General features: G+C 59.6%; 1 protein-coding gene across 7 annotated transcripts; it reads right to left on the minus strand.

The window, feature by feature from the left end:
• Positions 1 to 30,388: 30,388 nt before the first annotated feature.
• NFATC1 (nuclear factor of activated T cells 1) lies at positions 30,389 to 121,423 on the minus strand. Of its 7 annotated transcripts, none has more exons than XM_032470665.1 (11): positions 120,936 to 121,422; positions 106,367 to 107,465; positions 92,449 to 92,608; positions 85,014 to 85,216; positions 83,274 to 83,446; positions 81,572 to 81,712; positions 74,044 to 74,099; positions 70,370 to 70,502; positions 58,180 to 58,562; positions 57,873 to 58,068; positions 30,389 to 32,148 (listed from the first exon to the last, which is right to left on the minus strand). In XM_032470665.1, exons 1-11 carry the CDS (start codon positions 121,060 to 121,062, stop codon positions 32,099 to 32,101), a joined length of 2,721 nt encoding a protein of 906 aa, XP_032326556.1. In that variant the 5' UTR covers positions 121,063 to 121,422; the 3' UTR covers positions 30,389 to 32,098. The 7 variants fall into 7 exon arrangements, with proteins under 7 accessions (XP_032326556.1, XP_032326558.1, XP_032326554.1 ...); XM_032470667.1 differs by having other exon boundaries at positions 57,964 to 58,068; positions 120,936 to 121,421; XM_032470663.1 differs by having other exon boundaries at positions 57,873 to 58,562; positions 120,936 to 121,423.
• Between the last annotated feature and the right edge of the window lie 473 nt (positions 121,424 to 121,896).

Here is a 121,896-nt window from a genome sequence, read left to right on the forward strand (position 1 = left end):
TTAAAAGTGGAAACTGAAGAAAGATTGGAGTTTATTTTGCTGGAAAAGATGCTGCTTCTCCAGAACAATGTTGGCACATGAAGCACGGGGCAGCTGGTCCTCACGGTTGCATTGATGGGCCAGGCATAGTAGACAGTCCGCAGAGGAAAGACAAACCTTGCACCAGATGGCATCACCTGTACCAAAGGTGAGGGAAGTAGTCCCACCTTCCTGCCCTGGGCCTGCAGCTCCAGGGCGAATGTGATCTTAGCAGTAGGTGTTTTGTGGGCGAAGTGTGTTCTGACAGCACAGTGAGATGATTTTCTATGGACACAGGAAAGGGAAATTCGGTGGAGCCTCTGACCAACACAAGCTTCGCAGGCAGTGTTGGGAGGCCCACCTGATTCAGGAGAGGACTCAGCATCACAATCGGGTCCGGTGTTATCATCACAGGAGCAGTGCAGGCCCTCGGAGCCGGGCCAAGGCGTGTGGTCAGACCTTGCCATCAGAACAGGCCACTGCAACCCTGTCAACACACTTGCCTTAATCCCAGTGGCTTCTCAACACACTGTTCATGGCCTGCCCACAGGCTGCCTGCCCCCTGGGCACTGCAGGGCACGCACCCCAGCTCAGGTCCCTCTGGAGATGGACTTAACTGTCACCCCATGGTCACACCTCGAGTTCCGTGACAACAGTTCCAGCATAGCTTTAAAAATGACTTGTGCAACTTCTCGATTCTAAAATGCATCCTAAAGATACAGTCATCAAAACAGGGCGGTCCCGGCACGAGGACAGATACATGGACCACAGGAACAGAATCGAAAGCCCAGAAATAAAGCCTTACCTGTGCAGTCAAATGATTTTCAACAAAGATGCTGAGACCATTCTGTGGGGAAGGGCGGTCTTGTTAATAAGGGTGCAAGGGGTTCACAGAAGCACTATTTACAACAGCCAAGACATGGAAGCAACCTGAGTGGAAGCAGAGGACTGGGTAAAGAAGCTGTGGTACATCTATATGATGGAATACTACTCAGCCATGAAAAAGAATAAAATAATACCATTTGCAGCAACATGGATGTCCCTGGAGAATGTCATTCTAAGTGAAGTAAGCTAAAAAGCGAAAGAAAAATACCATATAATATCAGTCATATGTGGAATCTAAAAAAGAAAACAAAAGAAAATAGAAGACACTAATGAACTCATCTACAAAACTGACTCACATAGTAAACAATCATATGGTTACTGGGGGAAAGGAATAAATTTTGGAGTTTGAGATTTGCAAATATTAATGACTATACGTAAAAATAGATAGAAAATAAATTTCTTCTGTATAGCACAGAGAGCTACATTCAATATCTTGTAATAATAACCGTTAATGAAAAAGAATATGAAAACAAATATATGTATGCATATGCATGAGTGGGACATTATGCTCCGCACCAGAAACTGACACATTGTAACTGATTATAGTTCAGTTTAAAACAACAACAACAAGAAGATACAAGTGCTGGGAAACCTGGACATCCCCGTGCACCTCGCACCATATAAAAAAATTACCACAAAATGCATTAAAGACCTAAATGTAAGAACACACAGGACAAGAGCATCATGCCATTGGGTTTGTCAGTGATTTCCTGAATATGACACCAAAGGTACAGGGCACAAAAGAGAAAATACGCAAATTTAACTTCATGAAAAATTAAAAATGTTGGTGCATCAGAAGACAACATCAACAAAATGAAAAGACAATCCACGGAAGGGGAGAAAACATTTGCAAACCACGTATCTGGTAAAGGATTAGCATCCAGAATATATAGAGAACTCCCACAACCCACCAACGAAACACAAGCAACTGGATTTAAAGATGGGCGAAGGGCTTGAGCAGACATGCCCCAAACAAGACACACAGATGGCCAGTAAGCACATGAAAGGTGCTCCATATCACGCGTCAGGGAAATTCAAACCAAAACCACAGTGAGATACCACCTCGCACCCGTGACGATGGCTACTACCCAAACATCCGGAAACAAGGGCCGGCCGGGGTGTGGAGCAGCTGGAACCCTTGCGGGCTGTTGGTGGGAATGGAAAATGGTGCAGCCATTGTGGGAAACATATGGAGGTTCCTAAAACAAAATTAAGTATGGAACCACCACATGAGCCAGCAATTCCACTCCTGGGTATATGCTCAAAAGAACCGAAGCCAGGTCTCAGACGGGCACGGTACACCCATGTGCACACGATGGGTCGAGCAGAAAAAGGACAGCTCCAGAGGCAGCCCTCATCCACGGTTCCTTTGGAGGGAAAGTTTCTATTCTGCTCTTTTCCTCAGTCGCTCTGGGCCCCTTGAGTGGTGATAGAAGATCGGCCATAAATAGCAGCAGATTAGATGCTTTGCCGAGGAGGCGGGGCCCGGGGCGGGGGGCTCCAGGGCACAGAACCATCAGATGGACCATTTATTCAGTTACTGCTTAGTACTCTTAATTACGTTTCTTTTAATAAAGAACATTTGCTGAGGAAAGGGATGGAGGCTAAAAACAATTCTGGCACCAGATTGAATCAGAGTGAAAACAGGTCAGTGCTCTCTCCACTCCTGGGACTTGACCCACAGGAGGGCGGGAAGGAGGGTCCGGGGACCAACGTCGTGGCTCAGAGGCCAGCAGGGGTGTGCGTGTGTGCAGGTGTCCCTTTAGAGAGAAAGCTCATGGACTCGATCTCAGGCCTCCCAGGAGGTGCGTCCAGATTCTGGGACAGCCCATGTCTTCCGGATGCTGTTTCTGAGGAAGGGCTTGGATTTGAAGGGTGCGTTCTAAAAGCGAACAGGGAGTTCCCCAACTAAAGCTACCTGGTTCCAAACCTCACTTTCTGCCCCGAGCTTGGGCTGCACCCGCAGCAGCCTGGGTACCCCCTGAGGCAGGAGGCGTGGAGAGAGAAGGGGCACAGGCCCTCAGCCTGCAGGCCCTGCCTGACCCGGGCCTGACTGCTTCAGCAGAGCCCCTCCAGGGACTCAGACCAGCCCTTTAGCTCCCGAGGTTGGGACAGAACAGCCCTGGCCTTATTCGCACTAACGTATGAATGACTGATGGCCTTTTAACAGTCCACGAGCACTTTCACAATAGAACTCTATTTACGTGCATCTCTGATTGGCTGCGTCCCTAGGGGTTTCAGCGGAACCTTCAGGGAGCAGACACTGGGAGGAGGCAGAGCCACCTCCACCAGCCCTTGAGATACCCCAGCCACCCCCACTTGCTCCCACGTCCTGCACCCAGAGCAAATGGCACCCTTGAAGCCAAGTTGGCGGGAACCCTCCCTGAACCAGGGAGACGGAGCCTCGGGCCTGGGCCTCCCTCCCAGGAACCCCCACCTGACAGCACATCCCGCAGGTGTGGGGTCTGTCCTGTCCCCTCTGCTGCCAACTCCTCCCCTTTGTGTCCCCAGGCCTGAGTGGACCCCAGCCCCTCTTTCTGCCAGTTTCTAGTTTTTTCCCTGGTCTCCCTGTCCCAGCCCAGCCTGCTGCAAACAGAGAGGGTCTGTCTTCTTTGTTCAGCAAATGTGCACCGAGCCCTACTCTACACCGCAGCATCCTTGGTGCAGAGTGACCGCAGCCCCAGCACCCAGCCTGGCCCCTCCCCAAACGAGACTGGTGGCCCGTGGCCAAGTCTTAGGAACAAAGTCACGTTAACAATTTTAGGCAGAGAGAGACTGAAAACAGAATCACCAGTCTCGAGGAATGACTCTGGGCCGAGTTCCCGGACACAGTAGGACCCGTACCCAGCACTGTGCCTGCACAGGTGAGCCGACCCCACACCAGACTTGGAAAGACTGCCCTGCAGTCCTGCCCTCAAACCCTCTCGAAGTCTCCTCCAGAGACCCGACTCCAACCCAGCCCAAGGGGCCGTTTCCAGCCTCACACTCGTCCCTCTCCACACACCCTGATCTTCAGCCATGGAGAGTCGTGTTACTTCTAGAAAAAGTCCAGACGCTTTAATCACTTGGTGCTTTTACATGTCACGTTGGGGAATGCTTCTCCTCGGAAAACTCCTCCACATCCTTCAAAGCCCCGCCCTCCATGACTGAGTCTCACCGCCCCTGGGGTGAGCCCTCAGGCCAGCACTGCGTGGGCAGAAGGGGCGGCGTGGTCATGTGTGTGGACCAATGTGCTCAACACTGCCCCCCCTGCCGCCCTGCATCCTGCAGATGCTGGAATTGTGCAGACTTGGGATGTGGAACAGGGAGGGGCAGGCAGGGGCTTGTACCAGGCTGGGTGCGTGGGGCTCCCTGCAGGCTGCCCTGGGAGCTCTCGATTGTCACTTTCCCTGGACATTCTGGGCCCTGCCGAGCCCTGCCCGCCCCTCTCCTGCCCTCAGTCTGGCTGCCTCTCAGCTCTCAGGAGGACCCGCCCTTGGCAATCATTTTGGGTGGGCAGGACGCCCAGCAGTCCGTCTGTGGGAGTCTCCTCCTGCCCAGCGTTGGGGGCTGGGCCCCTCCAGGACATAACCCCCCTCCCCGGCCACACTGGCCTCCTGGGCAGCTGGAGTCCAGACCTGGTGATGCTCATCACCCACCAGGATGCAGAGATGGGGACACGGCTGCCAAGAGCGCCCGCCAGCTGGAGGTGTCGCTGCGCCCGCGTCCGCCCAGCTGGCCTGCAGCGCAGCGCATACCTGGGGCTTACAGCGCGCTCCTTCCTTCCCTCCGGCAGCGGCCGGGCCGGGGCGGCTTTGTTTGGGCTGCTGTCTCGCTGGGCTGTGTGAGCACAGCTGTAGGGTGAGGCCCAACTGCAAGTCTGGGTTTTTCGCCCTCTTCTCGTTTCAGTTTATGTGACTGAATGGTTTGCAGCTGCTTCAGAGGGTACCCCCACGACCCCACCCGCCAGTCACAGTGGGCAGAGGAGCTGGCCAGCACAGCTGGAGCAAATTAAACCCACCTATCAGGGGCTTGGCTTCCGTGAGCCACTGCGTACCCGCCGTGTACAGACTCACCGGGCTCGGCAAAAACAGTCCTTTCACAGCAAAGCGGGAAGAAAACCACAGCTGCATGTAAAAAGGCCTCGGTTTAGGCCTGGGATCCATCAGGCCCAACCCACGAACAAGGAGCGCTGTGTGCCCACAGCAGGGCCCGCGCGGGGGCCCCGGGCCCTCGCCAGATGTGCACCCGCGCATTTCTCCCCGGCTGCGAGGGGCACGCCCGGCTTCTCACATTCGTGTGCATTTTCACTCCAGTGCGTTTGAAACCTTTTGCCCAAATTGTTCCGTGCCAGGGAAGCTCCCCCTGGCGCCTCCCCAAAGGGCTCCTGGCAGCCCGCAGCCCGCAGCCAGGACGGGAGAGCAGGGCCTGGCGCAGGGCAGCTGCTCCGGAGTCAGGGCGCTCCTGGCACACGAGACCGTGGAAGGGGCGCCGGGGGAGACGGCACTGGAAAAGCTGAAGCAAACTGCTCGGGTTGAATGGGGGGGAAGCCCCGAGGCAAGTTTACCAGGATTTGCTCTCCTGGACCCAAGAAGGACTTCTCCTTTCCTTTCCTTTCCTTTCCTTTCCTTTCCTTTCCTTTCCTTTCTTTTCTTTTCTTTTTTTAAGCTTTTTGCATTTATCATTATCTCTCGGCCAACACTGAGGTGCCTGGAATGCATGAAAGTATTTTTCCAGCTGAAAATCTGAAATAGAAGCACCAGTAAAAACAGATCCCAGATTTACGACCATGTTTTTTCACCTCTCCCTTTCTCTCTGTAGTTTCCTTTTTTCCAGTTAACTTGGGACACAGAAAAAGAGCTACTTCAGAGTGGGGGCGGGGGCGCGGGGGGTGCACCCCGTCCCTCCTGCCCTGCCCCGCGCAGCCTCGCCTGGGGCGGCCGGGCCTGGGAGGGGAGGGTCCGGCCCCTGGAGCCCCAGCCTGGCCTTGTGAACAGCTGTCCTGGCAGCTGAGTGAAGGTAACTTTGAGAGTGAACTTGAGAACTGCAGGATGTGGGAAGGTGGTTAAAACTGTCCTTCACTCTGTTTTTCACCTTCCAAAGGCCTGCCTGGCCCGCGGGCTCTAATCTGACCCTTTGGATTCTCCAGAAGGTGTTTCCTTCTCGTCCTCTGGGCCCGTCACCGGCGGCCCTGCCATCCACAGGGCGGCACTGTGCCCACAGCCACCACAGCCCACGTCGCCCTCCCTGCTGGGCACAAGCCTGTGCAGGGCCAGCCTTGCTGTGGCACCTGGAACGGGGCCTGGGAGTAGGAGGCCCCGTGAGTCACGGTTTCCATATCTCGCACCCAGGCCTGGGCCCCATGGCCACGTCTCGGCCCGAAGTCCTTCGGGGACCCACGTGGCATTCAGCCATCCCTCCTTCGTCAGTGGGGGCCGTTTGCTTTTGGGGTCGAAGGCAGAAAGGAGGGGTGAAGAATTCACCAAAGTGGCATTTGCTCCATTTAAAAATACTTCTTTACCTTAACAGACGTCAAGGACTTCATTTCATAATATTTTTGCACGAGCAGCCTGTAGGGGAGAGCCCTCCCCTGTGGAACTCAGAGCAGAACTGCGTTGCCAGAGGCACCACTCCTCCAAGTTAAACACAATATCACATTTGCTTTAATATTATTTTAAGAGAAAGCAATTAGGTCTGCAATTTAGTTTAATCATTTGCCAGATCCTATTTTGGAAACCTAACCACTGAGGAGGTAAAACCTGCAGCCTCCTTTCCGTCCGTGAGTGTCGCAGGAGCTCGGCACTGGTGGGGTGGAGTCACCCCCTGCCCAGCAGAGCAGGTCTGGGCCGCGGGAGAACCACCAGGGCCCCGCAACCCCTTCCTCGAGCTGCGGGCAGTGCCCGCAGCCTGACCTGAGGGCACCCGTTCCCTGGCACCAGCCCTGTCTTTGGGGAGCTCCAGCCTCGAGACCAGCCTCAAGCGGAGCCCCTGCTCTGGGCGTGGGGAGGCCTGCCCGTCCTCCCGGGGCTCCCTTCTCGCCCTCAGGCTCCCTTGTTTTAGACTTATCATCGCATTGTCTTCTTTACTTTTTATTAAAGTGATACATTCTTTTAAACTTAGACGTATTTTCACACTCACAGCAACAGCAACCACCACAAAACCACGTTCTCAGTCACTCCCGGCCACACCCCGCTTCTCACTCTGTACAGGCCCCCGTTTTAATTCTTTCAACTCCATTTTAACCTCCAGTCTTTAAAAACTGTGTTTCACTGCTGTTTCACGATCTTTAAGCTTTAGGGATTATCTGCCGGCTTCCTACTGTGAAAGGTGAGGACCCAGGGTTTTACCCTCACCTCCACGGCCTCGCACACGCCGCCCGCCTCGCAGTCCGTGACTCGTCACGGGGGTCCCTCTGTTAGGCAGTTCCGATAGAAACGCGCACTGGGCGGGGGGAGGTAGGAGAAAGGAACAACCCAGAGCACAGGGGGCCTGAGCTGTCAATCAATCAGTCAGTCAGTCAGCCAGCCAGTCAGTCACAAAACCAGGACATAAACACAGGGGAGCAGAGGAGCGGCGCCACGTTTCCTCCCTCGGGCTGGCCCACTCAGTCCTCGGGCGTGGACTGTCTTCCACTATTTTTTTACTTCAGGAATGAAAGTCTTGTCTATATCATGCTTTTTGTCTCTCGTCAAAAATTCTTTTTTTGGGGTGACTAAGAACCGAGGTAGTTCTTGTTTTCCTTTTCCGGGTGACAACTCTGTTACATCCGCCCAGATGCTGCGGAGAAACCCCCGGCCACGGCACAGCCGTCACCGCCAGCCTCTGTGCGCCTCCTCCGCTTGTGGACAGAAAAGAAGCCCTCTGACTTTAAAAAAAAGGAACCCTGACAGAAAAATCCAGACCCCGTCCTCCTGCACCCATTCCTCTGAACGATGTGACCACGACAGCCTCAGACATGTGACAGGTTTGAGCGAACCGTGGCTTCCAAAAGCAATTATAGGAGGCTGACGGGGAGGGGCGCCTTCCAACGGCAGCGTCTCCGAGAGCCGTGTCCGCGGGGAGTGTGAGCAGCTCGCCACCCCACCCGGTCACTGCAGAGGGCGGGGGTGCCTGTCCGCAGCGGGTCTCGTCCAGTCCTGTTCACCACGTCTCGACGGCCCCTCGGAGCCCCCAGGTGCTCTGCTGAAAAGATAGCAGTGGCCCAAACGGCAGCTCAGAAGCCACGAAGACGAGGAGCCAGAAGTCACGTCACCAAGGTGCCCACCTCTCACCTCTGCTCATCTACACCTTCAGATGCAAAGACAGGCGTTGGAGGGCCTCTTCCTCAAGCGTGTGTGTGTTTGTACAGAACACTCTGACACACTCACCCTCAACAGGATTTGGGGATAATTACCTTGCTCCCCAGAGCTCAGAACACGGGCTGCAGGGAACCGCTCCTGAAACCTGGGGCAGAAACACATTCAGGTTTCTCATCCAACTTCCTGATGGTGTTTGGTCAAAACACGCCTGAAGACATGACGTCCTCCCTCAACGAGACCTCAGCAAGGCTGGCGTGGCTTAGTGACCTGGGTGCAGGCGTGCCCCCCCGGGTCTCGAGCAGAACGGTGGGAATTGGGGAACCCCAGCTGGAAGCCTTGGCCCCGCAGGGCTCCCGAATCCTGCCCCTCGGTCTGTGTTCCCCTGTCTGGGCTGAGTGGCTTTGATTTTGGATCTTGGAGATGTATCGGTTTGTAAATCATTAAGGGTTCATCTGCTTTTTCGGAAAGAAACATAGTTAGATTTTCCAGATTTAAGACACTTTTTGGGTCCATGCTGAAGAAAAAATTATTGGCATAACAAGCAGTTCTATATTCAAATCTTGCCTTCAACGCTTAGCTTTGTGTACAGTTTCTAATGTTTACTGGGAGCCTAAACTGATGGCAGGCGCAGCACAGTGGTGGCTGGTGCACATTTTTGAGCAGTTTGTGCACCGTAGGTGAAGCCTGCGCAGAACAGAGCTCCCGGACTGGCTGCTTCCTGGGACCTGGTGTGGGTGTGGGAGTGAAGCGGGGCCAGGCAGGGAGCATGTGGAACAGGCGGGGCTGGCGCTGCCCACGGCAAACACGTCTGACGCCTGGAGAGAACGAGCAGTCCGAAAACCGAGCAGCCGGGCTTCCCGGGCTCGGCAGCCCCAGCCAGGACTCCGTGCGCTCCGTTGGTCTTTACTGATTCCAGCCTCTCAGCCATGTCTGAAGTGGGGGCTGCTGTCAGCCCGTTTCCCAGATGAAAACCGAGGCCCAGGGAGGTCCAGCCGCTGGAGCAGCTTCATGCGGGAGCAGAGCGCACCACAGACCTCGATTCAACCCAAGGTGGCCCAATTCCAGGGTCCGAGAGTCTTTGAACTTGGTGCAACTAACGTACAGCGAAGCACACGGCTTAGAGAAAGTTCACACAGGTGTCTGCCCGCAGACCTCCACCGAGACGGAGACGCGGATGGTCCCTAGCAGCTCAGAGGCGGTCCCTGTTCTGACCCCGGTCACCAACCACTACTTCCGCCCGCCTCTGACCCTCTGTCACTGGGGTCACACTCTTCCTACAGATCTGACCTCTGGTTGCTTTGTTCAGCGTCATGGAGCATTCCTGTGTGTGGACACAGCACACTGGTCATCTGGGTTGCGTCTGGGTCTGGCCCTTATACACAACACCCCCATGCGTGTCCCCAGCAGACAGCCACCCGTTTCTGTGCGGGGGGGTGCGCCCAGCAGGGTAGCCGTCGGGAGCAGCTCTGTGTGCTCAGTGGGGACGCTGCTGTCAGTTCTGCTCCATCAGGACCATGGGGGCCCCTCCTGCTCCACACCCAACTCACGGTCTGTCTGCCCTTAGACCTGCAGTCAGTCTGGAGCTGGGGCTGTGGCGTCCGGGCGCTTTCTTGATCAAAGTGGCGGTGACCCCTTTCCACCACCGGCCACACACCTGGGCGTCCAGGCACGAAGGGCCTACTCCAGTCTCTGCCCACTTGAAAGTGGGATTGTCAGCATTTCCTGCTGACGTGTGCAGCTATCCATCCTTAGTGTTGGTGGCCTCCTGCCGGCAGTGTCCCACTGTGTCCCTGCGGGGCCCCTCCGCTCTCTGTTGGTGCCTCCTGATGAACAGAAGTTCTTAATTTTAATGAAGTCGAGACAAATCACTCTTTCCTTAGTCGTCAGGGACGTCTGTGTCCTAGACAGGAAGTCTCTGCTCACCACAGGGTCTCTTCTCACAGCCAGTTCTGCACGGTCCACGTCGAGGTCTGGACCCAGCAGGGGTGGCACTGTGCCCCTGAGCCCCTCCCTTTGGAGACGATGAAGACAGAGGGAAATGGGACTGGGCCAAGGCCTCTGTCCCCTCTTCCTGCCTGCCTCCTGCGTCTGAGGCCAGGCTGGAGCTCAGCGAGCCCCTCCTCTGTTCTGGTTTGGGGGCTGCCTGCTCCCCCAGGCGACTCAGCGCAGGAAGCAGCACATTCACCATGTACGTGGGGGACCCCGACGCCCCAACAGCAGACCCTGGACTCCCGGTGGAAGGCAGGCCCCGCACAGGCCCCTCCTCCACACCCAGCTCAGCAGCTGGGCTGCTGGTTTAGGTGAGGAAGTCCCTGAGGAAAAGCGTGTGGGGCCCCACACGCCTGCCTGTGCAGCCGGAACCCCTATGCTGGGCACGGTCGCTCTGAGCTGCCTTCCTAACTAGTCTGCCCCCAGCCCCCAGAAGCTCGACTATGTTCACACTGGCCTTGGGAGGCTGTGGCTGTCCCCTCCCCAGCCAAGGTGACCAGTCCGTTAGCACTGCCCACGCAGGCCAACGGGGTCTGTGTGACATGGGCCACCCCTGCCCACTCAGGGACGGAGGAGGAAGAGGAATTTTCAGCTCATTTGGTGGAATCACATCTTTGGTCTTATCTGAAAATAGAGCCTCAATTTCACAGATAATTAGGAACTTCCTGCGGAATACCATTACACACCTCAGCGCCCCGAACTCCGGGCACTGTGTTTGGTCACCTCTCGGGCAGCTTCCCCCATGGCCAGAACACCTCCTGCCTTGCAGTGAGTACTGGGAGGCACCACGGAGGGTGCTGTTTGGTGCTGGGAACTGGACCTGCCTTCCCAGGCCCTGTCTCTCCTCACCCCGCTCCCCAGTGAGTCTCAAGCCCAGGTCTCATTTCTGATCACTTGGGGCCAACTCCACATCTGAGCTTCAGCCCACACGAAGGCTCGGATGCCACGCTCTCCAGCGTCAGCCCACTTTGGGTTTGCCCGTGTGCCCCGGGAGCTGTGGCGCATTCTGAGCTGGTCAGGAGACAGACAGCAGGAGGTGGGAGTCCAGACGCTGATGGTCTGCAGAGGGACCACAGTGACCAGGCGGACAGGACGGTGTGGGGAGGTGCTGACTAACTGTGTTTGGAGACTGAGTCAGGGGTGTCCCGACATGGTGACCGGGCAGCTGAGAGGACGGAGAGCCTTTCAACTAACAGAAGGCAGGTGGGGAAGAAGACGGGACAGACGCAGTCACAGTGGGGCCACCGTCCCCAGGTGCCTCTCCAGGTCTGCCGTAGCCCCTAGCCTGGTCCTGCCGCAAACCCGAGGAAACACCCGGCCTCTCTCAACCTGGGCGGTGCCTCTACCCAAGTTCTCGCTGTGCTCGGTGCCCGGAGCAGAAGGGAACCGCGTACCCATGACAACGGCCAGCACTCCGGCCGACTCGGTGGGTCCAGACAAGGGCACCCGGCCCCACTCCACCTAGTCAGAGCAGGACGTCCCCGGGGACCAGGGCCACCTTGGACTCAGGCGGGAGGACTTCCTCCTGGGAGAACAGCCTGTCCCAATCCAGCCCCAACCCTAACCTGACCCCTCGTAGACTCTACAGTCCCCTCCCCAAATAGTCCTCCTGCCAGAGCCAGTGCAGTGTCGGACCCGGACAGGACAGGACAGGACAGGACAGGTGGCCTGTGGCAGAGCCAGGGGAGGACGAGAGGAAAACGACCGAGAGCGGGGCCCGGCCCGGCCCAGCCGCCGTGTCGAACCAGGAAAACCGCGGATTGCAGGTGGCTTTGAAGGCGTTTGTCAAGTGAAGGGAAAGACATGTTTCATGTAGTCCGTGACCCTGACTTAACACTCGCAATACTTAGGCACAGGGCACAGGGTCCCCCCAGCCCACCCGGCCATGCTGACCTGACCGCCCGCCACAGGCCCAGGGCCAGCAGTGCAGGAGCACCAGGCTCCACGTCTGTGCCCAGCACACAGTAGGTGCTCAGTAAACGCCTGGCTCCTCAGAGAGGAGAGAGGGAAAGAACGCCACACACGGGCTGGGAGAGGAGCGCCGGGGGACATCCGTCAGGTGGCAGAGACCCACTTGGAGGACGTCACAGATGAGAATTGTTCTAGAGGAGGTCAGAGGACCCGGGAGAAACAGTGACATAGAATGTGGCTGTCCACTGTCAAACGGGGGATCTGTTGGCAGCGTGACCACTGACCAGGGCTTCCAGTGTCCCTGCACGGCCCCACCCCTGTTCCCGCCTCCAGAACGTCACACCTGCCGCCTGGGCGCACGACCCTAGCCGCCCACCTTCAGGGTCTGTGTCCTGTGCTCTGGGGGAAGAATCAGGCCAAGACGCCCAGGAAGCAGAGGTGTTTCTCTCTCTCTCTTTTTTTTTTCGCTTTTATCTACTTACTGAGGACAATAGATATAATTTTATGAAGATTTTAAAACAGGATTTAAAAGGAAAAAGGCTTTCCAGTCAGTCGCGAGTTAACCAGAAGATGCAACTAGACTGAGCACCCCTTTGGGCCAGGGCTGCGCCCCATTTCTTGTCACACTTTCAGATTCTCCAGGTGATTTCAGTCCGCTTCTCGGGGAACTCTAAGGTGTTTAGTTTTTTTCCATGTGAAATAAAGTCTCTAACTTACAAAAAGGTCCCCAGTTCTGAGCTGCAGGAAATTGTTTGGAAGAAACAGAAACAGCAACAGCACAAACTGACCCCTGAGGAGAGTCAGGCAGGAGAGAGAAGGGGGGCCCAGCCCATGAGACTCGCAAGGGGACCATCCAGCCCACGACTGGGCAAGGGGAGAGCCGTGGCCCCAGTGCCGTCGGGGGAGAGAAAGTGGATCTGGTTCGAGGAGTTGCACACCCCGGCGCTGGGGTCACAGCTGTCTCCTGAGGATCCTGCCTGCCACCCACCAGGCACAGCCTCCGGGGCGTCCTCCTGGCCTCTAGAACCAGCTGTGGTCGGTGGTCAGCCTGCTGCCCACGGGGCCTCCTTGCCCCCCTCCCTGGGCCCTGTGGGGTGCAGGCCACTCTCCCTGGGTGGGTTGCTGTCTCTGGGTGATGGGGTTTCACCCTGGAGACCCCAGGCCAGGCCGCGCTGATCAGCACACCTGGTTCTGCCTGCAGACCCCACCTCTGCGACTTCTCGAATCCAACCCCGAACCAGGAGGGGAGGCTCTTCCAGGAGACAGCAACCCCCTGGCTACGCCCCGGTGACCAGGCCGGGAGCTTCCCCAGCCCAGGACTCGGCCGCTGCCTGACCCTCTCCCTCCAGCCAGAGGCCTTTCAAGCCCAGGACTAGGTGAAGCAATGCAGCCTTTTCTGCAGCAAAAGAGGAGGAGGAGAGAGAAGGAAGGGAAAGCAGGAGGAGGAGGAAGAAGCCTGGAGTGGCAGGGCTCCAACAAGGAAGCCCCCGTGCACTCCCACCCCACGGCAACTTCAAAAGAACTGTCGGTTCAAGAGCGGGGACCCAACCAGAAGCTTCTCCGTTTACGTCAGCACCAAGTGCCCTGAAGTGTGCTTGTCACCTACCACTTAGGAGCTAAACAAGATGTGATGTGAACAGCGGTTCCAGCGCCCCGGGGTTTCGCAGAGACTCTCACTGGGGATTGAGTGACTACCATCGGTAGTAACGTTTTGGGGTGTGGGAGGGGGGGCCTTGGCTCTGCCCCACCCGACACCCAGCTCTTCCATGGGGACCCCCGGTCTTCCGGGGTAAACCCAGCACCTCCTGAAGGGCCGTGAGGATGGTTCCGTCCACCTGGCCGGCCAGGGACTCGTGGCTGAATGTGGCCGGGCACTGAGTTTGGACTCTCGGTGGCTCCTCACCGGCGTCTCCAAAGCCAAACCATACAGACACATGGAACTGACTGACAGCCGCTGGGGAAGAAGTGGCCCCGTTCCGTCTTCAGTTCCCTCTGCAACGGTGAGCAGCCGCCGAGCTCGGCAGAACCGTCTTCCGCCTCAACCGAGGAGGCAGCTGTGCTTACATTCTAATAAGATGATTACAGTCTGGAGACCCACCTAGTGAGTCAGCAAAGGAAACTGACGTTGGAGTTTCTGAGGGTCCTCGGAGGTGACGTAAGGTCCCTGGGATGGCGTGCTTTCAAGGAGGCTGGGACAGACAGCCCTGGCGGGGCTTGAGAGTCCCCATCAGCACGTTCAAGTCACCTGCTTAAAGTGGAGCCTCGCGCCAGGTGTCTTCACGGGACTGACGGGCAGTGGATCCTGGAGCGCCAAGTTTGGGGTGGCCTGGGCTCAGGAGCGAGGATGCTGGCACCAGCTTCCGTGCGCGAGCGGAGGTGGGGTCTGTAGCAAGCTTGGTCTTGAGATCCAGCGGCTCTTTGCAGCAGCAGAACCTGGGACGCCATCGGTCTGAGAGGCCTGGATATTTGGGGTGGGGACAGAACGGAGGCCCTGGGGGAACAGAAAGGGACAAGAGGTGGCTTGGGGACACAAGCCCTAACTCACGTCCTTGTGCAGGGCCTCGACCTGCCGCAGACTCCAGGGTGTCGTCCCTCACAAGACTGAGTGAGGGAAAGACACTATCACCAGTGAACACGGGAAACAGGCCAACGGGCTCCCCTCCGCGTAAACGCGCCTGGACCAGGCCCCCAGCCCTCTTTGTCCCAGTCAGTTCCTCGTGCAATTTTTCATTCATATTCGTTCCCTTGGTAGTTTATTTGTCTGTGCACTCGCTCAGCGATCAGTGACACTGGGTTAGGCATCGAGCCCCCAGCACAGGAGACCAGGACCAAGGCAGTCGGCCCCCAGGTGCTCCTGAGTCTGGGTGGGAAGAGGGTCAGGCCGGGCCAGTGTCGGGAGAAGCCGGTTTCCCATGGCTGGGCAGGCGCGGGGCGCAGACTCGGTGAGTCAGCAGGTGGTGCCCGTGCACATGAGTCACGGAGCCAACGCCCCACGTGGCGCTGGTCTCAGCCGCTAAGGTGTCTCCCTGGGTGTGACCGCTGAAACTCTGCCTCGCCAAACAGCGGAGGTAGATTTGGTGCTTCATTTCCTAATTTTAAGGTCACAAGACAAAAGCCCGAATGGCCTTTGGCGAAATTACTGTGAATTTCCATGTTTCTCCCTCCTTCCCAGCGGAGGTGTTGCTGTTAATCCTATAAAAGCAACTCCTCCACCAAATGGGAGAGTCAGGTCCCGAGGGACCGGGGGGCTCGGGGCCCACCTGGGACCCCCGTGGCTCCTGCAGCACCGAGCCCCCCCCCCCCCGCCATGACGAGGTGACAGCAGCAGAGCCTCCTCGCCTGGACGCACACGTGTTCAGAGAGAGCGTCCAATGTGGGTGCCAACTCCAGCTCCTCGGAGGCAGGTGCCAAAGAACACATTCCTCCCGCCTGAGTCATGAACCTGCCGCCCGCGGTGTGGGTGCTCGGGGAGCCGCGGTGGAGCAGCGCAGCCCACGGAGCGGGGTTCCCTCTGGGAGACACAGCCCTCCGCGTGGGCCGTGGATCAGCATGTGAAGTTGGTGGGGGGTCTTCCATGTTCTCCACTGCAGGGCAGGAGCCCAGCCTCCCCAGGCCTCTCCTCGAGGGCAAGGCCTCCCCGGGAGGGGTGTGGGCTGCTGGGCCCTGTGGGAGCTGCCTGTCTCCGGACCGCGGAGGGCAGATCTGTGTGGCTCTGGTGGACGCGGAGGCCCTGGTGTTTGGGGAGCGGGAAACCAGAGGGTTGAGAACAAAAGCAGCAGGGCCGCGTCCAGCCGCTCCACTGAGCCTCAGGAGACTGGGGACGGCCGGCTGCCAGCCCCAGAGCCAGAGGGAAGGGCTGAGGGACCGGAAATTCAGAGACGCTCCCTGTGCCTTCCAGCCCAGAACCAGTGTGAGAACACGGAGCACACGTCCCCACTGGCTCGGCCTCTGAATCCTCCTGCTGAAGCCGGGGGTGGGGGTGGGGTGGGGGTGGGGCGGATGCACAGGCTGGGCCCCCAAGCTCAGGGCAGCCCCCAGGCTCCAGGCGACCCCCAGGCCCCACGCGGCCCCCAGGCCTCGGCAACAGGGCTGACTTCCATCCATACTTTCTTGAGACGTCCTGCCCACTGCTGACTCTCCTTAGGTTAACTGAGGGTTTGGGGGTGGTCATGCAGAAGAACACACTTGTGTTCGATTATCTGCTATGTAACCAGGCCTGGTATTGATCGTCCCGTGGTGAGTTCAGTCTTGTTACCAAGATGGTCACCAAGAACAGAGTAAAGTTCTGTCCAGGACAGAGGAGGGGAGGGAAGGCCGGCAGGAGGGGAAGGGGCAGCCCGGGTCTGGGTGTCCACCTGCGTGGATGGAGTCCTGGGGACCTTGGATGCCATCCCCCAGGGAGCCTCTGGGTCAGGTGCTGAGGTCCCCCCGGGCCTGAGGCTCTGCCACTGTGACTGGCCAAGTTGAAGCTGGAGCAGGGAGGCCTCACGCAGCACGAGTGGTGTCCTCGTAAGAAGGGGTGTTCGGACACAGACGCGACCCAGGGCAGGTCGGGGATCCCTGAGGGTCCGGGCATCCCTGAGCCAGTCTTCTCCCCGTGCCCCCTGCCCCCCAACCGCCCCTGTTTGGCCACACCCACCTGGGCCGACCTGGGAGGGGCTTCGTGAAGGCCCCAGTGTGGGGACCTGTCACTGGGTGAGTGCAAATCGCGAACTCCTTCTGGGCCTGCCTTCCTCCGCAGCAGAGTGAAGCTTGTGGACGAGTTACTCTGATTCTCAGGAACCCCGCTGCCTGGCTTTGGCACGTCCCCACCCCTCCTCGGCCGCCGTGTCCCAGCCCAGAGGACACGATCCGCTGCGTCGCTGCTGGTGGCCCGGCGTGGACCGAAGACATGTACGTGTGCAGCTGGTGGCAGGCGATGAGGCGAAGGGAGGCCAAGAGTCCATTTCCGGGAGGGAAAGTCCTTGTCTCCTTCAGCTTCTGTGTCTACTGTCCCCACATCCAGGCTCACGGAGCCCTGGAAGCCTCTGCTGCAGGGCTCCCAGTTGAGACAGCGGGCTCCCAGGGCTTCAGTTCCCTAAGCCTGTATCTGAGGCAAAGCGGGGCTTGGCCTCGGGAGGCCTGCGACAGAATGCACCTCAGCCAAGGACCCGGCCACAAGCGACGGGAAGCTGCTTTGCAGAGCACAGCCTCAGTGTAGAACAACGTTGCTCACCCACCGAGACAGGAGACAGGAGACTACACCCCGGGTCTGAGGAATAAAGCGTGCACCGACGGGTCTAGCTGGGCCTCGCCTGCGAGGAGCCCCGAGGGAGGACGTCACCGTCCTGTCAAAGCCCGGCCATCAGCCACAGGCAGGCACTCGCGTCACGTGTCTTGATCGTGGCCCCGGGCCCAGGGCCCCGTGTGTCAGGGGTCCCCCCACTGTCTGTCCTGAAGCACCCTGATGCCAGGTTCTCCCAAGTCTCCTGGTAAGTCAGGCTCCCACCCCTGCTGCCCCGGGCTCCCCGCCTCCACCGGGTCCAGGTGCATCACCCCCCCACAAGCACACAGCTGCCCCAGGGAATCACATGAGGCCTCTGTCCAGTTGGTGTGACCCCACGGGCGGGAGGGGGGCTCGTGTTTGAGCGCTGTGACAGAAGGCCGGCATCTCGAAGGCCCCCAGACAGGGGTGAGGCTGGTGCAGCCTGGCAGGGCGCCAGGCCAGCGAGAGCACGGGCCAGGGAAAGGGTGTGTCTTTTAAACATCGCAGGGGAAAAAAAACATTGCTTTGTACCAGCCTGTGGGAGCTGCGTTGTCCGTGATGCTGTGCGCTGGGAGGCGGGCTGGTGGGCCCGGAGCCTCGCTCGCTGTGGCTGTAACTCCCCACACGCACTAGCAGGGATCCACATGGTCAGTGTGTGGCCAGGAGCACGTGCGCCCACCTTCCCTTGGGCGGCCCACTCTCCTCTACTTCTCGGGGGCTCCCTGAGGGCAGGGCCATGTACGTTTTCCTTTGTAATAACGCCTAGTCCAGTGCTCAGACCCCCGCAGGACTCAACCACCGTGAGCAGCACCAGGGACACCAGATACAGGGGCTTAGCCAGTGCCCGGGACCCCGCGAGCCATCGCCGAGGGCCAGCCCCAGGCCTCGGCCGCCAGGCCCTGAGCCGGGGGTGAGGAATTCTTTATTGAGAGAAGTGGAGGATAAAACCAGACGGTTTTCCTGGAGCCAGCGGGTCTAAGGGGCGCAGGGCGGGGACGCGCCCTTTGACCCGGGGAGTGCGAGGCTGGTGCCGACCGTCGTCCACAACCGGAGGGCACCCTGCTTTGGGACTGAAGCCCAACCTTGCTGCCTCTCTGCTGAGCGGCTTCTCACCACCCACGCCCGGCTCCGCTCTCCGGGCCCACCTGCCCAGCCCTCTGGTCCAAGGGCTGGTCCTCGCCCCCTCGCCCCTCGCCCCCTCGCCCCTCGCGGCTGGGGCCACGCCAACAGGTGGCTCAGTCAGCGAGCAGGCGGCTCCACCGTCCCCCTGGGGGCAGGCCTCCCGCTCCTCCTCAGTGAAGAGACACTGCCTGGGGTTTTACCACAAGCCCATCAAAACATAATCCAGAAATTTTTGGTTAATGGAATAATCAGGAATTAAATGATCTGGTTAATGGGTTTCCCGGTTAATGGGGTTAAAACCTCTTTTGTTGGAGGTTTCCCTCAAATACATCCTAGCCCACCACCCCCAGCGTGTGCGTAGCTCGCGTCTCAAACCTCAAATCCCGTCAAGCGCCGGGCGAAGGCGGGCCTCCTGCAGCCGTGCGACCGCCCGCCTGGCACTCGCGGGCTTGCTCGTTCCCGCCACCTTCCATCCTGGAGCGCTGGGGGGTGTGGGGGGGACCTGTGGCTGCAGCCTGTTGAGAACATTCCGTGGATGGCGCAGATTTCCACCCGGCTTCCACGCAGCCGGCGTCCACGGGAGGTGCAGGACCCAGCCCAGACCTGGATTTGCCCACCTGGAGACCTGGAATTGACGTGGTGACAACTTACCCACTGCCCTGGAGGCTGGCCCGGCTGGGCAGGCAGCATGAGGGCTAGGGGCTGCCCGCCTTGCCTTCATCCCAGCCCCAGGGGGTGACGGGCCCCAAGCAGGTCCCTGGGAGCCACAGGCCAGGTGGGGGACCTGAGGTGGAGACACAGCCAGGATACCGCGGAGCAGCCTGGCACGCGAGGATTGAAGGCTCCCAAATCCCTACTCAGAGCCCGTGCTGTCCCCACGGGGCCGCGCTGGGCCAGCTCTGAACACATCTCACCTCCCCATGTCAGGCTCGGGTGCCTGCACACAGCGTCCAGGGTGTCGTGAACGGCAGGCAGAGAACAGTTCAAGTGTCATCACTGCGACTCGGTCCCCTCCTCTCTCAACCTCAAGGCCACGGCCCTTCAGCCTGGCACCCGCATCCCCCACGTGCAGACTGATGGAGTCACCCAGCGGGGCACACCCCTCCCCCAGGCCTCTCCCCTGCGGCCGGCTGGCCGGCTGGACCACAGCGAGGTTCCTGGCAGGGGCGGTGAGGTCAGCGGGACCCCGAGGCGTTGTCTCCATCATCTGCTTTGCTCTGGCTCCAAGAATAATCAGGAAATCCAGGAGAGGGGGGCACGAGGCATCCGTCACCTGCATCCAGGACAGGGGCCTGGTGACAGGCAGGGCCGGAGGACACACGGCAGAAGGAAGCCAGCGGCCGGGCCAGCCGCCCCAGCCAGGAAACTGCAGCCACCAGACGCAAGGAAACCCGAATGTAGCCTAACAGGAGGGGCCCTGACCCCCAGAGTAGGAGGGTCCCGGAACCTGGGTGGGGGAGGCACGGGGGTGGGGTGCAGAGAGAACTCCAGGGGCCCCAGTGAGAGGGAGGAGGGAGACAGCCAGGGCCTGACTCTCTATGCTGGGCTGTTCTGGTCCCTCCCATCCTGGTCAGCCCCACTGCCCACCCCAGGCAGCTGCTCAGAGCTGCCTCAGCTCATTGACTGTGCCTCAGGCTGGCCTGGGTCACTGAAGTTGGTGAGGGTGTCAGGACAGAACTGAACACCAAGCAGAGCTGCTCTCAGGGTCCACCTGCCCCAGCCCTGGGCACCGGGGCCTTGCTGGGCTGTCACAAACTCTGCTGTGACATCAGCTGTGTGGTGAGATGCCAGACACGCCAACTCAGTGGGGATGGGTGGGCGGACAGTGGCTGGCTGGCTGGGTGGGTGATGGGTGGATGGACAGATGGACAGAAGGCTGGACGGATGGGTGGGGGATGGGGGGATGGATGACGGATGACGGATGAATACCAGCTTCTCTCTCCTCAAAGCACGAGCACGGCGAGAAAGCCCCGTTGCCTCACAGGTTGACAGCCCCTAGCCCAGAGATCCCCCGGGGCCTCAGTCACTCCCTCTGTGGGTCGGGGCTCTGACTTGCCTTGTCTGCCTCACAGGGCAGCTTTGAGGATGAAACAACACAGAGCACATTTGAAAACACAGTGAAAACTGTGGTTGAGCTGTGCACACGAGTCATGGGTTGTCATCTAGGTTAAGGGCAGTGAGTAGACATTAGTGGTAAGTTTGGATTAGAGGGTACACTTTTAAAAAATTTACTTTATTCCTTTCAAGTATATGTAGTTACAGGAACTAATTGCTAATAGTATATTTTCAAGTCCAAGTCCTGCTGGGCTGACTTCAATGAATAGAAAAAAAAATCTCGTAATTAGCAGCCTTATTTGCATGCAAACAACGATTGTTCCCAAAGACCTTAAAACCACTTGCATTCTTAATTTAGGTGATTAAATTGCTTGGCAAACCCCTTTCTCATTAAAAAGTCTAAAAGTGAACTTGGACCCGCCAAATATCATTAACGCCCAGTTGTGCCGAGTTCCAGGTTAAGGCACCTCAGGTGATGTGTTTTCCAGGTACACTGGGAAAGCACAGAGTAGCAGCACCCTGAAATGCGGCGGCCCTCACTTCCCGGGTGTGACACTAACGGGCCGCCAGCCCGCGGTTACTCTGGGCCGTGTCATCCGGGACGGGACTGACAGCAGCCGTCCCTGTGAAGTGGCCTGAGAGCCTCTGAGCCCGTTCCAGGTGAGGACAGCTGGGCGACGGGCCGGGAAACATGGGCAGCTCGCCGCGAGCCCAGCACAGGCCTCCTGTCGCGGTGACAGTGTGACACCAGAGCCGTGTCCCATGCGAAGGGGCCCACACCACCTGAACGCAGACACATTTTTCCTTCTCTGTTGCTTTTTGGAAACTGAAAACCTCTGTCTCTTCCGAGGGACTCTTTTGTTCTTCCTCCAGGTAAAAAGCATATTTGGCAGCTAAAGCTGTTTTTCAGCCTCTGTTTGACGCTTTCCGTTCCGATTAAAATTATGTGGAGCCCCAGGCGGATCTGGTCACCCCAGCCGCTCTCTGGCTAGATGTGCAGTTTCGATGTGAATAACATTATTGTTCTGAGATACAAAATGCAAGGAAAATGGAAGACTGACTACTTCTCTGACTCAAATTTGGCTGAGTGAAGGAGCTTTGAAAAATCAAGCATCAGAAATTCTGCTCTCAGCCAAGATGGACTAACAGGGGCCAGGTTTTCCCGCCCACCAATGAGAGTGAAAAATGGAAAAAATACACGAAGCATGTGTTAGACATCAGACGTCAGGCAGGGAAGAGTGGCGACCCCGAGGCGGGGGCAGCAGACCAGCTGTGTGCTGGGGCTGCCCGGCCGCGCCCCGGCGCAGGTGACGACGGGCTGGGCGTGCAGGGCGCAGAGGTCCGGTAAAGAGCCTCCCCCAAGCCCCGGAAGAGGTGCCGGGACCTCACACGAGGCGGCCCCGCGGTGGAAAACCTCATGCCCCACGGGGCACTGGGAGCGTCCTCAGGGGGGTTTGCCTTAGCAGTGGGAAACATCAGCCAAAGACAGCTGTCCTGGTCCCACAGAACTAGGCTAAAAAACCAGGATGACCCAAAAGGGTCAAAACTCTCAGTGTGACTAACTGCATCCCAAACACAGCTCAAGCTTTCATAAGGGGACAGAACACACCCAGCACTCAGTGAGGTGAACTTCACAGCGTCTTGGCATCTGACTGCGCAGAAAAGCGGGGGAACACCCCCCATGATAAGGTGAAAAATCAATCAGTGGAATCAACTGAAAATTAAACAAATGATGGAATTAGCAGACGAGGTTACTGCAGCTGTCATCGCCACACGTGCAAGAAGTCGGAGGAACAGCCGAACGCGGAGGATCTTCTCTAAACCCCTACGCCGAGCTTCCGGCGCCGAGCGACGCTGCTGGAACCTGAGGGCACGCCGGGTTAAGAGCAGGCTGGACGCTGCGGAAGAAGACGTAGCACTAGAAACGATATGAAATAAACAGAGGAGGAGTCTGAAAACAGAGCCTCAGTGAGCGGTGGGCCAGCTCCACACAGCCTCAGACCCATGGAGCTGGAGCGGCTGAGGGAGCGGCAGAAACCCTGGAAGAGACCATGGCCGAAATTTTCCACATTTGCTGAAAACCGTAAACCCACAGATCCATGAGGCTCCAACCCCAGGCACCAGAGATGTGGGGAAATATACACCCAGTTACACAAAATGCTTAAAGCTAGTGACCAGAGGGAAGATTGTAAAAGCAGGCAGGGGAAAAACACACATTGTGTACGAAAGAGCAAAGGTGAGGGTGACAGCTGGACTCCTACCAGCAGCAGCGCAACCGGCAGTCACGCAGCATCTTTAAAGAACTTGAAGAACGGCAGGAGGGTGTAGCTCAGTGCGGGAGCATGTGCTCAGCACGCACGAGGTCCGGGGTCCAAGCCCAGCACCTCCTCCAAATAGAAATAAATAAATGAACCCAATCCCCTCCCCCTCATAAAACAAAAGGGAAAAAAAAGTGGGCTTTGATTAAAAAAAGTACCTAAAGGAAATAAATAAAAATGTGAACTGAGAATTCAATAGCCACAAAAAAATCTCTCAAAAATGAAAGCGAATGCGACCCAGCGTATCAATACCTAAAGAAGGAAAATCATACGATCCTGTCAGCTCACAGGAACAAGCGCTTGGCGAAGTGTCACTCCTGGACGTGACGGGCACCCTCGGGAAAGCAGGAGCAGAGGGAACTTCCTCAACTCAGCAGGCTCCTGCGATACCCTGCTGCTCACAGACGCAACCATGGAAGGCCGAACGCACTGCCCAGAGCCCGGGGGCACAACGGGAGCCCCGCGCCCGTCACTTCACCCAGCACGGCACGCGGGCTCACCAGCGCAGCAAAGCAAGGAAACGGGTAAAAGGCACAGGTGCCAGGAAGGAAGACATGAGAAGCCCCGACTTGCAGGTGACATCGACTATCGACACGAAACCCCGGAAATCGGCAGCGGACTCCTAGAGCTAGTACGAGGCTTCATCAGCGTCACAGGATGAAGTCAGCACACGTCCGCACACTGACGGCGAGCACACGTGGAGAGCTGAACTGAAAACACAATTCCGGTCACAACTGACGCAAAGAAAGCTGAACGCTAAGGTTTACGAACCTGAAAATAAAAAAAATTTAAAGACCTTCCTATGACTAGTAAGAAGAAAAATAATAAAAACAGGCCTAAAGCCATGTCTGTGGAGGGGGGGGAGTTTCAACGCGGTAGACGCGCTAATTCTCCCCAGGTTGGTTCTCAGGTCCAGCACGATTCCGACCAGCTGTCCAGCGAGCCTTCCCGTAGGCGCAGACGCGCGCACTCTACCACTTACGCTGGGAAGACACAGGCCTAGACGGGCTGCGACAACTTGGTGGAGAAGGGCAAGTGGGAGGAATCGCTGGGCATTCCAAGGCTCACAGCGGAGCAGCCGTGCAGACAGTGTGGGGCTGATGAGAACAGAGAACCCAGGGAAGACCCACACCAGTGTGTTCAAAAGCACAAATGTGCTTTTCAGGGGACGGCGCGGGAGCAGTTAGAGCTTCAAGGGGAAAAACCAAACCCAGACCCAAGTTTCACACCTTGTACAAAGAATTAGCTACAAATGGATGTGGACTTAAATGTAAACACAACCCTATAAACTTTCCGTAAAAAAAAAAAAAAAAAAAAAAAGGAGCCCTTTAGGACCTTGGGCTGGGTAAAATTCTTAGGTTTAACCCCAAAGCAGCACAACCTGTAAAAGGAAAAGCAAACAATCATCAAAACTAAACAGTTTTTTCACCTAAAGATCCTAGTAAGAGGCTGAAAAGACAAGCCACAGACTGGCAGGAAATACCTGCAAACCACACACCTGTCCACGGACGTGCATCCAGAATGAATAAAGGACTCTTGAACCCGAGTGTGAAAAACAAGACGAGACAAAGCAATCCCACTGGAAAATGGGCAGAAACCATGGAGAGACGTTTCTCCACGGAGGACACGCAGACGGTGAAGAAGACGCTCCCACGACGTGCTCAGCGTCGCTGGCCAGCAGGTAAGCACGTTTCAGCCACAACAGAGCACCACGGCACACCTGCCAGACCGGCGGAGGCAAGCATACCCGTTCCCGCGTCGCCAGTGGGAAGGCAAGATGACGGAGAAGCTCAGGAGAAGGGTTGGGTAGTCTTAAGAACTGAGCTTGCGCTTCCTCTGTGACGTAGCAACTGCCCTTCGGGGCCTTTATTCCAAAAAACGAAAACTTACGTTCACCAAAACCCAAAGTGAACCTTCATGTGTGCCAACGTTTACAGCGGCTTTATCAATAGTGGTCAAAGAACGGGGGGAAAAGCCAGATGTCCTCAGTGGGTTTTGTTCTGTAAGTTGTCCCAATGCCAGTTTCCTATGCTGGGGGGCATGTGGTGAGGGTTCCGCGGGGCCCCCTCCCGCATACATTTTTTGGCAGCTTCTTGTGAATCTATCGCTATCCGTCCACACCGGGGAGGACCACCCCCCAGTCGAGGGTACAGACTGCCGACACAGCGACAGCCCAGTGGCTCGCAGGAGAGACGCGGGGGAGGTGAAGCCCATCTCAGAAGTCACACATCATGTGACCCCCTTTGTGAGGAATAACAAAACCGTAGATGTGGGAACAAACTAGAGGTGCAGGGGCGACAGGTGGCGGGCAGGAAGCGGGTGGCTGCGGAGATAAAGGGCCAGTGTGAGGGGACCTCGTGACGGGGAAGTTGCTCTCAGGGTCGGCGGTGGGTCTGTGAGCCTGCACGTGAGCAAGCACTGAGCACACAGAAATGTGCCTGTAAAACCAGCACCATCTGAGGAGGGTCTACAACTTGTGCCCCCGTCAGTTTCCTGTTCTGGGGGAAGGTGGGGAGGGTTCAGTGGGTCCCCTCCCCCCGCTGTACATTTTTGGGCAACTTCTTATGAATCTACCATTACTTAAATACAAAATTTCAAAACCTGACAAAATAAACACTTTTCCACACATACAAAAGCTGAACCTTCTCAGCACCACTGCCAGACGTCAGAGGAAGTTCTGCAGGAAGAGACACCAGATGGAAATGTCGGTCTACAAAGCCATGGCCGCACGGGGAGGGGCAGCCACACGGGAATGTGAAATATTTGTAATTCTTTATCATTTAACTCTCTCAAAAGAGAATTCCTCCTTAAAGTGAAATAATAACGGTGTGTTGTGGGGTTCGTAGCATGCACAGGAGCAGAGCTTGACAGCAAACAGCACAAGGGCTGGGAGCAGAGACGGGAAGACGCGGCGTCAGGGTCTCATGTGACCTGCAACGCAGTTTTGTGTCACTGGAAGGTAAGCTCTGATGTCAAAGATGTTACCTACAGACCCTAAACAAGCACTAAAGTAAAATACCAAAGACTGCAGCTAATTAGCCAGCAAGGGAGACAAATCTGGGGTTATAACGAATACTCAATCCAAAGGCAGACAGGAAAGGGCAAATGGGGAGGAAACGCGTTAAGCAGAAAATAAACAAGACGGCAGAAAGTGAGACCAGACCGTATGCCAGCATGTGGTTTATACGTTGTCATAAAAGGGCTAAAATTCAAAGAAGTGAACAAATGTGTACATGCTAACACTAAGCAGATTAGTATCAGCTCAGGTAGGGTTTTAGAGCAAAAGGTATCGCCAGGGATGAAGAGGATAAGGCGCAATCACGCATCAGTCAGCCTGGAGCACGCAGCAACGCCGAGGAACCTGCACAGCCCTAAGGAAAGAGCTCTGAGATGCCCTCAGCGGAATGGGCGGAGCTGCAGCAGAAGCAAATGAAGCCACGGTTACGCCAGAGATTCCGCCTCCTCTCTTAATAATTCACATGACAAGGAGGCAGTGGATGAGGAAGGATCCAGAAAACCCAACAGCACTGCTGACCGACCTGACCAGGGGGAAGCCAGGGAACGCTTGCCACCAGCACGGAGTGCGCTGCTCACTGGTGCTCAGGAACATTCGCCACGACGGCCCCTCTGGACCCTAACGCAGGACTCAGTGAACATAAAAACTACCTCATCCAAACTATGTCCTCCAAGCAACAGTGGCGTTAAGCCAGAAATGTGGGACGTCTCCAAATACTTGAAAACTAAATGACGTGTTTCTCAATGGGTCAAAACTAAGTCAGATGAAAGTCAGCAAGAATTCTGAACTGAACAAAAGGAGAACGTAACACGTAAAAATCTGCGGGAAGCAGCTAAAGCAGACCTTGGAGGTGAGCTGACAGCACCACACGCCCATGTTGGGGAAGACGTTTCAAATGGAGGATTTCAGCTTCTGTCTTAAGAAACTAGATGGAGGAGCAAATGAAACAAAGTAAGAAGAAAGGAGATAGTAAAGAGCAGAGTTTATCAGTGAAGTCAAAAGACAGTGCTTTGAAAAGATCAATAAAAGATAAGCTTCCAGTCAGACTGACCAGGGAAAGGGGAGGGAGAGAGGAGACCCGGACGAGAGCGAGGACTCACAACGGACCCTACACAGACTGAAAGGACAGCACAGGACAGCGCCACCAGCGCTTAGACGAAACGGACAAATTCCCTGAGACATGGACCACCACGGCTCGCCCGAGAGACAGGTGAAAACCTAAACGACTCTGTATCTGTTAAGCAGACGGAATTTAGCGGGGAGGGTGTGGCTCAGTGGTACAGCACACGCCGAGCACGCACAAGGTCCTGGGTTCAATTCCCAGTACCTCCATTAAATAAACAAATACATGTAATTACCTTCACCTCCAAAAATTTTTTTTTAAAGAGAAAGAAACGGAATTTATATTATAAACCTTCCCGCAGAGGCAACTGCAGGCCCGACGAACCCCGCCACGCCAGTTCCAACAAGCTGTTCCAGACCGTTCACTCTATGACCAGCGTCACCGACACTCCAGCCAGACCAAGGTGTCCGCAGAAGGAAGCGGCTGCCCGTCCCCTCACTCTGCACCGCATGGGGCCGAAGGGCTGCCCCGCTTCCAGCTGTCAGATGCAAACAAGGTGACCAGGAAGGGCATGGACTTCCCCGGCCAGCCTCTCAGCCCTGACCGTCTTCTGCAACCTCTGCCTCTTTGGTTTCTGAAGGGAGAGGAGGTTGAGTGATCGGGGAGGATGGGGGAGAGTGGGAGGCTGTGAAGGGAGGCGGAGGATTTGGGGCGACGCTCCCAGTGGGATTCGGGCCTGCCCAGACACCGGGGAGCGAGGTGCAGTTTCCTACAAGGAAGACTCGTGAGTTCACCCCGTCTGCACACGCCCCTATTCGCAGGTTGAAACTACACCACGAGAGGAGCTGCAGAAAGTCACCACTTGAAGCCAGACCACTAACAGTAACACCCCACTAATGAAGGAGCTTTTTAATTCAGCCCTCTTCTCCACCTGACACTAAGCACGGCCACTGTTCACCTGGCTGGAACAGGGCTCCAGGCCAGAGCCGGGGGCGCTGCGGCGCGGGCCCTCTGCGGCTCAGAGCTCCTTTCCAGAAAAGAGGAGTGGCCGCCGCAGACGGAAGCGCCCTGGTCGTCCAGCTCAGCCCCGCCTGGGCCCCACCTCGGTCCCAGAGCGCTGGGAGCTCGGCAGCTGCTGGAAGCCGGTGCCAGTGGTCTGCAGCTGTGTTTGCACACGGGCCGCGAGGCGGAGTCCCCGGCCAGCAGGGAGGCGGCGGGAGATGCCCGCGGCAGCTCTGCGTCTCAGGAACCTCGCTTCTCACGGCACCGGAGGTCTCGCGAGGCTCCCTCCGCTGCTGTCGTAACTGTGTGTGCGGCGCAAAACACACACGTGTGATCTGGGGCTCGGCTGGCACCACCCGAGTGACTCAGACTCACAGGCCGAGGCCCCGGGGTCCTGGCAGGAGCCCAGGGCAGCTCGATTCTACCCCAGGGGCTGGGGGCGGGCGAGGGCGAGGCTGCTTGCCGCTGTGGTGTGAAGGACCACTTCGTCATCCTCGGCTAACTTAATATCTCTGGCGTAAACGAGCAGATAGGACGCGCTCACGTACGCGAGTCCAGATTAGATTAGTGATGCAGGGCTGTCTTAGGGATGGATAATCTAAAAACCCGGCAAAGCGCAGTTACCATATTACGCAGGAATTCCACCCGTAGGCACGTATCCCCAAGACCTGGAAACAGGGATGGGGACCAAACTTACGCACAAATATTCAGAGTAGCTTCCTACACAGAAGCCAGCAGGTGCCCAGACTGCCGAGCGGATAAACGGAGTGCGGTCCGACCACACGGCGGACTGAGTTTGGCCACAGGGAAGAGGGATGGTCTATGACGTAGATGCCTCTTGAAATCACTGTGCCCAGTGAGGGGCCACGTTGCACAATTCATTTACGTGGATCCAGAGCACACAGATCCAGGGACACGGACTCACTGGTGGTCCGGGGGCTGGGGAGGGGACGGAGGGCTGCTCGTGGGCACAGGGCTTCCTTCTGGGCGACGAAAGCAGCGTGTGACGAGGCAGAGGTGGTGGCTGTGAAGGCGACCCCGTGAACGCGCTAAGTGCCAGGGGATCGTGCACTTGAACGTGGTTCATTCCCTCACACGTGAATTCCACCTCAACTTAAACGGAGCCAAGACGTCCCTCCCATCTGTTTTCTCAGCTTCAACCCCCTCCCGTCGTCCCTCCTTCAGTCTCTCCCCCCAAACACGGCAGCTCAGTGCGGCTGACTTCCTGCGACCGGAGCGTGTTTCTGAGGAAGTGTGTAACTAGGCGGCACAGAGACGCCTCCTCGCGACGTGGTTGGCTGGGGTCCTGCACCGGGGTGTCGTGGGGTCGGCAGGGCAGCTGGTCACAGGGGTCCCTCCCTGAAGCCAGAGTGGGGCCCGCACACGCCGGGTGCTGCGGAAAGTCACCCAGCCCGCTGGGGACCCGACCGCTCAGATCAGGACACGCCCTTCAGGCTTGTGCTTAGCCTGCCCTTGGTCACCGGGGAAGGGCTGGAACCACGGGCACCGGCAGGGGTAGGAGTGAGTCATGACGGGCCCCCCGTGGCCGCCCGGCTCGGCCAGTGTAGACGGCTCTGGGCTGTGTGTCCCCCGGGGCCCCCGAGGATGCCTTGGGTGGGGGTCGAGGGCGGTCGGCGGCCCTCGGCTCCCCAGAAGGATGTGGTCTCAGTTCGGGTCTGCACACCTGAGGGCAAAACACTTCCCTGCTTGCTAGAAATAAGCTGGTGTTTTCCTTATTTCTCAAAACCAGCACAAAAGGGATCAAAAACTCATGCTGACGGCCGGCGGGCCCCGTCTTCTCCACAGCCACTGCCAGACCCCCGTCTCCCCGGTTCCCGAAGCTCCGTGGCCCGTGTGGGGCCTCCTGCCAACACGTCAGCACAGAAACCGGTGGAAGGATGCTTGCTACTTGCGTCGATGAGATTTTTCTAGTATTTTAGCTCCATCTGTAAACCTAGCCAAAGACGCAGGAATCCTTGCATATTAAAAGTCCAGAAAGCAAAACAGTGCCCCCACAGCTCAGACAGTAGTGACTGGAGAAGCTCCAGCTGTGACGCTGGACTTCTGAGCACCCCGGTAACGTTCTCCCACCCAGGCTGGAAGGAGGTGAGTGGCTGGGGGTGGGGTGGGGGGTTGGGTGGAGCCAGGAGGCCTCGCAGGCCCACCTCCTGGGAGCGCAGCGGAGGATGGGCTGCGTGGAGTGTGGGAGGCCTGCCCGGCAGGAACCTGTGGCAGCAGCACAAGCTCCACGTGCTGGGCGCACGGTTCTGAGGGGCTGCTGGGAGCACCTGGGGCCCCAGCGACCGCCATCCTGCCAGGGCCGGTCTTCCAGCGTTCAAGGAAGAAAGCGGCTGCCCTGGCAAGGCGACAGCCTCACGACGGAAAGCCTCTTACAGGCGGCGGAGGTGCAGGACCCAAAGCAGGAAACACACCGGGGAACAAAGAGGAACTCCCCACACACGGACTGAATCAGCCTCAGACCACGACTGTCCGGCAGAACACAGCGCTTTATTGGATCTACTCTCTAGCTACAGAGACAGCCGGCACGGCGTCAGACACGTCCTCTCCAGAGGCAGTCTACCGAGAAGTGTTCCATGCAGGTCTCACGCGGCCACACGCAGGGTGGGCCGGGGTCGTGGGCGGCAGGGGCAGGACTCTGTTACAGACACGAAGCCACAGATCTTCAGCGATTCACAGTCCTGAGTAAATGTTACAGGCATGGCTTTCAGATGTTTGTGTCTTTCTGTGGCTTCAAACAAAGCAAGACGTCACCGTGCAGAAGAACGCCGTGAGAGTGGTTCTTCCTGTGGGCGAGCGCCCATCTTGGGCTGGATGCGTCCCGGCCGCCCCCCGGGTGCGATTCAGCTGTGTCCCACGAGGGGGCGTGAGTTCCTAAGGCACAGTTGTTAGCTGAACCGTTTTAACTAAACCATGCTTTTTGGTTACGTGAAACAGCAGGTCACTGCTGGCGATAATGTGTGATAAGCTGTTAACTGGACAAAAGGCAGAGTAAAGCTTACGCTAACCTACCTGTTAAAAGCAACTAAGCTGGAAACACACCACAGTCACCGCATATTCAAACGCTGTTTTTGGTAATTGTTTTCTTACAAGAAGCAGTTATAAGGCTTCTGTGAAATAATCATCTTACAGCTGAACAAATATATTACACTCCTTCTGTAACGCTATTTACAGTTACTTTCCAATTTTGCCATTTGGTAACAGCCGATGTTGTGAACACAGGTCTCCTGGCTTCTAAAGTGCTCGGTCACCTGCTCGAGGAGATAAAATGCAGACCTGTCGGGGGTGACGCCCCGCGGAAATGGCTGGGAAGCCAGGTGTGGAGCCCTGGTGCATCTTCCAGACGGGACACTGGCTACTGCTGACACGGATGTCCGTGCCGGGCGCAGCCTGAGCGTCACCACCTCTGCTGCTGCTCACACACAAACATTCACCTAAACATGTGCACACGTGCAGGTGCCAGCTCTGTCCTGGGACAGGTCTCTTTTTCTGCCCAGCAACCTATCTTGTGCTATTCCACTCCTGGGTGCTATGTTCAAAGCCAGATTAAGCACAAAGTCCTAGCATGCTGCAACGAACAGCCCTACGGTTTGAGTAACATGGAGGGGACGATGTCCTGAAAGCACTGAGATGACACACTGGAAGAGCTCTGAGACGCACCGAACACGTCCAGCCCAGGAAAGCCGAAAAAAGTAGGAGACGCGTGTTGGGTTTTCCCACAGCACCCAGCCCTCTCAGCGTACACAGGGATGAAGCCCCGTGACGAGGCGTCTTTACAGGCTCGCTCCTACACACGCCCTCCTGGTAGCAAGTTCAGCGCTCAGCCCTACGATGCCCCAATGCTGTGGTCTGGGTGAATAAGGCACTTCCGGTATGAGCTCCAGGGGTGCCCGAAGGGTACGGCTTGGGGTCGGCCGCCAGGTCGTGGGGAGCCGCACTCGGTCTGTCTCCTGCACTCCCCCCCACCCACCCACACACTTTCACTTCCTCCTTGAGATGACTTTCCTTCAGGAGGTGGAGTGGTCGTTCCTTCCTCCCTCGAGCTCCTTCTTTGTACAAATGCTGAAACCTTCACGAAGGTGGGAGTTCTGAGTGGCACCAGGTGTGAGTTCAGTTTGTTTACGCAGTTGTCACTGTCAAGGCGGCATCCCGCGGCTTCTCAGAGTCCGACGTCGCCACCTAGGAGTGGATGTTCGTGCTGGAGAGGTCGTTTCGTATTATTTCATTTACTGCAAGAAAACAAAGACAGAGAAAGCCTTAGAGAAACCACACTCTGCATAGACGTTAACGTAAATCACCAGAAATTCCATCAGTCAGTTACGTTCAACCTGTGGAGAAGTGACCCCCCAGAGGACCCAGCAGTCCTTCAGCTTCCCACCTGGGCCCCCGAAGTGTCCTGAGCCGGCAGGACGCAGCTGCCCCGGACCTGGTGACCGTGACGCAGAGACACTGCTCTGGCCAGAGACACAGTCAGGCGCCGACCGGCCTGGAGCTTCGATGCCAAAGCAGTGCTGATCCAGGAGCCAGGAGTGTCTTTTCCAGGTTCCACAGGTTTGCAAAAGCAGCAGGCGCCCCCGCCCCCCGCAGTGGAAGCCTAGGCTCGTGACCGCCCTCTCCCTGGCCCTGCTGTCAGAGGACGGAGAGAAGGGCCGACTCCCCCCCAGCTTGGGGCTCTTCCTTCACTTCTGTTCCCGTGTCCAGGTCGGTACCGGCATGTGATTTTTGGCAGCCGGGGAGGAAATGAGCGAAGCTGGCAGAGGCCGTCAGGAGTGGACTGCACAACATCCCGCCTCCACCCCACCTGATCGGGCAAATGTCGCCGGGGAGGCTGTCACCGCCGCTCACCCTCCCAGCAGAACCCCGAGGTGGGGATGCACTCACGTCACGGAACTGCCGGGCTTCCCTCCGCGCAGATAAAGCCCGGGTGTTTCTGTAGAGGCCCCTGCCCTCCAGGGCGGCTTCCTGGACAATCAGTGGCAGTGCGTCCCACCCCCAAATTCCCTTTCAACACCCCCCAGCTGTTTTTAAGAATAACAATAACAAAGTGCGGCGGGGAATGGGGGACTTGTGTCATGGGAACTGATAACTGGCTTGCTGGCTCAGGTCACAGCCAGACCCCGCACGTGGAGCCCAGACCCCCACCCTTCCCGTGGGGCTGCTGGCACGGTCCCAGGGGACAGTGCCACTGGCCACCCGCTGCGGGGAGGGGCGCCAGCGTGACCAGCCCCTCTCAGAGCAAACCCAGAAGACCTGAGGTGGGCGTGAGGACACAGTGGGCCTGACAGACCCCGCACGTCCTCCCAGGGGCCTTGGCTTCACGCGGGAAGGCCCAGAGGGCTGGCTTTGCGGCCACTGTGTCCTGGCTGCGGAGGAGGCCGCGCATCCCGAGGCCACAGCCGGTTCTCTGCACGCTCGTCAAGGCATCAGCCATGCTCTCCCTCGTCCTGTTCACACCGAGTGCAGAGGGGAACCAGAGACCGCGGCTCCCTCCGCTTCCTCCATCTCACTTGTTTTTGAAGAGACGCGGGTCCCAGGTTCGCTGATGTGGCCATGAAAGCACATCCTGACGAAGGACAGGGGCAAGGCCCGAGCCTCTTCGGGGTTTTGTCTGTGCGGGGGAAAAGGCACACCTGCAGGCAGGACGTCTCTGAACCAGGCAGAGTGAGGGGAACAAACCAGAAAGGTACGGAGCGTATGTGCCGAGTGCCCCCAAGACAAGGCGATGACGCCAGCACCCCGGAGGGCATCACAGTTTATTCACACAGCACCAGACACTTCACAAATCGCTCTCACGGCCACCCTCGCATTCTGTCCTAAAACAACCCTAGGCGGGCCCAGCGGGTCCTCCTAACCAGTTTTCAGGTTAAATAAAAGGTCTGGGGCCGCACGCAGTCAGTGTCCCTCCCACTGGGCGCTGGGTGCTGCTGGGAGGGTGGAGATGGGGCCGGGAGGCTGCCTCGTTCCAGGGTGGGGGGAGATTTCCTGGATGGGGTCCCACCTGAAGGAGAGGTCCCGCTTTCAGTCATACCGCACCCCACACCGCGCGCCTGGGATGGCCTTCTCAGCCCATTTTCAGGACAACAGAAGTCCCAGACCCAAAATCTGATTCTGGAAAGTCAGCAATGGGCAGTTGAAGAATGTCTGAGGGGCGCCCAAGGGTCATAATACTGGGGACTGGGAGGGGGGCCTGAGGGTCATAAGGCAGTAAGCAAGGGAGCTGTGAGCTGCTTGTTACTCAGGGTCGAACAGACCACAGGAAAAAGAACTTCTGTTTGATGAGAGAAAAGCAGAAGCAGCAGTGGCTGTGGGCTTCCCCTCGCGGCCCACGGGGGCACCTGGGCCCTGGAGGGGGCACCCGCGCTGGTGCGCGTGGGGCAATCGCTCAGCGTGGTGGGAGCCGTCCAGGCGCAGACAGGAGGCCGTGACAAGGCTCCTCTGTGGGTGGTGCCCGGCCCAGCATCTGTCCCGTCGGGGGCCGTCAGGATCCCCCGGGAGCGAGACCCCCCGGCCCATCACTGAGGGCTGGTGGTCTCTGCCGAGGACGGGCCCTGCCTCCCTGATAACCTGGGGCTGGAGGTGCTGGGCCCTCCAGTCCCACGTGGTCCGCGCCTGGCCCCGTCAGGTTGGGGTCTCTGTTTCATTCATCTTAGGAACACACTCAAGAATCACCACACATGCACAAATGTCCTGGATCTCCCCCGAGTGCCCCAGGGGACTGAGCAGGGCAGGCAGAGTGGACAGAGAGTGAAGGCGGGGGAGGCCCCACACCACCGCCCACACAGCCGAGGGTGGGCGCCCAGGGCTGCCCTCTTCTGCACAGACACAGTCTGGCAGGAGCCCTGGGGGACGGACGCCATGCTGGTTCCCACTCAGATGGGTGAGGAAAGGAGACATCTGGGGAGGGCTGACCAGGGTCAGGTGGTCCCCGCGGGCGGCTGAGAACAAGAGCACAGGGTCCCGAGGCCCCGCTCCCCTCCCGGCCACGACTTCCTATCTCCCCTCCGTGAGGTCACGGTTTCGGGTCCATATCAGGCCCCGGTGCCCCCGGGCTCCGTGCGGTTACTTCGGGGGTGGCTCCTCTCTGATATGGTTGTGCCGACACCACCTACGGTTTCCCACAGTGTCTTCTCTCCGCTGATAATTTCCACCTCCTTATTCAGCTTTTCCACCGACACAGAGGTTTTTCTTTACAGGAGTATTTTGAACTGCAGGTAACATGTGACCCCCCCGGGATCGTCAGAGACCTGAAAGAGGAACCTTCGCTTTGCTGAGCGTCAGACATCCCCACAACAGGATGTGGGGAGCTGTTACACCACAATTTAACTTAACAAGAAGGGTTTTTCCCTTATATTTAATTTTTCTCTAAAACGCTCCTAAGGTGGAAACTTGTTTTTTCCCTAAAACTCATGTGGCAGTTAGAATTGCTGTTTCAGTCTGGGATCTGTGCCCCCCCCCCCAAAACACACACAGATCCACCTCTACATTTACATCTGGAATTGAGCGAAAAGGAAGTACTCTGTAAAGCACAGAAGCTAACACGTACAGGTGCAGGCACAGTTCCCGCCTGTGCTCGCATCATGTCAGAGCGCAGGGCCAGCGTCCTTCCGGACACCACGTAAAGACCCTGCGCAGCTCACAGGCGAGCCGGCGCCAAACAGCAAGGCGAAGCGCTGTTTGTTAAGTAAAAGCGCTGTTTCACACTGTGACTTTCTTCGTCTGCCCAGCGCTCGGAGAAAGCCGACCTCAGAGCCTCGCGCTGCGGGAGACGCCCCAGCTCACGCCTCAGGCTCCACGCGGAGCCGTGTGGCCGTGCTGAGGACAGGGCAGGCCTGAAAGGAGCTGCGGGAGTCTGAATAGGTTTAACGTGCTTCCCCCCGTCACGGGCCAGCCTTTAAGCAACGGTCCTCCCATGTCTGAATTCTTGGCTTCCAGACGCAACTTAGGATCTCAAATCAAATTTTAAGGACTGAAGGAACTGACGTGCCCACCTCTCACACGGCCTCACGGCAACTGGCACGTGTTACTCTCACGTGAGGAAGTACCACAGGCGGCCTGACCACGGATCCTGTGGACGGACAGACCACGGGACTCAGCCAGTGCCCCGGGGCAGCCAGCGAGGAGGCCGGGCCCGGACTGGGTGACCTGCGGGGCCAGCCCTGCCACCTGCACGCCCCCAGACCTGCAGACTGCTCCCTGTGCCGACCTGCAGGGCGGGCGGCAACAGCTCTTCCTTGACGCTTACTAGGAAAGTCAGGAAAGGCCGGCGCCAAGGGGGATGGACGCAGGGGTCCACCCTCACCGTCCTGGCCTGCATGGCCACGCAGGACACGGGGTCCCTGTGGCAGGGGAGGCTGTGGCAGCCACTCCTCTCCTTTACTGTGTACAGCAAACCACCCGCCAACACACATACAAACACGGCATTCTGTTTGAGTTAAAAACAAATCAAAACCAAAACTTTTCTTTCTGTCATTTTTCCTATACCAGCTTTTATGTGCTTTAGGAAAAAAAATTTAAAGGGAGGAGATGATACAGGCGAGCAAAGAGCCCACGGTCCACATCGTCACCGTTTCTACCGCGTGGGGAGGATGGCGCGCTGCCAGCCCCAGCACGGCCTCGGCTCCAACACGCGGGACACGAGTCCAGAGCCCACAGGGCGGTGCCCACCCTGGAGGGGCCTCCGGCCGCTGTCCCAGAAACGTCGCCCTGAAGCCCCAGGAGTAGGGCCTGCTGATCTGCCCTGTTCCCCACGGGAAGTCCCCGGAGGCTCCGAGCGTCTGCTCCAGGCCTGACGGACCTGGAGAGCTCTTACTCAGCGTGACCTCCGTGTGGCAGCTGCCCACACGCCCCACCCACCCTGCCCGGAGGCGGTGTCTCCTGCCAGTGTCACGGCCTTATCAGTCCCAGGACCTTATCACCAGCTGCCCCGCTTCCTACTCTAGGTGAAGGTGATAGTGTGGCTTCTGTGTCTGACTTTAAATAGGGCCTTTTTCGCAGTGATAACGCAGTCACTTTAAGCTGCGAGAGGAAAGAATGACTATGAAGGAAAACCCAGGGTCCTGACATCGCCCGTCCCCGAGGCCCCAGGAAGTACAGGACGATAGGGGTCAGAGCTGAAATATGAACCTGGAGGAAAGCGCCCCTGAGGGGTGACAGCCACAGAGCACAGCCAGGTGGAGCCTGCTTTCCAGGGCAGCGCCGGCCGGCAAGGCCACCTCTGGGCTGCGAGCAGTCTCGGCGCCGAGCGTCCTACGAGCCTCCCTCCGTCTCGGACTGAACCCCCCCACGTCCACGCCGCACCACTCTAACCACCGCTCAGAGACGTGTGAGAAACCTCCCCTTAGGATGCCTGACGCAGGGTCCTCGCCCCGAACACGCCATCTGGGGGAGGAGCCGCTGGACCAAGTGCCAACAGAGGCAGCTGGGTCGTCCTCGCGGTGATGCCCCGTGCCCGCTGGGCTGCGGGTCTCACTCGGGAGGACTGACTCAGGTCCCGTCCTGCGGTGGCCAGGACTCCCAGGCACCTCTAACGCAGAGACAAACTCCTCCCGCGCAGCTGCGTGTGCTGGGGAGACGAGGCGTGGATCTCAGCATCCTGCCCAGCCCTCTGGGAGGGGCTACTACTCTCACTTTGGACCGGACCAGAGAGGGCAGGAGACGTGCAGTCCTCACACAGCAGGGGAACGGAAGCCTCCACCAGAGCCCCCTCCCTGCCCCAGCGACGCTGCCGGCCTCTCCACCTCCTCCTGCTAACGTCCTCCGAGCTGGCGTGCTGTCCCGCATCTGCAGAGGGGCGAGGAGAGCTCTGGCACTTTCCGGCGGACTTGCAGTCTCCTGTGGGCGCGGGAGTCACCCCGGCCTGCAGTGAACGCAACTCTGGGCTCCCTCACAAAGCACAAACGGGACGCGGGACAGGGCCACCTCAGCTCTTTTGATTTCCTGTCTTTCTGACAACGTGGGCATCCCTGTGTCATCAGAACCAGATCAGAACCAGGACCTGTGCAGGCTTCTCAAGCTGATGCACACACATCAGCTGTGTCTTTCCGCTTCTGTCTCAGAGAATCGACAACGTTGCTGATCTCTCGTGGGTGACGGTCGGACAAACAACGGGGGAAGCGGGAGAGTGTGGCAGGCTCTGCCCCCGTCCCTGGTCGGGACCCCATCGGAGTCATGGGGCCTGCGAGCCGGCTGGGGAGGAAGGGCCAGGAGAGGCAGGAGCGAGAACCTTCCAGGTGGTCTCCGCAGACACCATCCCCGTGTCTCAGGCCGGGACCTCGGCTTAGAGAAGAAGAACCCTGGCCCAGCAGCGCTAGCCCAGCCTCGCTGCTTAACCCTTGCTTTGGGAAAAGCTGGCTCAACTCAGATGAGCACCACGTTCTGCAGACACGACTTTCATGCCCATTTAAAAAACCACATTTGTTGATACCGCTCAGCATGTAGCTTAATCACACAAACCACACACTCAGTTACATAAAGTGCACACAACACCCTTTGAAGCATCTTCTTCTTTCTCAATGGTTACGTTAGTTCCAGTAAGGAACCCAACTGTACTACGAGTTTTTAAAAAACAACCAAGCTTGTCTACTGCTACTTAGCAAGCCAGGCAGCCCAGCAGGGACACTGTCACCTTTTCCGTTTCTGGTTTACAGCGTGCTTCGATGCTGCTTTTTCATGACGAGAACAGCTCTTTAAAGCCGTCATTGTCCCTTAAACAGCAGCAGAAGCACAGAAGGCCCTGACGGCTCCCCCAGGGTCCAGGCGGAACCGCGTCCCCGCCCGGCTCCTGCGCGGCACCCCACGTCGCAGCTCAGGATCAAGTTACACGCTGCTCGTCCACAAGCACACGGCACAAAAGCTGCTGCGCCGGCTACCCCGCGCCTCTCTGAGGGACGGGAAGACGCATATTCTTACGCAGGACAAGTTGTCAGGAACGTCTTTATTTTTAAGGGAGGCCAAAATAGCTTTTTGAAGAGCAAAACAGAACAGGAAGGACATTCTTTCCCGTTCCTACAACTAACTTTCCCAGAAAATACACCTTTGGCTAAAGTTAGTGTTGTCAGCTTGGAGGGCAGTAATTTAGGGACAGAAGCAGCACCAGAAGGTCTGAGGCCAAGCCTATTCTTGAAGAACTGACTGCTAAGGCGTCTCCAGGCTGCGCTGGCTACCCCTGCAAACCCACTGACTCCCGGATAAGGAAGCCCGTGGATGGCAGCTGCAAACCCTGCGAAGACAAAGGCTGTCACTGTGGGGACCTTCCCGGGGCGGGGGCAGGTTTTGATGAACACGCAGCGCCCACCTTTTCTGCCGGACACTCAGACTCACGCGGTGCTCACTTGAGGTGTCAGCAGATGTGAGTGGAGCCACGATTGAAGCCACACCTCAGAGACCAAGACAGAGGGGGAGGGGAGTGTCCTCCCCGCCCCGTGCAGGCAGAGGAGGAGTGAGGTGGCGGCTCTCACGTGGGCGCTTCAGTGTCGTGAGAGGAGCTGACCTCTTAGAACATCTACCGTCCGTACTTCCTCCTGCCAGGTGGGCACCGGTCAGCGGTCCCCCAGGGGCGGTGGGCTCTGTCCAGCGTGGCCTCCCTGGTCCACCTGCAGCCCCCAGCACCTCCCATGTGGGCGTGCTGCCGCTGTGAAGCTCTGGGCTGAGAACGGGCCGTTCAGCCACGAGTGCATCGCAGCCACTGTAATTCTGAAAATGCAGAGTTGCAACATCACTAAAACCCGTTTTTACTTTTCTGATTTTTTTTAGAGCTGCTTTGTGAAGCAGTGGAAAGTAAAACAGTTTCTCCAGTTTCATTAAAAAGTAAGTTCTTGTGTTACCTCAGGTGTCCTGGACCTATTTCAGCCTTCACTTATTTTTATCTTTTTAATCATAATAAGGCACTGCCACGGGGCCTGCTATTTTGGGAAGGAGAGAGTGGGACAGTGGAGGGCCTGCATGACAACAAGTCACGGTTTTAATAAAACATGACCCTCCCAGCTGGGTGTGGGGCTGCACTGACGGGCACCATTGTTACGTGGGACTGCCAGCCATTAAAACGGAATAATTGTCCTACCTCGGTGGCTGCTTCCTTATTTAGCCTGAACACTCCCAATAATGCAAACCCCTGTGTGGAAACTCCAGCGTCCGTGGGGAACGGGCCAGCCGCGTGCCTGGGAGGGGCCGCGGCCAGTCCACGTGCTCCCACCGATGTGTCGCGGGGCGTATGCCTCCCATATTCCTGGGCTATTATTTTATCTGCGCCAAGCGCATTCCGCTTCCTCGCTGGGATCATTAAACCACCACCAAGCATTTCCAGGGCTCGCTCTGTACCGTTAGAAAACACATTCTCCCCAGTTATGAAATTCCTAGTCAAACGATTAACGGAACGGGAAAAATTAAAAAGCCTCAAAGCCTCCTTTAATTAAAAAATAAAATACAGTACATGGACCTGGACAAGGAGGCGTGTGGGTCTGCAGGCTGGCCTTCCTGCCCCTCTGCCTTGGGACACGGGTCCTTCCCCAGGTCCCGAGACACCAACCAAGGGGCTGTTCCTTCTCTGCAGGGCAATGGAGGGGGATCATGAGGCTGAACATTCCCGCTCCGAGTCTGGGGCCCGAGAGGGTCCAAGTGGATCAGAAAGGAGCCGGGGCCTGGCCTCTCTCTGGGCGTCACTGCAACACCCCGGCCGCCGGGCTTGTAGACCCTGCTCCCTCCCGAAGCCGTGTCCCCGTGGTGGGCTGTTGAGAGCACAGGCGTAACCTGTGGGTGTTGGGGTGCGTGGCGTGCGGGTGTTTGTTCTGGTTTGTGTTGGGTGTGGTTCTCGGCAGGATTCACTAGGAAGGGGCCAGGTGTGGCTGGTGGGGTGAGCCTGGCGTGGTGGCACAGGGTCACTGCAGGAGAGCACCTCGGCCTGTTTCACAGTGCGGTGCCTCCAGTCCACCTTCAACAGGGGTCCAAACTGTAGCTGCAGAACCCAGGTGGCCGTGCACCCTCCCTGCGCCCCCGCACTTGCAGCAGGCTGTCGGGCACCTGGCCCCCCTCCCGCCTCGGCTGGGGCTGTGTCCAGCGGGCTGCGTCTCTCCACACCGTCCTGTGTGCCTGACGGAGGCAGTCACAGCTGTCCCAGGACAGCAGGGCTCAGACCTCCGCCCGGGCTCTGCACTCAGCCGCCCGGCCACCTCTGCCTCGTCTCCCCCTCAGTCAGGTCCTGAATCCGCACATGGGTCCGGACACAGCCGAGCCCCTCCCCCTGCTCCAACGCCACTAGCCTCAGCCCACTGATGCAACCCATCCCTCAGCAGAGCCCGTGTCTCCAGGGTGGAGGCCCGGGGCACGCAGGGTCTGAAGAGCCCACACGCCCCCGGGGCGGCCCCTCTCCTCAGCCCCTCCTCCACCCCCCTCCAGCTCCGTCCCAGCCCTTCTCCTGGCCCCTGAGGACAGGCCACCTGGTGCCTCGTGCGTGTCCACAGGTCCTTCAAGGGTGTTGTCTGCTCCCTCCCCACTTGAGGGCAAAACCACCTCTGAGTGTCGACGACAAGAACCAACAGCAGAACCTGTTCATTCCGTAAAGTTCTGAACAGAAAAGTCACAGGCGGCACGAGGAAAAAAGTGCGCAACACACCAAGCTGGTAAGTTACTCTCAAAACCCCCAATTTCGAAAACAACAGGCAGCAGTCAGAGAAGTCGGGCAAACGCGACGGGCCCCAGAACCCCTGGGACACATCGACCCCACGGCAGGAAAAAAACCAGGGTTGAATTTTTGTATTGATTATCCAATTATTAATCTTTATAGAAGTTATTCCAACACTGCACATAATGAGCAATTCATCAAAGTATATTAGGTGCCTTGGACGTGGCCTTCAGTACAAAGGCCCATTAAGTTCCCTGTAATTGCACATTACTGGAGCTTTCGCTAGCTCTAAATCAAATCAACAGGGCCGGAGTCTGTGCGCAGTCTAATTGACTTTATACAATAACGGCGTGCCTCTGGTGATTACCAAAATGAACCACCAGTCCCAGAAACCACTAGCCACGCAACAGCCGTCTCCAACAGTCCCCGAGAGACAGGCCGGATCAGTCACCTGCGTGTTCTCGCACGCGGAAAGGACGCCGGGGCCCTGAGCCGGGGACCACAGTGGGGCCAGGGCACGTCCCTGGGGGAAGTGTCTTACAAGCTGGTTTCCGGAGGAAGCTCCATTGATGGAGGGTCCGGAACTCAACAGAAGTAGAGCCTGGTGCTGGAAGTGTGCCCCAGCAGGGGCCTCGCGCCGTCTAACACCGCACCTCTCGCCTGCACCAGAGATGCCGGCCGGGACACAGGAAAGACAGCTTCCAAGGCTTGGCTCCCTGTCTTTATTCCTCCGAGACATCCTGAAAGGACCTCGAAAGCCCTCAAGTTCAGAGGCAGGAGCACCACACCCCCGGCCTCCGGAATTCCCTGGTCAGGAGCCTCCCTGGGTGCCGCGGTGCCACCTGGACTGCTGCTGAAGCTGGGAACGCCGTTCAGCTGTGCGCTGCCCTCTCCCACCTCGCTCTAGTTCCCCGGGGCCAGGGCTCCGGGCTGGTCTGCCCACGCGTCTTGACAGTCCTGCAAGTACTGCCTGGTTTACGTCCTCCTTTGAAGGTCGAATCAACCCCTTCCCAGAGTTTCCGTGAGATGCGGGGACCGCACAAGCCCCCGAGCACCCATGGTGAAGCTCTGGCTAGTCGTCTGCAAGTCGTCTTGTCTGTTGAACCTCTTCCTTCCCGTGGGGCTGAGCTGTCCATTTGGAAACTTAGCGTTCATTCCACTTGTGTATCTAAATTTGACTTCTGAAGAAGCCTTGAAATGTGTCCCCAAAACAGCCAGTAAGTGAAAAGCAAGCTGTTCAGGGTATTTGTTCCCAGTCACCGTTCATTCGGACTGAAGCCCAGCAAGACTTAACGTGGGGCCACGCGCAGTCACCTCTGGCTCGGGCCGTGTGGGCGCTTCCCGGGGGGGGGGGTGGGCGGGGCTTAGGGATAAGCTGGTGGCCGGTTCCCGTCACCAGGCCTGATGCCCCTGATGCAGGGACGGGGCCCTCAGGTCAGGAGCGGGGCCAGAGCCCTGCACCTGCCCCCGATCACTGCGCACCTGGCCCACAAGCTCCCTGCACCAGAGCATGACACACGCCGGCAAAGCGCTGTGAGTTCAGCAGGCCCCGGTCCAGCAGACAGCATGGATAGAAGCAGTGATCAGACGGCTTAAAAAAATTCCCTCCCCTGGGTGGGGGGGGCAGGGCCACAGCCGCTGGGGTGCGTGTGAGCGTGTCTAAATCCAGTGTTCCGCTAACCAGCAGGGACAAGGAAGGGCCCTGAGAAGGAAAGTCACTGGGGGGGGGGTCTCATCTTCCCACCACCTGGTAAGTGCTGGACGCCGTCCGCTGAACGAGGCTCACACCCCAGCAGGCCCAGCTCCCCTCGCTGTGTCCTGTGTCCCTCGGGGCAGGCAGGAGCCACGTCAGTGCCCGCCCCACCACAGGCGGTCGGGTGACCCCAGCACCTGCTCCAGGGACTTTGCAGGTGGCAGTCAGTGAGCTCGGCCCCTCGGTGGTGGCCGGTGGACACAGCACATTTCAGAGCCAGAGGTCGTGAGCCCCGCAGCCAGCCTGGCCTTGAAAGTAGAAACAGGAAGCGGGGCAGAAGAGGAAGCCGCCAGCGAGGGAAGGGCAGGCTCTGGGGAGACGCAGCTCGGGTGCCCAGGTCACAACTCACCTGAGGGACCCAGCATCCATCACCCAGTTTCCACCCCCACCTTTCCCTGCTACCCCTGGATTCCACACCATCACAGCAGGAAGCTGCACGTGGGATGGAAAGCTGGCATTTAATCCAGTGGAAACCACCGTTTCCATCTCAGCAAGTGAAGAGACTGTAAAAAGAGTGCCAGGGCCGGTGGCGTGGTGATGAGGCCTGCTGGGGGCTGGGGCAGTGGGGAGGGGGCGTTTCCCAGCCCGTGCGGACCAAGGTCCGAGAGACAACTGGACCTGCTCTCGGTGCTTCCTCCTCTGGCTAAACACCAAGTAACAGCAGACCTCGACAAACATCATTCGCACACTTTTCTTAAGTTAAAATGCACTAAAAAGCGCCTGCACCCCACCCCCCGCCTCCCGCACTATGAGCTTTTCCAAGGGCGGCCGCAGACGCCCCTGCTGACGCCAGAGCAAACACTCAGGTGGCGGACCCAGCTCAGCCCGGCGGCTGCCACCTCGCCCGTCCGCCGGCCAGCGCCTCTCTCTCCAGCCGGCTGCCCGAGGGAGCACGTCTGCTGTGCTGGGAGGCTGGGAATCCCAAAAAACAATCTTAAATCCACAAAAATAATTGAAGTTTGCGTCTGCTGAGCAGCCCGGTTCCATTCTGATTTTTATTACAGTGGCAACAAGAGTTTCATTTGTTTTAAAGTTTGGGTTCTTAAATCTGAGGGATATGCGGTAGTTGACAGCTTGCTGGCAACGGCCACTGTGGGAAAAATGCAAAGTGCGTATAGAGGGGAGTCTAAGTTTGAGGCTGTGAAAGCAAGGGGGCCGCACCAGAAGCAGCGAACAGCGCGGCCCCCTCCCCTCGGCCCCCACCCCCCACAGCGGCCCGACACGTGACCGCGGTGGCTTGGCTCTCCTTGCCCGACCTCATCCTGGGACAGTAATTAAGAGGAAGGCCCTCAAACGTAATTTCTAGCACTAAATATTCGCAGACGCTAGGCCGCTCGTGGTACAACCGTCTTACCTGGGCTCCTTCCTAAAAGCCGAGTCCAGAGAAAACCCTGGGGGGGCTGCCCCACCCCCACGGGTTGAATTTCTCCTTCACTAGACTTCTGTCTGCGTCTGCCAGTCGGGCCCTGAGTGGTCGGACCAAAGCGGGTGCGAGAAGACGGCTCCGCCTCAGACACACTCTGCTGCAAGATGCCAGCCTCTGAGGCTTGCCTGGGTTTCCCGCCCTGGGTTTCCCGCCCTGGCTTCTCTTGGGGCCCAGCTCCAATCTCTGCTGAAACCATTGCAGACACACAAGACCAGGCTGCAAACCAACTGGCTTTATGGGCAGAAAGGATGGAGGAGGCTGTAAAACAGTCTGTCCTGGAGACCGAAGGGGCCTGCCCACGTGGGGCCCCCTCGCAGGGCAGCGGCCTGGCTCGCAGCCGAGGCCCCCACGATCCCCCCTACCCTGGCCCCCACGTCTGGGCCGCAGACAGTGCCTCTGCCGCACCTCCCCGGTCTGTGCGGCTCGGACTGGAGCCAGAGCCCGGGAGTCGCAGACCCTAGACGTTGCCGAGGCGCTGGCTCTGCTGCCTTCAGCTCTTCCTGCCGTGTCTGGAGTAACAGCAGCTGCGGGGCCTGATAGGCCCTGGGGGGACCTTCGCCCCGGGGGGGGGGGGGAGGGCGGCGGCCTGGTAAGGCCCGCCCCCAGCCCCCGCTGACTGCAGAACAAAAGGAAACCAGCCCCGGGTTCTGGGAGCGATAACTGTGTGTCCTCAGGGGGGCCGGCCCGCCCGGCCCATTGTCCCAAGTACCAGGCTTTGATTAGCTGGGGTCCCCCGGGCCTGATAAGGGCGGATGTGGGGAACAGACTCTCTTTGTTCTCTGTGATGTGGAAGTGTCCACATTACAATCTGGAAGGAAGGAAGAGCACTGTGTCAAAATTCAAACTGAAAAAGGTAAAGGGACTCAAAGCTGTGCCCACGGTCGGAGGCGGCGCGCGGGGGTCCTGCGAGCGGCCCCGATTTAACGAGAACCCTTGATTCGGCTGAACAGTAAGTGGTGGAGGAGTGCACGTGTCTCTCCTCCCCAAGAGGAACTCTGCCGTCAGCGTCACGCTCGTGTTCACAAGGGGAATTAGAACTTCCCTCCAGCACTCCTGAGAGAGGGCTGCGTGCCCCGCACTCGGAGGAGGACACGCAGGACGCACACAAGCCTCCCCTTCAGAAGCGCCTTCCTCCGTGGCGCCCAGCACCCCAGCAAAGCTGGACGTAACACTAGCGAGGAGAAGCTCTTCCAGCCGCATGAGGGAGAGGACTGACCAGGGAACACCCCCGCCAGGCTACCGCCGGCCTTTCCCAGACACCTTCACTTAACGGAGCCACGTGACGCGTGCTCTTTGCGTCTGGCTCTTCGACTCAGCACGATGGGCTCAAGGTCCAGCGGCTTCCAAGCACCAGCCAGCGCTTCCTCCTCCTCGGGGCTGAGCGCTACTCCACTGCCCGGACGCGCCTCACGCTTTCTGTCTATCCGTGCGCTAGCGGCTGGACACCAGGCTGTCTCAAATGCCGGGATACTATAAATGATGCTAAGACATTTGTGTGCAGATCTTTGTGTGGACACACACGTCCATTTCTCTTGGGCAGACGCCTAAGCGCAGAACTGCTGGGTCTCACAGCGAATTTACGTTCAACTTCTAAGACACTGCCAAGTGGCCGTAATGCAGGAAGTCCCCCCAGGGAGTGAGAGGTCCAGTTTCTGCGCGTCCTCCCCAGCGAGCTGGTGCCGCACTCCCTGTGATGTGACGCTGAGTGTCTTTTCACGTATCTACTAGATGTTCACACATCTTCTCTGGAGAAGCGTCTACTTAAATCTTCTGCCCAGCTTTTGACCAGGCTGTTTCTTAGTACTGAGATATGTTCTCTGCATATTCTAAATACAAACCCTTTATCAGACTGTTTTGAAAATGCATTCATCCTGCCTACTGTTTGTTTTTTTCTTTTTCTTAATTGTATCTCTTGAAGTACAAAAATTTTGAATTTTGATGAAATCAGATTTATCAGTTTTTTAATTTTATGGGCTGTTTTTGGTGTCATATCTTAAAAAAAAAACTTTGCCTAATCCAAAGTCTCAAAAATTTTCTCGTATGTTTTCTTCTAAAAGTTTTATCGTTTTAGCTCTTACATTTAAGTCCATAATCCATTTTGAGCTAAATTTTGTGAGGTGTGAGGTGAGGGTCTAAGTTTACTTTTTTGCAGGTGGATATCCAATTGTTCCAGCACCATTTATTTAAGAGGCTATCCTTTGCCGTAATTAAGTGGGGAGAACTTTTGTTAAAAAATCAATTTACCATAAAAAGAAGGATTTATTTCTGGACTCTCAAGTCTGTTCCTTTGATCTACATGTCTTATGCCAATACTACGCTGTCCTGATTAGTGTAGCTTTAAAGTGGTTTTGAAATTGAGAAATGTGTCTTCCAACTTTGCTCTTTGTTTTCAAAAATGCTTTAGCTATTCTGGATTTTTTCTAACTTCCATATAAATTTAGGATCATTTTGTCAGTTTCCAAAAAAAAAAAATGCTAGAATTTTGGTAGAGATTGCATTGATTCTATAGATTAATCCCATTGTGATCAGAACTGAATCCTTTAAAATTTATCAAGGCTTTTTGTGTCCCAGTGGGAAGTCTGTCTGGAGAATGCTCCATGATCACCCTGCTTGGGGAGAGTCTAGGCCCAGCGGGCCGACGGCAGTGGTTCGACCGTCCCGCGTCCCTGCTGCCTTTCCGTGCAGCTGCGCTGTCCATTATTGAGGGTGGAGTACTGGCATCTCCAGCGGTTTTTTAATTGTCTTTAAATTTATCCCTTCAGCTCTGCCAGTCTTTGTTTCCTGTGCTAGAGGGCTCTGCCGTTAGGTGCAAATACATGTACGCTTGCTGCATCTTCCTGCTCAGTTTGCTCATTAGAATACGTCCCTCTTTGTCTCCAGTAACATTTTCTTTGGTCCTCAATCTGTTCTGTCGGATACTGTTGTCGCTGCTCCAGATCTCTGTTCGCTGTTGGCACGATACTTCCTTTCCAAGCTTTCACTTTTAATCTGTTTGTGTCTTTAAATCTAAAGTATGCTTTCTGTGGACAGCACATAGCTGGATCCCCACCCCCATCTGGCCTGACAACCCCACTCCCTTTACCGGAGGGTTTCATTTATTTACATCTAATGTAACTTTTATATGGTGGGACATACATGCGCCGTTTTGCTGTTTGTTTTCCACGTCTTGTGGTTTGGGTTTTTTTGTTGTTGTTCTTATCTTCTTTCACTGTTGCCTTCTTTTTATTTGCTAGTGTATCATTTAAATGCCTTTTTAAAACCTTGTTTTGTTTACTTAACTTATTCTTGTTTTTTTAGCGGTTCCTCTAGAGATTACAGTACTCATCTAACTTTAAAATATTTATTTCAGAGTAATATTTATTAAACATACAGCAACTTTATTCCAACACAGCTTCCTTCCCTGTTCCTTCCTTTGTGCTATCGTTGTCACACAAATGACATTATATATATTATGAGCCTATCAGAACAGTTTTGTAATTATTATCTTAAGTATTTTTTTAATAAGTTAGGAGGAAAAAAGTTTTTTTTTTCTTTTCTTTTTCTTTCTTTTTTTTTTTTAGGGGAAGAGGTAACTTGGTTTATTTATTTACTTATTCTTTAAGTGGAGGCTCTGGGGATTGAACCTAGGACCTTGTGCGTGCTAGGCAGGCACTCTACCAGTGAGCTGTCTCCTCCCCACAAGAAAGTTTTTGTTAATGTTATTCTGTCTTTTTATTTACCTGTGTAATTACTTTCACCAGCACTTTATTCCTTCGCGCGGATCTGAGTCACCATCAGCCTGAAAGACTCCTTTTAGCTCCTCCTGTAGCTCAGGTCCAAGTATCTTTCCTTATTTCTCCTTCTTTTCCAAGGCTAGTTCTGCTGCATGTAGGCTTCATGGTCAGCAGCCCTCCTTTGAGCACTTTGAGTGGGTGACCCCACTGCTTTCTGGCTTCCATGACTGCTAATGGGCAGTCAGCATTGACCTTACTGCAGCGTCCACGCACCTGATGACTTGTTCTCCTCTTGCTGCTTTTAGAACTGTCTCTTTTTCTTTGACTTTGGACAGTGTGGCTATGATGTGAGCTCTGATTTTATCCTACTTGGAAGTTGTTGACCTTTTGGGATGTGCACAATGTTTTTTAACAAATTTGGGAAGATTCTGACCATTGTTTCTTCAAATGTTTTTCTACCCTTTCCTCCCCTCTTCTGGAGTACCATTATGCACACATTTGTATGTTTTATGGTGTCCCACTTGTTCTTTTTCTTTAATCTTTTTTCTCTCCATCCCTCAGACTGGACAGTCTATTGATCTTTCTTCAAGTCTGTCGATTCTTTTCCTCTGTCAGCTCCAAAACGTTGTTCGGCCCTTCTAATGAACTTTTCATTTCAGTTATTATACTTTTCAACTCTAGAATTTCTGCTTGGCTCTTTGAAAATATACATATTTCTGTCTCATTGCTGATCCTCTCCATCTGGTGGAACACAGTTGTACTACTTTTCTTTAACCCTTTAAACATGGTTTCCTTCAGCTCCTTGAGCATGTCTGTGGCAGCTCATTTACTTGGCTACGAAGTCCAGTGCCTGAGCCCCCTCGGGGACACTGTCTGCTGTATGTGGGTTTTATCCCTGCCTATGGGACATATTTTCATGTTTCGTGTCTCATAACGTTTTGTTTGAAAGCTAGACATTGTAGGTAAGACACCGCAGCAGCTCTGGAATCTGCCCCCCCCCACCTACCCCTCCAGGATCTGCTGTTATCGCTGGGTTCTTTTTTCCCCCCTAGTTGCTGCTTACTTGGTTAGTGACTCTCCTGGACTAATTCTACAGATTCTGTATCTCTGCAGTGTGTGGCTACTAAGTTCTCTGTTTCTCTTTTTGAAAAATTTGTGTTTATTTTCTAAGCTCAGCTTCCTAGGGATCACCCTCAGGTTAGCACACTTTAATGGCCAGTCGAGTATCAGTCAGGTGTTTTTAACTGCCTTGAGCCATGAGGCCCCCCCTTTTTGCTGAGGGCATCTGTCTACCAAGGCCCACCTCTGACTCGCCCACAGTTCAGCCAGCCTGGGCTTCACTTCCGCTTGTACAGGGTCTCAAGGTGGACGAGCCGGAGGTGGACGACTGGGCCCTCTCCTTGCCCAGGTCTCCCTGAGCATGTGCACACCCGTGTGCGTGTGTGCAGCCTTCCAGACCCCCAGGCACACAGCAGGGCTTTCAAACTCCCCTGTGGTCACCTAGCTTGACAAGGCTCACTTGCTCAGTTGAGATCACGGCCTTGGGCAGCTCCAATGAGCACGATGCCAGCCCTCTGCTGTTTTTATCCTGCCCTGGGAATGAGGCTTTCTGGGGAGCTTCACGACCAGTCAAAATACTGACTGCGTTTGGGGTGCAGCTTTTAACAGAGCCCCAAAGAGGCCAATCTCCTTCACTGTCTATGAAGCTGCCGGCTTTTCATGGCTGCACACCATGGAGCTGGCAAGGGGGCAGGAGGAACCCCAAGCCACAAAACCACAGAACCTGCTTCTCTCACCAAGGTCCAGTGTCCCTTTTGTTCTGCCTCTGGTTAATTTTCAGATTCTGAAATACTTTACCTGAGAGTTTTGTCAGTATTTTCAGTGCTTTTCCGGGCAGTGCTGACTCACCAAGCTTCTCTCCCCATCATTTTGGAAGTCCTGTCTGTCTCCAGGCCTTACTCAGTTATTGAAAATACCTCAGTTAATAACCAGATATTCTTTGAAGAAGAAAAACACATACTACCCTTCTCTTTGGCTTGCAAAATCAACTCACACTTGAAAGCTGGACTTCTGAGCATAAATCTTTGTTCACTGCATCTCTACTGGGTAAAAAAAGAGTCAGTAATACAGCTAAACCTTGGGAGAGTAGAGACTGGGTTCAAATCAGAGGTGGCAGATCAAGGCAGTCCCCTGGTTCTGTCACTCACCAATGGTGACTCTGAGCAAGTCAAATAACATTTTTCTCTTTGCTTCAGTTTCCTTCTTTGTAAGGTGGAGTTAAATCCATCCACAGGATTGCTGTAAGGCTGCGGACGTAAACAGGCAATATTCGTAAAAGTCACTTTGGAAGGAACCAAAGGCCGCACATCAACATTACCACTGCCACTTGGGTTTTCTGTGTCATGTTGGGTTGGGAACAGCTTTTTCAGCTCTGATGGGTAGAGGATTACTACAAAACAGTCGCCACGTTCCAACCTCTCCCTGGACCTGATGGACAGCTGGGAGGCCCTCACTCCCTGCTCCTTCAGAACCCAGGTGAAGAAGGCGCTCTGTGTCAGGTAGGTCTCAGGTGCGCCAGCTGCCGGCTCGCTGGTGGTGCCTGGGTCCGGTTACAGGTCCTGGCTACTCTCAGCCCACTGCCCTGCTCACCACTCTCCCCAAGGAGACGCCAAGCCCTGACAGCCTATCAGCAGCTGGGCTTTCTGAATGTGGCCGCTGTGCCTCCGAGCACCTCCAGCTCCGGCTTCACGCTCTGGTGGCACAGCACAGCGGTGTGCTATTTGCTGGCGCACAGATCTGAGACCATCTGTCAAGCACGCGTGTTCTTAAGTGAGAAAGCACTCTGAACCGTGCAGCATCAGACAAAGAAACGCAGAGACCGGGCCAGGGCCATACAACCTGGTCTGAAACGGAGACAGAGCCGGCGAGTGCCGCTGGAAGGCACTCATCTCCCTGCAGGAGGACGCGGAGGGTGTCCACACAGAGGCGACGTGCTCATGAGCCAACATGTCCCCGCCCGCAGCGCTCACCAGTGATGAGGGACCCGCGTTGCCCGCCCGCGTGGCCAGGTCTGACACCAGCTCTCTGCCCACCCTCCTAGCTCTGCCCCCCACCCCCACTGCCGCTGTCTCCCGACGGCAGCCCGCTTCCTTCCCTCAGACGAGTAACACCAGACAACTCTCCATTCAAAGGACAAAATAAGCCAGGACCTCGGGCTGAGGGAGAAGGTCAACACCAGCTGGAAGCAAGGCCACCAGCTCCCCCCGAGCACACAGACCTGACGGGGCCGGAGGACACCTGGCTGGGAAGCCAAAGCGCGTAGTTAACGTCTACACCCGGCAGCTGAGCGGTACCCAGAGGTGCCCAGCGGTGCCCAGGCCCTGGGACCCTCCGCTGCAGAATCACACGAGCTGAAGCCCCTCCCCTCCGCCCTCCGTCGGGAGGACAGGAGGTACTCAAACATCACGGCCCAGCAGGTCACAGAGCTGGACGACGGTGGCAGCAGCATGTGTCCCAGTGGCAGTGCGCTATTTATAGAGGACCTTACTCTGCAGACGTCTCAGAGCCCGCCCTCTTTCCACCTCCCCCCCCCCACAAGGGGCAGATCCTAACTGCAGCCGCCCTGCAGCTTGGCCGTGGTGGGAAGGCGCACCCCTCCAGGACCCAGCGGAAACAGAGCCTGGTCGCTGCCACGCAGCTTGACAGAGAAACTCGGCACACGGGTCAACAGTTTCTGCTCGTCACTGGGGGACACTCGGCTCCTCTAGACGAGGACTAAGGTATTTCAGCAAAGTCTGCGTGCTGGTCTGACAACGTGTGGACACAGTGCCCCTGGGAGGCTGGCCCCACGTTCTTCTGGACAGACTGAAGTCCCAGTGAAGCACCCACACACGGTGTGGCCGTCATGGCGCCCGGTTCCTGGGGGGGGGGGCAGAGGTCCTGCTGCACCAGGCAGCAGCTCCAGGCCCGCTGGACCTTCTGCCTCGTGAGATGCCGTCTGCAGGGTCTCCTGGGGACCTTGTTATGCAGCTGGTGGGTCACCGTGCTGACAGCAGCCCTCCCTCCAGGGCACCTCGAGACGTCCATGCAATGTCCACGTGAATTCAGCACTGACCCTGAGGGCCCATCTGCAGGGCTGACCACATGCCTCCGTCCACCAAGCAGCTGCCGCCATCCGCAGTGCGAACGGCCCGGCATGTCTGCTCCCTGCAAGGCAGACCCTCAATCATCGCTGGGAGCGGGGAGGCCTCAGCCCGGGCCCTGGGCCAGGTCGGTAAGACTTTCCATGAGGGAGCTGCTTGTTCTCTCCCAGAGCGGCTCGAGCGCAGGAAAGAGGGGAGGGCGTGAGGGGGGCGCACAGCCAGACGCGGGGCAGACGTGATCCCGGCCCCCGGGTCCACCTGCTTGCTGGTTTCATGACACCTAGACTCTGGAAACCCGAGAGCTCCTGCTGGGGCCTGAAAGGGCTGATTGTGTGGGGGCCGCTGGGCGGGTGCCCACGGGGCGGTGGGGGGCGGGCGCAGCGGCAGACGAGCCAGCACCTCGGGAGCCATCGCTTCCACCGCAAACCCAGAGGAGGTGCGGCGTGCCAGCACAATAGGGCCCTCGCGTAAATGCTGGGGCAAACTCCGCGGGCGGCACAGACGCAGAAAACGTCCCAGCAGATGGACATAAACGGGCGTGCGTCCCAACACGTAGACTGCTGTGTGCGTGGGCGTGTGTGTGCATGCACGCGTGTGTGCGAGAACTGCCCGCGTTTCCACGTAGGACACCCTGGCACCAGAGGGACACTGCCGTGTGGTCCACCCACGGGGGGCAAGTCACAGACGTCACGAAGGAGACGCGGCTCAGGTGCAGCTTTTACGACATATTTAATCTGTGTGTTAAGTAAGATGCCATAAAGCTAATTTCAAAAAAAAAACACCACACCCTGTGGTACTGCCAGGATCGAGAAGTCGAAATTGAGAGCTTACGTTTTACGAGTATCGTTGAACCAAAGAATAAACTATAATCGACACTTATTTACGGGCCAAACGTTTTTGAAACAAAATCTGAGGGTGGAAACAACCAGAACACAGAGGCGCCCCCAGACAGCTGGCACTCACCGGGAGGCACGTCTTCCTGCGCTTCAGTGGCTCGAGTAGAGGAGCTTTGGGACGTGCGTTAACCCTGTCGTGTTCCGCTGCGTCCCCAGCAGACGGGCAGGTCACACGTGCTGTGCCATTTAAGGCATAAACTGTGGGTACTCGAGTGACTCGAGTGGGGACCGTGCTCGGGGCCCCAACCCCCCGGGCTCTCTGGGACCTGATGGAATATCCTGTTAGTGCCTTTTTCATTCTACACTCCTGGAAAAAAAGCCAAATAAAAAGCCAGCACACACGTGAAATAAACGTACTGTAACTCCTCGCAGGCCTGGTACCGTCAGCGTCACGGACAAGCCTGAGGACCCCTACGTCGCCCGACCTCAGAGCGGCCATCTCATGCAGCCAGCAAGTGAAAACCAGAGATGGAATACAGGCTGGGATGCCTCCAGCCTCGGCCCCCACTGGCCCGCGAAGCGCCTCAGACAGCACCGCGGCGGTGGGGCCAGGCCAGCTGGGACGCCACCTAACTTGTCACCTGGGGTTGGGGATGTGCAGTCGCTCTGCAGTTGAGTCACTGTAAATCGCAGGGCACGGCCAGGTCCCCCCCCGCCCCAGGGGACGGCACCTTCGTGCCGCAGATGCACGGGGGCAAATCCCAGGAGAGGACAGGCGAGACCTGCCAGCACCCCCAGGAACCAGCGGCCCTGTCCTGCTGAGACAAGGGCCAGTGCATGCAGGGCGCTCGTGGGGCGGGGGGCGTCACCCGCGCCCACACCGCCCCATCCCCCCTGGTTTCCTGGGCCGTTTCGTCAGCCCCCAGCCTCTCACCTCTCCCTGGGTGTAAACGACAAAGACAAAGCGTTGGCTTTCACGTGAAGGCCACGTGAAATCAAGCGCCTAGGTTCCAGCGCAGCTTTTTGTCCCTGTGTCCACCTTCTCCTCCACGCACCCTCCTTGGGTGGCTGCCTATTCGTAACCCACACAGGGAAAGACGCACGTGCCTTGGAGCCAGTTCCCACGACTGCCCCAGCTGCCCCCGCTGCAGACGCTTCGCAGGGGCCTGCTTCCTAAACCAGCGAGACGGCCTCGAACCGGCCAGGGATTCTGAAGTGCCTCCCACTCTCTTAAGAGAGACGGTGAAATTAAACAACATTTATACTAAAATGGAACTCCTGAAGTTCACTGTCATTAAACGTAAGCAGGGTGGGGCAAGGGGAGACGAAACATAACTGGGTGGAGATACGGAGCGAGAAGTTAACTCCACGAGGGGAACGTAATCTCTGCTCTGAAGAGACCCGTTTGAGTCTGTGCGGCCAGCAAGGGCCCGGGAGATGCGGGCAGATCGCGTCCCTCCTCGAGCGCTGCCCTCCTGCCCAGGCTCGGGGCTGGGGAGCTGTCCTCCACCCAGAATGAGCAGCAGCTTCAACTGTTCCCCTTTGACTAATTAATTTCCAAAAACCTCAACCACACAGAACACTGAATGGATGGGCTGGGATCACTGCAGTCAACTCAAGACAGCCGAGCTTCACCAAAACCCCGCCAGGCCCTCACCAGCCACCCCTGTCAAGGCGACCCGGGGAGAACCCGCCCCGACACTTGCTCAGAGTTCACGCTGGGGAGGCTGGGGGTCCCGCGGAAACATGTGGATTCACAGAAGCACGTTCACTGCGGTCCAGGGAGCCTCTGGCACGGGCGCCTTAACCATGGTCCCAACCCTGACCGAAACTACGAACGCCGCTTTGCTCTCAGAGGCCAGCATGTGACAGCCGGCCTGGGACTGTGGACACTCAGGAAACGGCCTGTAGCTCCAGCCTGAAACAGGCCGAGAGAACCATCTGCGGGAGCCACACTGGACTGGGTCTCAGAACCTCTGCCAGGGGCCCCAGGACCAAGAAAACGGTGGACAAACACTGCCAGCAGGTGGGGTGCATGGGAGGCGAGGCAGGGAGGCTGGGGGCCGCCGAGCCCACACAGGGCTCCTGATTCTCCGGCAGCGAGGGTCCAGGGAGGTTGGGAACAGGAAGTCACATGATCAGGTCAGTGTTCTGAGAGAGAACCGTGATCACAAGGAGAGCGAAACAGAATATTGGGGGTTGGATTTAGGAACAGGAGACCTACGACAAAGTGACCTCATGACGCAGGTGAGAGATGTGGGGCCCTAAAGTGGACAGCCGGGTGCTCCACAGATGTTTGGAGCAGGACCGGCAGGCCCTGGGGTCGGGGGAGTGTGGGAAGGGAGGCACAGGGGCCGGAGGGGCTGGAGTGCCCGTCAGGGCTGGGAGAGGTCAGTGCCAGGTGGACGGAGACAGGGGGCAGTCTCACCAGCACCAGGGGCTGCACCTGTGCGCTCAGCACCGTGCGGCCACGGCGGCCCTCCTGGGCCAACGGGCCTCCGGCTGGGCCGTCCTACTCAGCCTTGACCTCTCAGCCAGGTCCAGAGGGGCCTGGAGACCTGCCTGGGCTGTGGACCGAGCATCCTCACACCTCACACCCGACACCTTGTCGAGGGAGCAGAACGGGCATTCACTGAGCTCACCGGGCGTGGGCCATTCCCCAGGTCACTCCCTGCCCACCCTCCCACCTAAAAAGGCTGCATCTGACCACGAGAGGGGCCTGGGCAGCTGGACGGGGGCCAGAGGGCACTGCCCAGTCCTCTGCCTGAGCCTAAAAGCTGTGGGGCTGTCTGGACCTCAAGGGGGCGATGCTTCTCTCTGTCCACCCTGCCTCGGCAGGACCATTCCGGAACTTTCTCAGACAGAAGCCCGGACCCAGCAGCCTGCCTCGCCAGGCACTGGGGCTGAACGCAAGGCACCAAGGGTCAGCAGAATGCGTGGTCCCCTTTTGTCCGGACTGCCACCCTGCTCCTGCAGAGATCTCGGGTCTGGCTGGGTGACCGGGGTCCTGCAGGCACATCCGGGTGAATCGGGCACCTCCTGGGCAGGACTGACTTCCCACAGCTGCTGAGGGCAGTTCTGGACCCAGAGCGCGGTTCTCCAGGGATCAGCCACTGAGTCCTGGGTGGCGCCCCCAGGGGTCTCACCTACAGACCACGAGCACGTCCTACAGGGAGGACGCCTGGCTTAAGGGTGTTTGAAAGCTCATAGCCTCGAGTCAGGAACGAGCCGGGGAGGCATTTGTGGGGCCTCGTTTCCACCTAAGTGGACGGGACAACTCAGTGGAGGGGGGCCAGCACCGGCGTCCCGAGGTGGCGCTGCACTTCACCCCCGTGGAGGCTCACATGCCCCCGGGCCGGCCCGCAAGTGCCCCCCAGCACCAGCTGGGGCCCGCCACCTGCTTCGGGAACGGCAGCTCCAGGAGTGACTCTCCCCAGGGTCCTGGGAGCACAGGGCCCAGCGGGAGGCTTGCGGGACACGAACGTGGGGAAAAGTGGCGTCTCCTGAGACGGCTGCAGCGGGAGGGAAACACCCACAACGTCTGGCTGGTTTTTTTAGGGGAAATGGCTGAAGGGGGCTAAGAGGCTTTGACCGTGGAGGCTGGGAGGCCGAGGCGGTGTTGGGGGAGGCCAGGAGCCATGTTCAGCGTTGGTCGGCACCCTGGTCTGGGAAACAGCTGACACCTGGGCAAGGGGGCCATGCCGCTGACGGCAGGCCAGGTGCGCATACGATCCACGCAGGGCCCACGAAAGCACCGAGTCGAGTCCTAGCAAGCAGGTCACGGGCCCTCGGCACCTTGTCCCCAGGAGAGAGACCCCATCCCTCACCAAGGTGCCTCCTGTCACCGCTGCAGGACCTCAGCTCTCAGGTCCTCTACATGAGCTGGCCTGACTCGGGAGTTTGCAGGGCACCTCTTTCCAAGTCACCCTCCACATCTCTACGCGGAGGGGGCCCGGTGTGTCCCGGGGCGAGGTCGCCTGTGCTGGGATGAGCCCCAGGCCAGGGAGCGCCTGCTCCTTACTATCCGTTCTCTGAGCTACTGACAAGCCTGCCGCGTGCTTAAGCATGTCCCCGGAGCTGCGCAGGGTGAAATTCCACTCACTCGCAGCTCAGCCTCTGCGTAAAAACCGTTCACTCAACTGCAGCGGCTCCTCGGACGGCGAGAAACGACAAGCCGGGCCTGACGCCGGGCTCTGGGCCGCCTCTCCTAACAGGACGGCTCAGCCCGCATGGTGCACACACACCCGAGCTGTTGGCCAGCATCACCCCAGGGACAGGGCCCCTGAGGGTCTATGGCCACAGGTGCCGGGACCCGCGTCCAAGCTCTCCGTGTAGAGCTGTGTGTCCCCCGTGGGCTGGCGGCCGCACAGCCAACCACGCAGGTGCCACCAACAGCGCTTCCCGCTCGACGGGCGGCCGGCCGCTGGCGCACAAGCCCTTCTGCCGCACCGTCGCCTCGGGCACTTACCGTCATCCAGGTCCAGCTGGTCCAGCTCTTGAGGCTCGCGCTTGACCGTTACGGGAATGGGGGCCAGACTATGGTTACTGTCCTCACGCACCTCGGGCGGCAGCAGAGGCCGGGCGGCGGCAGGCTCGCTCCTTGGGACCTTCGGCAGGGGGTGCTGCTGGTGGCCCATCGCAGACGGGCGGGTGGGGCTGCAGGGCTGCAAACAGGCCGGCTCTTGGGCACCGGGCGGTGGTGGAGAGGAGGGGCTGTTGGGACAGAGAGCTGGCCGGTGACCCGGGAAGCAGCAGCTGCTCAGCTGTGGACTCACCTGTGGCTGAAGCAGGGCGGGGGGCGGCAGCTGGGGGGAGCCGGGGTGCACGCCCGTGGGCCTCGGTGCCTCCTGGCCGGTGAGGACCCCTCCGGCTGGCCGCTGAAGTCCGAGGTGGCCATGGCCCAGGCTGGCCACACCCTGGCTGTAGGGGGCAGCAGAGAGGTCGTGGAGCTTCGGGCTGGAGCTGGGTGGCGGGGACATCCCGGTGCTTCTCTGCGGACAGGGCGGGAAGCCGGCCCCGAGGCAGGAGGCCGGGTCGGGCGGCGTGGCCAGTGGCTGGCCGTAGCAAGGCTTCGGGAGGGGGCTCGGGCCCTGGCGCGTTGGTCCACAGGTGAGAGCAGGCTCGTAGTCGTCACTGGGCTCTGTTTTTATGACTGGAACTGCGAGGGGGGAGAGAAGACAGAGAACGTGAGCTGCAGGGGGTGGGGCGGGCAGCTTGCGGCGGGTGACCTCGGAAAACAAACAGAGTTTTGACTGAGTCCCTGTGCAGCTCCTGCCCGGGCCTCCCACCCAACTAAAGAGGGCGTGAGTCATCGGACCCGAGAGCAGCAGCTGGTTCTGATTCTGAGAGCACTGCTTCCCTTGGCCTCTCCCCCAGCACTGACATGCTGTGAAAATCCATTTGCAAACTGCAGGGGAAGCCTTGGACCCAAGGGCCCACGGATTTGTAGTCATCAAAGCGAAAATCTTAACTTGGATGTACTACTCATTTTGCTGCTACCGACGCCCTAGCTGATAAACGTCTGCATGTCTGGGAAACCGGAGCACACAGGAGGACGGCGCTGAGAAGTCCCGCAAACCCAGCAGAAGGACGAGTGAGCCCCTGCCCCAGGGCAGAGCCCTTCAGCCACCGGACGGGGATGGGGGAGCCCTTTGACGCGAGCAAAATGCCGTCTGTCCCTCCTTCCCGCTGCTTTGCTCCTGCGAGGAGACAACGGAGGACCAGGGATCACGCGGCTCCCAGGGCAGAGTCAGAGGCTCCACACAACCTCCAGAGTGCTCTCCGGTCCACCCAGAGCTGGCAAGGGGACGAAGAGGGACCGGAGGGGAAGAAAATGGGCGGGTGTGCCTGTGGGGTCTCCTCGGGCACTCGGGCTCCGTCCCGACCCACAGCCCCGGTCCTGCCCGCCCTTACTGCCCGTGGCCCCGTTTTCTCACTGTCTTTATCTCTGTTTACATGAGACCCCTTGACGGTCAAACTACTCTGAGAGAGACTAGTGAGAGCCCACTTCAGTTCACACCGGACGCCCCGGACGCTGAAGGCGAACGTGGGTGGGTGAGCTGTCAGCAGACCCTCATCACATTTTCACCTCTCCCGCGCGCACAGGTAGATTCCTGGCGGCGGGGTGGCCACACGGAAGGAAGGCCCCTCAACCCCAGGCTGTGGGCCTAGGTGTGGCCCCTTCCTCCTCCTTGAATAAATGAAGACTCTCCCCCAAACATAGCTGTGCCTCACGAAGGCCCTGAGCTGGCAAGTTTGCACATCTGTTTGCTGTTAGGGCCACGGTGCCTGCGGCTTCCCCGGCAGCCGGACGTCGCAGACCAGCTCTTCCGCAGAGTGTCTGCAGGGCGCCTGGGCAGTGCGGCAGCTGTGTGGCTGGGACCCCGCTGATGCCCCAGACCAGCTGAGGCAAGAGCATGGCACTCTGCTCGGGGGTCTCCAAGTCCTAGGCTTTGGGCTCGTGGGGTCCCCGGTGGGGGTCATTGTCTTCGGTCTCGCCTTTTCCGCCTGCCGACACCCACCCCCACCCCTTCCTCAATCACCGCCTGTCTTTGATGCATCCCCCTTCACACAGAGCAGGGAGATGCCCAGTTTCAGGGCGACTGGATCCCCAGGTGGAGCTGACAGCTGGAAGGAGACACAAGGAGGGGATGCAGTCTGTCACTCCCTGATGTGCCCTCTCTGCCCTGAAGCCTGGCCAAGAGCTGGGAGGTCTCAGCCCTGCCGGAAACCCTGCTTCCAAGGCCCGGGCCCCAGCACCCCCAGCACTCCCAGACCAGATAAGCCCAGCAAAGCTGACATGGGACGTGGGGGTGGGGGCAGGCAGGCAAGCCTGCAGAGACCACAGGGCGTCTTCACACTGGGTGCGCCGTGGGGGCCGCTGGGTGGGTTTCCATCAGCCAGGCCACCTCCACACTGAGGGCCGATGCCCACACACACTCACGGCCCTTCACCGAACAGATGTCTCTTTCCTGAGAGCGCCGCAGGCCGGGCTCTGCACGGGGGGCTGGAGTCCTGGGGCTGCACTCAGCCAAAGGCCGCCGCTGGCTGCTGCAGGACACTGAGAAGCCAGCTGCCCTCTGTGCGGAGTCCGATTCACGTGCTGATCCCACGCCAGTGAAGTACCCCCAGGTGCCCGGCAGCAGCTCAGAGTCTCGGGCGGAGCCGTGTCCTTCCTCGCAGGGGGCGCAGGCTCCCCACCCGAACGTGCCACACTGTGGGGACCCCAGGCCCCAGGGAGCATGGCACCAGGGACTGTTCAAAGTCCAGCTGGGGCCCCAGACTGGGCACGTCTGAGCGTGTGCAGGGGCTCTCCCGTGCCCCGCCCCCCAGCCAGCTCCGTGTGCAGCCTCACCGGCGGGCAGGGGAGAGCGGGCCAGCACCCACGACGGGGACGCACCCTGCTCACTTCCCACTGCGAAGCATGGACAGCTTCAACGCCATGGCCGCGGGAGGGACGGCCTCTCCCAGAAGCAGTACTGCCGGCTGGCACCGACGGCCTCAGCCTCAGGACACAGTTCCTTGAGACGGCGCCACGGGGCTGGGGAGCAGGTTCCCACCAGAATCCTCCAGAGATGGCGAGTGGACGCTAGCAGCCCCGAGAGGCCCCAGCCCTGAGAGGCAGGGCTGTCACTAAAAGCAGCCCCGACAAACCAACATGATGTGGTGGAACCAAGTCTCTCGCACTCGGAAGACGCTCGTGTGGAACGTGGCACCCCGGCAGAGTTCAGATTCTGAATCAGCGTGCGGACACTCCGACTTCTTAAACACGTGTGTCTGGCAGATTAAATTAAAACCCTCCTGGGACGCTCGCTCCACTGCCCTGGATTTGCAGCCAGGCACGAGGGCCAACTTGCTTCTTTCGTGAAGTGTCCCCTGAGCTCTTTTAAAACTCTTACCCTGTCTGCTCTGTCGACTGTCGAGGAGCAGCCACAAACACAGCTGCCAGGAAGCGCCCCAGGCGTGAGTTACCTGCCTTGCAGGGCAGGCGGAGTGAACGCCCAGCCAGGACCAGCAATCCCAGGAGGCCAGCAGGGGCAGGAGCGTGCGGTGTCTGCTGTGCTGGACGCTTCTGCATCTGTCCTTCACGACCTGTTGAAAGGCGCGGCGGCACCACGGTAACTCCCACGTCACCCTGGGAAAATCTCAGCAAAATGATCTTGCGGGGCCTCTGTGTGGGCAGGACCCCGCCCAGCGCACGGCAGGACGGTTCACGAAACACATCACCTTCCGATGGCGTTGGGACCCACTGAGTTCTTGCCATCGTGGGGTGGAGAGTGGACGCAGGCTGAAGCCCCAGGCTGGACCCCAGCCCACCCAGCCCCCAGGGCCGTCACGGCACACGACTCCAAGCTGGGCCCCTCCGCTCAGATGTCCTTCCCTGTGTCTGTGGCCCCTGCTCCTCGGCACCCACAAGGTGGCCGGATCCTCGCCCTCTGATGGCCCTCAGCCCTCTCTGTACAGCAGCCCGCGGACAGTGCTGCCTCCCGAGCTGGGGGAGAGACAGAAGGGTCCTGTGTGAGGGGACCCTTGTCCACGGCTGAGAGCAGCGCCCTCCTGGCCTGAGACTCCTATGACGGGGTGTCTGTCCACCGTTCACTGTGCTGGTCTGGGTGGGAGGTGTGGGGGCGGGCACTGCAGACCAGGTCACCCCAGTGGCGAGCAGTAGTCTCAGTCTGTCAGAGAAAGCGAAAGTGTTGGAGGTCAATGTGATTTCAAGGCCAACTGCTGGCCACAGAGCACATCTTGTGGAAACGTGGGCTGCCGGCCGGGCCTCACTCAGAGCATGACTGTCATTGTGGAAGTGGCACCCCAAGCCCCAAAGCTGCGTATCCTCTGTTGATGGCACCGGGGCTCCTCGCTGAAGGTGCCTGGGCGTTTCTGCCAGGAGTGGGGACACCAGGGGACTTGAGCCCCAGCGAGTTCTTCCTGCGCTGAGACTCGAGTCCCCAGGAGCCAGGCAGTGGCTCTGCCCTCTCCCGGCCAGGGTGGAGGATGGTCCTGGAGACGGCAGGGTGTGGGGGGGCGAGTGTGCCCTTCCACGGGGCAGACCCAGCCCCACATGGTTCTGATCCTGAACCGATCGTAACACTTCCGTGGACGCCTACTGGCCACCCAGTGAGATCAGGAAGGCTCAGGGCAGTTCCGGCCACCTTTCCGAATTCCCCTGCCCAGATTCCCATCAGCCTCTCCTCGGGGTGGACAGGCTCCAGTCCTCACGGTCACAGGTGTGGTGGCGCTGTGGGCTCACTCACAAGGTCAAGAAGCAAGTGTGAGCCCCATCCTGTCTGGCTCTGGGCACTGAGTGGACAGGTGGCCCCCAGGCATGGCTACCCCACCCCACCCCAGCCACACACCCCGGGAAACCACTCTGAACTTGTCCTCAGAGACTGAGTCAGTGCCAAGCAAGCCTCAGTCCCCGTCGTCCGGGATCCGCGCGAATCGGTCATTTCCACCCTGTCTTTCGCGCAGGGATTCGGTGGATTTGGTAAATGACCACCCCTGACTGATTCAGCAGATGATTGGGCAGGGGCAGCCAGAGGCCCCCAGCTGACGGCCACTCAGCAGAACTGAAGTCTGTGGTCCCACCGTGGCTGTCCCCTAGGACTCCCCTCAGATGGACAAGCCAGTGGGCAGGGCCAACTGCCCCAGGTGGCCGAGGGCATGTGACATGTCTCCACGAGGGAGCGGGGCTCAGACCCCAGGCCCGCAGGCTGTTACACAGACACCGACGTTTCCTTTCCTTTGCTGCCAAAAGCTCAGGGCATGCGCCTATGGCCCCCGGCAGCCGGGGGTGGGGGCAGCGGACGGACGCCATCTCGGGCTCCCTCACACCTGGGCACCTGGGGCTCATGCCCAGAACGGGACCCATACGTGAGGAAGGACGAGCTGGGTGTTCCCCGTGCCCTGAGCCAGCCTGTCCCCTCACTGAAGGGCAGGGCCCAGCAGTCCAGGCCCAGGACACCATCCGGCCAGTCCTCTGACCCCGAGAGGCCAAGGCTCCGAGGTGAACGGGGGCAGCTCTCTGGACAGCTGTGAGGGACGCATTCGGACCAGCCCCACTGAGTGTCAGCACCTCGTGAATCCAAGTGATTTCTTTTATCCAGAAACCAGGACTCTATGTGAAGAGGACACACCAGGCTGCTCTGTGAGTCCCTGGAGGTGGGAGTTTCACAGACGCTCGAAGCCCCAGCACCTGGCATGGCATCCAGATGCAGACGGAAGAAGGGAGAAGGGACACAGAAAAGCAGGCCAACCCAAAGCTGCGGCCCGAGAGCAGCTGTAAGTGCCCTGCTCACATGGACGGGCAGGGCCACACCCAAGAGGGGACGAGCCACACTCAGGGGATATGGGGGGCGGTGGTGGGGAGCTATGGGTCATCAGCCATGGCCCTCTGGTCATCTCTGGCCCATCACCCAGTGTGGCCTCTGTCCATGGCCAGAGCCGAGAGGGGACTGTGGGGTGGGGGGTGGATCAGCGGACAAGCCGACTCACTGACCCACACACCATGCGGCAGGGCAGTATGGAGTTTCTTTCTCCGGGAGCGAGCTCCAGTCCTTCCACAGTGTAACCAGCACCTGCGCCCAAGTCTTTGGGCGCCAGGAGGGCAAGGCTGTGGGCTCACGGTGGTGGGAACGCCCCGACTTTAACCACACCCTGCCCGAGACCTCAGCTCCACGGTGGCGGTGACACTGCCAACTAACCCCAACGAGGTGGTGAGGCCCCGACCCCACGGGTGGGGACCCACAGGCTTTGCGGAAGCAGAACGTGGACACCAGGAGACAGCGACCGAGGGCTCACAGAGGTTAGTGGGGTGCCAGCTCAGACGCGGACGGTGGGGACGTTGACTGACAGGGTAGCCTCCCCGTCTGTGGCGGCAGTCCGCGGCCACAGGTGTGCACCGCCCTGCCCTCCGGGTGCCCTACGTGGGGATCTGTCACCTCACCAGGCCGACAGCTGACTCTGGTCAACAGACCACACAAGCCAATGAACACATCAGGCGCGTCTCACCCAGTGTCACCAGAACTGCACTTGAAGGGGACCCGATTCGCCCTCCCGGTGGTTTGCGTTCAAGCAGCGGCAGGTCGAGGGTGGTGACCCCGTGGGAGCTCAGGGAGCCACGTGGGGGTGACCACCGTGCCATGGCTGCCGCCCTGTCGTGGGCCCAGGTCCCCAGGGGGAGGGGGTTGCCAGGTCTCCACGAGGGTGTGCCCAGACTCGTCGGGGGTCTAGCTTCTTCCTGACTCACACTGCCTTTGTTTTTGGTGGCCCGTGGCTCTCAAGTTTCTAAACAAAACCACGTCCCACCCCCGGGTCCTGCTAGGCCGCCTGTGGAACTGGTTTCTGCAAGGGAGTCCTTGGGTGCGGCCGCACTGGGCTGCCTGTCCCTGGCCCCAGCCTTTGTGAACGGGCATCCGCGGTCTCTTCCACCAGTCCAGGCCCCTCACCCGCCCCCTCTCATCTCTATTCAGGTCCAAGTTCAAACCCTTCTCCCCATGGATTCAAGGCCAGGTTTGGGGAGGAGGCCCCAGGTGGGTGTCAGTCGAGACGGTCGATGCCAGGCTACTGATAAGAGGTGAAGGCGCCTCTCCTAATGCCTGGGGCTCTCCAACCGCCGAATCTGGACTCCTGACAGCCGACCAGACACAGCTGGACCCACGAAGGCAGGGTGAGGGCAGACCCTGAGCAAGGCTCCCTCACGTGGAGGGACCTGCAGGGAGAGCAGCTTCCATGCCCCTCCCCTAGGGCCGCTACGCCCTGCCCAGACCCGGCCTCCCGACTTGGCCGTCCAGGGGCCGGCGGGGGGCATGCTCCCCTCCTGCGGGCAGGGAGGGGCCAGTTCACTGCACCTCTGTGGCAGCAAGTTTAACATGGAAAGAGATTAAACATGCACCCCATCCTCCACTGGAACAAGGGCCCCATAAAGCTGGGAACTACAAGAGCCGCCTCTGGGCTCTGACGGAAAGGAGCCCGAGGAGCCTGCGCCCCCAGCTATGCGCCGGCCCCGCCCCCATGGCTCTCGCACTTGGACAGACATGTGGCTGCCACCCCGCTGAGCTGACTTGGGAGGAAGGTTCCAGAAAGCCTCCAAGGCCACTGACCACACGAGGAGTGCCCACCGCCCTCCTGCTCCGACCTGGCACCACACGGCTCTACGTTGCCTTTAGAGGGTGTTTCGGGCAGGCTGGGGTCCCGGGATTGACACCCCAGGACCCAGAACAGGCCAGCCTCCACACCATGGGCTGGAGACGTGGGTGCGGTCTGCTCCACACGGAAGCCGGCAGGTGCCTGAGAACAGGCTGGGCCGGGGCCTAGGTGTGGACAGCGGCTATCGGACCTCCGCCTGCGCCTCCTCAGCTCCTGGCAGGAGGCAGAGGAGGACTCGCCTGCACGTGGCCTCTGGGGGTACAAGGGACGGCGTGGGGGTCGGTCCTCAGGAGCCTGGCCTTGTCGGCTCTGAATGCCGCTGCTCCGCCCAGGCAGGTGCCACATGCACAGGCAGGCTTCTGAAGACTGGAGGGGCGGCCTCCGCGGTCAGGGCCACAAAGATGCAGCTGTCACACGCGGCGGGATGGGGACGTGACACTTCCGCTCCCAGAGCAGGGCGGGTGGGGGTGACCAGGAGGGCCCTCCTAGGTGTCGCTCGGCCACCCCGCTGTTGACGGCGCTGGTCCAGGCCGGGGCCCCACCTCCCAGGGCCTCGTCTGTTTATGAAATGAGGGGACATTGACGGGTCTCCGCCAGGCGGGCTGGGCTCAGAGGAGCCTGCCAGGGGTGGGGGCCGAGGGGCTGCAGGCAGGAGTGACAAGGGTCCCAGGAGGAGGAGGCCCACGGAGCTTCCCATGGTCACCTGAGTGAGGGTCCTGCTGTCTGGAAGGGGATTCGAGGTTAAGCCCAGAGTGCAATGCCACGGATTGGGGGGACATGAGCCTGAGTGCTCAGTGGAAGAGGTGAACTCAAAACCTGCCGTGAAGATGGGGCCAGTGGGCTGTCTGGGAGCTGGAGGGCGGTCTGGCCACGCTGTGACCACCCACACCGGCCGCCCCTGCTCGGCGCCAGCACAGGCGGGAATGGAGAGCCAGGCCCCGGGTCTGCGGATGCTCAGAGCCGCTCCCCCGGTGGCAGAGGCCGTGCGGGCTGGCGTGTGTCCCCCGGGCTTCCTCGGCTGGTCCTGGAGAAGCCCCGGGACCCTCACCCCCAGCTCCATGAGCCACAGACGGGCAGAGGCCCAGGTCAACACAGGCAGTTCTGGGAAACCAGCGAGAACACTTCAGACGAAGAGACGGACTCCCCAGGCCCCAGCACTCCTCGTGACTTACTGCTCATTTCAAAGACACTGACTTCGGCACGTGCTTTGACTCACAATTTGGGACGCTTTCCTGGTGTGTGAGCCCCACCTGCCCTGCCTGTCCCCAGGTCGCTGGGCAGCGAACTGGAACGTGACCCCGGAGCACAGGGACGTGCACACTGCCTTTCCCCCAAACCTGGGGAGCCGTGCCCCGCAGGTCAGGCTCCTTTCTTTAATCGGAGCGGACGTGCTAGACAACCTTAGGAAGCATGACCGGTCCTGGCGGGATGTCTGTCTCATGACAGGTACCAGGGCGCCTCAGCTCAGTCACTAGAGTGTGGGGACGTTTCTCCTTCAGAAGGTTGCAGGAGCACAGGTAAACCAAAACAGCAACAAGCAAGCTTAGTAGAACCTCCCTGGCTGCACAGGGCTGTGACCACTGCCCCAGAGAGGCCAGGACGGGCTGGATACAGGGACCTTCCCACCCCTGTGCTAGAGCTGCTCACTGATGGCGTCTTGCACTCAAGTGGACACTTTCCCCCAATTAAACATGCTACCCCCCCTCCGCCCCAGAGAGGGAGAAAGGACCAAACTGTCCCAAGCCCCACGCAGCCCAGCAGCCAGGACACAGGCCACCAGGGCCCAGAGGTCCCCACACGCCCAGTGGGACTTCCTTCCAGTCTGAACAACTTGAAACGGCAGCCAGCAGAGGAGGGGCGGAGGGCGAGGCTAGTGTGTCTGTAGTCCCAGCCTCAGAAGGTCAGTTCAGAGCTGGGAGGAAGGTGACAAGGGTGGCCGTCCCACCCCCCGGAGCGGCACCACCGTCAGCAGAGTGAAGACAGCCCCAGGGCTGAGGAAGGCGGTGAGGACGCGAGAGAAACACCAAACCTAAGGCTGGAAACTGAAGTTCTGGTTTTTCATTTGTTCATTTATTTTTTTAAACCACACAGGGCAGCCCTCCACTATTCAGGCATGGAGTTGGGGCCGGCGGGGGTCCCCGCTCTCAGGGAGCTCACAGTCCAGCGGGATATTGGCCTGGTCACAGCGCCATGGGGACCGCCACCCCAGGAAGGCAGGCAGGGCAGGGTACTCCGGGGGTGGGGAGCCTGGGCACCCCAGCCGCGGATGGAGCAGACTGTGTGGAGCGACGTGAAGGGGGCTGGGGCCTAGGGTCAGCGGCACAGGCCACAGATGGCCAGGCCTCTGTGCTCTGACCCCACAGGCGAGGGGTCCACCGGTGGGGTGGCACACCACCTCCAGGGTCCACAGAGCATTGGTGAGAGGGTGTCGGGCAGACGTGGGGGTGGAGGGTGTCGGGCAGACGTGGGGGTGGGGGGTGTCGGGCAGACGTGGGGGTGCGGGGGTGTCGGGCAGACGTGGGGGTAGGGGGTGTCGGGCAGACGTGGGGGTGGGGGGTGTCGGGCAGACGTGGGGGTGGGGGGTGTCGGGCAGACGTGGGGGGTGGGGGTGTCGGGCAGACGTGGGGTGGGGGGTGTCGGGCAGACGTGGGGGGTGGGCGTGTCGGGCAGACGTGGGGGTGCGGGGTGTCGGGCAGACGTTGGGGTAGGGGTGTCGGGCAGACGTGGTTGGGTGGGCGTGTCGGGCAGACGTGGGGGTGGGGGGTGTCGGGCAGACGTGGGGTGGGGCATGTCGGCAGACGTGGGGTGGGTGGGTGTCGGGCAGACGTGGGGGTGGGCGTGTCGGGCAGACGTGGGGGTGGGGCATGTCCGCAGACGTGGGGGTGGGCGTGTCGGGCAGACGTGGGGGTGGGGGGGTGTCGGCAGACGTGGGGGTGGGGCGTGTCGGCAGACGTGGGGGTGGGCGTGTCAGGCAGACGTGGGGGGTGGGCGTGTCGGGCAGACGTGGGGTGCGGGGGGTGTCGGGCAGACGTGGGGGTGGGGGGGGTGTCGGGCAGACGTGGGGGGTGGGCGTGTCGGGCAGACGTGGGGGTGGGGGGTGTCGGCAGACGTGGGGGTGGGAGGTGTCGGGCAGACGTGGGGGTGGGCGTGTCGGGCAGACGTGGGGGTGGGCGTGTCGGGCAGACGTGGGGGTGGGGCGTGTCGGCAGACGTGGGGGTGGGGGGTGTCGAGCAGAGAGCCTGTCCGGCCCCTGTGGGAGGGACCTGCAGGACTGAAGGTTTCCTGTGGGGTAGGGGAGACAGTGACTCGGGACAGCCCTGCCCCATGACCTCAGTAACCTGTCTTTGGGGCATTGCCCCCCACCCCCGGAGAGGCACACCATGAGCACCGGCCGTTCCCCCTCTGACGCTGGGGGGTCTGTGTGAGCGAGAGGTAAATCCGGGGCAGGCACTGCAGAAAACATCGATGTTGGAAGCTGCTTTCTACACTGGTTTGAAAAGCCATTTTCTTCGTAAAGCATAGCTTTCCGTCAGTCAAGCACATACGAATTTTAATTAGGACACAATCATCACATTAAAAAGAGCCTATTCTCTTCTGTAAGGTACGTAGTTCGTTACCCCACGAATGCAGAGGAGGCACGAGGCGCCCGCGGCCCAGACCACAAGCAGCTGGGCCCCAGGGCGGGGGGCAAACGCCGCTGCTGCGCTCCTGTGACTGAACACGCTCACGACGCCGCGATTTCGCAACACAATCACGTCATTCAAACTTGGAAAGGCATGGCTAGTGTTTGTCCCCAAAACAGTTAATTCTGTTTGGCGTCTACTCGGGCATCCCAGAGCTTTCTATCATGTAAATGACATTACACATTCAGAGAAAGCGGAAACCTACAAGAATTCCTTGATTTTAGTAAATGACGACACTGCTCATTTTGCAGTCTGTTTTTAGTTTATGATGTCTCTGTTAGATTGTACGCATCTCTTTTAAGGTTTTAGAACAAAAGCTGCAGTGTAACAGGACTGATGGCTGCGCGTGCACGTGACACAGCCAATCAGGACGCGGTCCTCGCTGGACACACCCGTCCACCGGGAGGAGGGTGACGGGACCGGGGGCTCCGAGCACACGCGGGGAGGCTCAGCTTCCTGCCAGGTCAGGGTGGAACGACAGACAGCAGGTGTTTTCCTTAAGAAAACACCTGCAAAGTGGAAGAGGTGAACAGGACTTTTTTTAGGGAAAAGAAACCGTCCTCAAAGCACGTGAGCCTGAACAAGGGACCTCTCAGTCGAGTGAAAGGCACTCCGGGCTGCAAGCCGCACGGTCACGGGGAGATGCAGTTATTCACAAAAAGCTTGTGTGGGACGTTAGCGGGAGCGTGAGAATCACCAGTGTTAGTTAAGGACCACGCCGGGCACCGGCCTTCAGGCTTCATGGAAAGGGTTTATTTCTAAAGGCACCTGCAAAATAATGACAGCTACTTGCTTCTCCACTTTAAACTTCCACGGGATTTAAACACACCCCAGCTTTTCAGACAAAAGAGCAGTGCTTCCCCCCTTGGCTGTTGCGTGTGTGCAAGCAGCCAGCAACACGATCATAATGACCCCAAATGCAGCCCCACCCCAACAGCAATGAAGGAAAATACACCAGAAGCTTCGCTTTTCTTTGGGAAGAACTGAAGACGTGACCGTGCCAACGGACGGCAGCCGCGCGAGCGCACAGTGGGACCGCACTGTGTCACCGCTGCGGCAGTCAGCTCCTGTGTCTCTTAGGAAAAGCACCCCATTGGTTCGTTCGCAGCACTCAAGGTTAGAAAGAGAGCGTTACCATTGGCGGGCAGGTAGGTGAAGTGCTGGTACTGGCTTCTCTTTCTCTTCCCGTTGCAGACGTAGAAGCTGACTTGGACTGGGCTGGTTATTCTCTGATTGCGAAAAGGCGGGATCTCGACCACCAGCGAGTTCTAGTGAGAAAGTGGCAGACAGGAGGGAGACCGTTAGCGTCCCAAATGCAGAGCCGTCTGCGCGAGGCAGTCGCCTACAAGCCCCTTCCACAGCGTCGAGCACAAGGAGGGTTTTCCCTAGGGGTGAACAGCCCCTGGGTCCTGGACTCCCGCAAACCGGAGCTGAGAGGTGGTCTGAGGTACTGTGTGTGGGCAGGAGGCTGGGGCTTCACCTAAGATGCCACCAACTCAACCCAGGAGAGAAGCTGTGAGGACAAATGCTGAGACAGGACTGGCTACTGGGCACCCTTCTGCCCCCAAATCATGACCGTGAGAAAATGGACAAAGGGCCCCGCTTGGGCTGACTCGTGGGTGGAGCCGGGAGCCCCTGCTCAGGTAGCCGGCAATGGAGCCCCAGGGGAAGCGTGCCCTGCAGGTGTCTCCGGGGGCCCACAGCCCGAGCCACAACCCCTCGAATTGAAGAGGACAGGAGAGCCGGGCGCAGCAGGTTCCGGAGGGGTGGGCGTCAAGCACAGATGGAACAGGGTGCTTCACAGAGGTTGCTGTTACCCGTCCGTGTTTTGAGTTAAACAGCAACATTTTTACAAAACTCTGCCCCTTCAAGTACAGATACAAAAATACGGCGGTGGGGTGTCCCACCCTGTGGAAGGACACAGCTAGGGGTCGGCGCGCCTGCATCTGGGCTGTCTGGTGCTCAGACGTCCTGACGCGCCTGACCTGGGGCTGGCCTGCAGCCCCTCTTGGGTCTGTCCTCGGAACCACACTCGCGCCGGGGAACACACTGCTTCAATACCTCCTTTGGTCTGGAAGAAGCCACGGCCCACGGCTGTGTGTGCCTGGTCAGCCTGCATCTTGGCCGAGAGGCTGCACCCACCGTGGGCGCCCAGGTCTGGTCAGACACGGGCAGGTGTCCAGCCTGGCTCTGACATCCCGAGTCCCAGTCTCACCACCTGTCCGGGGACTAGAAAGACGCCACCTCCAGGGATGTTTACCGAGGATTCAATTATCAGAAGGAGACACCACAGGTGACGCTGGCGTGGGCACACAGCTGACACCCAACGACGGCTCAACACAGAAGTGAGGCGAGACAGGGAGGAGCGCTGCCTGAGCTGAGGTCAGAAGTAAAGTGGGACGTGACTCAGGGTCACAAGGTGGCTGCAGGGAGTGTCGTGGCAGGCGACCCGGGCAGGCCGGTGACCCGGGTGGGTGGGCGACCCAGGCAGGTGGCATTTCCAGGTTCTGTGAGCTCTTAGTTTGATGTGGGCTCAGACGGACATACTTCAGTCCTCTAAATAGGCAGATGATGAAATTATGTGACAAAACGCCATCCCCATGGGGGCGCTGGTGCTGGGTTGCGCCGTAAGGTAAGAAGATCTGTCCTGACGGGAGGCTGAGGGTTAGCAGGGCGCTCGGTGCATCCACGCGAGCTGGTGCGGAAAATCCACTCATGACGGTGTACAAACCGTCCACACAGCGCAACCCCGCTTGGCTTTAAAAATACGCATGCTACAGTGTCCACGTATGTGTGTGTGAATGTGCAGAGGAGCTCACGACACACACCCACAACAGGAAGAGAAGGGCAGGAAACGTGCCCGAGCGCTGACGGTGGTGAAATTACACCAGGCGGTGTCCTTTTTCCAGGACAGCTTTGTTGTATTTTCCAAGTTTCCACAATGAATATGACATTCTTTTATAATTCAAAAAATATAAAAGTAGACGTCATTTAAGAGACAAGAGAGATGAACTTAAAGTGAAAGTGTAAGTTAAGTGAAAGTGAAGAGTTAAGAAAAGAGTAAGCTGAGTAAACTTACACTAAAGTGTGAACTTACAGGCCACCACCGTTCACTTGTTCCCCACTCGTTTAGAACATACAACTGTCAACTGTTCGGCTCCCTTTAAAATACCCACTGTTCAAAGTGGAAAAAAAAACTTGATGGAAAATCTGAACATGCAAACTTGGTGGAATTATTTTGATACCAAGAGATGCACCACTTCTGCGGCCTCTCCTTCCTGCCCAGGGAGAAGGGGGCGGCCACACGGGCCCTGGGGAGTGGAGAGGACTCGGGCCCACGCTGGAGCTGGAACCGGGGGCTGTGGGCCCACATTTCGGGGTGACCAGCAGGGCAGGAGCAGCGAGGAGAGGGGAGGTGGCACCTGTCCTGGCAAACCCGAAGGCTGGCTCTGCAGCTAACGGCCTGTTTGGGCCAGGAGTCCAGCGTGGAGGCCGAGCTGCCCGAGCCAGCGGCCCTTCCTCAGGGGAAGGCAGGAAGCAGTGCGCACGTGAGGCGGCAGGCCCAGCACCCATGAGGGCAGCAGGGCTGTGGACACAGTTTTCACTCCTGGAGTCAGGGAAGAATCTGCTCCTCTGACACTTTTGTAAGGCCCCTGCTAAATGGACCAGAGCTTGGAAGAGGAAGCTTAAGTCACAGCCTTAAAGGTGCTGCCTCCTCCCGGAGCCACCTGTGTGGAGGGAGGGGCCGGCCCAGGGCAGAGGTTGACCACCCAGACCCCTCCAGCAAAGCCCACATTTCCTGCACTTTCGGGAGGACTGTCTGCACATCTCTAACAGCATTTGGGGGAATGAGCTAGAGAGCTTGGAAGAAACTTGAATTTTCTCAAAAAATCACCTGCTAGCTGCAGGGCATCATGTTACCTGAAGACTCCTGCTGCTTCTCTGGGACCAAGAAGGGCACACACTCCATGGTGGACATCAACCCACACACATCACTGATCACGTTAAACACCAACGGTCTGCCCACCCCGACTAGGACAGCGTGTCAGTGGGTAAAAATAAGACGTAGCTCTCTGCTGTGTGTGGGGACCTGCTTTAGATATAAAGACAGACTGAAACCGAGGGGCTGGAGGACAGTAACCCTGCGAACAGCCGTCAGAGGGAAGTGGAGCCACCACGGAACTTCAGACAAAGCCCCCTCCATCAACAGCCCCGGACAGCGGTCACTACTTAGGCTCCCGTGTGCAGACAGCCAAGGAAGCTGTGGGGGCCAGCGTCAGGACAGCCCCGAGCCAGCGCGGCAGCCCCACACAAGGTGGGGCAAAGGCCCCGCAGGCACCCTGGCTGGCAGGTGAGACCCCACCTGGAGCCCGGGTCCCGACTGCCCTCTGAGGACAAACAAGGAATCACAGCCCCGGACGCCGGCGGCCCCGGAGGCACCCACGGGCTCACACAGCGTCCCCCTTGGGGGCAGCGGCCAGTGGGGGGGCCCTGGTAACAAAGGCAGCTTATGGCGACAGGAGCCCCGGGCGTGAGAGTGCCCCCATGCCCCCTGGCAAGAGGCCTGCCGCCTACATGGCGCACCGTCCTCCACGGTCACTCGTGTCCAAGACCTCACCTCACCTTCCATCCTGAGAGCGCTCGTTTCAGGAACTGTTTCTCCATCGTTTCTACTCCCTACTCCGTTATTTTTATTAGTCGGTTCATTTCAACAAACGAGAAGCCAGGTATCTCGGGCCAGGCCGCCGCCACTGTGGTCAGGAGGCCCCGGGCCCCACGTCTCCCCCCTCACCCCAGGGCCGCACTCACCGGCTTGCAGAGGTCTCCATCAGTCTTCGCCTCCATTTCCCAGATGTGGTGCCCGTCTGCAAGGAAGGGGAGGGAGAGTCCGTTACTCACGTCCTGATGGCCACCACCTGAAATTACAACCCGGACGCAGGCACACAGGACTCACACGCAGGAGCCTCTGGTGAGAGGCTCCCCCTGCCTGGTCGGCCGTGGGGACCGCCTGCTGGCACAGGTGGGCTGCCGTGCGTGCTGAGCAGGGAGAGTGGACGCCAGACCCAGTCGGGAGAAGCTCAAATCCAGAACTTGAGTGCAGGGAGCCTGGAGGGGCCCACAGACCCCTGCTCTGCAGAAGTACCCCCACCCAGCGCAGCCACGGAAGGGCGTCCACACTTGGAGGAACACGGGTAACCCCAGCAAGAGGGGCGCCGTGCTGGGACGTGGGCCAGGTCTGGGTTGGGTTCCGGCCCCACTGGCTCCGGCCCACAGTGTGCATGGCGCACTCCGGGCTCAGAGCTGTTCGACGCAGCGAGGGCCACAGGCCCTGCCTCTGCTCAGGGAATTGCCGGGGGCGGGGGGGGGGGGGGAGAAAACGCCTCCTGTGTCTGCTCCTTGCCACATCAGGATCCACCAATGCAAAACACAAGGTATTTTTAACTTTACCCCAGTGGCCGTTTGCATGTTTGAAAAAACGAAAAGCCTCCAGTGAAAGAAAGGGCACATTGTCTCGGGCCCTGGAGGGGGCGAGGTCGGGAACCCACGCTCACTGGGACGGAGGGAGCGCGTTCCAGAGTCTGGAAAACCCTCTGGCAGGCACGCTGTCGGGGGACTGGTTTTGGCCGTTATTTTGAATTAACAGACGTCAGTCTCCGACGGAGGCCTCTTTCCTTTCCATCTTTTACGAGTCAGCTCCCCAGACGAATCACTATAGCTATGGATACATTTAGTGTCCTAATCCTCTGTTTGCAAAGAAGAGATGTGCGTGTGTTACAAACCCTAAATTATAAATAAATTAAACAAGATCTCCTTTTTCTCCCTGGCGGTGCTGGCCGGGCAGGGGTGGAGGGCGGAGCGGGGAGGAAGCATGAGTCACGGGGAGGCTGAGGCGCCAGGACCCCACCGGCCTCTCGGGACGCCCGAGGTCCCCGCGCGAGTTATCTGCCAGATGGACCCACTCCACGGCAAGCAGGGCCCCACGGCCCAGAGACTGCACCACCTCTCCGCTGGGAAAAACAACAGGAAACCCACAGAACAGCCCGCTGCTCTCGAAGGCATCGCGAGGTCTGCAAAGCGGCGAACTTTCCCCCGTGAGCTCAGGGCCCGGGGGAAAGAACACCCTGACTCCGGCCCCGGTGCCCATGGACCTGAGGGCCCCCAGGGCCGCTGTGACGTGCCCGCGGCCTAGACCCGCCCGGATGTGCTGGTGCCCCGCCTCCCCCGCCACGTGTCTGAGGAAATCAGAGTGACTCCGCCTGTGACGACCTCTCCCCCCTCCCTGATGCCTTTTAGAAACAGCACGTTTTCTGATGACAGAGCCGATCTCTGTCCCTCCCTCACTGAGCAGCTTAAGTGTTAAAACCTGAAGTTTGGGGGCAAAACCATGCAGCTGCTTTTTCTCTGCCTGTTGACAGAGGCTGGCAGAGCCACAGCTCACGGCCCACAACAGAATTCTCCACAGTGTCCAGGCCTCCCTGGCCAGAATGGGGAAGGGCAGCACCTGCCCAGGAGAGGGGAGACGGAGGCCCACGAGGGGCCAGGGACACCCAGCATCACCCAGTGTCCACCACTGTCCATCCTCCAGGAGGGGCCAGAGACTGGACTGGCCTCCCGGGAGCGCCTGGCAGGTTCACCCATGGAGCAAAAACGAAGGGAAATGCAGTCGTGGAGTGGGCGGCGGGGCGAGCGTGCTGAGGACATGCCCCCCAGGGGACAGGGTCCTTCCCCTCCAGGGCGTCCTGGGCCTGTGGAATGCCGTCCTGGGGTGCCTGCCCAGGGGCCAGCAGGCCACATGATCCCACTACGCACCATGTCCGCGGGCGGGCCAGGCCTTGCCGGCTGCGCCAGCTCCCAGGCCCTCACGGCTCTGGAAGGCGCAGATCCCTCCGGCCCTAGACCAACCGAGAGCGAATCCCCTCAGGCCGGCTCTTCAGTCCCAGGTGCTCAGAGCCCCTGCTCCCTGCATTCCCGCCCACCCTGGCGTGGGGGCTCTGGCCCCGGCTTCCCTGGCCTCTTTATTCCAGGATGGATTCCAGGCAGAGGGCAGGCCTCGGGGACCCTAAACGGAGCCTGACTCTTAAAGGCTAGCGTCTCTTTACGGTCGGGAACGCACACGTGGCCTTGTCCAGGGACGGGGCAGGAGGGAGAAGTGTTGATCATCGCCCGCTCTGGGACTACAGGCCCACCCCCCAGCTCCAGCCTCCGGCGCCCGTCCTGTGACACCCGCCCAGGGCAGCCCGGCCTCCCCGGGAAGGGACAGGACGGGAAGGCCAGCCCCAAACAGGCCTTTGTGTGCCTCCTTATCAGGCGCTCACTGGGCTTCTCAGTAGGAAACTGTGCACAAGCCCAGAAGTAAAAATATTCCAAGTCATCAGGGAATTCCCTGCCGCGTGAGTCATCGGAAAGGCTTCCCCGCCACACCCGCCAGGAGGCTTCCTCCTAGGGCCGGGGCCTCAGGCGGAGCGGCTCTGGGCCGCGGGTCCTTGCTCTCAATCCGCGGGCGGGGCGGGGGGCTGAGCGGACTCCCCTTCCTGAGACCCTCCTGCAGCACTGACGGCGAGGCTTTGACGGGCCAGACGGGAGGACGGAGACGCAGCAGCGCCTCCTTCAGGAAGAACCCCAGCGTCTGAGGCCAGACGTCTGCTCCCCTGGCCCCAGGAGGCAGGGTCCCTGGTGCGTCTGCTCCTGGCCTGCAGGCTGGACCCCGGGAGCCACAGGAGGCGTGAGCAGGTGGAGCCCCACCAGGGGTGACCTGGGGAGGGCCGGGGCAGGTGTCAGTAGGTGTCCCATCCACTACTCCCTCATCAACCCCACCCCACGCAGGACCCTCTGAGCCACACGGACCAGGAGACGCGCCTCCAGAGCAAGGCAAGCTATCTGCCTGCTGAGGCTCCCCAGGGTGAAGGTGGAGACTCCAGGGCCCAGCACCCGGTGCCAGGTGTGCGCCCAGGGGAGGAACACGCGTGTGCACACGGCAGTCACTGCAGCATCACACGTGACACCAGTGTCCATCCACTCTGAGCAGATAAACAGGATGTGCTCTGTCCACGCGGGGCAGGGGTGGGGCGGCTACCAGCCCTCGGAGGGGCGACGCCCTGACGCTCCGCATGGACGGACCTGACACCAACGGGCGGAGGGAGCCGGGCACGGGCATGCAGGCTCCCCGCCGACGAGCAGAGCGGACAGAGCAGGCTGTGCTGCCAAGCTGGGGCGTGGGCGACACTAACGGGTCAGGTTCCTCTGGGGGCGAGGAGACGCCCTGGGGCACGCACGACAGCTCTGGACACACAGGAGCCTCCAAGCTTTGAACGGGCGGCACGTGAGGTCAGCGAGTTACACCTCTGGAAAGCCGACTCTAAAAGTGAAAATGAATCGCCCGACAGGACTGCGTGGGCACCACCACGTGGAAGCGGGGGCCTCCTGAGCCTGGCGCTCCCTGTCCAGGCTTCCTGCTCCAGCCCACCTTCTGCACGGCCCTTGGGGAGGACACATGCAAGGTGAGCGGGTTTGGGGCAAACCGAGGGAGGGAGCTGCAGTGACAGCCCTCTCGTGGGCAGGACACTGGGCCTGCACATCCCACAGGGAGAGGGCAGCCCGGGCCCAGGAGGGGCAGGGAGGGCACCAAGGCCAAGCTGAGCGCCCGTCCCCGCCCCAGGCTCCTGAATGCTGACCTCAGAGGCCGGCCTGGACCCACAAGGAGAGCCCACAGGGAGTGCAAGTCCCTGAAACTGGGCAGTCCCTCACAGGGGCCAGGGTGCTTCCTGGACATCAGTGAAGGCAGAGTCTGGGGCCAAAGGAGAAGGGCAGGCCGGGGCCCTGCTGACCCCAGCAGCACCTGCTTCACCTGCCAGGGTCCCGCCCACCTGCACGTCCCTGCAGACGGGAGCCGGGGTAGCCCGGTCTCCTCCCAGACGGTCGGAAGTGTCATTTAGCTTAGATTTGTGGGCTGATCACTCAGCTCCAAGGCCAGAAAGTTAGGGAAAGCCTTCTTAGGGCAGAGGGACCCAGCCGCCGCTCTCCGCTCACTGGGGTCAGTGCACTCTCCCCGACGGCCCGTCCAGGGTAAGTCCCAGGCGGGGGCTACCAGGGGCCAGCAGCTCTGGTGCCCGCACAGCCAGGCCGCTGTGGGTGTGCCCCTGCTGCCCCCCTGGGAGCCCCTGACACAGGGGTCTCAGCGCAGGGCTACCCTAGGACACCACCTGCGGAGGTCAGCTGCCCGGATGGCGGGCGTGGTGAGGTGACGACAGCTGTCCATGTGGACGCTCGTTGCACACCCCACCCCCACTTCCCAGGTCAGCGCCAGGAAAGTCTGAACAGCGCGTCTCGGGAGCAAGTCACAGCCCTCGGGTGTGAGGCACACACCAGCCGCAGCGTCCGCTCCGGGGGATTTCCAGGAACCCTTTAGAGACCAGCACCCAAGGCGGAGGCCTAGCACCCATGTAGGATGCCGTCACCTTGCCGAGGAGAGCTGGGGGAGGTCTGCACACGGGCAGAAGGCCGCCATCCGGCCCCAGCTGACCTGCCAGCTCACGGGATGGCCAGAGGCCGAGCCCAGCCACCCACCACTGTCAGCAGACAAAGTGCTGCTGGCCGCAGCCTCCAAGTTCTGGTGAGGCTTGTTGTGCAGCAGAAAAGCCAAAACAGGCTTCACACAGGTTCCAAGAGCTGCCCAGAACAGGTGAGGAGACTGAAGGACAGAGCGACTTCCCGCGCCAGCGTCACGGACTTGGTGACATTCTCCTCTCCCGTCTCCAGAAGAGTGAGCTGGTGTCCACGTAGCCGCTTTCTTGGTGTTGCCGTTTGTGTGTCAGGCTGGGTCAGACATTCACATGCACGTGCAAATGTGTCCCTCACTCACAGATCTGAGGGGAGACCCACAGCTCTTCAGTGGGAGGAAGGGTGACCGACACTCGGGGCACACGACCCTCTGGTGAGGGCATGAACGGTCTCCACGCACACAGAATCCACCTGGGAGACAACATCTGACGCAGAAGCCGCAACCGTCGACAAGAGTCCGTGAAGGAACGGCTACTTCAACGCTGGGGCCTCTTGCTGGACACAGAAAGAGACCTGAGAAAAACCACCGGACGTCTGGGGATGCCCGTCCCTCACGCAGCCAGAGCCGAGAGCTGCTCCTCGGGACATTCCCCTCGGCCTCGGCTGACCCCTGGGGGACCGGCCGACGTCTGGGGGGTCTGCTCCCATTTCCCGGGGCCGCCCTTATGGCCGGGTTCCCTGCTCAGTCACCGTGAGGGGGACGCAGGTGATGGCCAGTCCTCTAGTCAGGAGGAACCACACCAAGAAGCTCATAAAAGCTCTGCCCACTGCCCAGGGCGGCAGAGGGGTGTCAGACGTGGTGGCAGTCAGAGAGGCCCCATTCTTCCTGCAACGGCTCCAAGTCCTGTCCATGGGGCGACGTCTGCCCAGGCCAGCAGCCCTGAGACAAGAACTCACCGCTCACCCACTGGCCGCGCTGCGAAGCGGGTCAGACAGCCCCGTTGGATGCCCAGAGCACAGCTGTGCTTTTAATCCAAACTGTCCATAGCGGTTTCTCTGAAAACCCACCAGGGGAAGCCCAGTGGCAGCGACAGGCCGTCAAGGTGTCAGGTGTGTGAGCTCTGCCGAGAATTGACGGACAGGAAGGAGGCAGGGCCTCCGCTCCCCCGTCTCCGCTCACAGGACTCACACGGAGCGTGTTCAAGGGCACACGTGGCCTCGTTAAACACGAGTGTGGCGTCTCAGGACGCCCAGAGGCCCGGCTGCAGGGCTTATGTCTCGCTCGTCTCGGTGCACGTGTTCGCAGGGCGTCTGGTCACCACCCACTCGCTGGTTTCTCACCTTCTGCCCCTCAGACGCAGCTCCACTGCAGGAGAGGGTGAGCGGACGACAGGCCCCGACAGCAGCACGCAGCCTGCATGTGGCCAGGGCCCCGGCGGGGACGAGGCCAAGTCCCACCTGCACCTGCAGGCGAGTGGCTGACCTGCCCGTGGCACCCGCGAGGCCACAGTGAAGGCCCCATGACCAGACCACACCAGCTGAGACCTGTCTTGGGCCCGAGGTGCTGACTGGTCTCAGAACCAGCACAGAAAGCCGCTCAGCATCTCCTCTGTGAGTCAGCGAGGGCAGCTTGCCGGCTCTGTGACGCCCCAGTGCGTGGTGAGGACGCCGGGCCTTCCTCCCTGCCATGCAGGTGGACACACATTTAATGCACAAAAAGTTAAATTATTTCAAAATTCACGTCCTCCAAAGAAGGGCGTTCCAGTAACAAATTCCCCCTTAACCTCACACTCAGTCGGGGTCCAGCCATCATCTGAAGTGTACTTTCCAATCATGTGCACAATTGCACAGGCAGACCAGGTTACCTGTGAAGGACCTTTCAGCCCATTTTGATTGAAGTGCTTAAGTTTCTTGCAAACTGTACAAAATCAAGACCCCATTATGGGGGCTGAGTGCCTCCGCGCTTTTCAGTGACCAGCACGAGTCCAGCCCTGGCGCTCCCGAGAAACCAGGAAAGTGAAGACAAGAAACAAGCTACCAGATGCGGCCCCTCCCCAGCCTGGGGGGCAGCTGCACCCTTGTGTGGGCGGAGGCCAGCTCCCTGCACGGAATCAGCCCCAAAAACAGACTCCAGAGTTTGAGAGAGAAGTGGGGCCCACACTCTCCCACACTTGCTACCCACGTGGCACAGGCCAGGCGTCCACCAGGCAGGAGCGGTGCTCCCGCCGCATCCATCCTGCAGACAACCCGGGTCTTATTGCTCTGGGGCCCCAGACACCAGAGGAAAAGGTCCCTCAGACCTACAGCCCCCTCTTCCGACCACACACGCAGAATGCACACGCACACGCACACGCACACGCTCAGAGCAGCTGGGACCCCGGAGACCACCAGTCACTCAAAGAACAACAGCATCTGCCTGTGTGTCTGGGGTGGGGGTGCTCGTCCAGAGGGTGAGGCCCTGCAGGGCCCCGGGGTGGGGGTCCCCCTGTGGCTACCGTGGCCACTCTGTGTCTGGACGCCTGTCCCCGACAGCCTGTGGTTCTGAGAAATGGGAACTGCCGTCCACACGGGGAGGCCTGGCAGCAGGACCCGGCCCGGGACCCACGGCGGAGGTGCCCGCCCGGCCGGGCAGACCCGGGGCTGCCCCGCCACATACAATGGCCTCCTGGAGGCCCCACACCTGCAGGCCCTTTAACCCCCGGCACCGCGTGATGGGCTTGAGGACCCTGCACAGCACCCGCGATGGACCCAGAGCGTCGCACGGCCCACCTGTACCCACACCACCAGCCGGCTCCCCCAGCGCCCAAAGCAGACCCGGTTGGTTTTTTAAGGAAAATACCTGGTGCCTTCTCCACGAAAATGACCTTGGAGTCTTGCAGGAAATTGTGGCCGGACAGGACCATCCTCTTCCCGCCGAGGACGGGGCAGCTGGCCGCGCTCTGCTTCTCCACGAGGGGCAGCTCCTGGGCTGACCGCTGGGCTGTGTGGGGACAGGAACGTGCGTGTGAGCCGCCCCGCGCCACTGACCACCCACCCGACCATCACTTGCACCCGGAACGGAAGTGTGGCGACGTGCCCCGGGCGAGGCGACGCCCGAGGGAAGCCACACGTCTGACTCGCCCACCTGGAAAAGCCGGTCTCCCAGGGGCACGTGTGCACACGCGTGTGAGCCTGTGTGTGAGCCTCCACTCGAGGGTGGGCTCCGTGGAGGGCCCGGGGAAGCTGCGGACAGAGCCCGCCACGGAGACTCACAGCCAACTCCCCACCTGGACCCCTGCGCCGGGGGGAACGGGGTGCTGTCTTTGGAAGCAACGGGGAGTCCCCTCCCCTGGGTGCTGGCAGAGGAGGGGCGTGGGGCCAGGTGTTGGCCAGGGAGGGGTCTCTGGGAGTGAGGCACATGAGGCTGATCCCAGAGAGCAGGTTGGGATGTGGGGGGCCCATCCAAGGATGGATTTGTCTCAGAGCCGGGGAGGGGGCAGCAGGCACACGGGCTCCGAGAACCCGGGCTGTCAGGAGAGGCAGGACAGGCAGAGGACACGGATGTAGGCAGCAACCAGAAGTCTGCATGGAAGCAGGTGGTGAGGACGGCGTTTCTGCAGACTGGCTACGTGCCGGGGTCCCTCACACGGTCACCCCATAACCAAGGGACCCATGAGCTGGAGGAAGGAGGAGATCACACAGCAGAGATGGAGCCACTGCTGCAGGCCCCACGGCCTGGGACGGGCGTCTGGAGCCTGCAAGTGAGGGTCCAGCAGGAGCGGGGGAGGCGGGGCAGTGAGGCAAAGGCCACCATCACAGAGGAGGGGCTGTGGGGCAGGAAGGGCCCGGTCACCGAGGTCCAACGGGCCCTCAGGTCAGAGGCACAGGGACCAAAGCAGGACCCTCCTGCTGAGACAGGTGAGCCATGGGGACGGCTCCTGAGACAGCCACACCCTGGAGGGGACCTTCAGAGAAGACGGAAGGGCATTTCCAGGAGCAGTGGCCGGGGGACAGTCAGGTTCCCAGGTCGGGAAGCAGGGGCTGCAGCGGGGCTATGGGTCTCTGCCCAGGGTGGCACCAGTCACCCACGTTGCTAACACGGGAGGGGGCAGACCTCACTTCTTGGCCGTCCAACCACCCAGACGAGCCCAGCGGTAAGCCCGAGGCCAGAGGCCCAGAACCACATGGGCAGGTCCACAAGGGGGATGGAGGGCCGAGCTCTGCGCCAGCTGGCAAATTCAGGACCGTCCAGCCCGACGGACCACAACGCCAACGCCTTTCTCAAGTCTCCTGAGACGGGGGGAGATAACTCAAATGCGATCAACACACAGGTCTCACTGTCTGGGGACAAACTTCCTTTCCTCAGTTTCCTCCAGCAGGTGCTGGGGTGGGGGAGGCCCTGCACCAGCGCAGGAAGGAACAGATACTGTCCACGCTGCGCTTGGTGGGACAAGCACAGTTCACAGGGTTGTGCACATGGCAAGAAAGCTGTTCCTGGAAAGGGCACGTCCGGCCGGACTGGCCTGGCGTCACAAGGGAGGCAGGGCGGGGCGGCTACTCACAGCACTCGATGGGGTTGGAGGCGACCTGCAGGGACAGTGTCCGGCCGCTGGGCTGCGGGATGTGGACACGGAAGACCAGCCTCACCCTGGTGTTCTTCCTCCCGATGTCCGTCTCCCCTTTGCGCAGCTCGATGTCTGAGTTCCGGAGCTTCAGAATCCCAGCACAGTCGATGCTGCCCAAAACGAGAGTCCACGCTTTTCCTCAACCCCCGAGCCGCTCCCTATGCCCGAGCCCCCGCCCGTCCCAGACGACCGCTCACTGAAGGGCTTGGTGGGACCGGCCAGGACCTCGCGCCCTGATCTGGTCTGAGCATGTCTGGAGAGAGCTGCCCGCACGCTCAGGGCTCTGGCTAGACCCACGTGGACGTCACCAACAGGGCCGCTGGGGCCCTCCAGGCGGCTCCCAAAACCTCTTTCAGTCAAGATTTTGGCAACGTCACCTGGGGTCAAGATCACGAAATTTCTAGGGCTTCATGCGACCTCGTTTAATTCTGTTTAACCTGACAGTTCCACTCAGCACCAGAACAGCGGTCAGATGGAAGCAGCCCGTTCCCCCTGTCAGAAGCTAAGAGGCCACACCAACGCTGCCCCAGCAGACCGGGGCGGCGGCCCAGCACGAAGCCCCGACTCCGGAGCGCGGGGCAGGGGCTGCTCCCAGCGGGAGGGTCTTGGTGGAGAAAACGCAGTCACTGAAGTCATAGCTGCTGCTGCTGCTGCTGCCGAAGAAACCGGCAGGTCCTCCTGACCCACCTGACCGCATCCTGGCCCGGGAGACTGACTCCGCAGCCCCAAAAGCAAACCCAAGGATTCACGGTGATTTCCCCCAAGTCCGTGAAGAGCTGCATGGAGAGGAACCTTTCCTTTTGTTTTCAACTTAGAGTGTATAACAGTTGCAAGTAACTGTCAAATCCCACACGAGGCCCTACAGAACGTGGTCTGCCGGCCTCACCGCCCACACCTTCTCTCCCGCAGGACAGCCCGGCCACCCTGGGCTCCTCCTGCCCGAGGTCACCCCCTCACTCCTGCCTCAGGGCCTTTGCACGAGCTGCCTCCCTGCACGTTCCGCTCTCAGCCCAGCGCCGCCCTCTCAGAGACCCTTGCCATGCACGGGGCCCAGGCGCTCCACCGACCCCCTGGGGGAACGACTGGCTGCCTGAACTTGCTTATCCACGTACTGTGCTCAGGATCTGTCCCCCGCCCCCGAAGCCCATGCAGAAGGCCTGTCCTGTGGGGCAGACTTGCTCCTTCTCTGCTGCGCCCACGACACAGGAGGGGCGTGCACGGCAGGGCTGCTCAGCTAACGAAGCTGCGCACTCAGGCTCCGCCGGACACGAGGGGGTAACTGACCCTCAGTCGATTCACCGGTAAACAAGTGAGCCGCCAGGCCAGTCATGCAGCCGTGGCAGAGACCCTCTCAGCGAAAGCACGTCCCAAACACACTGCTCCCCCTCTAGTCTCTCAGTGACTGCAGGTTAGCCACTCCTCCAGCTGTCACGGGCGCTGTGCTCAGACACAGGGGAGCGCCCACAGCTGAGATATTCAGGCGGCACCATGCACAGTGGCTGAAACCCCGAAACAAACAAACCTGCTGTCATAAATATTCGTGCAGTTTCCTCAGGTGCTAAGCCAAGGGCACCCGGGGCCCAGCTGTGGAAACGTTGGGGGAGGTGCAGGCATGCAGGGCCCACCCAGCTCCCACCGGCCCCCAAGCACACACGGACATGCAGACACATGGCTTACATTGCGCGCATGTTATTCTCTGGCAGAAGTGGGATTTCCAGGACCTTGGTGTTGGAGATGATGGCCTCGTGGCTGGTGGTGGAGACGGTCTTCCCGGTGATGCGGTGCACCTGGTAGAAGGCGTGGGGCCTCAGCAGCCGGTCGTCCGCCGTCCCGATGAACAGCTGCAGGGTGAGCGGCTCGCTGTCCACGTAGCCGTGCAGCTGGGGGAGAAGAGGACAGTCCCTGAGCGCCCCGCGCAGACCGGCCACGCTTCCAGGGCAGGGCCAATTCAGGAGGGAGGGTGCACAGGCGCTGAGAGCCCCCACCGCAGGTCCTAATGTCGCAGGCCCAGGAATGAGCACCTGGAGATGCCTCGTGCCCCAAAGCTCTGGGGTCTCTGCCCAGTGTGGGCTCTGAACAGCGGGCTGCCCACGTCGGAACATGTACATGTGCGGTGCACACTGGCACATGCGTGCCTGCATCACGGTGTCAACACGTCCTCAACCCAACTTCTCCAACAGAATCCTGGAACGTCACACTTCAGGTTAAAGCGTGGGGCCCTATGGATCTATTAACCCACAGAGGCAACGGCCTGCTGCTCCGAGTGTGGCTCAAGCCAGCAGTAAACCTCGCTGACGGGAGCTAGGCTGCTGTTCCGGCCTCGGCTAGTGGAGAGGTGAGGTCACACACACACTGAGTGCTCATGAGAGAGTCCCACACGAGGACAGGTGGCTCATGCATCTGGGGGCCAGGCACCAGGGCCGGCCCACCGGCCCCCGGGCCCCCCGGGGTGGATGTGCTTGGGCATCAGGCAGCTGCTGGGACCAAGCACCAAGCGCCAGGCCCAACAAGGAGTCCAGGCAGCACCATGTTCTGAGGGGCCTGGAGTCTCTCAGTCTGGTCCCGTCTCCTGCCGACACCCCCACACGATGTCACCATCACAGACACAAGACCACACACCACCGCCCAGGACTGACGACCCCCAGCTCTGCAGCCCCGGAAGTGACGGACGTCCAGCGGCTCTGCGCCTCCTTGCCCGGGGCTCCTGGCAGTGCCGGCGCCTGCGGGCGTCCCCGGGGCGCTCTCTGCCGCACCGACACCTGTGGAACAGCCCCATGTGTCACAGACAGTGGGGCCGCTACCGCGAACGACGTTGTGAGAATTCGCGGAGGCGAGGAGCTCCAGCCAGACAGGTGTGCGTGGGTGGAGAGGGGGGCCCCGCCTCTGGGGGCTGTCTGCACACGCACACGCGCACGCACACGCGTGCACTCACCGTAGACACACACACACTTGCACGCTCTCCAGACCTGCTCTGGAGTTCTGCAGTCGGGAGGATTTTATTTCCTGGCTTGCAGCGCGAGCGTCGTGTGTCAGGCACCCTGTTTTTATTTTTTTCTGTCTGTGACAGTGCCAAGCCTCTTTCTCTCCTGTGAAAATAGCTGCACTTTCGTCCTGCTCCTCGGGTGTCCGGCACGGGTGGGCGAGATGCACACAGAGGACGGAGCTGGTCTGGGGCCTGCGGTGGAGACGTGAGTCTGTGCGCAGCGACTCCACAGCGCCCGCGGCGCACAGAGAGCTCGGGGACCCACCTGTCCACTCGCTGTCCTCCTGGTCTGCCATGCGGACAAATGCCAGCACCACGGAGAACCTGCCAGAAGCCACCCACTCCAAGGGGCCCCTGCTAACATGGCTTAATTCTGCAGAAGCAAAGCGCGCCTCCTGTTTGAACTGAAACGTTTCTTTCCCGTGTGAACACGTGTGTCCACACAGACGGGAAAGGTCAGGAAAACCGAGGCCCGCTCGTCCGGCCCACATGCCTTCTCTTTCCTTGTGGGCTGTGCGAGCCCAGCCTTTCGCCAACTTAATGAACTTCCTAAAACCCTGTAGCCCATGCTGGACTCAACCTACAGTTTCATAACAAGAAATGTAAAAATAGAATCAGAGACTGATGAAGAAACAAGCTTTCCTCCCAGTCTCCATTCTGCGACATTTAACGTGAGACCATGTCAGCGAGCCTCTGGCCACGAGCTGCCCTCGCGTGGCTGGTGCTGGGGGCAGCCCCAAGGCCGGCACCCGCCTGGCGGCGGGCAGACCGCTTGAAAATGACGGCGGAAAGTTCCCACAGGACTTACGCTGGGGCCGGAGCGGCGCATAGAGCGCAGCGGGTTGTGGGCATAACTGCACCCTTTTGAAAACATGCCATTTCAGTGAAAACGGGAACATGCGAGCTTTAACCTGGGAGGTAAACATCTATTATTTAAAACATGAAGTTCATTTTAAGAAAAGTGATTTAAATGCTTCACAGGCTCCACTGCATGGGTTTCTGCCTCCGGCACGTTACAGTGTCTGTCAAAGTAAGATTTATAAGGTTGCCTGTCACAGCAACGGCCCCTCTTTGCTTCAGCCTGAGGCTGTTCCATTTTTAAGGTCTAAGGCCTGCTGAGTTCTCCACACCTGAAAATGTTTTAGCTCCTCTGCCCGCCTCAGCACCTTCCGGCAGGATGACAGGTGAGGGAATGGCCGAGGCCAAGTCTGGTCAACGCTGAGATTCCAGCAGAGCCCAGGACGGAGGCAGAGCCACACAGGAGCCGGTGAACGGAGGGAAATCATTTTTCAGCTGGGTCTCGAGTTGGCGCACAGACGAACCCAGCAAGGGAGCCCTTGTGCCCAGTGTGACAATCAGCTTAATGGGCAATTATGAGTTTACCAGATGTCAGCTCTGCAGAACCACGCAGAAGGGAAAACCCAGCTCAAAGCCGGCTTCACCTTTTCTGACTCAGATTTCTCTAACACTGGATTAACCTGAGACCCTGCGGCACGAGCTCCGTCCGCCTCATCTTCAGCCCCCACCCCTCACTGCCACCACCCACGGGAGCGCCTTCCCCACGGCGTGCCCCGTACCCCACGCCCCGGCAGGGAATGCGGTCCAGGAGCTGGAGGCCCGCTCACCGTGCCGACCTCTGAACTCCGACCCCCGACCCCCGTCTTGACGGCTGGGATGCCCGCGGGAGCGCTAACAGCTCTACTCAAACAGCGCTGGACACTCCGGAAACCCTCCTAGGACAACGTGGAAGGTGGCAGGATCGAGGACAACCCCCAGAGGTTCCGCGCTCAAGGCGACTTTTATTCTAAAATGTCTGCAGCCTGGAACCCAGAGGCCAAAGCTTCTGAGGTGGGCGGCTTCCGGGGCGGACGATGCTGTCTGCCTGTTGCTCTGAGAGGGTTTCCCTGCTGAGCTGCTCAGCGGACTTTACTCCCAAGTGAACGTATCGGCTGCGAGGAAAGCGTAAACTGCCCTGACCTCAGTTTTAAGCCCAGTGTTTAAAACCGACGTTATGAGCCTGAGAGCAGGGGCCTTGGCCGCGTGTCAGCAGGCGCAACAACGACCCCGCTTTCCCTGCGGTTATCGCTGCTACCGCCCAGCTTCACCGCACCCGTTGTGCCCACAGCGCGGCCCCACGCGCAAGGCCCCGGCGCTTCACTTCCGGAGGAACCTAAATGCCACCCCCAGCACAGGCCTCGTGACCTGTCTCTGGGGCTGAGGGTGCCCTGCACGTGCTCCTGGGCTCCCCGTGCTGGGGGCAGCAGCGAAGGCGGCCAGTGCCTCTGCAACGACTCACGCGGTTCCCGGTGTGGCCAGCCCCGACGCGGGTGGACACGGACGGCCCAGCAGCCCCGTGCAAGGTCAGTCCGTGCAGTGGGCAGGGCAGCCCAGGGTCTGGTTTGGGGTCGGACCTGCGCTCTGATGGCGGCTCCTTGGGGCCCGAGGGTTTGCCATCAAACCACCACCTCCTCCAGCAGCGTCTTGCTCTGGTCCTGTGAAGCCTCAGCTGCCGGGTTACTGGTGCTGTCTCCACCGCAGGAAGAGATGCCCACTTCGCACAAACCCAGTAAGGGAAATGGAATGAGCTATGGGTGAAAGGAATGGGGCTGTGGACGTCGGGTAAAAGGAGGAGCTGCTGTCTGTCCAGAGTGTTCAGACACCCGCAGGAAGCCTGCCTCTCGTGGCCCCTTCCGTGCCCGGGGGAGGCTCCATGGGATGCGGCGATGATCACGGCCCCCTTGGCTGATTCCCATGACCTGAAAAAATGCCTGTTTCCTGGTCAGTTCCTTCCTTGGCTTCAGCCCCCAAACGCCTTAAATGACTGAAAAGTATTTATCTCAGTCTACAGGGGCAAGGGTGGGCCTGCAAGCCAGCACCCCAAGGAGAGACCCCCAGCACGAGGCAGGGCCCGGGCCCGGGGCCGGGACACCCCCCCCAGGCCCTGCTGCCTGAGTGAGGCCGGTCCCCACGTCTCCCCGAGGGGCACCTGCCCTGACAGGGTTTACGCTGCCCACTGATAACTGACAGGAACACAGGTCACAAACCTGAAGCTGTTCAGGAGCTGACAAGGCTGCCACCAAGGGTCACGTTACAGCAACCTATCAATTATTCACACGAGCCTCGGTGTGACGGCCCAGAAGCCTGTGAGCAAGTGATTCTGGTCATTGGTAAACAGAGCTTAATTCTTTGACCCCTGGGTCAGAGATCACTAACGCCCCTCATGTCCCTCTATCCAGGCCTGCAGGGCGGCCGGAACCAGCACCTCCTGGAGGTTGACCCACCACGAGCTCACCGGGGCTCTGCTCTCGGGATGGGGACCGGGCATCGGGACGCCGCACAGAGCGCAGGGCAGAGGGCCAGCTCCGCCCAGGTGATGGCAGGAGAAGTGGACACCCAGGAGAGCAAACGGAACACCAAGTGAACGAAGCCCTCGGCCGCCTCGACCTGCAGTTCTGTCTCCTGAGGGAAGGCCGGGGCGCTGGGGCTGCTGCAGGGTCACAGCCTCTGGTTGGTGGTGGAAACGCCGGAAAGGCAAACCCCACGTGGCCCGAGGACTCCCTCCACTTCCCCCGTCAGACAGAGCCCGCGGAAATGCCCACCAGGGCTGCTGGTGACTCCGGAGAGCCGAGGAAAGGGCCTGGGGACCCCATGAACACAGAAGTCCTTTCCTAATCTAAAATTTTAGTCTGATTCTGCCTAGAAAGGTTTCGAGTTTCTCTGTGTCTCCTAGACTCAGAGGAGGGGGGTGTGGGGCTGCCCCCCATGACTCGGATGCTCGAGAAAAGCACCGAGTCCTCCCTGGGGCACAGCTGGGGGCCGCGTCCTGCAGAAGACTGCAGCCTCTGACTTGGCGGCGGACTCTTGTGAAGGTCTGGATGTCCTCCCTGGTTCAGCCCATGCGAGCGCCGGGCCTGCTGGACGCTCCACGTGACCGCAGTTCTGAACCTGACAGCCTGGACGCCCCGGAACCAAAACCTGGCTTCCCTCTGACCAGCTGACCACAGAGCAGCTCGGGGAGGGGCTGCTTCCCTGCATGGGGAGCAGCCTGTGCTGAAGCTGCGGGAGGCGCGATCGTCTCTGGAAGGAGGAGCCGCGGGGTCAGAGGATGTGCGAAAATAACTCACAGCACAGAATAAAACTTTGTGGTTACCACGCTTTCACGGCAGCAGAGACACTTTTCTATTTTCATTTGTTTTATAATTATGTGCAAATTCTATTTTTATCCAATTTGTGGTCCACTAACTGAAAAAGAAAACAAACCCAAAAGCCCCCTTTCTAACTGCTGACCTCACACTTGCCGCAGAGCGATCCGAAGACTCTCCCTTAGCGACCCCGCTCGCGCCGGAAGCCCTGACGGGCCGACACTCTCTGCTGCCATCTTTTTCCCTCGTGCGTTTCCGTCAGGCTGGGGGCATCCGTTCTGTTTAAACCCAGAACCAGCCTCTGCGGTCTGCCGCTGTTTGCTTTGAAATTATTTTCGAGGATTCATCCTCAAGATGTTTTAAATAGTTTCAAGCTTTATAGTTCCTCCAAACGACTCAGTTCTCTCTGTGTCGTCGACACTGAGACAGACACCGCGCTGTGCCCCAGACACTGGCGGGAGAAACGGACACCCAGCGCTGCGGGCTCTGTGGGCAGGGGCTCGGTGCGCTCCTGGCCGAGGAGTGGGAGCAACTCGCTGCAGCTGCCCCGTGCGCCCCGCGCTCACAGCCCCACACCGAGGACGGCCCTCAGTCAGGGCGGGGGTCCTCCGCGTCCCCAGGCTGAAGCCCGACCTGCGGTGCGAGCCCCTCCCTCCGGGACCAACTCCCCTCATCGATGCGATTTACAACCACCGGGGGCACTGGGCCATTACACCCCCGCGGCTTTATTTTCGTTTCTCCTATTCACTGGCCAATTTCCTCACCTTGGTAATACCTTTCCCACTCAGCCACAAGGCATTTCGTTCAGTGAAAGCCGCAGCAGGAAGGGCGGTAAACACTGTGGTTGTGCAGCCCTGCTAAGTGCAGAAGTCACCCGGGAGGCGGCCAAGCGCAGGCCAAGCAGGCCGCGTCCACGCCGACGCGCCTCCCCCGCGCTCCCGCGTCCAGCAGCTGCCACGGGTGCTAATTGGCGGGGAGGGCACAGCCTCCAATACTGCCCTCACGTCCCCGCAAACTCCACGTCCCTGACTGCTGCCATGGCCATCGTCTCCGCGCCCCCCTTCCCTCATAAGCTTTATTTTCATTTATCTAAATGGAATAAAATAAAAGCGCGGGGCCCCACTGCCTCCCTTCCAGCCGGCACCATTCTCTGAACAACAGGGCTGGGGATCCGGGCTTGTAGGGGGAACGGAGACTGGGGAGGAACACTCTCTGTCAACAACTCCGCACGGCCTGCGGCTCTAGGGTAAGACAGCAAGCTCGTGTCCAGAGGGACTGTCACAAGTCACAGCAGAGGGCCCGGTGGGAGGTGGGTGGGTTAAGTGCCACGTGTGACCGAGTGCAGATGCCACGGGACAGCCAGCCGGGAGTTCTCGTGATTTCCTGGGCTGGCACAGGTGACAGGCTCAGGACGGCGGAGGCTGCCTGGACACGAGGCATGCACTGGCTGACTCTGAAGGCAGGTAAAACCCACTGCCCCCCAGGGCAGCACCCTGAGTCACACCGATGGGGCCCACCCTCTCCCACATGCAGCAGGAGACCCCCAGCACAGCCAGGGCTGCGTGACCTCCCTGCCTTGAAGTACCCTCTCCCCTGACACCTCACGGCAGGTCCCACGCCAGCTCCAGTGCCCGGCTGATCCCACGCTGGTCACCCCTGCAACGTCATGGGGAGTCCCCGGCCCCACCAGACCACGCTCGTCACCCCAGAGATGGTCGAGGTGTCGCCCACTCCCCCAAAGCAGTCCCACGGACGCACAGCTGACCTGTAAGCTGCAGAAATGAGGGCCGTGAGCTCCCATCTACAATCGTGTGTGTTGAGGAGAAAACTAGGACTTAACTGTGCGTAAAATATTTAGCTAAATTGTTTGGGTGATGACAGTTTTCTTTAAAAAGACAGAAAATGAAAAGCACTGTTGGCTGTTGGCACAAAGTGGCCTCTGGACTGAAGCAGTGTGGACTCGCCCCGGGGTCAGAGGCAGCGGTACCTGCACACTGGGGTGTCCTCCGGCCGACGCCTTCACAGCCCCCCGGCTCCCCTCCGTCTCATAATGGGCTCTGTGGTGGGACTTGGGCTGCACTTCGATCCTCAGCTCATAGGGTCCTGAGTGAGACGGCAGCTGCCAGTCGAGGGCCGGGAGAGTTGGGCTGAAAGGGGATGGAAGAGCATTAGACACCGCACCCATCCCCCGCGCCCCATCCCCCGCATCCCGTCCCCTGCACCCCATCCCCTGCGCCCCATCCCCCGCACCCCATCCCCCGCATCCCGTCCCCTGCACCCCATCCCCCACGTCCCGTCCCCTGCACCCCATCCCCTGGGCCCTGTCCCCTGCGCCCCATCCCCCACGTCCCGTCCCCTGCACCCCATCCCCTGGGCCCTGTCCCCCGCGCCCCGTCCCCTGCACCCCATCCCCCACATCCCATCCCCCGTGCCCCACCCTGTGACCCTGGGGCCGCGGGCAGTTCACCCTGCACCGCTGGCGTCTAAACCGCCATCAGGCAGAACTGCACCCTGACACAGCCCTCTAAACGTCTTCGACGGCTCATGTGCCCGGAGCCTTTCGGGTCTTCATGACAAGCCTCCTGAGTAAGATGGAAACACTTCCACAATAGACCCGGAAGTGTTTTCCTGTATAAGGTGGAGACTGCTCCACACTAGACCTGGAAGTACTTTCTTTCCTTCACGATAGGCAGATAAATTATTTAACCTCCCCAGTAAGATAGATTCCAGAAGTAATTAAAGGTCTTTCAAAATCACAGTGGTACCCGCTCGGCCTAAGAACAGGAAGGCCTGGTTCTGATCAATGCTTCCCACCAGCTAGGGCCCAGCTGGGTGGCAGGACTTGACTGCTGGGGACGCGACGGGCTCCGTATCAGGACCTCGCCCCAGCCCCGAGCCCCATGATTCATGCGTGACAGGTGTCGAGCACCCACCAAGGGCAGGAAGGAGCCGCAGCCCCAGGCCAGCAAACAAGGGGCAGCTGTGGGGCCCGAGGTGGGTCTGTGAGCTGGTCTGTTATTTTGGCGCTGGTGAGGGGAGCGTGGGGGGGGGGGCACGTGTGCTAGGCCCGCCCGCAGAGCCCCCAGCTTCGTTTTCCCTCATGGACTGGCGGTGGGCACTGCTGGCCTCATTCTACACATGAGGAAACCAGGTCTCTGTGACTCCAAAGGCCGTGCAGAACATGCTCCAGGGTCCTGCCCGTTAAAAAGGCACAGGTCAGCCCCCAAAAGACACAGTCTTGTGCAAGGCCCCCATGTTCGCACAGGAGCTGGGGTCTGGCCCGCCCACGCTGCCCAGCAACCAGAGCTCCTGCAGCGTCACGGGGCCGGGGGTAAGGCGCCTGGGAGCCCTTGGCCTCACCTGGAAAATCCAAGACTCTAACACGAGCAGAGGCTTCATCGGTGCTGCTGCAGCCAGAAACTTACAATCCTAACTGGAAATCGTGCAAATTCGATGGATGTAGGCCTGAGAATCCAACAGTCGGGGCCAGCGGAGGCCAGGATGACCAGGCCCCTCAGGGCACCTCGGTCTAGGCAGGGAGGAGGCCTCTGTGTGTCCCTCAGCCCGAGTCCACTCCACTGGGCTCTAATCACTGTCCGAGTGGGAGGCCTTCCAACCCGGGGAACCCCCTCCTCAGACTGTCTGGCAGATTCCAGGACAACTTTCACTTGAAAATCCTCTAGTCAATGGCCAACCTAAATTCAGGTTCCCTCAGGGGACAACTGAACTGGCCGCCGCCCTCCCAGCTCCTTCCCGTCTGCTGTTTCCGTTCCGAGTCCATTTCAGCACGGTGCTAAGACACAGCCCGCTGGTTCTCCCTGAGAACAGCTTCGGAGAACTGGAGCGCATGACCAGCGAGAGCCGGGCAGACACGTGTGTGTGCTGAGCATGCGTCTGCTCGGGCGAGAGAAGTGCCAAGTCACGGGCAGAGCCAGGAGCCCCCCATCCCAAATGCCAGGTTGCTTCTGAGTGCATCCCACAGCCATCGGGGGGTGGGGTGGGGAGGGGAGTCGTCCTCATCCAGGAAGTTCCAAGATGCGTTTATCAGTTTCCTGGGCCGTGGCCGACGGAGGCAGTTCTCAGATGAAGCTGCAGGTTGTCAGCGTCACAGGGCCGGGGGAAGGGGCCCGTGAGCCAAGGGCTTCCGCACGAGGTCGGCCTGGCAGGGCTGGCTTGGGGCGGGGGCACAGGTCCCAGGTGGGTAACAGTCTTCCAGGGGCTGCTCCAGGCCCTCCGAGCGTCTGCCCACTTCAGAGCACCCTCCCCGGAGGGGTACACGTCTCCAGTCTGAAAGTCCAGCTCACTGTATTCATTCTGTGCTGTCTTATACATTCTGTTGATCTAAGTAAAAAGACTGTATCTAAAATCTAATGGTTCATGAAGAATGGGGCGTGGGGCGTGTAAGCCTCATGTGAAGGACCAACTCAGGAAACAAGGCCAGGAACATGTGCTGGGGTGGGAGCGCGGAGTCTGGGGGAGGCCTGAAGACCTGCCTGAGGCCACGCTCGGTCTGCAAAGCCTAGAACAGGCTCCTCCCCAGGGCAGTAGGTCAAGATCCAACGACTAAGAACCAGGGCCGTCCTCTGGGGGTCTGCGCCACAGGGCCTGCACCCTGCAGGAGCCCTCAGCCGGCTCCAGACGAGAGCCTGGGGCCAACGGAAGTCACATCTTTTCCTCGAATCCTCACGAGGTTCTCCTGCCAGTGAAATGGGGGTGACGGAATACCACAGCAAGAGGGGGCCCTCGACCCGCCTTCCACACCCAATTCCCGCCCCGCGGGGCTGCGCGCTCATGTGTGCGCACACGTCAGGGGCCAGGCGCCGACAGTGGCCATCACGGATGTGCCAGCTTTGCGGACGCTGGCTGAAGGGGACACAGATCTCTGAGCAACTTGCTGTGACTCTGGAATTCTTTCAAATAAGAGGTTTTTAAAACTGTTTGCGTGCTTGGTAATAAGGATCCAAACTGCGTTCCCGCTGCTCCCATCTGAAGACGAGGAGGCCTCTGAGCCCGAATCCCCGCCCGGCGGAGCAGCGGGAGCAGTCAGGGCCAAGTGCCCGCGGCTCACCCTGGGCCAAGGCTGAAGGGTGATGCCGGCTCCACGGCCCCCCGCCGGGCCCCCGGGAGCGCTCGCCTTGTGTGAGGACCAGGAAGCGAGACAGGCCTCCTGGGCACAAGCGTGGGCGAGGCCTCCGTGGGGAGAACTCCCGGTTTGAGTCACCCCGTCCCCAGAGCTGCTCCCCCTCCATTTCCCACGAGAAAGCCTCTGTTTCTTATTGAATCTGTTTCCTTCATGCAAGAAAGGGGTAAAGGACTTTTTCAAGCTGAGCTCACAGCCCGGAGACCACCCACGCACTGGGCTCCCAAACCAGAGACGGCTCAGCTGCTCGGGTCCCCAGGCCCGTCCACGCCCTTCCACCCTGCTGCCCAGCAGCCCCGCGCTGACCCCTGGGAGCCCTTCCTCTCCACTGGCTGCGGCGGACGCCTGCTCAGTGCTGCCCCTGGCATCTGTGCGTCCAGCCTGGTCTTTCCCGTGTGCACAGGGTTTCATAAACGGCCCTCCTCACTGCAGCAGCAGCTGTGCAGAAGCAGCACCGGAGAGGGTAGGGTGTTTGCCAGACTGCAGCTCTGACCTCTGCACCACGAGACCCCTACGCCCTTCCCGATTCCAACCAACGCCAACCCCGGTCCGGCACCAGGAACATCAGCCTGCGTGACAGGCTCCACCTGTGCAGCCCGAGCGCCCCAGCTCAGGGCAGCGCCGACCACGGAGACTGGAGACCGTTCACGCCAACTCAGAACCAAGGTCCTGGCAGCGAGCTTCAACTAACAGCAGGGCTCAGGGCCCCGGGAGAGCCTCGTCTCAGTCCCTACCACCCTCCGTGAGTCCCGATGGCCAGTGAACGGGGCAGGCCTCAGGCCTCTCCACTTGGAGCTGAAAATCTCGTTTAAACCATTTCGCCAACCACCACACACCAGAGACGCCACCAGGTGCGGTGGAGGGACGTGCGCCCATCACTTTGGAGCTAGATCCCAGCAAGGCCCGGGGTCTCCACCAGCCTGAGGAAAAGCAGGGAACTCCTGGGACAGAGGCGTGCCCCATGGGACACGGGGAACCGCCGAGCCCCCTACAGCTGTGTGCGCAGGAGGCAGACACCGTGCACCGGAATGACCGAGAGGAACGGGGCCAGAACTCGACAACCGCCAAGAAAATAACACAGCATCGGGGATCCGAACACTCACTTGTTCGGTTAAGGGGTCATTTCAAGGCACTTGTTAGCTTCCTAGCATGGGCTCTACTGGCGTCACAACTAGTTTCTTAAACGAGTGCCTATCTTTGGAAGACGCACACAGTGTCGATGGATAAGATTGAGTGAGGTCTGAGATTCTGCTGCAGAGTAACCGGCTGTGGGTCGGGGTGAGGCCAGCTGACCCCGAGTTAATCGGCCAGGTTAGGGGTGAGCATGGGGACCCGCGACTCATCTCGGACTCTGTACAAGTTTGGTTTTCTGTAACACGAGTGAAAGCCCAAAAGCCGTTTTCACGAGCAGTCCCAGGGACGCGTGCCACAGCCATCCGTCCCCATGACGCTCCGGTCAGGGAGCTGCCGGGGAGCCAGTTTTCTTTTTGCTTATCTACATTGAAAAACGGTGAAGGATATTAGCTGTAAACTGCCAAAATAACCCATTTTCCCACCTTCCGCCCTTGCCCTGGGAGCTCAGCGACTGTTCTGAGCCGGAGGCAGCGACTTCGGGAAAGTGGCTTCACCCAGCCTGAGGCCCCTCCGCCAGCCTCCTTCCTCAGAAAGGCCGGGCTCACCCCACACTGAGAACCAACATGCACCCCAGCCCCACCGCCCAGGCGGCCGCGCACGGGGCCTCCGCCAGCCCCTCTGGCTGAAGCCCTCCTCACGTGGACAGGCGCTGGGTGGGGGGCAGCGCCTCTGTTCAGACGGTCTGGGTAGAACCCTTTCGCTTCTGCGCCTCCTGAGAGCTGGGCCCACGTGGACTCGCCACTTAGGAAAAGCTGGTCGGTGCTCTTCCGGGACTCTCACACCTCTACAGCAGCTGAAGCTACAGACTCTGCACTTGGCAGGCCTCGAATCCGCCCAAGGAGAGACACCAGAGCTTCAGGGGAAGGACGTTACCCACGTTTGAAAGGAACATGTTCTCCCAGAGTCGGAGCCAGGGCCTTCTGTCACTTGCTTTGTTTTGTTTTTTCCCTCTGATTTTAAAAAAGGCCGTCAGCTCAGTTCTGGGCTGTTACGCAGGGTCTCTGGGCCCCCAGAGGCCCGTGGAGCAGGGGCTGCGCCCAGGACCACCCAGCTCGCCCAACGGCCGCCCACTCTCCAGCCGTGGCCCCTGACACCGCCGGCCAAGCCCTGGGGGAGACGGTTCCTCCCACTCAAGGGGGCCGGCCCTTCTGCGGGGCGGCCAGGGGCCATGGGGAGAGGCCAGGTGGGTGCGCCGGGCAAAGCCGGGTTTCTCGGCTGATAATCCCATGGGGTTTGAAGGGCCTGTGGGTTCCTGCCACCCACCCTGCTGTCAGTAGTGCCACCGCGGGTACCCCTCCAGGTGTCATGTCCTGGGGGCCCCTCCCACCCTCCAGGGAACACCTCTCAGGGAGGGGCTGGCCGCTGTCCAGGATGGGTCTTTAGAAAACTCCTTCAGACCCAGCCTTTCACTCCTGGTGAGTCTGGACGGCACGGGTGGGGCTGAGGGGAGAGGCTGCAGGCAGGACTTCGTGCCCAGAGAGGCTGGGAGTCTCGGGCTGTCACACCCGACTGTGGGACTGGCCCCTCTGCGCTGTCACTCAGGATGGCACTGACAGGGCCCAGGGGCAGGAGCTGCGCGGGGCGAGGCGCCGACGCACCTAGGGGCCGGGAGGTGCTTTACGGAGACGTTGGGTTGGGTAAACAGCTGGACGAGGGACGTCTGGGCAGCACAAGGGAAGGAGGCCAGCGAGGCGAGAGGAGGGACCACTGCCCGCCCTCGGGGTGCCGTGCGGACGGAGCACCCGCCTGTCCGCCGCTGACAGCGTGGAGCTCAGGGCCCTCCAGGGCCCCCATCGGGGCCTGACTGGTCCCTGGGGGTTGGGGCCCAGATGGGGTCAAGCACTGGGGCGTGCTCAGCAGGGGAGGGTAGCCTGGGGAGCCCACCTGCTCAGGCTCCCCACTTGTGGGAGTCCTGCCAGGCCTGCATCTGGTCAGGAATTCCACTCAAACTCGATCACAAGCCTGACTTTCAGAATAAGCCTGGCAAGGCCACCATTGAGGGATTCTTTTTCTTATAATGGCGGCTCAGGAATTTCATAAGAATTCATTGCTTTCAGTGGCTCCACCAGCAGAGCGTGGAGAGCTCCAAGGAGGCAGAGACTTCCTTCCAGCTCTCTGGAAAATCCCCGTCATCCTTGCTCTGCACCCCCTCCATAAAAAACCACTCCACTTCCACGTAAGCTGCTCAGGCCCCGCCATCCCAGACTGGCTTCCCGACGGCTCCCGCCACCCCACACCTGGGATGGGGGAGCCGGGCAGCACCCGGGCAGACGGGGCCCAGCCCCTCTCCCCAGAGTGGATGGCTCTCTGGGGGTCTCCTCCACGAGGGCAGAACCCCGGTGCTCCTCTCACGCAGCGGTGCGGGCCGCCCAGGAGGACAGGCCCCCTCCTAAGAGCTCCCTGACCACACACACGGCGAAGGCGTGTCTGAGGGCCCCAGGCGTCCCCACGATTCAGCGTGAGGGGCCGGCTCACGGGACGGGACGAGCTCTTGTCTGGGGGTCCAGCTGAGACGGACAGGCAGCTGCTTTGGGGGAGCTTCTCTCCCCGACCCAAGGTCGGGGACCTGCACTCGCAGCCGGTTCCTCCGCCCGCAGGGCCCGGGACTGTCTGGACGAGGGAGGAAACTGCCGTCCCCTCGTGCTTATCTCTGGGAGTAGGACAAAGAGTGCTGGGAAGGGCCCATGCCTGTCACATGCCCAGGGGAGGGAGGGAGGGAGGGGGGGAGGGGGGAGGGGGGGAGGGACGGACGATGGGTTAATGGGCGGGCGGAAGGACAAACGATGGATGATGGGTGGACGATGAGTGGGTGGGTGGATGGGTGGAAGGACAAACGGATGGATGATGGATGGACGATGGGTTAATGGGCGGGCAGAAGGACAAACGATGGATGATGGGTGGACGATGAGTGGGTGGGTGGATGGGTGGAAGGACAAACGGATGGATGATGGATGGACGATGGGTTAATGGGCGGGCAGAAGGACAAACGATGGATGATGGATGCATGATGGATGGATGATGGGTGGGTGGGTGGGTGGGTGAATGAGTGGGAGGATGGACGGATGGACGGAAGAAGAGGCAAGGCAGGAAGGGAGAAAGAACAGATGGATGAAGGATCGTACCCTGGGTGAGGAACCCCATGGGAAAACTCTGCTGCTCTCCTGACCTTCACACTACAGGGGGCAGATTCCAGCATGTTTGTGACAGTGACTTCAGGCCCAAATGCTGTCTCAGGTGCCACTGGAGCCTGCTGCCAGTCAGTCGTTGCAGAGATGAAGGCTCAGGGCGAGAACACTCCGGCTGCCAAGGATGGCTCAGAATCGCCGAGTAACGCAGGACGGGGCACAAGCTAGCCCTGAAAGCGGCATTCCGATGTACTTTTCCACCACAGAACCACCAGGACAGTCAGCGGGCGACCCCCAGAGCTCACCCCTCCTCTGTTTAGTTTTAATATGGTGCCCACAGAAAAGCCCAGAGAGTCTTTAAATAGTAGCCATTCGGTTTCCAAATTCGAAGTTTAAAACAGACTTCAGTGGCTCAGGACATAATAAATACAGTTGCTCTCAAGTCAGCCACAGGAACATGTCTGAGGCAGCACGTGGCTCCCAAGGACCAGGGGAACGCAGGAGCTAGGGAGGGTCTCGCTGCAACAGCTCAGATCCTGACGCCCGCTGTTCGCAGCAGAGCCCGTCCTCGGGCCCGAGGAGATCCCGTGCCCGACAGGCGCAGCCAGCTGGGTGCTGCCCCCTCGTCGCTGTGGTCTCTGGCCACCGCCAGCGAGTGACCACCATGCCCCCTCACCACACACGCATCTCCGCCGCCTCACCCCCTCTTTGTAACCCCTGACTCAAGATAAAGCAGTGAGACCTCAGGGCCACCTCCAGGCGTGTGTCCGGCCCCTGTGACGCACCCCGGCGGTGTCACTGGGGCCTCCTGGCCTTGGAGCCCTGCAGTGACCATGCACGCGTCACTAGACCTCACGGCTCCCCGCTCTTTGATTGTGCGTCCAGGAACTTCCACATGCCTCAGTGTCCCCGTCTGTAAGATGGGGCTTATGCCCGCACTCCGTCTCCCACAGCCGTGGGCTTGCTGGCCCGGTGCCCGGTCCCTGCGTCTGGACGGCCCTAATGAGCTTTGGGCTCGGGGAAAACAGAGCAGCACCTCAGTGTGGCTGCCCTGCGGGTGGCCATACTCACCTGCGGGAGGTGACTCTCAAGAGAAAAGCAGGCATTTCCAGAGGCCCCGAGGACCCTCCGAGGCACTGGGAGGTCGGAGCATAATTAATGCAACGCTCTGGGCTCCAGGGGTGTGAGGCACCAAGCTCTAGACGGCTCCTCTCCACAAAACCTCCCTCACGTGAGGGGCAGGCGGGGCGCGAAGGGGCACCAGAGCACAGACGGACTCAGATGGGAAATCTCGGGGAAAAACAGCACCGAAGTCTCTTTCTTCACTCAAAATCAGCTACTGCCGCAGGTCAACCCCGGCTTCCAGAAGGTGCTTCAGAACCATCCATTGAAGAAACAAACCCATCATGACATGAATACGTTTTTGCTCATGAACCAAGAAACAATTGGCAAATAAGGCCCACTAACTTGCACAGAAGGTCTAGTTTTAAGTGTGGACAATCACCGTCCCCCCACCACAATGACGTGTGTGAGCCCCAACGGGACCGTTACCTGGTCCCAGCCGGCCCAGGTGTGTGGCAGGTGTGTGGGGCCCCAGACGAGCTCGGAACACACCTGCCCTAGAGGAAAACGTCTGAGCAGAAATCAGCTCTGTTTTGTCTGTGGTCACTGGCGCGTGTCGCCGCTGGACGCTTCCTCCCGGCCGAGGCTCAACAGTCTGGGAAATCTCCAGGTCGGAGACACAGGAAGGCCCGGGCTGGTGCCTGAGACACCTGAGTGCAGCCCCGCCCCCACATGCCCTGGGGTGGACAGAGGGGCCTGTGCAGGACCAGGCCAGGCGTGACCAGTCTCGGGGCCGGGCGTGACCAGTCTTGGATTATCCCACAAAACCAGCCAGCATTTCAGATCTCAGTGGCTTGACGTGAAAATCTGTGTGCAAAGCCACCAAGATGCAAATTATTGTATCGGCTCCAGGAACACAAAAGGATCTGAGTTTCTCTTTCTCTTCTTCATGGCCAATAATTACAGACATCCACAGAATAACATCAAAAAGAGAAACAGGGGCCCACGTCCCCCGCACCTCGGGGCGGGAGCCTCCCGCCCGCCGCTCCCTCCACTGCAAACCCACATCTTAGCTGAAGCCGGGACTTGAAGCACCTTTTATAGCGTCAACTGCGACTCTGGGAACCAGGGGGAGGCTGCTCCGTGAGCTGCAGGGGGTCTGCGTCTCTAAGACCACGTGCTCCTGCGGCGAGGGGCCCACCAGCAGAAACGCAGAGCCCCGGCTGCCCTGGGGACTGAATCCACCTGCAAAAGCCTCTGGGAGAGGCTGCGGTCAAGGTCAGACCTCTGTCTGCTGGGTTCCCACCTCCCCCAGCGGCGTGTCAGCACCTGGCCCAGGACACGTATGTCGTAGGAAGGTTTCAGGCTCCCCTGGAGCCCCCCCACGGCCCGCCCCCCCCATTTGAGGGAAGTCTGTTCGGGGCTCTTGGGAGCAAAGGCCCACGAGGGGCAGCTCCAGGGCAGCTGGTCGCGGGCGAGAGTCCAGCTCTACCCACTGTGAACGGGGCCTGAACGGGTGGCCCGGAGGCTGAGCACAGGCCCTGCGAGTGCTCGGGTGGAGCAGAGACCCGCTGCGATTCCACAGGCTCCCCGCTAGCTGGCTTCTCTTTTAAAGCTCAGTCTCAGAGAGCTTCCTTTTGTGACGTCAAACAGAAAAGCAACCCATGAGCGAAACGCCCGGTGCCAGGGTGTTGCTGTGGGCTGGGGGCTTGGGGCCGGCGGGGGCTGGCAGGGGCTGGGGGCTGGCCCGGCGGAAGCCCCCAGCGCAGGCGGCCCAGGGCCGGGGCCACCCGGGAGGAGTGATGCGCTAGGGTTGGTCACCAGCCTCCAGCTTTACCTAATCTGATTCCAAATGGGGATAAACTCTGAAACGGGCAGATGCAGCGCAGCTGGGGTCAGCGACGGTTCCGTCAGGCTTCTGGAGCTAACGCTCACGCGCGGCATAAGAGTCATGAACGTCACTCAGATCATCAGTCGCAGCCAAAACCTGGAATAAGCGGTTCAGACGTGCAGGCCTCGGGTCCCTGAACCAAGCGGACCCGGCGCCCCCGTCCCTGCGCCGCCCTCGCCCCCGGGAGTCTACTACTTCCCAAGTCTTCCCTCAAAAGAGCGCGCGCCGCGGCGGGCAGTTAATCCGGCCAGCGTGCTGTTGCGGTCACAAGCCTCTTCTTAAGACGCTCTGCCTTCCAAACCCAGCTCCCTTTAAGTCCACACCCTCATGGACTTTGCCTCTTTAAAGACAATTCAGAGATTATGCTGGACCCAGATCGCCAACGACGCTAAAACCTCAAAAGCTGACACTTTACGCAAGCCAGTTCACAGGACGGACTGCGAGGGCCCCAACAGGCGCTCTGGTATGTTCAGCTCCACAGACACTTAAGCTTTAGCTCCTCTGGGTCAGCATGAAGTCCTCTAAATGCCACCATCTGAGAACCACCACCCAGAAACAACCCCACCGGCGAGGGTTCTTCTGCCCCAGGCGCGCTGGGCTCCTGCCCCCGGCCTTGCTGGCAGGGGCCCTCCACTCTCACCGCCTCCGGCCACTCCCACCGTGCGGACGTGGTGACCGTGGGCGCTGCCTGTGACTGTCGCCGGCAGAATTAGTCATTCTCACCCGCAGCCTGGAGCACAGTGGGAAGAGGACCCTCTCCATTCTGAAGAGGCTGTGGCCGGACTCCAACGCAGAACAGAGAGCACCTAAAACCCTGATCTGGGGGCTCTAGCGTTTCCTGAGCTCCAAGGCAGGAACACCGTTCTTAAGCCCCAAAATAAGTCTAAACTCTGAAACTATTCACTCCTGTGCAACACTGCTGCTGCTTTCACAAACACAGCTTCTGTGGCAAGAACTCAGCATCGTCCTGTGACGCCTGGGGGCCTGTCGGACCGCTCTGCACCGAGGGGCGTGTCACACACGCTGTCCAGGCAGAAAGACCCCCAAGGGGAAATGGTCCCACAACACCGAGGCCCCTGGGGAGGGGGGCCAGCACTGCACACTCCTCATGAGAAAGTTCCTCCCCCCTCAGGACAGAGCTAGCAGTGCGCGGCGGTGCTGCACCCAGGCAAAGGGACTGGACTCGTCCCGATAAATTCTCCACCCCAGACGCCAGAGGCCGTCCAACACTCGCACCTCAGCTGTGTGGCCCGGGCGCCCGCTGGTGTCCCCTGGGCTGGCCCCCCTCCTCGGGCACACGCAGCAGCAGCCGTGGGAAGAAGTCGGTCACCGGCCCCAATGGGTCAAGCAGCTGACCCCGCTCTTCCCCCGAGCACCTGGACGGGGTCACATGGAAACGTACCGCCACTGGGGACCAGGAGACGTGTTCTGGCGTGGAACCAAAACAGTGGAAAAAGCTGACTTCAGCCCCCAGGGGGAAGGGTGGTGCATCCACGAGGTCTGTTTGCCTGAACTCACGGGAGTGCTGGGGGCATCACCCCTCACTCAGGGCTCACAGCCAAGGCAGGAAGAGGCAGAGTCACTCGGCCCCAAGGCCATCGCCCAGACCCCGGGGTAAAGATGCCTGGTGTGCAGAGGACAACTCGCCAGAAACACCCGTGTTCCCGCAGTCTCCCGGCAGCCAGGGGCCTGGAAGGAGGAGGCACCAGGGTCCCACCCACCCCAACACCAGGTGTCACAAGCTGAACTGGCCCCGCCGAACGTCCCAGGTCGGAGTCCCCAGCCGGGACCTCAGAAGGCGACCGTGCTTGGATTCAGGGTCTTCACAGGGGCCACCAAATTAAGGCGTGGCCAGGGGCTGGCACCCCTGTAACCACACAGAAAGGCGGTGTGGCTCCGCGAGATGTGTGGGGACTGAGCGTCCGCATGTTTGTCGTGGCAGCCCCTGCAGACGCGGGGGTCCACCTGAACTTCCGCCCCCTTGTCCCAAACCCGCAGGTCAGAGTCGTCGCCGCGGCAGCAGTCACTACCTCACTCTCTCTGACGTAGGTTCACCCAAGTCTCTTCATCAGCCACGGGGACCTTCGTGGTCACGAACATGCAGAAGGTTACGGACTGCGTGTGAGTCTGTGCTTGAGGTCAGCTTTCAAATATTCTTTTTTATTTAAATAAAAGTTATGAAGAGGTACAGCTTGCAGAAACAGCTCCCACACGTTTTAAACGCCTCTAAGTGGGTTTTTTAATTCCCACGTTGATGAATGAAATCCAGGTTCATAGATAGGTTTGTTTTGAGAGTAACTTTGAATACACCAGCTTCTCAAACAACAGAAATGAGGACACACCCTGATGCCAGCCAGGGAGGAGTCAGCGGTAAGTCCTGCTTTCTCCCTGCCCTTGACGCCTACACACGCGGCAGAAAGCGAGTGTTCAGCAGTTGATCAACTGTCAGTTCTCATGCTCTTTCTTTGCCACAAATCTCTAGAACGGCTTAGCTAAGCTCATTTGGCGCCGAGAATTAAATCGGCCACCTGTGGCTCTGAGTCCACCGTGTGCAGGTTAGCCGTGGGGACAGAGGGTCTGGGCGGGAGGGAGCGAGCTCTGCGGTGAGTGGCTTGCTGACGCGCTCTCCTCGCTCCCGGCACGACCGCCGGACACCAGCAGGGCCTGCTCCCCGCCTCGCCCCCAGAATGCCCCCTAACAAAGAGGAGCAGGAAAACAGAGCGCTAAGCCTCAAATACCCGAAACCACAGGCAGAAGCACAGGTGCCCGGCACACGCCTCCTCGCGGGGGCGGCCCGGCCCGCGACAGAGGCCCCGAGGGCGGCGTGCAGGCTATGCCCGACAGAAGCCCTGGAGCAGAAAGCGCTCTGCAGGGGGCATTAGCGGCCACCTGTTGGGAAAGCTGTTTAGTTAAAAATAAAAACCCCAGGCTGAGTAAGTGGACCCAGCGGAGCACCAGCAGCCACGACGCCGTTAGAAGAAAACCCAACAGCCCCAGACGAGGGTTCGGAGGTGCCGAGCTCACAGCCAGGCGGCGGGCGTCTCCGGGGGGTTGGGGGGGGAGGCCGTGTTGTTCCAAACGCAGCAGGGCTGGCGGCTCTGGGGAGTCGCTGAGCCGAGGCCCCATCTGTGCCGACGAGGACGAGGACGGCAATTAGGCGGGGAGGGGTGGGGGTAGGGGGCAGAACCACAGACAGGCGCCGGGCTCCACCGAAAACAGAAACCTCGCACGTGTCTGAAAACCCGTTACGGGCAGACTCCTGTCCCCGAAGCCCTGACCCCAGCACCTCCGAACAAGGCCTCACGTGGAGACGGCCTTCAGAAAGCAGAGAATCGGTGAAGGAGAGGTCTTCAGGGGGGCCCGCCCCTGACACGCCTGGGTGCCTCCAGAAAGGAGGTCAGACTCAGACACCAGACACGGCAGGAGGAAGCCGCGGGCGCCAAGGCGGACAGCAAACCCCGAGCGGAAGCAGAGAGCCCTTCCCCCCAAGGAGGAACCGGCCCTGCCGGCCTCCAGGCCCTGACAGCCGGCTCTGCGGCACGGCCCAGCTCACCTGGCATAGGAGGTGGGCGAGCGCGGCCGGGCCCACGGGTACGGGTGCTGCGGCACCGACAGGTACTGGTCGCAGAAGGCGCCCTTGCGGATGTGCTGGAAGGACGAGAACTCCTCAGGCGGGAAGTCGGACGTGGGTGGCGTGGTGCCCAGGTCCTCGCCGGCCGGCTCCACCTTGAGTGCCACCGAGGGAGAGTGGTCCAGGGCGGTCTTGCGGGCCTTGACTGGGACGCCGTCGCCCAGGTCCAGGCTGCCGTCGGTGCTCAGGGCGTTGATGGCAGCCACGATGGCCGAGCTCGTGTACTGCGTGGTGTTGCCCAGCCACGTGTCGTCAGTGACGCTGACCCGCGGCGAGCTGTGCGGGGACGGCGTGGGCGAGTGGTGGGGGGAGCAGGACAGCTGCCGGCCGTTGAGGCCGTGCTTCCTCTTGTTGCAGGGGGACGGGGGCCTGGACGTGCGGGCACCCAGCCAGCTCTCCTCGGTGATGCTGGTGCGGGGCGAGGTGGAGGGCGAGTGCCGTGGGGACCCGAGCAGGCTGCAGGCCCCCAGGCCGCGGGGAAAGCCCTCCTCGGGGTCTGTGGTCTTGGGGGACACGCAGGGGGACTGCCAGGGGGACGTCTGCGGGGACGCGTACGGGTAGGAGAAGCTGGACTCGTAGGACGAGGCCTCGGAGTTGCAGCTGCGGGAGGACAGGCTGCTGGCTGGGCTCAGGCACGAGGGGTCCCGGTAGGCCTCCAGGCTGGGCAGGTTCAGGGTGGCCGTGGACGGGGGCCGCTTGGAGCTGGGCAGGACGTCCTCCACCTCCACGTCATGGAAAAACTGGCTGCCGCTGTGGTGCAGCCCCAGGTACGAGGTGATCTCAATGCGGGGGCTCTCCAGAGCCGGCGCCCCGTTGGGCCTGACGTTGCCCGAAGCGAGAAAGTAGCCTGAGGGCCCGCCGTCCACAGCTCCTCCGTACCCCGAGGGGTGACTCGCGGAAGCAGCGGCTGAGACGCCCGGGGCCGAGGTCTGCAGGTCATGGCATGGGGCTGGCAGCGAGGGGTGGGCCACAGTGAGGGGCAGGCCAGGCGCGATGTTGGAGGAGACATAGCTGTAATGCTCTGGAAGGAAAAGGGAGGGATGAGCGGCTGGTCCCCAGACACAAACCACAGGCTTAGGAACCCAGGATCGGGGACCTGCCCCACCCCGCTACCTGTGGGCAGGGGCCCTGCGGGGTCGCTCAGCTCCTGCTGCCCCAACGGGAGGCAGCTCGAGCCCCTCCCCAGGCCCTCCTCGCTCTCCACACCAGGGCTTCCCTCTGCCCCAGCGTCCCCCCGCCCAAGGCCGTACCACTGGTCGGCCCCTTACTTTCTTCTGCTCTTTACTCAAAACCTGCCCCCGCCAGCCACCCTCTCAAAATCCCAGTCCCCACCCAACACTTACATCCCCCCTCACTGGATTTTCCCTCCTGAACGCCTATCTCCTCGTCCACCACGTCTTTCGCCCGCAGAAACCAAGTTCTGGGCTGGCAGAGACCTTTGCTGGGTGAGCCTAGTGCAACTCGCGGGGCCTCAACACGGAGTCTGTGCCCCGTTTGTTCAGTGAGCAGACAGGGTGGGGCTGGAGGAGGGTTTGGCAGGTGGACTGGCGGAGGGGTGGCCTGGTGGCTGGCTTTTAGACGCTGGGACGTGCACATCTAAAGGCATTTTAACAGACTAGTCACATGCAGGTGCCCCAATCACCAGCTACAAAGAAAGCACCTTTGGATGAAAACACAGAAACCGGGGTCTCTCACAGAAAACACCGATGGTGACTCACGGCCTAAGAGTTCTTCTTAAAAAAAACAGCAGGCAACATCGATGTGCAGTCACATTTAAAGTCATTACATATTAATTACAACCTCGAAATGCTTCTAAAAATCACTACTAGTATAATTAGTAGTTTTTAACAGGAAAGCCACACTCTGGACCTCCGATTTGAACTGACTTTTTATAACATCTCGGCACCTCATCTTCGTGCACCGAGAGGTGAGTCTCCCCAGGCCTCTGAATAATGGAAGCGCCCCTGGAAACCATACACCCCGCTCCTGGGTTAACTCTGCCACTGGGAGGTATTGTGGTCGAGGGCAGGGCTGCCCTCCTGCTGTGCTGGCTTCAGAAGCTCGCCTAGACGAACCCCAGAAAATCAGGGGCCTCAAATGCAGGCTCCGCCCCACCGTATTCACTAACAGAAGTGGGTCCAGCAGCCCCAGTGGGGGGAGTCCGTTTCCAACACTGCTTCCTTCCAGAAGTAGGGGTTCAACTACCTTCTCTGGCAATCCAGTCTTTTACAGTCCTTGCTACCAAGAAGTTCTGCCTTTGACACGCTAAACCCCCTTCCCAGGAAAGCACTGCTCGCCATTCCCCTGGGCACATCCTGGAGGGAGTGCAAGGCCCTGCCTTCACCCCGGGGTGTCAGGGCGCGCTGCCTTTTGGAGAGAAAGCTCCAGACTTCCAGATGCTCAAAATCGGTGCCGGATTCTAAACAGCCCTGGGGAGAGACTGAGCTGAGCCAAGAAAACAAACTGCAGTTGAGGGAATCAGAGGCCCCAAGCGGGAGGAGGGAGCTGGGGCAGGGGGGCTCCCGGGGGTCCGAGGACACACCTGCCCACAAACCTGTTGCCCCCAAGCCTCGCTCCCCAGCCGCATCTGCGCCCTTGCACCGCCCCACCCCCACCCCCACCCCAGAGGGAAGGACAGTCTTCTCTTCCACAGGCCAGACCCCAACGCCGGGCACAGCCCCTCTGTCTGCTGCGTCCCCCAATCACACCAACACCCTCAGAGGCTTACTGACTTTTACCACAAAAACCACAATCGAGGGTTAAAAATGAAATTACAATCTTTGTGAAAATCAAACAAGAAGTGAATAACCTTGGAACAGGAATTCCCAGAGGACACGGTCAAGGTTCCCCAGGAGGAGGGGGTCTGGGGCTGCAGGCTGGGCTGCGGCCCTGGGAGAGACGCCCCCCCGCGGTGACCTCCTGGGACAGGTGCGGACACCCTGCCTTCAGGCCCCCGCTCGCCTGGGCGTGGGGTGCTGGGCGGGGGCAGAGGCCCTCGTCCACGAACACCCAGGCCTGGCCACAGAGGAGGCCACCTGCGCTGTCCAGAGGGACCCGGGCAGCAGGCGGGCCAGGGCCTGTGAGGTGTCAGCCCTACAGGGGCCTCAGGGCCTCAGGAAGGTCGGCCCCATAGGGCTGCAGTGGTGCCCTCACTCACTGTGGGACTAAACACTGCTCCTCCCGAAGGGGTCCACGGGCGGCTCTGCAGACAGACGTCTCCCCTGGCCACAGACGGCAGCACATCACAGGCACCTTCAGCATGTGTCCCCGGCTCTCACGTCCAGAGGGCCTCTCCTCGCAGCCAGCCCGGCCCTGTCCAGACCGTTCTAACCAGAACGGCTAGTTAAAAAAACAGGAAACAGAACCAGTGTCCCCAGGCCCTGCAGGTGAAAACAGTCCCTGTGTGGCTTCGGGTAGGAAGGCAGGTGTCACCAGTCCAGCAGGAGCGAGAGTGGGCGGCGTGCCCCACTGCTGCACCACGACGGTGACGGTGAGCGTGATCAACAGGCAGCGTGTTAACAAACTGATCTGTGTCCGTTCAGGGCAGGAATTGCAGTCGTGACACGTCGGCAAACAGCTTTACTATGTCGGACGTGTTCCAAATTAAAGAGGTGTCCCCTCCTCCCGGCACTGCGTCTCGACGTGACTGCAGTCAACGGCCTCCTGGCCTTGCATGCGCTAGATCGTCTGGAACCCGTCTTTCTTTGGGCGGTTTCTACCCCCTCCTGGGGTCTCTGGCTCCACCTCGGTGAGTGTGGGGTCTGCACCTGTCCCATCCCGGCTGCCAGTCTGCAGCCAGCACATGGACACCACTCTGCCAGTGTGGAGGCCACCTGCACCCCTGGTCACCACAGGGACCGGCGGCCTTCCCAGCCTGGACACGCACCTCCCGGCCACCGAGAGGAAATGGGTGGACGAAGGACCCCTTCTCACGGGCGCTCCCGGGACAACCGCTACATCCCATGAGCCCCGCTGTCTTCCTGACACTCTGTCCTGAGGTGGCAGCATCAGGAACGCCCAGGAAGAGATCGCAGACCCGCCCCCTTGGGTACGTGGCCACGTGCTGGGCACCCTTTTCTCCATGTGACCATCCAGCGTTCAATGAGGAAAGAATTTCACTTTAGAGACAAGCCCTCGACTCTGGAAGGGCAGCCCTGGCCCAGGCTGACAGAAGCGTACAAACCGTGCCCCACAAACCCAGACGTGGCGCTGGGACAGGCCCCCCCAGCCCTCTGCCCCCAGCACCCCGCGGCCGTGCGGACATGCAAGGGGTCTAATGGGCGGATCCCCACAACTCCTGCTCCAGCTGAAGAATTTCGTGCAAATCTATGATCTACTGTTTTTTGGCAGGAAGGTAATTCTGAGAATTAAAACAAAGAAAATCCCAGCAAATGGTAGAGCGAGTCCTGGGGCCTCCCCACCGCCTGCCCACGGGGCTCAGCCATGTTCCGTGGCGCCGGCTGGACATTCGGGCTGGACATTCGAGCTCCGAGTCGAGCGAGGTGCCTAGGAGCAGTCCTGCCCCTCCCCCAGCCCAGGGGGGAGACTGGGGTGGGGGGCAGGCACGCTGACTCCCAGAACACCCTAAGAGGGGACTTTATGTAAACCAAAGACTGCCGATAATCATGATCCAACAAAGGAAAGAAAAAAAAAAATAAAGCCTTTATTAACACACAAAAAAGACCCACCTAAGCGTGAGTTTTCCTTAATTAAATAAATTCCAAAGCGAAAGCCTCGAAGGCCTGAACTTCATTACGGACACTCAGCCAGCCTGATGACAACGCCCTCCCTCTGAGAACAAAGACCCACACAGGTAGTGGTCCCAGCTTGCCCGGGACCAAGCCCCCGCAGCCCGGGTCCTGCCCTCCCGCCTGGGGGCCTCTCTCCCTCCTGCCCCCCAGCTTCCACTCTGTTTGGCTTTATTACCCCCCTAAACCGTATTCAAATCTGAATTATTTAGCTATTCAAAGGGATGACATTTACATGGAATGAAAATATTTCCAGTAACTTTCTTAACAATCCTGAGACGTTCGGGCTGGTTCATGTCATGTCAGGAGCCACTGAAGAGCGCGGCTCCCATCACCGCCACCTTCTGCCGCTGCCTCGGAGCCTGGCTGTCTGCCAAGGAGGCTCATTAACTCCCAGGGCGGGCGGCACAGAGAGCGGGAGGCTGAGCAAATGCTGGGGGGAGCGCATTCAAAACGGCTTAATAGAATGGAAATTCGGGAAGTGTGGCTCGTGTCTCAAGACACGAACTGCCTCCTGCCACCTCCAGTCCGAACACCCGTCCCCTCCCACAGGTGCGCGGAGCAGGGTGCTCAGGGTGCAGAGCCGGACACTGGCATGGGGAGCGGGGTGCCCGGCAGCCGGCGAATTCAGCTCCCAGGCTGGCCCAGCGCCCACTGCAAACTCAGTCCTCAGCAGACCCGACAGAACCCTGAGAAACAGTCTTCTTCAGAACCAGACAATCGTATTATTTCTGAGCAACCACAGAAATATACCCGTGTCCCTCCTAAGGCCCACTGCACCTCAGACCACTCCCCACCGACATCAGGGCCCCGCCGCAGTGCAGCCAGGCCAGTGCCACGGCTGCCGCACTCTCTGCACAGGCGGGCGCCCCGTCCAACACATGCTTTCCAGCGGGAGCCACCACGTCCCTGCCCGCTCCCTGCCGCCTTCCACAGATGCGGAGAGGTGACTGCCACGGCGACTCGTGTGTTTCATTTTAAGGAACATCCCTGGTAGCATTTGCTGGGGTTGAAGCGCAGGACACGGAGCTAGAAATAGACCTGGGGCGACTGTGACGCCAGCCCGTCCTCCCAGGCCCGGCCAGACCTCCTCGCTGGGGCGGCGCCCGAAACGGCAGGATTATAATTTCACAGGTAGTGGAAACAAAACAAAACAAAACAAAACAACACCAAAGACGCTCCATGCCAGGCGTTTTCTGCTGGGAGCTGTTTACTGAGCAGGCGGGAGGCACTGCCTGAGGGCGGCCGGGGCGGGGCAGGCCCGTGGGTGACAGACAGACACAGCTTTGAGGGCACCGGTCACCCAGTCGCCTGCCAGGGAGAAGGTTTACAAAGGCAAACAGAATGGCTCGTCCGGGCGGCCAACAAGCAGGCCTGCCCTCACACACCTCCTTCCTCCCACAGGCCCCCGACGGCCGAATCTCATCGGCTAAGATCTTCCCCTTCTCACACCATTTTTAAGGAATTAAAACCATCCAACCTGTCCGTTACTAGCTGTGGTCTTCCCCTGACAGACACACAGAGAATTCCTCTACAAAGAGCCACCGCTGGTGGAAACCTCTCTGGGGCTTTGGGGTAAGTTGAGGGTGGCGGGGCTGCTCATATTAAAGACGGGGCACCTCCACTCCGGTGTCCGGTGTCCCCGGGCCTCTCCGCCCCGGAGCAGGTGCATCGCAGGCCATGCCCACGTGCCCTCCTGGGCTGGATGGGCTGGCATCAACAGCTCCACCGCTGAGAACGCAATGGAGAACAGAAACGCCTCCACACCTTCACTTTCTCAGAAGACGTCCGTTTCACGTGTGAGCCGGGAAACGCCACTGTCGAGCAGTGAAGGCAGCTAACCACCCGCCTTCGCGGAGGCCGTGAGGTGGCCCGGTGCTGGGAGCCTCCAGGGGCCGGCCAGCTTCCTCCTGGGTTGCCACGGCGACAGTCAGGCAGAGCGTGGCCAAAATAACTTAGAAAACAGGAGCCTGGGGCGGGAAGCGGGGCCACGCCCGCCGTGGCTGTCAGCAGAGCCACTATTTCCTGAGACCCAGAGAGAAACAGGAGGCCTTCTGCCCGCTCTCCAGACAGGCAAGCCCTCTGCCCAGCCGCTCCCCAGAGGGCCGGGGCGCGGAGACAGGAAGACGCCGAGGCCTCCAGAGCGCAAACACCCCCGCCCAGCCCTGGGAAGATCATTTAAAAAGTTCTCTTGTCTTTCTCCCAACAAATGGTACCCGACTGTCTATTTGCACCTGCTGAGCACTCTAGCAAAAAGGAACTCCAGGACCCAGTCGCCCCCTTGAACCGCAGGGTGCCACATGCCTCAGTGCATGAAGGGGTGTGAGTGACAGGGTGACAGTTTAGAGGACACCCCCCCTGGGCGCAGGAAGAATTGCGACAGAGACCAGGGGCCCTGTGCTCAAGGCTGGCCATGTCCTTTTGACAAAGTGCCCATTTTTAGTTCAACCTCTAAAGCTCTATGTTACCTTACTTCACAATCCATCTCAGATTTAGTCATTCATTCATTTATTCCTATCCAGGCTGGTTCCAGAAATAATGTGAAGCCATTTCTGTCACCTATCCAGAGCTGGAGAATTCATTCTAATAATCTAACATACAATGTGATCAGTAACCCAATAACTAACAATCACAATGTTCTGTAATAACTAATGAGAAGAAGAAGAAAGTACTTTATTCACGTAATTACCAAAACTTGGAAGCAACCAAGATGTCCTTTGGGAACTGAATGGGTAAATAAACTCTGGTCCATCCAAAGAATGGAATATTATTCAGCACTGAAAATGATCAAGTCAGGAAAAGACATGGAGGAACCTTAAACGCATGTTACTAAATGAAAGAAGCCAATCTGAAAAGGCTGCAAACTGTGTGATTCCAACTATAGGCCATTTTGGAAAAGACAAAAATACAGACACAGTGAACAGATCAGTGGTGCCAAGGTTTCGCAGGAGGGAGGGAGGACCAGGTGGAGCACAGAGGGTTTTCAGGGCAGTAACACTCCTCTGGTGACAATTATCCTGGATACGAGTCACTATGTATTCATCCAAACCCACAGAGCATTCAGCACCCAGAGTGAACCCTGTGAACCTAAGGACTCTGGGTGGTGATGACGTGTCAGTGTAGGTCCAACAACAGTACAAACGCCCCTCTGGTGGGGGCGCTAATAGGGAGGGAGTCTGTGCCTCCATTGGGGCAGAGGGCACCTGGGAAAACCTGTCCCTTCCTCTCAATTCTGCTGTGAACCTAAAACTGCTCTGAAAAGTCTTAATAAAAAAGAAAAAAGTTATATGTCTTTCACAGAAATATATAAAAAGGCATGTTTTCTATCAACTTCTTTCTAACACTATGACAAGAGGAAGAAGCTCTTTCCATCTCTGCCCAGAACACTCTCCAGCTGCCTAAGGCCTCCCCGCCCCCAAAGCTGGAGAATGCTGGGCCCCAGGTGCTGGCGCCCCGGGGCCTTCCCACAGGAGGTTTTAACAGGGGGGTTGAGATGGGAGGGGCACACAGTTGGCAGAGATGCTTAAAAGGCACCTGTCTGTCCGCAGGAGCAAACACACAAAGAGGCACAGGGAGGCCACGAGGCCTCCACAACTCAGAAAGCTCCATGACCACAGGACCCCTGCACCCACCAGGCTGGCCTCCCAGCGCAGCACAGCCCTGGGGACACAGGACTCGCAGTGGAAGTCTCTGTCCGGGCGGCTTTCACTCCATGAAGAGGTCAGGAGTGTGGTCCCCACCTCCACAGAGCATCTCTCCTTAAATGTATTTACTGAGTGACTGAAAGGGGTGGGGGGTGGACACCAAAAGAGAAGCAGCCCAGGAACATCCAGGACTTGCCACAGGCAGCCGCCCCGCCGCCCAAGCAGGGGCACGGCGCCTCCAGGCCATTTCTCCACTTCCGGCCCCAAGTCTCTTTCAAGCAGCCACCTCTCTCTCCAACCTCAGGGGCCTTGGCTCCCACTGACTCCAGAGGCCTGGAGACCCCGAGCCAAGGAGGAGGAAAAGAGAAGACGTTCAGAAAGGGCAGATAAGAAAGATCAGGCAGCCTCGGCCTGGTTGGAACATTTATTTTTTTTTAAATGAGCAGGACGTTGCACTTTTAAAAGAGGGACGGTGAATGATACGGAAAATATTATACAGTCATTGCAGAAACCAGCGCCTGCCCGTGCCAAGTGTGCTGGGCTCAGCTTCTCCACCACACCGCCACGTGGGCAGGGACAGAGGGAATATATTGAAGACAGACACAGAAAGGAGGGCGACAGAGGACATAAAAGACAGGTGGGGGAGAGCCAGGCTGCAAGGAGGGGCTGTAGTGACTTCCATTCAGGGCGGCCCCCCCCCCCCCCCGCACAGACCGTCTTCCTATAATGCGGGTCTGATACTCAAGGGCCTAGTCTTACCTAACAGCAAGCACCCCGGGGGCGCCCTGGGGGGCTGGGGGGCTCTTTTACCTGCTGTGTAAGTGGAAGCCTTATTTTTGACAGGGAAGAGAAAACGAAAGAAAGAAAAGGCCCGCACCTGGTGGTCCGAGGCTAGTTCCGCTGTTAACTTACAGGGAGAGGGCGGCTGACCTCACAGGGAGCGCAAGGGGGCAGACCTGAGGGTCTCGGCCCCGCCTCACGTGCGTTCAAGTCCAGGATCGGGGACACTCCGTCCCTTGGCGAGAGCGCCAGCCCGCCCCAAATAGGAGGCTCCCCGCTCCGATCATGCTCGGAGCCCAACTGGAGTGACGCCCCGAGTCTAGCACACTTAGGGGGACCCTACCGCCCCGAAAGGGGCCTCTCTACACTCGCCCCTCAACTTGATTTGTTTTCCGCCGGCCCCTCGGTGCCCCTCCCTGAGCGACGCCGAGGGGGGACAGAAGACTGGGGGGGCGCCTTGGGCAGAGGGGCGGGCGCCACTGCGCGCCCCTGAGGCGGGCTCTCCGGACCCGGATCCGGCCCGCCCGGCCCCGCGCCCCCGGCCCCCACGCCCGGGCCCCGCACGGACCCACCTGCGGTGGCCGCGGCGGCGCCCTCGTCGCTCTGGTTAAACTCGAAGAGGAAATCAAAGTCGAATTCCTGGTCCTCCTCCAGCCCCGTCATGCTGGGTCAGGGTCGGAGGTCAGGGGGTCAGGGTCGGGGTTCGGGTACGAGGTCGGGGGTCCAGGGTCGGTGTCCGAGTTCTAGGTCAGGGGTCCTGGTCGGGGACCGGGGCTGGGGTTGGGCGGGGTCCAGAGTCTGGAGTCTGGGGTCAGGCCCAGGGTCGGGGTCCCGGGTTGGGGTCAGGTTGCGGGTCGGGGTCGGGATCCCGGTTTGGGATCGGGGTCGAGGTCCAGGACAGGGTCCGGGGTGGGGTCCGGTCGGGGTCCGGGGTCGGGTCCCCGGCCGCGGGCACCTGTGGTCGCGGCGACCCGGGCTCGGCTGCGCCCTGCGCTCGGCCGCGCGTCCTCGGGTAACGTGACTCCTGCCCGCGCCCCTCCCGCCGGCCCTCCCCCGCCGCGCCCCTCCCCCCGCTGTTTCCGGGTTTACATAAACAAGCGGCTCGCCGGCCGCCGGCTTCCGAGTTTTAAATAAACTCTCCGGGCGAGCTGGAGCGCACGCCTCTCACTGGTGTCCCAGCTCCCGGCGCCCGCACCCGCGCCGGGGTCCCCGGGCAGCTCTAGGGGTCCACGCCCCCGCGCAAGCGACACCCCCGAAGGTCCCCTGGGTCCGCGCGGGGGAGGGGCGTACACGTGCGCCCGGGAGGTGGGGAGACTCGGGGTCCAGCCTCCTCCGTCCGCCCCCGGGCCTGAGGGCCAGTGCGGCCGCAGCCGGGCGGGCAGGGGCAGGGGAGGGGCAGGGGGCGGGGACGAGAGCGGGCCGTGGACCCCCGCCCGCCAGCCCGCCAGCCGGCTCGCGCGGCTCGGATCTCTGCGTGGAGCGCGCCGCCCCGACCGGCTAGCGGGCCTGGCTCGCGCCTCCCGAAGACGGAGGGACGCGAAGCTCAATAACCGCGTCTCAAAGAGCTGCGGACGCCGTCCGCCGGTCTGCTGAACTCGCCCCGAGGGGCCCCCAGCTGCCGGGCCGCTTCCAGGGGGAGGAGCAGCCGGGCTCTGCTGCTGCGAGTGTACGACGCGCACGTCCTGCCGGAGCCCCGCAGCCTGGGCCCCGAGTGGAAGCCCCTGGATAGCAGGGCTCGCTTTCGAAGGAGCACGCTTCTCCCCTAACCCGAGCAATGCACACAGGGAACACGGTTTTCCAGCCCTCGAAGCTGAAGACGCCACCCGAAGGAGTCAGGGAGGTGGGAGGTTTGGAGGCACTGGGGCCGTGCTCTCCTTTGCACAGTGGAGCGGCGCTGCTGCTCACGGCTGTCCACGCTTACGCGCGGCCTTTCACTTGCAGGCTGGCCCCTAACTGGCAACCCTTCTTTTTTGTAAAGCCGTTCACGTGGGTCCCTCAGCTTCCTGAAATACGTACTGACGCCTTTGCGCGCACAAGCAGCCTGCCCACCATCCGTGAGCGCCTCCAAAGCGCCCAGAGACTGACCAAGGGCAGGAAGAGCGCCGGGTTCCACCCAAGGCCAGGGCGCAGGAGCAGCGGGTCCGCGCAGAGCCAGTACACAAAGCTAGGCCCGTCTGAGGGCCTTCTCTCCCCTTCTGCTTTATTCTGACTTGCCCGGGGGCTTGGCACCTGCGAAACCAGCGTCTGGAACAGCACAAGAATGATCGCAGAGGACTGAGAAGCTAGGGATCACACGCGGAGGGGGAATGGAATCAGAAAGGAGGAGGGTGACACACGTGTCCATTTTTGCAACTCTGCAGAATTAAACCGTGTCCTCCTCTCTGCCCTGCGGGCCCGCTGGTCCCCGGGGTATAGCTTTTTCCGGAAGCAGATAACCTGCGAATCACATGGCCACCCCCCCCCCAAAAACTTCCCTCTCATGACCCTTTTCAAATGCCTGCTTTTCTCCAGTGATAAACTATAGTTCACTTTGGCCTGATTTAGTTTCTAATAATAGCTCTAACTTTGAGATGTATGTTGGAGGGCTGTTTTGTTGTAGTTTGCGTTTCTTGCTGACCTTCAGGCAAATGGAAGTTCTGTTTTCCGTTCAGAAGCCGCAACATTTCATTTTCTCTCTCTTTTTTTTTTTTTTAACTTCAGCCACCTTCTCACTCTCACCAAAAACTTACTCACAAAAACAGCCCTTACCATCAGTTAAACTTTTTGCTGAACTGTTCTGTCCAGGAGAATGTGGGTTTACCCGTCGGGGGCACCTGAGCCCCTCAGGTTCACGACTCAGGACGGCTTTATCCTAAGGCTGAGTTGACACCCCCCCCCACCAGATTTAGATCCCCAAAGGTAACCAGATAGGGTGGCTGTTTTTTAACTGCTCCTCTTACCAGCACCCCCCTAGTGCCTTTCATCTCGTAAATGGTTTGGAGTTATTTGCCAATTCAGCAGACACTCCTGTCTTGATGGAAATGTTTAGCTTGGCGCTTCCTCTCAGAGGCGGAGGGTGTGCACAGGGCACAGAGCTCCAGCGCTGGGTGTGACAGAGCAGCAGGCCCTCACTAATCTGGGTTAGGAAACAACGCCACGGAGTTAAGTGGCGGGAGAACAGGGCGGGCTTTGTTCTGTTCTGGAGAGCCCCGGGCATTCTGTGTGGAGCAACCTCTGAGTGGGTGGGTGGGTGTACCTACAAGGCCTGCATTTCTCTGCCTTCCCCACGCGGAAAAACAAGCGCGGGGCCTTCAGAAGCAACAGCGCCTAATGAGCTCTCACCAGATGCTCATTAAACTGGAGGGCAGTGCCGGGAATCGCCGAGTGTGTCGCTGGGCACTGAGGGACTGGCCGGGCCTGGCCGGGCCTGCGGGGAAGGGCCAGACGCAGTCCCCCAGCTCTCAGCCAGGCAGGCGTGGACCTGCAGGGAGGGCTCTGCCTCTCCGTCCAGCGCCTGTCGATGGGAAGGATTAGCTCATACATTCTGGTAAGCCTAATTCTGCAGTCCTTATAAAATACACATGTGTTCAGTCAGAGCGCATCCCTGGGACCGGGGGGCTGTGTCTTAGCAGAGGCACCTTACACGTTTCCTTAAGTAGGAAACATGAACAGTAAACAGCACCCCCAGAGATGCCTGCTCCTCTTGTAAGAGAAAAGGTTACTGCAGACAGACCACCGACTGTTCAAGAAATCTAACCTTTGAAAGACCCACATTTTTCAAAGCAGTGATAAGAGAAATATGTGGAGAAAACTTTGAAATACGTGTCCAAAGATTTCAAATCAAAACCTCAACAATTTTTTTAAAAAATCTTTTCACAGTAAGAGCTCATCCTGTAAACTTTACCCGAAGTTTACATTTAACCATGTTCTAAATTGGGGTGAAATGTAAGAAACATAAGATAACCTTCCGTGATGCACAACACGTAGAAATAACATAAGACAGCAGGACCCTGGCCACATCGGCCTTCCTGTATTGAGTGTGTGGGCTTGAGCTCATGTCTGCTGAACATGGGGACGTTACCCCAAGCTGGCTGTCCTTGCAAATGGCAGTGCAGCCATTGCATTTATTAGAACCATGCAGGAGGCAGCAGCATTGAGTTTCCGGCGCTCCCCAGCAGGGTGTCTGCCCTTATAAACTAAGAGCACTCACTACACATTGGCAGGCTTGGCAGTTTTCTTAAAATAATTTAAATAAAATACTTCAACACTGATAAGGCACTTGGAAAGGTGTCTCCCAGTTTCCACCACGTATTTGCCATCGTCATCCCTAACTAGGATGCTGGTCACCCTTTCCCAGGCTATTTTCAGACACCTTCAGGAACCCTGACCAGTAGGAGCTGTGGGCTGCTTGGGTCCCAGGAGTGCTTCTTTTAAGGGAGGGAGTGGGAACCTGTGGACCTGAGGCTGCACGCAAGGGTGGCCAGCGCCTTGCCATCACCAGGTTTCAGGGCAGACTCTTAAGCCATCTTCCTGACTCTAAGCAAGTAGCTTGAAACTTGGCGGTCCCTTTTCAAACTGTCCTGAAACATTTTCTGCAGTTGGAACTCTCAAGTCTTATGATTGTGTAAGATTATGAATCCTATAAGCCTGCAACATGGCTTGAATTAGAGGCTGTGCCCAACAGTACCTTCAATGGCTTTTAATCCTGCGGGTCGGGCCCCCAGCCTGATGGCGCGGCCCGGAGCGGCTCTGGCTGGAGGCAGTTCGGGGAGCCAGCTCTCGGAGAGAACCCCCCACCGACTAAGCCCGTGGAGGGGCGCAGAACCCCCACACTTCGCTGTATGGCCAGTCTTCGAAGCCACAGGGTGGCCTTGCCCCACTGGGGAAGTAACTGGGCCATACTCCTTTCCCAAAGAAACCTCACTTCTTCCCAAAGTGTCTTTCCTTCCTAGTTCTGACGGCCCTAACCTCGCCCCGTCCTCAAGCCGCCTGCATTTGAACTGAGTTTGTACCGCCGCGAGGCTGCACCAGCGAAGGCCAAGAGCGCGCACTCAGCGCTAGAGAAGAGGAGACACCTATTGGCAAGAAGGCGCGCTCGAAATCAGGGCTGCTCTGGGGAAACACCAGGGGGACACCGCTTCCCAATCTGTGCAGCGCGCCCGCCGCGCGCCGGGCCGCCCGCGCCCCTCCCTGCGCGCAGACCCTGGCCCGGCCTGCTCCCCCTCCCCGGGACGGGACCCGGCCAGGAGCGGACCGGACAGGCGCGGCGGGCGCGGGGCTGGGGGCGCGGGGCTGGGGGCCTGGGGGCCGCAGTGAGGGGCTGCGGCCGCGCCAGCTTACCTTCCTCTGCGGACTTCATGGTGCCGCCGGCGGGCGGCGAGGGCCCCAAAGTTTCTCCGCTCCCGCAGACTGCAGCCGGAGGGCCGAGTGGAAACTTGGAAGGGACTGGAAAACTGGTACTTGGCATCCACGCGGCAGCGGCGGAGGGGAGCAGGAGGAGCAGGAGGAGGAGCGGGAGGCGCGGGCGCCCCGCGCCGCCGCCCGGGGTCGTCTCGGGAGGAAGGCGCCCTCGCCCCCTGCGGACGCGCGTCGGTCCGGGCTCAGCGCCGCGCGCCCCGGGGAAATGTTACGAGGGGCGTGTGCGCGCGTGGCGGGGCCGGGCTGCGGCCCTGGGACCCGACCAGGGTGGCGGGTGGCGGGGGCTCGGAGGTGTGCGCCCGCGCCCGGGTCCCCGCGCCCGGCCGCCCGCCCCGGCGCGGTGACTGTGCCGGCGAGTTCGGAGTCTCTAAGTCTCGCTCTGACGCAGGGCCGCGCTCTGCCTCCTGCCTTTTTAAAGCTGGAAAATACCTCCCCCGCCTCCCCGCCGGCCCGGCCGCTCCCGCGCCCCCTCCCTGCCGTGACATCACGCCCCCGCCCGCCCGAGCCGGCGCTGAGCCCGGGGGACCAGTCGCCGAGCTCCCGCCCCTCCCTGCGCGGGGCGCCGCTCGCCCGGCCCGCAGGGCGCAAGGGGGGCGGGCTGGGGCTCACTGGGCGAGCAGGGGCGCACGCGGGGCCGACTGGGCGCCCCCGGCCTCCGGACCAACCCGGATGCCTGGGTCCACGCGGTGTCCTGAGAGAATCACGCTCTGCTTTAATGAGGGAGGGGGGGGCAGGAGACGACGAGGGTGCCGAGAGGGCCCTGCATGCTGAAGTCATTATGTAAAATCGCAGGCTTCCCCCGCTGTGGAAATTTGGAAAAGCGCTTCCACTGGCAGGCCGGAGAAAGGAAATTCCCATCCCGCTAAATTACTAACAGATTGCA

The sequence above is a fragment of the Camelus ferus genome, chromosome 30 (genome assembly GCF_009834535.1).
Source record: "Camelus ferus isolate YT-003-E chromosome 30, BCGSAC_Cfer_1.0, whole genome shotgun sequence".
Classification (NCBI taxonomy): domain Eukaryota; kingdom Metazoa; phylum Chordata; class Mammalia; order Artiodactyla; family Camelidae; genus Camelus; species Camelus ferus.

Coding starts and splice junctions, on each gene's coding strand:
- NFATC1 (XM_032470663.1), bottom strand. CDS start 121,062: ATGCCAAGTACCAGTTTTCCAGTCCCTTCCAAGTTTCCACTCGGCCCT. Junction 83,447..85,013: donor GAGAATAACATGCGCGCAAT/GTAAGCCATGTG, acceptor CGTTTTGGGCAG/CATCGACTGTGCTGGGATTC. Junction 81,713..83,273: donor CTCCAACCCCATCGAGTGCT/GTGAGTAGCCGC, acceptor GTCCCCACACAG/CCCAGCGGTCAGCCCAGGAG.